The 126,057-nt window shown below is 46.7% G+C and overlaps 3 protein-coding genes and 2 non-coding genes across 6 annotated transcripts; 3 read left to right on the plus strand and 2 right to left on the minus strand.

Moving 5' to 3' along the window:
• The first annotated feature begins 29,246 nt into the window (after window positions 1-29,246).
• On the plus strand, window positions 29,247-29,381 carry LOC125131864 (small nucleolar RNA SNORA72). The gene has a single exon (XR_007136045.1). It is a non-coding gene; the product is annotated as a small nucleolar RNA SNORA72 (small nucleolar RNA).
• A 6,767-nt stretch (window positions 29,382-36,148) lies between these two features.
• Window positions 36,149-36,220, minus strand: TRNAD-GUC (transfer RNA aspartic acid (anticodon GUC)). Its single transcript has one exon. It is a non-coding gene; the product is annotated as a tRNA-Asp (tRNA).
• A 391-nt stretch (window positions 36,221-36,611) lies between these two features.
• LTA4H (leukotriene A4 hydrolase) lies at window positions 36,612-68,406 on the plus strand. The gene is given in 20 exon segments (XM_047788238.1): window positions 36,612-36,875; window positions 43,203-43,333; window positions 44,902-44,924; window positions 44,927-45,021; window positions 47,248-47,316; window positions 49,263-49,367; window positions 50,870-50,922; window positions 54,174-54,246; window positions 54,507-54,647; window positions 55,699-55,722; window positions 56,721-56,791; window positions 57,235-57,346; window positions 57,908-58,052; window positions 59,305-59,408; window positions 59,837-59,907; window positions 61,848-61,902; window positions 64,304-64,399; window positions 66,366-66,448; window positions 67,099-67,203; window positions 68,127-68,406. Coding segments are annotated over 20 exon segments (1,833 nt in total). The 5' UTR covers window positions 36,612-36,716; the 3' UTR covers window positions 68,245-68,406.
• Window positions 68,407-72,815: 4,409 nt separating this feature from the next.
• On the plus strand, window positions 72,816-97,220 carry HAL (histidine ammonia-lyase). Its single transcript, XM_047788241.1, is given in 21 exon segments — window positions 72,816-73,287; window positions 73,290-73,385; window positions 74,298-74,358; window positions 74,467-74,494; window positions 74,831-74,905; window positions 74,980-75,088; window positions 75,156-75,222; window positions 75,546-75,583; window positions 76,427-76,552; window positions 79,197-79,336; window positions 81,507-81,554; window positions 82,663-82,810; window positions 83,573-83,668; window positions 83,764-83,822; window positions 85,264-85,344; window positions 86,694-86,759; window positions 86,843-87,008; window positions 89,728-89,862; window positions 94,083-94,191; window positions 94,291-94,360; window positions 96,775-97,220. Coding segments are annotated over 21 exon segments (2,007 nt in total). The 5' UTR covers window positions 72,816-73,139; the 3' UTR covers window positions 96,916-97,220.
• AMDHD1 (amidohydrolase domain containing 1) lies at window positions 95,885-118,802 on the minus strand. 2 transcript variants are annotated; one of them, XM_047788240.1, is made up of 10 exons: window positions 118,374-118,802; window positions 116,554-116,660; window positions 114,419-114,483; window positions 111,230-111,507; window positions 108,155-108,380; window positions 105,430-105,554; window positions 103,010-103,103; window positions 102,010-102,170; window positions 100,924-101,014; window positions 95,885-96,365 (listed from the first exon to the last, which is right to left on the minus strand). In XM_047788240.1, exons 1-9 carry the CDS (start codon window positions 118,697-118,699, stop codon window positions 100,924-100,926), a joined length of 1,473 nt encoding a protein of 490 aa, XP_047644196.1. In that variant the 5' UTR covers window positions 118,700-118,802; the 3' UTR covers window positions 95,885-96,365. The 2 variants fall into 2 exon arrangements, with proteins under 2 accessions (XP_047644196.1, XP_047644195.1); XM_047788239.1 differs by lacking the exon at window positions 95,885-96,365 and having other exon boundaries at window positions 100,338-101,014.
• Window positions 118,803-126,057: the final 7,255 nt, after the last annotated feature.

Below are 126,057 nucleotides of genomic sequence, written 5' to 3' on the forward strand. Positions count from 1 at the left end.
AGAGGAGTAAGGAATTCGAACAGGAGAAGCTAAGCTGAGGTTGAAGGGGGGGCTGGTCAGGAATTGTTCCGGAGAAAGGGACCCTTCAACTGAGGCCTGAAAATCCTTCAGGCTGGAACCTTCCTGTGCTGGGGAAGGACACAGAGGGAGCCCCAGGCTGAGGAGACATTTGACAAGAGGCATAGAAAAGAGCCTCCACGAAGGCTGGCGAGCGAAACCCGGAGACGAAATCGTCCCTCATGCGTCCCTTCAGTGATCTGAATTGTGTGTGAGAAGGAAATTCAGTTCCTCGGGGGCGGCTCTGAAAGAAGGAAGGTTTCTCTTATCACCAGGTGTTCCTACCACTTGGCGGTGGGTTTTGTGGACTCTTTTCCAGGACCCTGCTGAGTGAGTCAGATTTCATGTAGTCTTTTCTCCCTCGGGGATCTGGCGGCTTCGTGTCTGAGGAGGCAGACGTGAAAGAGTCGCGTGCAGTTGGAAACCTGGGAGACGCACATGATGGACGGCAGAGATTTCCGGATGCGGGGAAATCGAGGCAAGGGTGCGAATTCAGCCAGGGCTGTTGGAATCATGGTGCGTTTTCAGCACGACGCTGTTTCACGAGCAGGTCTCTGAGAGGACGCCTTCGATTTTCCCCAACGGTCCCCCTCACCCCCCCCACCCCACCCCCGTCTCCAGAAAGCCGCTGTCCTGAAGGGAGCTGAGCCGTCCTGCAGCAGCAGACAAAGCCTTGAGTGTTAGCCGCTTGGCCGGGTTACCTCCGAGGACTACAAGGCCGCCGTCTGTGGCCTGCTATTTTCAGAGCTCCGTGGAGAGAAGGGGTGGCCCGACGGCCCTGGAAGGCCTGCGCCGGGCCTGGGAGCCCCAGGAAGTCATCCTCCCTCTTCGGGGACGAAGGGTCCCACCCCAAGCGGGAGCCACATCACTGCGCGGCCTGCCCGTGGCACCCACTGGCCTCCGAGTCCCGCATCATCCGAGGCCGCAGAGCCCCAGACCAGCGGGCGGGACGCGCAGGAAGCTGCAGCCGTGAGCACACGGCTGCGCCGGGCCGGCCCGAGCGCGTCCCCGAGAAGCCAGCCGTCTGTGCGTCCCGCCGGCCGGGCTGCTGTCGGGCCGGGGTCCAGATCCTCCTCTCCCGGGGCCCAGGTGGTGTTGGGGTTGGCCCACCGGCCCTTCGCCATCACACTTTCCAGGAAGGGCTGGGTAGGGCCGGGGGTAGGTGGGGACATGGTCGCCAATGCATGTTGTCCTTTGAGCCGCAGCCAAAGTTTTGTGTGTCTCAGGGGGTCTGGCCCACTGCCGTCCCCGCTCCCGCCCCCGAGGGAGACGTCCTCGACAAGCCCCCACCCCAGCCCCAGCCCCAGCCTGGAGCAGATGTGTGAACTTTGCAGGGGAGGATGGGGACGGGTGTGCATTTCAGCACGACAGCGGAGGTTTTTTGTTTGTTTGTTTTTTTCTTTCTTCCAACTCTGATCTTCAAGCAAAGGAAGCAGTGGGCCTGAATGGTGGGTTTGTCAACCGTTTGCAGGGCTTAGAGGTCGAAAGGGGTTCCTGCTCTTTCCTCGGTCCAGGATCGGGGTCCGGGGCTGAGCTCAGGCAACTGAGCATGCGTCATGGCTGCCCCGCTTGCACTCCGGGAGCAGCACCAGGCTGTGCCCGGTTCCCATCACACAGTTAGACTTCGTCCTACATCACCTCGCCCTCGGGGCTTCAGCACAACCCAGGACAACAAACGCAGGAGTGTGTCAAAAGCCAGGGCAGCCAACTTGTAGCAGCTCTCCGGGAAGTTTTTCCACCAGAAGTGGGTCCTGCCGGCACAGGGCACTCCTTACGGAGCTGGGTTGCTGCTTCAGAGTGGGTTGAGCTCTGACCCCTTTCAGGTTCCTCCCGATCACAGTTTTTTTCCATTTGGAAGGGTCCATGCGGAGGGCGGTTTCCACCTGGTGCAAATCCTAGGGGCTGCTGCTGCCACCAGCAGGATATCCACAAGCAAGACCAGTTCCCGAGGGTTTTTTAAAGATTTGAAGCTTCTGATACTTGAAGCTGCACCATCGCTGGGGAGATGGAGTGTTCAAGGCTGGGAGGTGTCGGCGGTGGGGGGTGTCGGCGGTGGGGGGTGTCGGCGGTGGGGGGCGGAGTGGGGGAAGTGCACGTCCCAGAGGAGACCATCCATCCTCTAAACCCACAGCCTGGGGACTCTGTAATCCTATCAGTCAGATTTAGCAAACACAAATACAGAACATCCTATTAAATTTGAAATGCAAATAAGTAATAAACACTTTTCTTAGCATACTTATGTCCCCAATAAGGCACCGGTGACACCTAGACTTGAACAGTATTTTTTCTTTATCTGAAATTCAAATTTGATGGGTACCCTGTATTTTCCCTGACAACGAACCCAGGTGCAGGTTGCCTCAGAATCTTCTATGGAAGGCAGAAGTAGAAGGCAACCCTCTTTAAATTCTGCCTTCCTTATTTGATAATTAGTCTTTAAACTCTCCCAGGCGCTGGTCTTCTAGCGCCATAAACGCTGCTCTCCAGAAGTGTTTGTTTATGGGATGAATGACTTAACGTCGGGAATCTGAATGAATGGCCAGATTTGTCAGCCCTCTTCCACCCGCCAAAGGGACTTTTCACAAAAGCAAGAAATGTCGTCATTCCCTAATAATTAACCTTCAGGTAGCTCTATCTCAATGGCAAGCTGATGCCTTAGTGATGAAATGTCCACCCCAGCCCTTTCTCCACCATGGGAATGTGTATGTTCTCTCTCCCTTCCTTGCCCTCTTAGCCTCTGCACTGGAGCTGTGAGACAGGCAAGCCCCACTGGTTCCCTCCCAGCCCTGCCCCACTGCAGCTCCCTGTTTATCTAATTTCAGCATTTTCCTGAACCTGTTCGCTTGAGACTCTGGCCCAATATTTGGTGGGGAAAGCAATTTTTTTTTTTTTTAATTGAGGTGACCTTCATTTAACATAGAAGCCATTTTAAAGTGTAAAACTCAGGGGCATTTATGCTCAATACGCTATACCTGCCACCTCTATCCAGTTCCAAAGCGTTTTCATCACCCCAAAAGAAGACCCCCAACCCATTAAGCAATCCTCAGCAATTCACTTTTGCTTCTCTTCAAAAATGTCTCACGTCTAGCAGGTTAAGGATGCAGCCCTGCTGCAGTGGTGCCACAAGTTGCAACTGAGGTGCGAGGGTTTGATCCCTGGCCTGAGGCATGTTCACAGGCCTCGGGCACAGCTGGGGGCAGGGGAGCCCTCACTTCTGGAGGGCCTGGAGGGAGGCGAATGGGACAGAAGCAGGAGTGCCCCCCAGGTGGAGCCCATGCGCAGGACCGGATCACAAGGCTCACGTCGTGCCTTTAATTGGCTTGCCAAGTGGCAGGCTTCACAGCAAAGGGCTCTGGAAAGATAGGTGTGAGGATGAATGAGCCTCTGGGCGACAGAAGAGGGTTCATCTTAGGCCAGGACTCACTGGGGAGGGGGCGGGAGCTGCCAGGCTGTGGGTCAGTGGGGAAGGGAGTCACGGGGCACGAAAGGGTGTCTCGTGAAAGGTGTAAACGTACTTCTTGGGGAGAAGGGTAAAGGAAGGCTTCCCAGGAAGGTGCCCACTTGGGCTCCAGCTTCCGGGTTCAGTGCGGTAGAGTGTGGGGGATTGCAAAAGAATCAGTCTGGGAGGGTGCCAGGCCTCCCCTTGGCCAGTGACTGCCTTGAGGTTTCCTGGTTTATGCAGGAAGTTAGTTCCTTCTCAGAGGAACCCTGGACGCTCTCCCCTCTTGAGGGACGAGCCTCCTTATTGTTCTGAAAATCTGGTGCAACTGCATGTTTGGAGACGACCACGACTTCCTGCAGGGCCTGGCAACAGTTTTATTATCCAGCTGGTCCCAGCTTCCTTTATTCTCTTGCTGCCGACAGGGGTCCCCCGCTCACTGCAAAACCAGAAGCCTCCAACTTTAGAGTCCAGAGGGCTGGCCCCTTTGTTCAAGACTGTGGGTCAGGGAGTTCCCACTGTGGCTCAGTGGTTAACAAATCCGACTAGGAACCAAGAGGTTGCGGGTTTGATCCCTGGCCTTGCTCAGTGGGTTAAGGATCCCACGTTGCCATGGCTGTGGTGTAGGCAAGTGGCTACAGCTCCGATTGGACCCCTACCCTGGGAACCTCCATATGCCTTGGGTGCGGTCCTAGAAAAGACTAAATTAAAAAAAAAAAAAAAAGATCGAGGGTCAGGTGTTGAGCAAATGTCCCTTTTTGTAAAAGATGCAAGAAAAAGAATGAACCAACAGGAAGAATGGCCTGAAACTGTTGGAGCTGCCAGCATGGCACAGAGTTTACCAGCCACTGTTTAGCAAACAGGCATTGATTGAGTGCACGTTTGCCCAAGGCACTGGACGAGAACGCAGCGGGTACACGCTGCGCTTTGGGTCCTGCAGTCCCCAGACCAGGCGCTGTTTTAAGTGTCTCACTTATACTAACACACGGAAGCACAACAGCCCTGCCATGAGTTCCGTGAAAATGAGCTTGCATCCAATGGAAGCTAAGCTTGCCTACAACGTGGTTCGTGCTGGGTTCAGGCCTTATCCGCCACCCCTACTGAAAGTGAGACCCCTTAGAACCAAGTTCCTTTAATGAGTGTATGATTAATTTCTTTACCCCCAATTTTATTTCCTCTTTTGTCGGCCCCTGTTCCCCTCAGGGTTGAGAAATGTCGAAGAAAAAGGGAGATTGAAACCTAACAGGGGCCTGCAGGGCCTTCCTGGGTATTAATTCTCCTCTGGGCCCCCCATTTCTTATGTATAGGAAAAAAAAAAGGCTTTTGTCTCTTCGACTGTCCCTGAGTCCCAAAGAGCAGGGCTCAAGCAGCTGATGCTTAAAGCAGTCAAGTCACAGGACTCACAGTTCCTCCTGAAGGGATATAGTTAACAATCCGCCGCACATCTTTGGGTTGCTCTGCAGAAGCTAAAAGACCCCCACCCGGGGGAAGGGTGGTGACTACATGCCAACCGCAAGCACACAGACCCCAGGCTGGCTGGAACCAGAAGGCTGGTGATTGAGATTCCTGAAATATCACCCTGTTACCTCACCACCAACCAATGAGAAGAAGGCCCATGAGCTGATCACGCATCCTAACACTGTCTTTTTTTCCTTCTTCTTCTTCTTTTTTTCTTTTTGTCCACCCCGCATCATATGGAGTTCCCCGGCCAGTGATCAGATCCGACCTGCCGTTGCAGCCTAACCCGCAGCAATCCCTAACCTGCAGCTGGGGGCAACGCCAGATCCTTAACCCACTGTGCTGGGCTAGGGATTGAACCTGCGCTTCCAAGACACCGACGATGGAATTCCTATGACACTGCTATTGTGTCACAGCAGGAACTCCTCAAACACTGTCTTTAAAAGCCCTCGTCCCAGAGTTCTCTTATGCCTCAGCGGGTTAAGGATCTGATGTTGTCACTGCAGCAGCTCAAATTGCTGCTGTGACATAGGTTCAATCCTTGGCCTGGGAGTTTCCACATGCTGTGACATGGCCAAAAAAAAAAAAAAAATCCACTAAAAACTCTTGCCTGAAGGGGAGGGGGCACCAATGGGTGGACTGGGAGTTTGGGATTAAGAAATGAAATTATTATATATAGAATGGATCAACAACAAGGTCCTACTGTACAGCACAGGGACCTATACTCAATATCCTGTGATAAATCATAATGGAAAGAATATGAAAAAGAATATATATATATACATACACACATACATATGTGAACACATTATAAAAAAATTTATGACACTGTAAATCAATTATACGTCAATAAAATAATAATAATAATAAACTTTAGAGTTCTCGCCATAGTGCAGGGGGTTAAGAATCTGACTACAGTGGCTTGGGTGACTGTGGAGGGGCGGGATGGATCCCCGGCCCAGTGCAGTGGGTTGGTTAAAAGATCCAACGTTGCTGTAGCTGCAGCATAGGTCACAGCTGCAGCTCAGATTCAATCCCTGGCTGAGGAATTTCCATATGCTGACGATACAGCCATAAAAACAAACAAACAAATAAAAACCTTGCCTGAAAGCCATCCAGTCTTTTGAACTTGAGCTGTCTGTTCTCCTGGCTTGACAACCTGCAAATTAACCCTCCCTTTGCTACCAACACCGGCTGTCAGAGTTTGGCTTTCTGCACCTTGGGCACACAAGCCAGGAACAGCCAGCAAGAGGAATTCAACCTCCTCCCTTCACTCTCCCCCATATCACAGGACAAAGAAGCTGCGGGGACCACAGCAGAGAAGTGGGAGAACACACATCCATATTCACCCCCCTGGCACAGAGCCCACCCCACAGAAAGCTCCACCCTCCAAACACGTCTCCACTGCTCCCATGGTCTGTGGAGTTGAAGCATCCATCCAGTCTGTCCAGCCTGTGGACATTTTGCTCAGGTACCAGGGAAGACATATCATTCCGATGGATATCCTGAACAAATCTGTCTACTTTGGCCATCAGGCAGAAATGTTTAAAAGTGAAAAACCCTAGTACAAAACACAAGGCTGTGCTCCCATGAATAGACTTGGCCCAGTCTGGAAGGTAACCATTCATCCCGAGTTGGGGGATGAAGGGTCCCACAATGTAATTATATTCCTTTCCAATAAAGATAATTTATTAAATGTTTAACTTTATACAGAAGTTCCTGTTGTGGCTTGGCAAGTTAAGAACCTGACATAATCCATGAGGATGCGGGTTCAATCCCCGGCCTCACTCAGTGGGTTAAGGGTCTGGCGTTGCTGCAAGCTGTGGCATAGGTTGCGGGTGTGGCTCAGATCTGGTGTTGCCATGGTTGTGGTATAGGCCTCAGCTGCAGCTCCAATTTGATCCCTCGACTGGGAATTTCCATATTCTGTAGGTGCAGCTGTAAAAAGAAAAAAAAAAGGAATAACAACACAATTTTATTTGATATGGCTTAAATGATATGGAGAATTTATTGTCTTGCATAACGAGTAATCCTGAGGTAGAAGTAAAGTTAGTTAATTCAGCGATTCAATAATATCAAGAAAGAGTCAAGATTTTTACAACTGTCCCATGTCATTCTCACTTAGCAGGTCAGCTTCGACTCTCTGGCTCCCTCACCTCATAGTCACAAGATGGCAACCATGGTTCCAGACATTCCACACAAATCCCACAACATCCTTTGGACAAATAGTTCTTTCCTACGTGTGTGTATAGGTATATGTGCGTGTTTTATCTGAAAGGAAAGAACCTTAGTCAGAAGCATCCTGTATCTGAGTACAAGTTAAGCAGCTAAAACAGGAAAACTCAAAAATATGATGCTTCAAACCAGAAAGAAGTGTGGTTTCCTCTCCTGTGCCAGACCCAGTGTATCGCCCTGCCATACTCTGGAGTCGTGCTCTTGCTTTAAGTTGGATCGCTAATACCACCTCCCAGTCTGCAGAAAGGGGAAAAGAGAAAGTGAAGAACAGCAATCTCCTGATATTAAAAACATGATCTAGAAATTAGAGTGATCACTTTTTCTCACATCTCATTGGTCAAAACTTAGTCACATGGTCATATCTTGCAGCAAGGGAGGCTGGGAAGTGTAGTCTATAGATGGGCATGTCCCTAGCCAACACTTGGGAAGTGTTGAAAAGAAAGGGAAGATGAATAGTGGGAGGAGCTTAACCTCCGCCACACACTCCTAGTAGATTTCTGCTTGGTCTCACTGGGCAGAATTACTTTGCATAATAAACCACTCATTGCATGAGAAAAGGGACAACTGCCACAAATGGCTTAGACCAGTTTTTCTCAACCTCAGCACCACTCACATTTTGGACAGGCTCCTTCTTTGTAGCAGGAGCTACCCTGTGCATTGTGGACTCTTTCTCAGCATCCTGGACTCTGCCCCCTAGATATCCGTGGCACAACACTTTCCCTGGTTGAAACAACCAAAAGCGTCTCCAGATATGGCCAAATCACATTTACTTGAGAATCACTGGCTTAGATCAACCAGAATTTTACCCTGGAGCAGGAATAGGTTGCTTCTTCCTTAAGTCACATTGGAACAAAATGGACACAAAATCAGAGCTATTCCCACAGGAGTGATGGGGGAAGGAGCCACCAACAGTGCCTGCTGTTGTCAGTAACAGAAAAAAATGTCGAAAACAGAGGTCCTGTCAGATCTCCTTTCATGAAATAATTTACTTATTCAATATACATGTCTTAAGAGCATACCTGGGGCTAAAGTGTTCCAGGGACTCCAGGCGCTGGAAATACAGTTGCAGCAAAATGCAAAATAGAACATCCCTGCCATTAGGGACCTTGCATTTTTAGCACGTGGCTACCTAACAGTGAAGAGTCAGCTGTGGGGGCAACAGAGGGTAGCCCTGGAACACAGGCATCAGAATTAAACCCTCCTGGTTTTGGAGTTTCCATCGTGGCGCAGTAGTTAACGAATCCGACTAAGAACCATGAGGTTGCAGGTTCGGTCCCTGCCCTTGCTCAGTGGGTTGACGATCTGGCGTTGTCGTGAGCTGTGGTGTAGGTTGCAGAGCGTTGCTGGAGCGGCCCAAGAAATAGCAAAAAGACAAAAAAGAATAATAATAATAAAATAAACCCTCCTGGTTCTGCCACTTAATACATGTTTGTCTCTGGGCAAGTTGCTTTCAACCCTCTGAGTTACATTTTTCTTCTCTATTAAGTGAAACAAATGATACTATCCACCTCTTAGGGTTATTTTGAGGATTAAATGAGGTTTACTTCAGATAAATTGGTCTCTAAATACATGTTAGCTGTATTATAGCAAAAGAGCACTAGACTGGGTGTCAGAAGCTTTTCATTCAACTAACAATTTGTTGAGCATACACTGTATACCAAGCTCAGTTCTAGATACTGGCATTGTGGAGAATCAGGCAGCTGAGACATATACTCTGTCCTTGGAGGCACGAGCTCAATGTCGAGAGGGATGGTGCTGGGGTGGAAGGTGGGAAGAGGATTATAACCTGGGTACAGGTCCTGATTTGTCTACAGTTTTCCTCCCAGCTTTTGGATCAATGTCTGGCACATAGGAGATGCTCAATGAATCACTTATTGAATGAGTATTTCTATACAGTGAGAATAAAAATTCCGACTCACAAAAATGTTTTGAACTACAAAATCCTCTGTAAATGTCAGTGAAGTCAGGAATATTGATAAACATTTGTCATTATCAACATAATTGATATGCAAATTGGAAATATCAAAGGTTTTTTTGGGTGCTTGTACGCCATTTGACTTTTTTTTTTTTTGTCTTTGCCATTTCTTGGGCCACTCCTGCAGCATATGGAGGTTCCCAGGCTAGGGGTCTAATTGGAGCTGGAGCCATCAGCCTACACCACAGCCACAACAACTCAGGATCCAAGCCACGTCTGCGACCTACACCACAGGTCACGGCAACGCCAGATCCTTAACCCGCTGAGCAAGGCCAAGGATCGAACCCGCAACCTCATGGTTCCTAGTCGGATTTGTTAACCACTGAGCCACGACAGGAACTCCCATTTGACTTCTTAAATCACTCATTCACATCTGCTTTACATTGTTTTCCTAGTAAACTCTTCCCCCCAGAGACTGGGAAAGTAAACTCTGAGCCAGTTCATATCCAAATCATAGCAAATAGAGGTAGGATCCAAATGAATGGAATTCCATTATATAATTTTCCTGGGATTTGTTTTTGTCTTTTTTACTGCCGTACCCCAGGCCAGGGGTCGAATCCGATCTGCAGCTGCTGACCTACGCCACAGCCACAGCAACATCAGACCCGAGCCGCATCCACGACCTACACCACAGCTTGCAGCAACACAGGATCCTTAACCCACTGAGCAAGGCCAGTGATTGAACCTGCATCCTCAAGAGACAACATCTGGGTCCTAAACCCACTGAGCCACAACTGAAACGCCCTTCTGGGTTTTAAATTTCTTTAAACTTAGGTTAAATTCATTCATTTCATCTATAAAAATAGAGTCAAAGTTGCTAGAACATGTTGCGGCTGAAGGACTGGAAACAGTAATAACAAGTGACAATCTAACAAATTCTAAAAGTTATACGTGACAGAATTGAGTCTGTTCTTCCAATTTGCTTATAATTATTTTATTCTGAATTTTACTATATATATATATACACATATATATATATATATATTAGAGAATCAAACTGTTTCCACTTACATTACCTCTAAATCTTCACATGTAGCTGTAGTTAATAAAAATCAGGGGGCAATTGAAAGTTTGATAGAAAACAGAGGCCCAAGTTAATAGCAGCCGTAGCGGAGGGCTGCAGGAACCATTATCACATGTCTTGTGTTCTCTGCAGTGTTTAATTTAAATGTGGGAAAATAAAAAAGCAAAGTGTTTGTTGAGTGCCCGAGGCCAGAAGTAGAAAAAGCAAAGGTGAGCCACCCAGAGAACTCAAGTTGGCAGAAAATTGCAAGATGGGATTTGGCTTGAAAATGTGACGTTGATGTAGTGAGCGGGAAACTGTGGAAAGACCAGAGTACCCGCTCCCCCTCGCGCAGTCTCCCAGTCGATGCGGGGTACGATGTGTGAAATCAGGGTAACCACTGCTGTATGAGAAGGAGAGGGACTTTACAGCTTCCCCTCGCTACTTTGCCTGAAACATGGGTCACTGCCCCAGGTGGATGGCGGAGCTCAGTCTACAGCTTCTGCTAATTAGATGGGCGTTTGCATGCATGGGTAACTGCACTTCTTTTTATACCCTATGATCCATTTATATATCGTTTCCATTAAAAAAAAAAGCTGTTGAAATAAGAAGCATAAGCCTTAATCACCAAGAGTGTTTGTACATATTCAAAACAAAGTAAGAGCTCCAACAAGAATTAAAATCACCCGAAGAAGCAGGTCAAATGGAGTTCTTCTTTAAGCCAACTGTTAATATTATCTGGTTTGGCCTCATGGTGAATCTTTGGGACAAAAATCTCTTTTGAAGAATTCTTCACAGTTGGAGCTTACTGTACAGAAAGGACAACTTTGAGGGATCTGCCCCCCACAGCCTGGCATTTGTGGCCACGGCTTCTGTTGGGTATCCTCTTTGTAACCCTAGCTCTCATTGGTCTCCAGTGGCATTTGGTCCTTAAGGCCTCAGGACGGTACCAGCTTCCTACGCCTGCTAATCCCTTAAAGCATCTTCACCCCCTTTTTGTGTGTCCATAACCCTGTCCATATCTCCATAAAACATAAATCTCTCTGTTAAATTTTTGTCACTTGTGCCCTACCGGCATGCCACTTGTTCCCCGCAGGGGCTCTGACAACCACACTCCTTATGTAATTCCTATTGCTAGTCTCACAAATTCCCTTTCTTTGGGTTCCTGGGCCCACTTTCCGTGTGTGTATTCTGGAGGTGAGAGGGTGATGCCCCCACCCCAACAAGCAATTCTCCAGACACCAGCCAGCTGTCCTACAATTCAACTCAATTCTGAGACTATCCACCCTGAAACAGAAGCAAGTCCCGGAGGTTAAGGGCTCAGCCCCACAAGACTGACCGCCCCTCTCTCGGAGGCCAGTCCCAAGCCCAGGCCATCACCTGCACTTTTGACCCTCCAGCTACAAATCAGGCTCCGACCACCCCCTCCTCGGGTTTGAATAATTTGCTAGAGAGGCTCACAGAACTCAGAGACACATTTTTCTTCCTTCCTCACAGGTTTATAACAAAAGGAACAACTCAGGAAGAGTCAGATGGAAGAGATGCCCAGGGCAAGGCTGGGCAAATTGCGTGCATCTTCCACGGCCTCTGCAGATGCACCTGCTCCCGTCTCCATCTCCTCGTGTTCACCAAGCCCGAAGCTCTATGAATCTCACCCCTTCGGATGTTCACGGAGGCCCCATGACATAGTCATGATTAATGAAGCCACTGGCCATGGTGATCGATTCACCCTCCAGCTCTTCTCCCTTCCCCAGAGGTGGGGATGGGACCGAAAGCTCCCACCTTCTGATCACAAGGTTGACTCCACTGGCAACCAGGCCCATCCTTAGGCACTTTCCAAAAGTCACGATTAACACAGGAAAAGACACCATGATCAGAAGACTTAGGAAATTCCTAGGGTTTGGGGAGCTGAGAGCCAGGAATGGGGAGGAAGACCAAATATATATGAAAAGAGTGCTTGGTGATCTGGATAAACGAAGACGTGTTTTTCTTATGCGTCACAATATCACAGCCACAGAGTTCATGGTTCCTCTGATCTTACAGTTCTGGAGGCCAGAAATCCAAAAATCAGGGTGTCAGCAGGGCTTTATTCTCCTGGAGGCTGTAAGGGAGAACCCATTTCCTTGCCTTTTCCAGCTTCTAGAGCCCACCCACATTCCGTGGCTCATGGCCCCTTCCACCCTTTTGGAAGCCGGGAGCCGAGCATCTTCAAATCTCTCTCCACCTCGGCTTCTGCCATCACAGTACCTTCTCTGACCCTCCCCCTTTTGCGTCCTTCTTTCCCTTATAAGGCTTCCTGAGACTAGGTTGAGGTTGTCCAAATAATCCAGGATCACCACCCATCTCAAGATTCTTTTTTTTTTTTTAAGGGCCGCACCTGCGGCATATGGAAGTTCCTAGGCTGGGGGTCAAAAATGGAGCTACAGCTGCCGGCCTACACCACACCCATGGCAACACCAGATCCAAGCTGTATCTGCAAGCTACACCACATCTGCAGCCTACACCCCAGCTCATAGCAGCGTTGGATCCTTAACCCACTGAGCGAGGCCAGGGATCCAACCCACATCCTCATGGATAATAGTCGGGTTCTTAATCTGCTGAACCACAATGGGAATTCTCATCTCAAGATTCTTAATCCACAAATTCCCTTTTGTCATAAAAGTAATATTCTCAGTTCCAGGGGTTAGGACATGGACACCTTTGCGGTAGGAGGAATATTATGCTATCTCCGCACCTCCCTTCAAGGCAGTTTCCCTTGGCCATACCCCGTTCCCCCATGCTTTCTCGAACCCATCTTCCTCACAGCATTCTGCCAAGTTTGATCTGTCCGGAGTCCTACTGCATCTCAGCTCTGGGAGGTCAGAGAGTCTGAAGAAGGAACTAGTACCAAGGGGTCCAAAGGAAATAATAGCTTTTTGTGCTCCTGCCCCACCTCGTGTTTATGTTTTTAACCAGATCGATCATGCCTCAAAGAGAATAATAATATAATGGGGCTTTCAGGTATTTGGTGAGGCGATTATGTAACTTGCATTTTGTTTTGTTTCTTTTTATGGCTGTACCCTTGGCATATGGGACTGAATCCCAGCCGCAGCTGTGGTAACGCCAGATCCTTCAACCCACTGGGGCTGGCTGGGGATCAAACCCACACCTCTCCAGCGGATTCTTTTTTTAGGGCTGCACCCATGGCATATGGAAGCTCCCAGGCTAGGGGTCAAGCGGAAATGCAGCTGCCAACCTACGCCACGGCCACCGCAATGGCCATATCTGAGCTGCACCTGTGACTTACACCACAGCTCGTGGCGATGCCGGATCGAACTCACAACCTCCTGGATGCTAGCCAGTTTCGTTACTGCTGAGCTATAACGAGAACTTGCACAAGGGATGTTTTAGAGCCCACTTGACTTTCCTTCAAAGCCCCAGTGTAGGATGTTGTCCTCCTGGAGATTATGACTGTTTGCAGGAATTAGACACTCTTGTCCTGGAGGAGGAGTTAGGAGTTTGGGCTCTGGATTCAAATCCTACTTGAATTTAAACCCTAAGTGATCTTGGGCATGTTACTTAAGCTCTCCACGTGAGTTACAATGTAGGCTAAGATGCTCTACCAAAGATACCCCAAGATACTCTGGTTCAAGCAACATAGTTTATTTCTTATTCACATAATAGTCTACTGGTAGATTTAGGGTATGTATGTGGCTTTGTCCCATAAGCTCATGTAAGGACCAGGTTTTTACAGTTATTTAAGTTCCTCCCAGCTTTATGACCTTGCTCTCATGAGCAGAGGTGGCTCACTACTGCCTTATCCTTGTCCAAGCCTGGGGACAAGGACTAGAGGGCTCAGAGAGTAGGCAGCTTCCTTTAAAGGATGGAACCCTGAAACTATAAACAAAACCAAAGGACAACCCACAAAATGGGAGAAAATATTGGCACAGTGACCAACAAGGGATTCATCTCCAAAATATACAAACAACACATGCAGCTCTACATTTAAAAAAAAAAAACAATCAAAAATGGGCAGAATATCTGAATAGACATTTCTCCAGGAAGATTAACAGCTGGCCAAAAGGCACATGAAAAGATGCTCAACATCACTTATTATTAGAGAAACGCAAATCAAAACTACAATGAGGTACCACCTCACCCAAGTCAGAATGGCCACCATCGAAGAATCTACAAACAGGAGTTTCCCTCCTGGCTTAGTGGAAACAAACCCAACTAGTATCCATGAAGATGCAGGTTCAATCCCTGGTCCTGCTCAGTGGGTTAAGGATCTGGCATTGCCATGAGCTGCAGTGTAGGTCATAGATGTGGCTCAGATCCTGCATTGCTGTGGCATAGGTTGACAGCTGTAGCTCTGATTAGACCCTTAGCCTGGGAACTTCCAAGTGCCATGGGTGTGACCCCAAAAAGACAAAAAACAAAAACAAAAAACACTAAAAACAGAACTACCATATGATTCAGCAATCCCACTCCTGGGCATCTATCTGGAGAAAACCATAATTGAAAAGATACATGCACTCCAGTGTTCATAACAGCACTCATTACAATAGCCAAGACACGGAAGCAAACTCAATGTCCATCCACAGAGGAGTGGATCAAGAAGATGTGGTGCAGGTACACCATGGAATATTACTCAGCCATTAAAAAGAACAAAATAATGCCATTTGCAGGAACAGGGATGGACCTATAAATAATCATACTAAGTGAAGTCAGTCAGACAAAGACAAACACCATGTTATTTTTTGTGATATCGCTTTTATGTGAAATCTATTTTTAAAATGAAACAAATGAACTTATTTACAAAACAGAAAAAAAAAAACCTCACAAAATAAATCAAACTATGGTTACCAAAGGGGAAAATGGAGAGGAGAGATAAATTAGACATTTGGGATTCCTATATACATACGACCGCATATAAAATAGATAACCAGCAAGGATCTACTAGATAGCGCAGGGAACTCGACTCTATATAGGGAACCTATGTCGGAAAAGAAGCTGAAAAGATAGAAGATATATACATGCATATCCGATTCACCTTGCTATACACCTGAAACTAAGACTGCTGTAAAACTGCCCTACTCCAATATATCATAAAAATTAAATTGTAAAAAAAGAGTGGAACCCTGAACTTGCAGATGTCATTTCTGCAAGATGACATTTCGGGCCAGGATTCAGTCACACGGCCATATCAAACAGCCGGGGAGGCTCGGGCAGCTCTGGATCCAGCCCAAATTCATGGGCTGTTATTTAAAGATAGGAAGAGACCTGTCAATGAGGAACCCTGAGGAGTCTCTGCCACTTTCTCTACAGTTTAGTTCTCGCTTCTACAAAAGGAGAGCGTGGTTTTGATGATTAAATGTAATCCCAGAGAGCGAGTAGCACTGTGTTAGCGCAGAGCAGGTGTCCAGTAAATGTGAGTTTATATCATGACACTCTGTGCCTCCCAGCTTCCGCTCCATGCTCGGGTCATAAAGTAGGTGCCAAGGGAAGTGTGACCACGAGTGATCCGGGGACATTGGAGGCTCACTCCACTGGGTGCTGGCCTCCTGGATGAGGAAGGACTGGCTGGGCTAACGATACAGGGATAGGGCACACTGCCTGGCACTCACACGGAGCCTGGCTCCCCCGAGGCACTGGACAAAGGCGTGGCATAATGAATTGCATCATCTCCTTATGAATGCGGAGCAGGTTCAGCCTGGAGAGGAGAGAAAGGAAGGAGAGACGCCAAAGGCAGAAAATGATGGGAGGAGGAAAGGAGGACAATGGAGGGAAATGAGAGGGGCCAGCACTTGGTGTGAATTAGAAAAAGACTCCCCTTCCTCAAGACATGCTACTGCCTTCTGTCTCAACGTGGCGGGACCATATGAACGTAGGGTGAGTATGATGTGAATGCTACCCTCTAGAGTTGTTCAGCTTACAACCTGCCCTAGAAAAGCCATATAAAGGTTGAGGGATTGGTTGGGGGCCAGGGGGTGGGGGGTGGGGGGTGGAGGGGATGGCAGGAAATAAGAAAGAAAAGCCACACTGATAAGAAGTATGAGACTAGAGATTAGAAATAAATGTGATATCATCAACTAAATTGTGTTCCCCCCCCCAAAATCATATGTTGATGGCCTAACCCCCAGTGTGACTGTAGATGGAGCTTAGGGCCCTTAGGGAGGTAATTCAGGTTAAATCTGGTTATAAGAGTGGGGCCCAAATCTAATATGACTGGTGACTTTATAAGAAGAGGAAGTGACACCAAAGTCTCTCTTCCCACGCAGGCACAGAGAAGGGGCCGACACAGTGAGAAGGCGGCTGGGTATAAGCCAAGAGAGGCCCCACCAGAAACCCGCCCTGTAGACACCTTGATCTTGAACTTCCAGCCTCTAGAGCTATGAGAAAATAGATGTCTGTCACTTCAGCCACCCAGTCTTTTGTTATGACAGCCTAAGCAGAGGAATCCAGTGGGGAAAAGCGAAAAGGTTCATCACAGTAGAAAGAAAGCAGAGATGAGAGAAAAAGGCGGGCCTGGAGGCAGAAGAAGTTCAGTTCTTTTCTCCACGCTGTGCACCTGAGACCTCGGGAGGGCGTTTCAAAGAAAGCACAGTCCCTGGGGGGCGGGGGGGGGGGGGCCGGGGGGGGTAGGGTGGGGGGGGGGGTTCAGGCCTTATAAGTGAGGCGCTACCGCCACCTGGTGGCAACACACTTAATGCAGCCGCGCATGCATTCAGCAAACATCTCTTGAGCGGCTGCCCCGTGCAGGGAAGGGTGACCAGCAAAGGGAATATTATCAAACCCTGATTAATACCTACTATGTGCCAAGCTCTGTCTCACTGCTTTACATAAAACAGTGAGTTACGCTTTACCCCACAACCCTCTGGTATTATTATCTCTGTATTAAAGAGGAGGAAACTGAAATACTGAGAAATTCAGTAATGTGCCCAAGAGCCCACAGCTAATAAGTGAGAGACCGGCATCCTTGAACCGGGCACTCTGGCTCCAGAACTCTTTATAGACATGTTCTCTGCCCTTACAGTTTCTTATTAATAAGAGATAACCAGTTTGAAGGAATTGTGTAAAATACTAATAATTTAAAATGTGGGCATATTGTTTTATTCTTTATCGATTCTTTTTTTTTTTTTTTTTGGTCTTTTGTCTTTTTAGGGCCGCACCTGTGGCATATTCCCAGGCTAGGGGTCTAACTGGAGCTGTAGCTGCCAGCGTCCACCAGAGCCTCAGCAATGTGACATCTGAGCCACATCTCCAACCTACACACAGCTCACGGCAACACGGGATCCTTAACCCACTGAGCGAGGCCAGGGATCGAACCCACAACCTCATGGTTCCTAGTTGGATTCATTTCTGCTGCACCAAGAGGGGAACTCCCATTCTATTTTTGATTCACCATCAAGGATCTTCCTCTTCACTAAAAGAAGCCACATTCAACTGACTCACTGGCTTAGGACACTGGTCCAGACTAGAAGGGTTTTAACACATAGAAAGTCCACATTCCATAGGAGCTATCTTAGCAAAAGGGAGAGGGATAGACGGGAGATAAGCAGAAGGCAGAGCAGAGAAGGGAGAGAGAGAAGCTAGAGGGCAGACACCAGTCACTGCTTAAAATTTAATTTTAACGAATTAAATTAGATTGAATCACAAATTCAGTTCCTTAGTGCACTCGTCCCATCTCAAGGGCTCCATCGCCATGTGTCACTGACGCTGCCATAACAGACTACATAAATATAGGACATTTCCCCCACCGCAGAAAGTTCCATGGGGCAGTTCTGCTGGAGATCCCTCATCCTGAAGAGTCGGGTCCTCCCTATGGCTGATCTGGGTGTGGGTCACAAGAGACCTTCTTACAGCAGGGACTCTGCACACCAGTGACAAAGCTGGTGAGCAGAGGGCAGTAATCCCAAAGAAAAACAGACAGCGCCTCTCCTTCTGTCACCTGTCACCTGTCCCAGGGTTGGGCTGAAAGAGAAGAGGCTCTTTTCCTGGTGCTGGGATGGGAGCACGAGGGGTCTCGCCCCCACCCCCTTCCACGGGGGCCTGGAGCTGCCTATCGGGGCTCCTTCAGGGTGTCTGCCTGCTTGGCTGGTGGGCAGAGAAGCAAGAGCAACCGCACCTCCCAGTCGGCATTTCGCTCGGGGCCTTTGCTCATAGGTGCTGCTCCATTCAAACTGTTCAGGAGCTGCCCAGGGTCTAAGCCTCTGAGCTCCTGGTCCTGCCCTTATGTGTCTGTTGAGTAAGAGTTCTTTTTGTGTGTGTGTGTGAAATGCTTATTTTCTCACCCTTGAGCCTCTGATTCTCCTTAATTTCCCCACTTACAATAAACTGGCAGCGATGGGTGATTTAGACAGACTGGTAAAATTAAATTTTAATTTAGGCCAGAAAGAAGTTTACTAAAACAGCGCAGATATAAACCCACCGAGTGGGGTAGCACCTGAGCTAACTACTGTCCCATCCCACCCTGTGTCACCGCCTCACTAGTTCCGTGTCTGGTATCTGTTTTTTCCCTTTCAATCCCACCCCAGTCTGAGTCCCTGGGTCACACCTTGCATCAGGTCCATTAGTCTCCCTAAAGACGTGCCTGCTCTAGGCTCAGTCTCCTCCAAAACACGTGCATTCAACAAATACCTACTGAGCATCTACTGCCCTTGAACTACTGGGGTCAAGTAGGGAGACAGCGATGTAACGAAATAGATATAGACATAGAGACATGTAGAGGAATGTATTTGCTGGTTAGTATTCCTTTAGTGGCAAAGGATGGAACATTCCAACTGGCTTACGCTAAAGAAGGGAACGCATTGGCTCATGAAGTCTAAGAGTCTATCTTGCACTGAGGTGGGGCGTGATCCAGAGGCTCAAACGATATCACCAGTAGACTCCCACTCACTCCTTTCTAGCAGAAGTTTCTAGACGTTCCTAGGCCAGAGTTTGAACTTGACCACAGCAGTGACAATGCCGGACCCTTAACCCACTAGGCCACTAGGGAACTCCCTTGCTCTCTTATTCCTGGCATCATTCTCAGGCACGTGTGATGACAGGAAGCCTTCTGGCAGCCTGAGGCTTAACAGTGGGAACATGTGTCTCTCCCCAGGAGGCCATGTCATGTCCCAGGGTTCCCTCTGACCAGACAGACCTGACTCACCTGGTCACCTCTGGGCAGTGGTTCCTTAGTGCTACTGGCTAGACTCAGACCACAGCTACTCCTGAAATGGGGGAGAGGTGGGTCACAGAACTGTGCCAGAGAAGGGGCACTTGAAGCAGACAAAAACAGCAAGTATCTCAAAGGTATAAGCAAGACATACTGAGAACATGGAGAAACAGGTGCCTCAATCGGTATGCAGGTCAAGGAAGTCTTCATCGCAGAGGGTGAACCTGAGTTGATTCTTGCAAAAAGAACAGGATTTCACAGGGGAAGGTGTGGGAGTAGGAGGCGGGGATCCCAGCAGTGTAGCAAGAATGGCCTATGCCGTCCCCAAAAGAGAATGAACTGTGTATCCATATTTTTTGTAGCAGGCAAAAAGTCTGGTTAAAAGCCAGGTTCTGAGCACTATTCACAACAGCCAAGACATGAAAACAACCTAAATGTCCACTGACAGATGAATGGATAAAGAGAATGTGGTGTGTATATACATGTATATAACACACACACACACAGGAATACTACTCAGCCATAAAAAAGAACAAAATAATGCCATTTGTAGCAACATGGATGCAGCTAGAGATTATACTAGGTGAAGTAACTCAGGGAGAGAAAGACAAGTACCATGGGACATCACTTACATGTGGAATCTCAACTGACACAAATGAACTGTCTACAGAACAGAAAGGCTCAAGGACAGAGAAAAGACTTGTGGTTGCAGAGGGGAAGGAGGTTGGGGGGAAGGGTGGGGTGGGAGGTTGGGCTTAGCGGATGTAAACTCTTGTGCAGGGAGGAGAAGCAACAGGGTCCCGCCGTAGAGCACAGAGAACTGTATTCAGTATCTTTTTTTTTTTTTTTTTGTCTATTTGCTATTTCTTGGGCCACTTCCGCGGCATATGGAGGTTCCCAGGCTAGGGGTCGAATCGGAGCCGTAGCCACCGGCCTATGCCAGAGCCACAGCAATGCGGGATCCAGCTGCGTCTGCAACCTACACCACAGCTCACGGCAACGCCGGATCCTTAACCCACTGAGCAAGGGCAGGGACCAACCCGCAACCCATGGTTCCTAATCGGATTCGTTAACCACTGCGCCACGACGGGAACTCCTATTCAGTATCTTTTGATGAACCATAATGGAAAAGAATATTTTTAAAAAGAATTATACATGTATATACAGGTATAACTGAATCACTTCACAGAAATTAACACAACGTTGTCCATCCACTATACTGCAATTTCAAAAATAATCAATACATTTGAAAAATAAATTAATAAATTAGAAGCCAGGCTCTGGAACCACAGTGCCTGGTTTGAAGCCCAGTTCTGAAACTTACGAGCTGCATAATCTTGACCCGTTACTTAATAATTTAAACCCCTTGTTACTCAACTGGGACTGCGCTCACACCTCCCAGTTTTCCCATCTATAAAATGGGGAAAGTAACCCCTCATAGGGTGGTCGTCTATGTGTTGATGTATCTAAAGCACTTTGCAGAGGGCCTGACACATAGACGGTGCTAAAAATCATCAAATAAAATAAACTGTGTTGACTGAGGAATGCTGTGCTATAACCTAGTTGAAAAATTAACAGCCTACTCACAAGTGGGTTAAGAATCTGACTGTAATAGCTCTGGTTGCTGTGGTTCCATCCCTAGCCTGGTGTCGTGGGTTAAAGTATCCAGCGTTGCTGCAGCTGCAACAGAGGTTGCAGCTGTGGCTTGGTTTCAATGCCTGGCCCAGGAATATCCACATGCTGAGGATGCAGCTAAAAAAATTAACAATAGGCGTTGCCATCGTGGCACAGCAGAAATGAATCTGACTAGGAACCATGAGGTTGAGGGTTCGATCTCTGGCCTCAATCAGTGGGTTAAGGATCTGGCGTTGCCGAGAGCTGTGGTGTAGACTGTAGACGTGGCTCGGATCCTGTGTTGCTGTGGCTGTGGGGTAGGCCAGCAGTTGTAGCTCTGATTGGACCTCTAGCCTGAGAACCTCCATATGCCGTGGTGCAGCCTAAAAAGCAAAAATAAATAAATAAATACATACATACATAAATACAGGCCTATAATCATTTTGTGTAAGGCAGTACAAATTTGGTTTAAAAAAATCGCGGCCAGGAGTTCCCGTCGTGGCGCAGTGGTTAACGAATCCGACTAGGAACCATGAGGTTGCGGGTTCGGTCCCTGCCCTTGCTCAGTGGGTTAACGATCCGGCGTTGCCGTGAGCTGTGGTGTAGGTTGCAGACGCGGCTCGGATCCCGCGTTGCTGTGGCTCTGGCGTAGGCTGGCGGCCACAGCTCCGATTCGACCCCTAGCCTGGGAATCTCCATATGCCGCAGGAGCGGCCCAAGAAATAGCAACAACAACAACAACAACAACAACAACAAAGACAAAAAAAAAATCGAGGCCAAAGAACGTCACTTTGTCTTTCCCATGAGCATTTATCCAGGCAAAATAATCCCCATGCCTTCTCACATGTGAATCGGCCCCTATCCAGTCATACTGTCTAAGCTGTGATCGACAGTTCCTCCTTGTACAGGAAGTGTAGTTTCTCTTTCCGGCTTTTGTTTCCTAAGGTCTAATCTTGCAGCCTTAGTTTAGCAACCTGTTGCTCAGTTTAGCCCACCCAGCCTCCTGAGACCACAACCTGACCCAAACCACCACGAAGAAGAGAAATTTAATAGATTCCTACACACACACACACACACACACACACACACACACACACACACCCCACTCTGCTGGTGTACATTTTATAAATGTCAGGCTCTGAAATCCGGTCAATGGTCTTATTATTCGTAGACTCTGTGTTAACACTGTCTCAATTACTGAGTGAATGTGTACACAGCAGGGCCCGAGTTCTCCTTCGGTTTCATTCTTTGGAAACCCGCCAACCTCCACCCTTAAGAAACAATGACTTTTGAAATGGTCTGAGCAAAAGGAAATACACTTCATTTGCAAGGTTTGGTGCAGTGGGGGAAAGAAAGGAAGTTAGAAAAAAGTTTGTGGTGAGGTCAGGATACCGCCGGGCGAGGCACAAAAGGATGCGTCCCGGGGTCACACTGTCTGGGTTTGGACCCAAGCTTTGCCTGTTCCAAACGCAGGGACCTGAGCAAATAACTTTTTATCAGAGATTTGGTTTCCTCCTCTGTAAAATGAGGGTGATGAGAGTGGCAACCCCATGGCAGTAGCCGGCCCCCAAGAAGGACCCCACCTCCTGGCCTTTGTGGCTCCATTGTATCGGGGGTCTGTCTTCCTTCCTTCCTTCCTTCCTTCCTTCCTTCCTTCCTTCCTTTCTTCCTTCCTTCCTTTTCCTTCCTTCCTTTCTTTTTAATTTGAAAGTATTTTTTCCTTTTTTCAAAATTAAAAAAAAAAACTTTTTGCTTTTTAGGGCCACACCTGCAGCGTGTGGAAGGTCCCAGGCTAGGGGTCAAATGGGAGCTGCAGCTGCCGGCCTACACCACAGCCACAGCAACACTGGATCCAAGCCATGTCTGCGACCTACACCACAGCCCGTAGCAATGCCGGATCCTTAACCCACTGAGGGAATCCAGGGATCAAACCTGCAACCTCATGGATACTACTTGGGTTTGTCACCTCTGAGCCACAACAGGAATTCCCTATTTTTTAATTTTTTATTATAGTTGATTTACAATGCTCTATCAATTTCTGCTGTATAGCAAAGTGACTCAGTGAAACATATATATATACTTTCTTTTTCTCATGGCTTCTATCATGTTCCATCCCAAGTGATTCGATATAGCTCCCTGTGCTGTACAGCAGGACCTCATTGCTTATCCACTCCAAATGCAACAGTTTGAATATACTAACCCCAAACTCCCAGTCCATCCCACTCCCGCCCCTGCCTCCTCTCAGGGGCTTTCTGTGTGACCAACTGGATATCGCACAGTGGTGGAATGTCACTTTCAAGGCTCCACGATGCTTGCTTAAAACGGGAAAGAAAACTTTCCAGTGGCTTCCCATTCCTCCCTTCTTAGGGAACAGGAAATTTCAGTGACCCCCCCACCCTGATCACCAGGCCCGGATGGAATGAGCAGCATCAGGGCACACAGGCATCCCATGTAAAAGGCGATGGTTTTATTCTTTTGAAATAAATCTGGGGTTCAAGAAGTGTGAGTTGGGGTTCCCACTGTGGCTCAGTGGTTAACGAGTCCGACTAGTGTCCATGAGGACATGGGTTTGATCCCTGGCCTCGCTCCGAGGGTCAAGGATCCGGCATTGCGGTGAGCTGTGGTGTAGGTCACAGACGTGGCTCAGATCCAGCGTTGCCGTGGCTGTGGCACAGGTTGGCAGCTGTAGCTCTGATCTGACCCCTAGCCTGGGAACCCCCATATGCTGCAGGTGTGGCCCTAAAAAGACCAAAAAATAAGAATTAAAAAAAAAGAAGCATGAGTTATTTTTCTGAATGTGCCTTTGATGTCTGATTTTGCTCTTAGCTACCAACCTCATCAGAAGTATCTTCCCTTTCAATTACCCACTCAAACTTTACCGCCTCATTCAAGAAGAGTTTTCGGCGTGGGATAGACACGTGCACACAGCAGTCATTTAGTGCAGGTGGAAAATATGAAATCCCTCATATTATTTAGGTATCTGCTCTGTTTCATAGGCATGAATTCTGAGACAGAAGCAGAAGCAATTATAGTCTGTGCTACTGTTCTTTCAAGTTCTCTTAGTGGGGAGTGTTTTCTCTGCCCCTGGTTAAGATCTCCTGCAGACGCATGACTTTTCTGGACACTTCGGTCACACAAAGTTCTAGGGTCATGTTTCACAAAGGGCAGCCTCAATGCAGAAGGCAGAATGTATCATAGAACAGAAACAAGAAACCAGCAGAACTAAAGATTCTCCTCAGCCAAGATAAAGCAGGTGCATTGACTTAATGAACGAAACAAAACAGTGATCAAATCAGGTCTGACAAGAAGGTAGCCACCCTCCTCCCATGCACAATCGATATTATTAAGGCGGTTATTTAAAATAAATATTTATATTCACTGCCATTGACAATGCACTTTGCCCTCAATGTATTTTGTGCCTTAGATATTCATTAATTATATTAACCCACGTAGAGAAGTCATAAACAAGCCAATACATATTTATTGAGGATGTGCCCCAAATTTTTACTGATATTAGTTAGCAGTTAAGAAATTTAAGAGGAGTTCCCGTAGTGGCGCAGTGGCTAACGAATCCGATTAGGAACCATGAGGTTGCGGGTTCGGTCCCTGCCCTTGCTCAGTGGGTTAACGATCCGGCGTTGCCGTGAGCTGTGGTGTAGGTTGCAGACGCGGCTCGGATCCCATGTTGCTGTGGCTCTGGCGTAGGCCAGTGGCTACAGCTCCGATTCGACCCCTAGCCTGGGAACCTCCATATGCCGAGGGAGCAGCCCAAAGAAATAGCAAAGACAAAAAAAAAAAAAGAAAAAAAAAAAAAGAAATTTAAGAGACCCCTGCTTTATGGTTCAACACAAGCCTTCTAGGAAGATGTCCACTGATTTTTCTTTTTTTTTTTTTTCTTTGTAGGGTCACACCCACAGCATATGGAGGTTCCTGGGCTAGGGGTCAAATCGGAGCTGTAGCTGCCGGCCTACACCACAGCCACAGCAATGCAGGATCCGAGCCATATCTGTGACCTACACCACAACACTGGATCCTTAACCCGCTGAGCAAGGCAGGGATCGAACCTGCATCCTCATGGACGCTAGGGAGATTCGTTTCTGCTGAGCCATGACATGAACTCCCTTACCTTTCCATTGAATTTCTACAGCGTCTGCAGACTGGTCCAGCTGAATACCCTTCAATTATTCAGTCTCCCACTCCAATCTTTAGTGGTTTCATTTGATGGTCTCCATTTTCCCAAGAGGTTTATGAACTTCCCAGGAAGAAGCAGACGTCCATGCTGCTTGGTACCTACAGAAGGTGACTGATAAGGCTGCCGAGTTGTGGTTATCTGGACGATTTGGTCCGTTTGATTCCTTAAAGAGCAGAGATAAATGTCAAAGCTATCACCACCTATCATTTAATTTCCAATTTGATATTATTCTAGTTTAATGATTCTGCTCAGAAATAAAGAGGAAACATTTGGGGACTGAGAGATTGAGAAAGTCTGGGAAGCCAAACCATCCTAGACCAAGCAATAACCTCAGCTTCCACGGTGGGGCTTTTCTTTCTGCCCTTCTTCCTTCCTTTGTTCCTTCCTCCCACCCCTCCCCTTCTGTCATTCCTTCCACCTCCACTGAGGACACACCACGTTGTCGGCACTGAGCTGGGCGCTGTGAGACTGTCAAGGGAACTCACTCGAAGGTAGGCTTGGGAGAAACTTGCTCCCTTAACTCCTTTGCAAACAGAGAGAGGTTGAAAGACACAAATGCAAACTCACTGGAGGACAAGAAATATAGACAGTTGATTTTCCTTAATTGCAGCAATTATGTTTCATAAAGTCACCTTGAACATAAAATTAGCGAATCCTGAACCGTGGCTCCCAGTGGAAATATAGTAGGATCTTGACAGCCTCTGATCATGACGTTTTCATCAGCCAGTCAATACATAACCTTGTCTCGTGTGTGTGTGTCTGTCTCAAGGCACCTTATTTACAGCTGCTTCATTACCACCTGACTCACGGCCAACAGCACGAACTCTCATCTGGACAAAGTTTATGTAACACATGTGCCTTCCCCAAGGGGCACATCGCAGCCTTCTCATCTTTAGCTTGGGGGGCATTTTAAACAGCGAAAGCACCAGAAAAAAACAAAACAAACAAACAAAAAGCACTAAATAGACCAAACGACACATGTTCACCATGTCCAAGAAGCAGAAAAGGACAGTGAGCTCATTTCCAGCTGAGACTCTGGGAACGTGCGCCTCTGGCCACCTGAAATGTTCATAGCTCTGCCTGTTGCTGCAAATGACCACAGAAGGACAACGAGGATTGATATGGGGGCAACAAATACATTTTTGCAAGTAGGCAAATTCACAAAGATGAAATCTGCAAATAGCAAGCCACATCAAAACCTGGCTACGATGTGTTCACCCAAGGCATGTCCTTAGCAGCGCTACCTCGGACCTGAAAATCACCCTAAAGTCCATCCAGCATAGAAGGGAGAAAGACATGGTGGTCAGTCCACACGTGTCATATTGCACAGCAATGAGAACACATACTGCGCACGCGTGCGCGTGCATGCGTGTGTGTGTTGTGTGTGTGTGTGTGTGTGTGTGTAACATTTGCACTGAGGAAAACAACAGACCAAAAGAGAAGGGAAAATACATTAGGGGAAAAAGCAAAAAACAAAAACCACAATAACAACAAAAAACCCCAAAGTGGAGTTTCTGTCGTGGTGTAGCAGAAACAAATCTAACTAGTACCCATGAGGATTCGGGTTGAATCCCTAGCCTCTCTCAGTGGCTTGGGGATCCAGTGTTGTCATGAGCTGCGCTGTAGTGTAGGTCGCTGACACAGCTTGGCTCCAGCCCTGCGTTGCTGTGGTTGTGGTGTAGGCAGCAGCTGTAGCTCTGATTCGACCCCTGGCCTGGGAACCTCCCTATGCTGTGGGTGCGGCCCTAAAAAGCAGAAAAGAAAGAGAGAGAGGAAGAGGGAGAGAGAAGGAAAGAAGGAAAGAAGGAAAGAAAGAAAGAAAGAGAAGAGAGAGAAAGAAAGAAAGAAAGAAAGAAAGAAAGAAAGAAAGAAAGAAAGAAAGAAAGAAAGAAAAGAAATCCAAAGAAAGAAAGAAAATACACCGGGGAAATATTCCTGGGGAAAGGGGCCAGGGAACAGAGACGAGAGTAGGTCTCCTAGCCTGGGACCTGGGTGCACTGCTGAGCCCCGCGAGGTGCGTCCGGTGTGTCCATGAGAAAGGAAGCGGGTCTGGCTGGAGAAGAAGCTGCACTTGGGAGCCAAGAGGAAGCAGCTTGGGAGGCAGGTGGAGAAGGAAGTTCGTGCCTCAGCTTGACAAATGCCATCTGCGGGAGACGGTGACAAGACGTCAACTATGCGAACTTCTTACAGGAGTTACCTCCAAATGCTAAGGTAGGCAGGCCTTTTATAAGAAATGACAAAATAGCAGTTAGTTCCTCAATCACAGGTTTGTAGATGAGAAGACTGTTGAGGAACAAAGCCTTGAAGTTAGTCTTTGCTGACAACCTGTTTCACCAGCAAGTGGTAATAACCTGCTCTGTGGGTGAAACAAAAACAACTGGGCTCAAGGCCAACCAATCTGAGACAGAAGTGTTGTTTTTAAAAATGCAGCCCTGTAGACACTTGTCAAACCCCACACATGCTTTAGAACAAAAAGTCTAAGTACCTGTCCTGATGAAATGCCCTTGGCTACTTTGTAGGAAAAATACAAGCAGAGCTGGAATCTCTGAGTCAGGGAAAAAAAAAAAAACAAAAAACCACTACCAGTGCAGGTAAACCTTGCCATCAGCCACACCTAGAAAAGAGACAGAAACGACCGAGGGGAAAATAAAGTTTGGTCTAAACCAGTCCCTGGACCGAATTTTTTGCTTGTAACTGGAAAAGAGCTTCCCTTCCTGCCTGAGCCACCTTTGCTTGACACAAGCTGGGAGGTTGCTGGGTTTGTGTCTTGGACTAGAGATTTGGGCTTTGCCCCAGTGACTGATGCTTGGCTTGGTGCAAAGGTCCCACAGGAAATTCCTGGCATGGGTTAAAGTGTCCAAACTTCAAAGCAGCACAGCAAAACCTGACTACAATGTGTTCACCAAAAGACTCCTTCTGCAATATCCATTGCAGCACTCTTCCCAGAACTGAAAATCACCCGCACATCCACCCACAGCAGAATGGAGAAAGAAATCGTGGTGTGTCCGCACGCGTCATCTATGCAGCAATGACAACAGGCGGATCACATTAGGGTGTTAAGGGGCTACTGATTTTTGAGGGTCCAGGCCAGGAACTCCAGGAGGAGTCCGGCCCTGTCTGATTTACTCTGGAATGGAATTTCCTCGGACTCCCCAAGTATATTTTGAGCCTCTAGGGCCGTTGTTTAGCTTCACGTGTTCAAGCATCCCCCAGGGGTCTTGTGCGGATTCTGATGCGGTAGGTGGGGCGTGGGTGGGGTGGGGGCTGGGATTCGCTGCTGCTGAAACCCACCGTCCTCCTAGGTTAGGAGAGACGGTCCTGTGACCAGCAGGGATGCTCGGGCTGCAACCCAGGGCAACCCGACAGCCTCTCGTGTTCAGGCTGGTGCCTCCTGATGGCACGAGCACAGAATCAAAGGGCAGACTTCGGTGGGGGACCAGGTCACGGGTGAGGGAGGGGGAGAAAAAGGACGTGGAAGGAGGGGGCGGGTGGCGGGGAGGCGGGTGACTCTTGTGCTGTTGTACGAAATTGGGAGACCGCTGTCGTATTCACCTTTCATTTCTCTCTCCTGGGCTCCCCGAACCTCTTCTTGACAGGAAGAACAGAGCAGGAGATGGGAATACAAATCTCAAATTCTTGCCTGAGGCCGCGCAAGCAAAACCCGGATTGAATAGAGACATGCAGAAATGAGTCAGGGCTGCCTCAACCATCTTGGGAGCTCAAGATGAAAAAAAAGGTGGTTGGAATCCTTTCTCTTCACCCATCGGAAGGGTGAGGACACTGCAGGCACCTGTTTCCATCAGGGAAAGAGATTCCACTAGGCTCCCACAGGGACCCAGCCTGGAGGGGAGGGAGGCAGAGTCCTGAAGGGGGGCGGGTTGGGGAGCCGGGCAGAGGATTCCAGCTCCTGCAAGAGCAGGAAAGAGCTGAGATCTTGGGCAAGTTGCACTCCACGTGCTGAAGCAGACGAGTGGGAGAGAGCGCAAGGCTCCAGCTTCCTGTAAACAAGAAGTCACACAAGGCTGTTTTGGGTTTGGTTTGTAGTTTGGGGTTGGGGTGACCTTTATTTTTTAAAATATCCATACATATTTTTTGGAATAGGTAATATGTCCACCTACATCAAAATTCAAAAGACTTCTGCAAATATTCCTGCTGTTCTGATTTTGTCATGATCAGGGCCGGCTCCATATTCACTATATTGAGACCAGGCGTGATGTGGCCCCGGACCTCATTCTTTCCCTAGGTCTGGTTTTATAAATGCTGGTGATAAACCAAGTCTGATGTATAGGCTACATCGTATGTGGGAAATGTCTGTGACTCGAGGTATCTGATCAACTTCGAGAAACACAGCACGGCGCGTGTAATAACTTTTGAAGATAACCATTACTAATTTGCTGATTACCAGTTGCCATTAAGTGACTTGCAAAAAAAAAAAAAAATCGAAAGCCTTAACAGGTTCGCCTACGTCTCACCTCTGTTTCTTAGCCACCTCTCTTCACTTCCCCACTGGCAAACAGTATCATGAGGGTTTGGAGAATATTTTCCAGAATATTTTACATAGCTGTGAGCAAATTTTATGGATATTCTTCCCCCGGGACACAAAAAGAGGAAGGCACCCACAGTCTTATTCTGTCAGACGCTCCGACGAGACGCTGATCCTTATCTTGCCAGATGTGGACTCTGATTCCAACCATGCTTCCGTCCCCCAGGAACCCCAATCTGTTGCCTCTACCTCTTCACGGTCTCTCAGACCTCTGGTGTTCTCTCCTGGCCCAGTTTTCACACTCTCTTGGCAAAACCAGCCCTAGGCAGCCACGTCTACTAAAAGGGCAGAAAATATCTAGTGGCGATGTTGATGAAACCTTGAAGGCTTTGAAGCAGGGTAGTGAGATGCTTAAATCAGAAAGAAGCCTCTATTGGAAAACATAAGGCAGAGGGAAGCAAGCCTATCCGATACATAACTTTTTTCAAACATCTGCAATAATATACAATAAGGTGGTGACAAATTGATGGACAAGGGTGAGTACCTGGGGCAAAAGTGATAATCCCATCCAACTGAGACCAGGTGTCTTGGTAAAGACTCTTCTCCGCGGATATCAGAAAACCCGAAATAACACTGTCTGAAACAAAGCGGAAGTCTCTCCCTCTCTCTCAAGGAAAAGAAATTCAGTCCATAGGGGCCGTCCAAGATCATCAGAGGCCTGGCTCCTTCCCGCCCAGGGCTCCCTATATGCTGCAGCTCTACAACCCTTAGCAATAGTTCCAACCTCATGATGCAATTCTCATGAGACAACTTGGCAGTTGGCGTGCTAGCCATCAAGTCTGTATTCCGGATAACAGACTAGGGAAAAGGTTTTAAAAAATAATAATAAAAGTCTCTGTTAAGGACACTTCCTAAAAGTCATAATTGGCAATTCTGCTGACCTTCCATTGGCCAGAACTTAGTTACAATGACCATAACTGCAAAGAAAGGGGGAAATGTAGTCTTCTGGGAGCCACGTGTCCAGCTAAACAATGAGGGCTTTACTACTAACGGTGAAAATAAATACAGATATTGGTGAATAGCTAATGATCTCTGCCACATCAGAGGCATAACCTGAAGAGGAAAGAAGAGAGGCAGATTACGGAGGAGCATGCGAGACATTGGATTAACTTGTAGGAGTCTCTGCCCTCCGAATTGTTCTTTTCCCCAACACCTCTCTGTTTCTGGCCCCATGCCTTGGTTCTTGCTACTATTTTCACCTGGAAAGCTGCCCCCCTCCCATTGCCCATGCTCAATCCTATAGGCTCTACCATTTTTCCTATTAAAATCCCCATCTCAAATGCTATACCATCCACGCTATTATTCCTCTCGGTCCCTAAAGGCATAGAATCTGTCCCTCTAGAACATCATCTCAACACCATGCTATCTTAGGTCATAGGTATAATTCATTACAGAGCGTTAAATTATCCAGCAGGAAGGACAGACCCTCCCTGCACTCTATTCTAGGTAGCACAGGGTAGCAGAATGCACTTAATTCCTGTCAACTGCACCGACTACTTAAAGAAAAGAAAGGGAGTTCCCGTGGTGGCGCAGTGGTTAACGAATCCGACTAGGAACCATGAGGTTTCGGGTTCGATCCCTGGCCTTGCTCAGCGGGTTAAGGATCCGGCGTTGCCGTGAGCTGTGGTGTAGGTTGCAGACGCGGCTCGGATCCCGCGTTGCTGTGGCTCTGGCGTAGGCTGGCAGCTACAGCTCCGATTCGACCCCTAGCCTGGGAACCTCCATGTGCCGAGAGAGCGGCCCAAAGAAATAGCAAAAAGCCAAAAAAAAAAAAAAAGAAAAGAAAAAGAAAAGAAAGGTCTCTGTGAAGCATGGGGAAAAGCAATGAGAAGGTTTTACACCCTTTTAAGGAAAGTGGTCACACACCAATTGCAATTTCCTGAATTTCCTGAATGTAAATGCATTTCAAAACATGTGATTGTTGCTAATGTCGCAAACTCTTTTTAGAGGCCTAATTCAGTGTGATCTGCTTCTCATTTTCCAGGTCTTCCTAAAAAACTCATGCTAACAAAACGAGGAAAAATAAGTACTGAAATTATCAAAATGGGCAAAATAAAAGCCAGCGGAAATAATCAAACTAGCTAATGTGTAACAAACGAGCACCCCAGGCCAAGCACAGTGCTGAGCACTTCACATGTATTATCTCATTTCATCCTTTCAACAACCCCATAAAGCAGAAGTAGCTCAATTATCCTGAGGGGACTGAGGCCTAGAGGAATTAGGTAATTTTCCAGGTAGAGTTGTAGAGCAGCAGAGCTGGAATACCTCCTGCTCATGGCTCTGTCAATATACGTACATTGATTTGCAAAAACTTTATATAAATCATCTTTTTCATTCTAAGATCTCCTTTTGTAGGTACACTCTGATATGACCCTTATTTTATAGAAGCAATAGAAAGCTTCATTTTCAAAACTCTTCTCAGACATTGCAAAAGAAGACATACAGCTGGCCAAGAGTCACATGAAAAAATGCTCAACATCACTAATTATTAGAGAAACGCACATCAAAACTGTAATGAGGTACCACCTCACACCTCAGAATGGCCATCATTATTAATTCCACAAATGACACATGCTGGAGAGGATGTGGAGCAAAGGGAACCCTCCTGCACTGTTGGTGGGAATGTAAATTGGTACAACCACTATGGAGAACAGTATGGAGGCACCTCAGAAACTAAATATAGAACTGCCATATGATCCAGCAATCCCACTGCTGAGCATATATCCAGAGAAAACTTCCATTGAAAAAGATAACATGCGCCTCTCTGTTCTTCAGCACTATTCATTAGCCAAGACATGGAAACAACCCAAGTGTCCCATGACAGATGAACAGATTAAGCTGCAGTACATATACACAATGGAATACTACTTGGCCATAAGAAAAAGAACAAAATAATGCCATTTGCAGCAACATGGATGGAACTAGAGACTCTCATCCTGAGTGAAGGAAGTCAGAAAGAGAAAGACAAATACCATAGGATATCATTTATATCTGGAATTTAATATATGGCACAAATGAACCTATCTACAGAAAAGAAACAAACTCATGGACATGGAGTACACACTTGTGGTTGCCAAGGGAGAGTGGGAGGGAGTGGGATGGACTGGGAGTTTGGAGTTAGCAGATGCAACCTAATTGCATTTGGAGGGGATAAGCAATGAAATCCTGCTGTTTAGCACAGGGAACTATATCCGATCACTTGTACTGGAACATGATGGAGGAGAATGTGAGAAAAAGGATGCATGTGTATGTATAACTGGGTCGCTTTGCTGTGGAGCAGAAAATGACAAATTTTATTCTAGTTGTAAGTCAACTATAATACATTTTTTTTAAAATCAAATAAAAACAGTTCTCTTTGCTGTACACCTGAAACAAACACATTATAAATCAACTATCCTCCAATAAACTTAAAAACATACAAACAAAACCAAACAAGGAGTTCCCCCTTGTGGCTCAGTGTAAACGAACACAACTGGTATCAATGAGGATACAGGTTTGATCCCTGGCCCCCCTTAGTGAGCTATAGGTGTCAGACATGGCTCAGATCCTACATTGCTGTGGCTGTGGCATAGGCTGGCAGATGTAGCTCCGACTAGACCCCTAGCCCAGGAACTTCCATTTGCCTGCAGGTGCAGCCCTAAAAGCAAAACAAAACACCAAAAAAAAAAAAAGCAAAAGTTCCCAGTGTGGGAACTTTTTAAGCCACATGAGGAGTTCCCCTCGTGGCTAAGTGGTAACAAACCTGACTAGCATTAATGAGGGTGCAGGTTCCAACCCTCGCCTTGCTCAGTGGGTTAAGTATCCAGGATTGCCATGAACTGTGGTGAGGTCGAAGATGCAGCTCAGATACAGGTTGGCCGTGGCTGTGGCTGTGGCACAGGCCAGCAGTTACACCTCCCATTCTACCCCTGGCCTGAGAAGAACTTCCATAGGTCGGGGGTATGGCCCTAAAAAGACAAACAAGGAAAAAGCAAAAAAAAAGAATCCCACATGGCTTCTCAACTCAATCTCTGAGGATGTGGGTTCCGGGTTCATGGGCCCAAACTTTGGCATATGTTGCAGATGCAGCTCATATCAACACTGATGGATGTGATCAATGCATGGGATACCAATGCATTGGATCAAGGCAGAGGCATCGTAGGCAACAGTTACAAATCTGACTGGACCACTAGCTTGGGAACTTCCATCTGCTGCAGGTGTGGCCATAAAATTAGGAAAAAAAAAAAAACAATGAAACACACAAAAAAATAAAATAAAATAAAAGCTATTCTCATTCCACCATCAGCTATAGATAACACTCCTATTGTTTGTGCATTGCTATTTCTCTACACTTTAATATGGGAGTCAGTGGTATTTTAGAAACCAGTTTCTATGAGATATCTATCTTTTGATTAATCCATTAATCAATTTGAGGAATTTGTGGTTGTCCGTGGCTGTCTTCTTGAGCACAAACACATCAACTCTGTGGGTTCCTGGGAATCAGTAATTGAAAGATGGTGATATTGACATGTTTTACTGAAACAAACAAATGAACAAACAATCCTTTTTCAGTAGGAAAATAATTTGATTGTGTATTCCTTGTCTCAGTCAGTTCTACTGCATCATTTTTGTCACCCTGTATTTGCTAGCATGCAGAACACTTTTACATCTCAAAAAAGTTTGCATTAGATTTGCAAAGGTCAATCATGTCAAGGATTCTTAGGCCCAATGGAATTAGGATTTATGTAGGTGTAATGTATTGGATTTAATAATTTGGGACGTTTTTCTTTTGTTTTTCTTGTCTTGCAAGGGCCAACACAAAGATATCCAAATGTAAACCTATCTTTCTGTTGCTGGGGCCAAATTTGTTAGATCACTTTGACACAGAATGGGGCCACTCTCCAACTGCTTAATTCATCAAGCACCTCCCCCGCCACCAGCTTCTTCAATCTTCCAATTCCTCTTTTTCTAGAAATCCTTCTACCTCTCTATCTGAACATGTCAAAGCTTCCCTCTCCCTAAAAACAGTAAAAAACATTTTCTCAGCACTCCACTTCTCTCTATTCCTCTTTCTTCTTCCCTTCTCACAGGGGCCACTGGAAATAGGCCTCTACCCCATTTCCCCTCTGCTCTGTTATTGCTCAATCACTGCTCTCTAGTGTCCACCTTCAACCAAACCACAAAAGTCAACACACTCACCATTTTCTCACCTCTATCTCATTGCCAAATCCAAAGAAGACCATTTACTTCTTATTTTAATGGCCCTCTAGGCTGTACTGACATTGCTGGTTGGCTCTATTCTTTTTTTTTTTTTTTTTTTTTCATGAGCACCTCTTATTCTAGCACCACCCTCTCTCTTTTTAAAAAAATTTCAGCTGTAATGAGGTAACACTGAGAAATAAAATGTTGATATTTAAAATGTACATCATGAAGATTTAGGGTACATATACCTTGTGAGAGGGTGCCTCTCCGCCTCCAAACTTTGTTTCTTAAATTCTGGTGTTCTTCTAGTTTCCAACCTGTTTCACTGCTCTTTTTACATACTCTCCTTGGGCAGAGCTAACCCACAGCCAGAGTTTCGTCCATCACATTATGTGATACTCTCATACCTGCCGGAAACATCCCCAGAGCTACAAACGTAAAACTTCCCAAGCGTCTCATGGACAGCTCTGCTCCGAGTTCCATACACTTTCAAACTCTGTTTGTCCCAGATTAAACTTTTCCTACTTAAGTCTGTTCTCTTAATGTTGTCTCCACCTCTGGTTAATGATCATCTGACCACTGAAGGAAGAATCTGAGAAACCACCTTAGGCTCCTTCTTAATCTGGGAAACCACTTCTCTCAAGTATTCTTTCCATTCTTTCCTCTCTCTCCTTACTTATTACTTACCCGTGTCAGCCCCCTGGCATCTTCTTCCTAGACTATGTAACAGCAGTTTCCTAACTCTTCACACTCTGGTTTTGCTACCTTTCTCTGAATGCTCCGAAGACTACCAGTGTTCCTTTGATAACAGGAATCTGACCATGTCGCTCCTCTGCTGAAAATTCTTCAACGAGTCAATTCCCCAGCCATGCATTCAGGAGTAAAGGTCCAGCTGGTTAGGTCCTTTGAGATGGGTCCTTTTCCAGTTGTCCCAGTTTCAACTCTTAGGTCTCATTTTCTTTAGGCAAGTTACGCTTCGATCCTTCCTCACCTCCAGGATGTCCCAGCTCTGCATTCCCCCTGTAGCCACTGCACGCTCATATCATAGAACTGTCTCATTACAGAACATCTAAGTTTCTAAGATGGGAATGTGGCTTATTCGTTCAGATCTGGAAATGTACGTAAGAACCAGGGCATTGGGTGTTGAATTGACAGAACTGAGTTCACTTGCACTGGGTTGCCAACACGGCATAGCACCAACAAAACAGCTTTAAGGTATAAATCTGACAGTCAACTTGACTGTTCCTTTCACATTTGCTCTTTAAATGTATGAACATTTCCGTCCGTCCGTAAGGAAAAAAAGGCTTTCTTGTGCCTCCCCGTCGGGGAATCGAACCCCGGTCTCCCGCGTGACAGGCGGGGATACTCACCACTATACTAACGAGGAACTGCACGGGAGTCAACTTTCTAACAGACTTCTTATCCCTTTTTGCCCCGCCCAGCCATTATATACAGAGTTGACATTCTGCTGTTCTTGTAACTTCCACCGAAGCTGAATGGAACTAAAATGGAGGCTCTCAGTTTCATCTCTCAGCTTACTTAGCTCCATCGGCCCATCTTTCATCTAACTCTCACCCTCTCCTCTTTCTCCTCCTTCCCCTCGGGGAGCAATATCGAGCCACTTCAGCACCCCTCCGCGCGCGCACACACACTCCCAGGGAGCAAAGCGCACTCCTTGTCGCGCTGCACCATGGGACGTGTAGTTCCATCCATGCCGTACCCCACTCTTCTCTGACTTCAAGAAACTTCCCTTCCCGGCTGGCGCCACGAATCCCTCCTCCTCTGCCTTACCGCTCGCCCTCTTTTCCTCGTTCTCAGTCGAGTAGTCTGTCTGGCAGCTGAGTGTCGGGTGCGCATCGCGTGCGGCGGGACTCCCCACAGCCATGCCGGAGGTAGTGGATACGTGCTCCTTGGCCTCCCCGGCGTCCATCTGCCGGACTACACACCTTCACCTGCGCTGCAGCGTCGACTTTACTCGCCGGGTACTGACCGGGACCGCCGCGCTCACCGTCCAGTCTCAGGAGGACAATCTACGCAGCCTGGTACGGTGGGACAGCTCCCAGTGACCGCCTCTCCCCGGCCGCCCGCCTTCCATCTCTCACCCCGCTGCGGCCCCTTCCCAGTCCCATGCGCCTGTCCGCTTTGCGCAAACCGCGACGCTCCTGTGCAGCCCGCGACCCATATTCTGCACCTCCTTTTCAGCCCCCACTTATTGCTCAGCATCCCCTTCTTCTGCCCCAAGGCACCCCATACCTTTCCCTCCCAACCCAAATTGCGTTTCTGCATTCCTCCCTCACTCCCTATGTTTACCAATCTCCTTTTACACCCTTGTCTCCAAAGCCCCGTTCCCAGTCCCTGGACACATGCTCGTGCCCACTCCACGCCCCACTCCTCACCCAGCGCTCAAGTTTCATCTTAGCACGAACCCCCTCTCCCACCCCCCATAAGACTAGTTCCCAGCGCCAATGCCTCTTGTCCTCTCCCGGTTTCCTGGGCCTGCAGCCCGGAACACCCTCCTTAGGCCCCTGATTGCTTCCAATTCCCCCGCACCTTCCTCAGTACACGGTCTCAGCCAAGTCTCAGACCCTGTATTCTGCTGATGCTCAGTCCCCCTTTTTCTCCCAGGCCCCTTATTTCCGCCCAGAGTTCTGCAGATAAAACCTATCGCCGTCTTCCCTCACTCTCCAGCCAGTTCTCAAACGCCCTCGAATTCCCAGCCCTGCTTCCATGCTTCCAGTCTCTGCTTTCAGACTCCACGTGCAGCTCTTTCTCTCTGGGTTCATAGTTCTTCCTGCCTTTGATTCTTATCACCCTTCCCGTCCAATAATTTAAGGATGGGTGAGACATTGAAGTTCTCTAAGAATGTCTCATTATAATTTATTAATAGTTGGTTCCAAGAAGCAAGTAATATTGCGCTTCTTAGAAAATATGGGCGTCTACAAGCTCTCTAGCCACTCGAATGATGACAAACTTGCTTAGATTTGTGGAATATTATTAAATTATTTTATCTGCACAACATAACCTGTTTTCAGTGTTCTTACTCAAATTGTCTGGTATTATTTGGATTGTATCTTCCACCTGAGGAATTTCATAGATAAGCATTTTAGAAATAAGAGGAACAAGACAAGACTAGCCACACTGTAGTGGTGTAGTGTAGTGATAGCTACTAAAACCCAGCAATAAGCAATCAGATAAGGTTATGTTGTGGGCTGGACGGCTGGATATCAGTGGGGTCAATTCACTGGTCATAAGAATAAGTTTCGATAAGAGTTGGTGGTTTTTTTCCTGCTTGAGCAATAGGCCTGTATTTTGAGTCATTAATATGAACTAATACAGCCCATAACTTTCTTACTCTTGGTGCTTTAACATTTTGCTAGACTGATTCTGATGTAAAAAATAGGTTGACTCCTCTATGCATTGATGAGTAGTCACTAGAAGTACTGTAAGGAAAAAAAAATAAAAGCTTTATAAGCAAAACGATAACTATTTTTCTATAGGTTGTACTTTGGTCTGTTTGAAGTGCCAAGCTATGGTTCATTGCAGGCGGCTGTCCTCAGGCAGGACCTGCGGAACTGAGGTCCTGTTTCAGTGCAATCTCTCCTTTTAGTAAAAGCAAGTGAATTTTGAGTTTGTCACTGCTTAATATGACCTTGCGCTGTCGCTTGTTTTGTAAAAGTAAAAGCTTTACCTCTATTCCATGAGTAAGCAAGAGTCAGGATGCTTACCTTTTGAAGGAAAGGTACCCTTAGTGCCCCAGTCTAAAAACCTGCCCATTGTTTTCGCATTCCCCACATCTCAAGAGCAGATTTTAAAATTGTGATTTCTAGTTGTCCCATCTGTTTCGTACATTAGAGTGAAATAATAGTCATGTTAGATTTTAGGCAAGGTAAGCTAGCTACAGTTCAGGTACATCTGTTTGTAACTGTTTGCTTACTTGTAATAACCTGAAGCCAAGAGTTTAGTTTTATTTATTCAGAGTTTTTTCCTTCCTCCACTGGATCATGGGCTCTTGGAGGTAGGGGCTATGTATCCTGGCCCTTTGTATCTCAAGTTCTGAGTGGAGCTCCTGGCATACAGAAGAGACTCCAGAGTTTAAGGAATTGATGGATGAATTGCGTTAGCATGCAGTGCCTGAGCTTGATGTGGGCTGCACTGAGAACAGTGCTCACTGTATCTTAAAGGTAAGGGGGCATTTTCTCACCACCACCAACAGAAAGGACCCAGGGCCAGCATTGGATGAGGACACCGTGCATTTTTTTCCTGTCCATGCTTGGGGTCCATGATGCGGGGGAATGTTGAAGGAGCTCTGTTAGGGTGAATTCCCAGCTTTTCTAAAACTCCCTTGAAAGTTTTGGGTTATTTATACTGAAGTTAGGATGTCATTTGTGGTTTAACTTTCAAGCATTTGTGTCTTTATTGGAAATTTTCAGTTCTTTAGGGTTCTTTCAGTTGGTAGCGCAAGGAAGTTGTAATGTCTTGGCCAAGATCGTAGATACTATTAAGCAGCAGAAGCCAGGAATCCAATACAGATCTTTCCGACTCTGCAAACTCTCAGGTCTGCACTAAGTAAATGGTGGAGCTGAGGATCAAATCAAGGTGTCGCTTTGGTTCTCGTTTTGTTTTTAACACAGAGCCTCTTCATCCTTTCAGTATAGCTCCCTGCCAATAACGTAAATAGAGGCGTAATAATGGGGCATCAAGCTTTTTAATTTAAACCCTGCTTTGTTGCAGAAAGAATTTGAGACGGCTGAAAATAACATAGGCAGTATGATAAGGTTGAAAATAATTAAAGAATTTGGAGGAAGAGAGAATACGCATGGGGGAGGGGAGGAAACCACGTGGCCTAAAGCCCAAGACCCATAAAAAGAAGTAGATCCTGAAGTTAAGGTGGAGCTTTGCAACAGCCTGTGCAAAAGAGAAGCAGTCACACACGCCACGGCAACTGGTCAGCGGCTTAGAAGTGTAATTCTTTTGGGGGGTGTTATTTAAGGAGGGTGTTATTATTTACTATAAAGTAAATTTTATCCTCAGTAACCTCCTGCCAGGGCTGTTTCTTTTAACTGTATATGGGTATCTTGGCCTTACACATAGTTGGTGCTCAATAAATAATTATTGAAAAGTACTAATTCCAACCTGTCCGCTCTCCAGTTTCCTTTGCTTTTTTTTTTTCTTATTGCTATTCTTGTTGTGAGCCACACGGGAAGTCCTCTCATTGCTATTCTTGATCAATTGCTTAATAGCATTTATCAGTGCGATTTGAAGGTGAATTTCCTAAGTCATTTGGGCATGATAGCTGAGGGTAGGACTTCAGATCAACAGCTTAAACTTGCAGTTTCTATTTTCTCCCGGTCCAGGACTTGCTTCATGCATTAATTGGCACCTACTGTTTCTCTGACATAGTGTTCAACCCTGGGAATGCAAGCCTAACTAACATTCTCTCTTTTTTGAAGAACCCTCAGTCTAATAAACCATTATAATGTGGTACAGTAAGTGCTACAGAAAAGAGCTGGGCCGACTGCTGTAACAAACAGAGGATATGAAAAAAGCTTCACAAAAAAGAGTTATAACAATAACCTGAGTCTTCTGATTCTAAACAGATTGGATAAGTCTAGGCAATACAGAAAATAGAATATGTTCCACTGGGAAATGACCCAAATAAGTCATCCTTATGGTTATAAGAAGAGTGTAAACATAAGTTGTTTATACACGTGAGATAGTCCAATCAAGTTTTTACCATAAATCAGATGGTCAGAAATAGGTACTAGAATATGAAGGGACAAAGGAGTAACTTCACTATTCTGAAGATATAAAATCTAATATTTCTGGAATATGCAAGTGCCAGAGATAAATCAGTTCTAATTTAGAGTAAGGGCAACAGTTGAGGCACCTCCCCTGAAAGAGAGAACCTGAAAAAAATAAATGCCCATTGGGAAGGAAACAGTGATGCTCATAACAAACTTGGCTGCTTTTTTTTTTTTTTTTTTAATGTCTTTTTGCCTTTTCTAGGGCCGCACCCGAGGCATTTGGAGGTTCCCAGGCTAGGGGTCCAATCGGAGCTGTAGCCGCTGGCCTACAGCACAGCCACAGAAATGCCAGATCTGAGCCGTGTCTGCGACCTACTCCACAGCTCACAGCAATGCTAGATCCTTAACCCACTGAGCAAGGCCAGGGATCGAACCTCATGGTTCCTAGTCGGATTCGTTAACCAATAAGCCACGATGAGAACTCCTGTCTGCTTTTTATAAAAAAGAAAAAGAAAGTAGAGAAAGGTTAAACCAAGATGGAAATTTCTTTCCAACCAAAAATTGTTGACTTCTGAGAGATAAGAATAAAACTGATAAAATTTCCTGAGCTTCTCACCCACAGGTAACTGATATAAAAGAGGCGACCGGAAAGTGGCTGTTTCTTGGCAGTCTTAACTATGCTATTCCAGGCCAGATTTCAAGGGAAAGATGCCAGAAGTAGGAAGATTAGATAATGGCAGTTCTTTTTTTCTTTCTTCCTTTTTTTTTTTTGTCTCTTTAGGGCTGCTCTTGCAGCATATGGAAGTTCCCAGGCTAGGGGTCGAATTGGAGCTGTAGCTGCCAGCCTATCCCACAGCCACAGCAATGCAGGATCCAAGCCTCATCTGCAACCTACACCACAGCTCATGGCAATGCCAGATCCTTCACCCACTGAGCAAGGCCAGGGATCGAACCTGAGTCCTCGTGCATACTAGGTGGGTTCATAACCGCTGAGCCCCAATGGGAACTCCGATAATGACAATTCTAATAGTCCAGGGCCTGACCTGGTCGTATGGGGATAGTCTAAAAGAAGAACTTGTTAACTGGCCATGCAGGATCGGGAAGTGGGATCAGTTGTGGATTATTTGAATGTTTTAAACCTTAGCTATAAGGTGAGGAGTCCCACCAATGGATGAGAGGCATCAGGGGAGAGAGCCGACTTCAGAGACATAATGGTTAGCCTTGGTTTTAGAATTTCTAGAAGCCTGTTCAATATGGGGTGATCGTTCCTGTGGAAATACCAAGCAGGCAATTAAAGATATCTGCTGACGTCCTGGGCAGAGGATACGACTGAGAAATAGATGAGGAGTCATCTGCACGGAGGTTCTAGGGAAAGACGGGGGCATGAACGCGAGCTAGGGCATGGAGAATACGGTACGAAAATCAAAAGGCCGAGGCCAGCACACGGGGATACATCCCTACTGAGGAGTTAGGAGGGGGAGGAAAAATGCATTGGCCAAGCAGCACGGATGTGTGAACGTGAGCCAAGGAGGGGGCTTCAAACAGATGGTGTGGTTCCTTAGGGCTATGAGTGGACAAAGATCAAAGTTACTAAACAGAAAAGACCTGTTGGTCCAGAGAACAGCCTTTTCAGGGGCAGAGGAGCGAGAAGCCGTAAGGAGAGACGGATGAGGAAGTGGACACAGCAGCCATAGGTTGCCCTTGGAGTTTAAGAAAGGAAGGAGAAAAATAGAATCGTTATCAGAGTGGGCAGAAGGATTGGGTGAAGTTTTAAAAATAATATAGCAGGCTGGGAGTTCCCGTCGTGGCTCCGTGGTTAACGAATCCAACTAGGAACCACGAGGTCACGGGTTCGATCCCTGGCCTTGCTCAGTGGGTTAAGGATCCGGTGTTGCTGTGAGCTATGGTGTAGGTTGCAGACCCGGCTCGGATCCAGCGTTGCTGTGGCTGCGACATGGGCCGGGACAGCTGTAGCTCCCATTAGACCCCTCGCCTGGGAACCTCCATATGCCTTGAGGGCAGCCCTAGAAAAAGACAAATAAAAATAAAAATAACATAGCAGCCTGGTTTAGGTTGTTTGGAAACAGTCTTGGGGCACAGGAAGATTGAAGATCCTAGAAAATGAGATTGGTTGATCGTTAATGAAAGGGTATGGTTTCTAGGGCTCAGATAGAAGATTCTTGGGATGGAAAATACTCAGGCACTTGCTTTGGGCACTTCCTGCCCAGAGCATCTGTCCCTAATCTGCCTTGGCAAGTAGATATGTTCTCCCAAATGAATTTTCTTCGTAGCAGAGACGTCTTGGGAGACAGAAGCTGAGGCATTTCAATTTAGATCTGACTTTTACTTAGAGCCAGACATTTGTGTGACTATCCCAGAATTACCTAACAAAACATACACGTAACTCTTAGAACCCCCAATGTTTTGGACCCTTCATAGAGTCCCATGAATTGGGACCTGTGCGACCTTTCAACTCCTTGAATTCCTGTATTTCACTGTGTCTCTGACTCTCCCTAAGCAGCTAGTTCTACTCTGCAATCATTGAAGCCAGCCTCTAACTAATAGAATTTTCCCTGGGACATAAAATGATTTTCTTATCATGTAAAAATATTAATTTAATTCTAGACTCTGGATACAAAGGACCTTACAATAGAAAAAGTGGTCGTCAACGGACAAGAAGTCAAATACACCCTCGGAGAAAGACAAAGCTACAAAGGATCCCCCATGGAGATCTCGCTTCCTATTGCTCTGTGCAAGTACGAAGGTTATTCCGTCTCTCTATGTTTGCATTTAATTGAGACTTTTTTCATTCTCTATTTTTACCTGTGTGTATGTGGTAGACTGACGCTTATACTGAAAATGACATGTTCCTAAGATGCTGAAGAAATTCATTCTGTGCAATACTCAAGAATAGGACTTTCAAGAACTGTTACTTCGTTGCTCATTGTTTTACGAATATCTCGGGTGATGGTGAGAACGTGCTGTCTGAAGGAGGCATTTCAGGATCACCCGGGAGGCTTTTACAAGCTGCACAGTTTTCACCTCCTCCCCCGAGGCCAGCCACTTTTATTGATAGAATAACAGCAATGACAAACATAAAACCATTTCTACATACCAATCCTGATATAAGGGCTTTACATGTATTCTTTCATCAAATCCTTATAGTAACCCACTGTGGTATGATCTACATTTTATAGATGAGCAAAGGGAACCTCAGAGAAATAAGTAATTAATTTAAGCCGGAATTGTCATTTTCAGAGTCTACCCCCACACCTTGATATACTGGGGAGAGAAAGAAAGGGGGAAAACCATTGACCTAGAATAAGGTCAGTCTGCCCCCACCTGTCTGTCAGTGGCCAGTATTTTCATGCCTGCTCTTCCCATTTAAGGAAAAAAAAAAAAAAGGAAAGACACGTAATTTGTGAGATATGTCATTAGCCATATTCTACAGTGAAACAACTGTAGCAAAGGGAGTTCAAATAAGCTGCCCAAATTCACAGCACCAGTCAGTGGTAGTTAGAATTCAAACACAAGCACGACCGCTGGTCTCCACGGCTCTTGCTAGTTCCTGATCAACAGTGCTGCTCGATCTACCTGGGGGAAGGACCAGTTTTTGTTCATTCCAATCTGCCACATTGTAAAAGGCAATAAAAAATTGAATTACTAGGAAGAAGAGATTAAATACAGCACTTTTTTTTTTTTTATGGCTGTACCTGTGGCACATGGAATTTCCTGGGCCAGGGACTGAATCCAAGCCACAGCTGCAACTTACACCACAGCCGCGGCAACGCCAGATCCTTTAACCCACTGCACGAGGCTGAGCATTGAACCGGCTCCTCTGCATCGGCCTGAGCTGCTGTAGTTGGCTTCTTAACCCACGGCGACATAGCGGGAACTCCACAGAATGTATTTCTTATCATTAGGTTCAACAGACTAAAACTTTACTCCCACGTTCTTAACTTACCTTGTCCAGTAACTAGTTTGCAGACTAGCACTCCCCGATGTTTCGTCCTGGCACCCACCGGGGTGGCAGTTGAAGTTTCAAAATCATTTCTTCTACTTTCCCACTACTGTAAAAGAGTAAATGATATCACAGAAAAAAAAAAAAAAGTGAGGTATTCAGCTGATACTAGTTCCTATTACATCGTCATAAGCAGTTACCATGTAGGGAAAAGGACCCACCGCCTTGCTAACATGCCTAGAAGGTACTCTCAATTGGTAATGAGAGCTTGTAAAATATTATTTATATTATTGGTGCATGAATTATGAATTCAGATGTTAGATTGAATTATACTCTACTCATGCCTTTGTTCCCTTCATCCAGAAATCAAGAAATTGTTATAGAAATTTCTTTGAGACGTCTCCAAAATCTTCTGCTCTTCAGTGGCTCACTCCTGAACAAACTTCTGGGAAGGAACACCCCTATCTCTTTAGTCAGTGCCAGGTAAAAAGACTTGGAATTACCTTATTATTCCCACCTCATGCAGCTGAATGAGGCAAAGTGGACCGTGGTCATATGGTTACATAGGTCTTACCTGAGCAAGAATTTTTATTTTATCTTATGTTATAAAAACTCCATATATTTTCATTTACATTGCTCACTTATTAACACATTTGAATATTACTTTTAAAAAGAAACTTCCTTTAATTTGAAAACATGTCTACCTAGATTGGACTGTCTGGGTCAATTTCATATTCATACCCTCAGTCCCTGGCATAGAACTTGGCATAGAGTGGGCACTCAATAAATGGTCATAAAACGAAAGGAAAACAATCATAAAACAAAATATACACTTGTTATGAAAACTGCTAACAGTAAAGAGAAAGTGAAAGATCAGATTTCCTAATCTTTAGACACCATTGCTCAAAGGTAACCACTGAGTTGGTGTGTAGCCTTTCTGGATGTTTCTAGTACATTTACAACTGTATATATCATGTAAATGTATTGAGTGTGCCTTTAAATGATATGATTTAAACTAGATCTGTTTTCTGTTTAAAAACTAAGAATAAATAACCACATAATTAGAGATAATCTGTCACAAAGATAAAAAGCTATCAAACTCTTTTGTAAAAGAAAAAAGTCAGTTCTTTTAGTAATCAAATAGTTTGCAATGAAAGGAACTCACTTCATTAAACACTGACTATATTTCCAAGCATTGTGTTAGGTACTTTGCATATTTAATCCTTTTATTATTCCTGTGTGATAGATATTATGGTAGATTCACATTTGAAAGCAAATCTGTCGAAATGAATTAGACATATTTGCTCTCTGTTGCCAAGTGAAATGGTCTTTTAAATCTAAGAAACCCAGAATTCACTAATCTGGAAGCAATACCACATTCTAAGCAAGAATGTACTGATCATGCACTCTCTGTCTCTTATCTGATTTTCATCAGTAATACTTATGGAATGTCCATAAACTAAACTTGGCAAGAATTGCAAGACTTGTGAGTCTTAAGAATGTGAATTTTGAACATCTCATTCTATTTCTCATTGGAAATAGTTTTTGAAATAGAGGAAAGAGATTTCAGTTAAATTAAGAAATGATTGCAGTTGATAGGAAGCATGTAGCCATGATTTTGTTTGATCAGTTTGCTTATGGCTGTTCTGCACACATGTTTTCCTAGATTTGGTTTTATCCAATGAAATACATATAACCCCCTGGGCATTGCTGAGTCACATGACCAGGGACCATGAAGAAACTCTAGAGGCATGGTCTTAGAACCTTGTTTTGGGAGAGAGAAGCAAGTGGCTCTTCTGGTTCTAGTTAATCCATCTAGAGGTCATTTGAGATCCCATGTCTTTGGAGATCCGAAGTGGAAAGAGCTGAAGGAAGTTTGCAGAGGCATGAACTATACCTGATAACAACTTCAGAAAGAGATGCTAGTATCACTGTTCCTTTAAGCTCAGTAGACTGTCTCAGTGAAGCTAGGATTCCTTGCTCACCACCAATAGATGCAGACTTATCTGTAAATAGGTCAGGATATAAAATCATAGCTACTCTAGTCATCTTCTCGATGGAACCAGTGTTTATGACAGATTGATGTGTCAGCAAAGAAACGCTTTACATATAATGTGAATGAATATGTCTAGATGGTGTTGAGACTTTTCTTTCTCCCTCCTTGTCTCCCTAGTGTTTCCTTTGAAAGTTTGCTACAAGATCAAAACGTCAAGATTCTAGCAACATTTACCAAGTATTCTTCAGACCACTGGCACCAATTTAGATATTAATAATTAACCAGAGAAAAATGTGTTTCATGTTGATATAAGTATGAGAATTCACACAGGTTTCTTTATTGCAGGTCTTCCAGAGCCTCCAGAAGCTAATGTTCCTAGTGACTCTTCCAGACAGGGATGTAATAGGCCATGGTTCTCAAAGTTACCTCACCGGAGAGCCCTTTTTTCTCAGGGTTCCTAACAGCTCCTCACTAGACACTACTGTTACTTAGAAGTCATTGCTTAATATTGCTTCATGGACTGTTAAAATGCAAAATCAGATTTCTTTGTCCACAGATCTGCTTTTGCTACTTTAAAAGAATTGAAGAAATATGAGACATTTTATTTTTAAAAAGAATGTCTAAGAACAATGCTTCAATTTTAATGGTTTCTTAATGACTTGATTTATGAGACAAGGAAATAGGGGTTTCTTTTGTTCTACTCCCCCTCCTAGGCCATCCACTGCAGAGCAATTCTTCCTTGCCAGGACACTCCTTCTGTGAAATTAACCTACAGTGCAGAGGTAAATATCACTGCAATTATTATCTGAATTAAATGATCCAACAGGTATTCTGATAGGGATTACATTGAATCTCTAGATTGGTTTGGATGGTATGGACATTTTAACAATATTAATTCTTGCAATCCATGAACATGGGATATCTTTCCCAAATGATCCATATAAGTAAATGTGGTATAAATGATAAGCAGAGGTAATAACAGAATTTTATAGCTAGAGGTATTTTGCTTAGTTAAATTCTACCTGAAATATGTAAAAAAAGAGGCTATAGACCTCCGTTTTAAGGGCAGTTTCAAATATAAGTGTTAAAAAAAAGGAAGTGAGTATCATTTTGATTTTAAAAGGAATTCAGAATTCTGGACCTGAAGACAAGAATTTGGGGACAACTCTTTTTAACTTGAAACAACTGGCTTTTGTAGGCATAAAGTTTCTATAAATGCAATATCTATCTAGGTATCCTAATGGGCATATATTGCAGGCTTCTCTGTATACTTTTCCAACTTATTCTTGCTGTAGGTCCTGCTAATCCCATAGGAAAGGGTGAACTATAATTAATAAATAAATACAATCCCAGAGGCTAAACTTACAAGCAAATAGAACTGAGGATCAACCTATATTTATGGGGCCTTCTTGATTCCGAGATCTCCTCACAACCAAACCACCCCTAGCATAGTGCTGTAGAAAACCACACTTGGAAGCCACGAATCCCATGTTCTGGACTCTTTCCCACCACTTAATAACCGCATGACCTTGGCAAGTCTTATAACCTCACGACCTCAGTTATCTCATTTGTGTAACATATCACTGCCTAAATGAATGGAGGAAGCGGAACCAGATTATTTCTGAATGCTTTTTAGCTCCAGCATCTATGGTTGCTGCAGCACTGGTTCTGGAGCCCATCTCAGTAATAGATTTGAGGACTGGGCCATGCAGAAAGAACATGGGGGCCTAGCACTGTGGGCATGGATGCTCGCTAAATCATCAATGCTCAGGGGATGGTCCTTTAATCAGCATTCATTAGAAGTAAAACTTTCAGAATCTTGGAGCTAGTGTCCATGTTTAAGTGACCATATGGTTTGCCCCGTAAGGATCTTTCCCATACAGATTTCCAGAGGAAATTATTTCACATCTCTCAGCAAGAAGTTTAAGTTCCTCATACTCATGACCCTTAAAAAGTAGACTTTGTAACGCCAGGCTTATGTTTTAAATACAAAATTGGGAGTGACTGTCGTGGCACGGCAGAAACAAATCCCACTAGTAACCATGAGGTTGCAAGTTCCATCTCTGACCTCGCTCAGTGGGTTAAGGATCCAGCCTTGCCGTGAGCTGTGGTGTAGGTTGCAGACATGGCTTGGATCTGGCATTGCTGTGGCTGTGGTGTAGGCCAGCAGCTATAGCTCTGATTTGACCCCTAGCCTGGGAACCTCCATATGCCGAAGGTGCAGCCCTCAAAAAAGACAAAGACAAAAAAAATTAAAAAATAAAATTGCTCAGAATTGTATTCTCTGTTGTAAAGGGAGCATAGCATCCTTTTGAGTCTCTTCTGGAGGTGTGGAGGGTGCACGGGTGGTGGCTGTCTGTGCTAGCCTTGGCGCTGGGCTCTTCATTTGTATTATTTATTCCTTGCAACATTCCTATGAAGTATGATCCTCATTTGATGGGGAAACTGAGGCTCAGGGATTAGATGCCCAGGTCCATGCAGTTAGTAAGTGGAGGAGCTGGGATTTTCATCAGTTTCTACTAAATGCTCTTAATATGGATGGATGGATGTTTCACATACACTTTTAAAGAAGCCAGTTTTACATATTGCTAATTCTCTTTATAAAACTTGAGAAATACGAATGTATTGAGTTCATAGTCTGTTGTATCAATAGTCAACAAGGGGGGAAAGAGTTATTTTACATAGAACCTTTTATTTCTAACTGGCAATGACTCTTCCTCTCAATTAGGTGTCTGTCCCTAAAGAACTGGTGGCACTTATGAGTGCCATTCGTGATGGAGAAGCGCCCGACCCAGAAGACTCGAGCAGGAAAATATACAGATTCAGCCAAAAAGTAAGATCTTAGCGTGTAAATGTGTGTTTTAGTTGTTGGTGAACTACAAGTAGCTTTTACCCATCCGGAGACTAAAATGGCTTTTCAAGTACTTCCGAATTTTTGTTTGTTTTAATTGTATGGCCGCACCCACGGCAAATGGAAGTTCCTGGGCCAGGGATTGCATCCAGGACACAGCCACGACAACACTGGATCCTTTAACCCACTGTGCTGGGCTGGGGATGGAACCCAAACCTCCACAGCAACCTGAGCCATTGCAGTCAGGTTCTTAACCCACTGTCCCACAGCAGCAGCTCCAATGATTCAGAATTTAGAAAGCAGCTTCTGCTTTTTGTTCTTTGCATTTCTTTTTCTTTTGTGTTTTCGAAATACCTGGTTCCGCTCCCAGCATCAGTATTGAAGAAAGAGGTTGCTGGAGAGGCATCGTGAGTGATGGAAAATGATCCGTTCCCCCCATCCCGTCAGTGGCAGGCTTCCTGTTTCTAAGTTACAGGCTGACCTGCGCTAGTTCCAGCGCGTGGGCATGTGGTGGTGTAGTATTTACAAGTGGAAGAGCTGTCTTAGGCTGAATAGCAATCTGTGGCAGTCCTTTCAGTTAAAATTCCCATGTAGCTGGTAATTTGACTTGTATCTTTGACCTTAAATCATAGTATGTCTGTATGTTTATGCTTTTTAAATCATCCTCCTTAACAGAACCTGTAATTGTGCCACTGTGGACAGTTTTACCCCCACCCTAGTTTCCCGGAGTCGAAGCTCCCAGACCTTCAGCATCCTTTTGACTGCTGGGTTATTTTGTATGTCTCTCGAATATACCAGGAGTGGTTTTTTTGTTTTGTTTTGTTTTGTTTTTGTCTTTTTGCCTTTTCTAGGGCCACACCCATGGCAAACGGAGGATCCCAGGCTAGGGGTCAGATCAGAGCTGTAGCTGCTGGCCTACACCACAGCCACAGCAACGCGGGATCCGAGCCGCGTCTGCAACCTACACCACAGCTCATGGCAACACTAGGTCCTTAACCCACTGAGCAAGGCCAGGGACCACACCCGCAACCTCGTGGTTCCTAGTCGGATTCGTTAACCACTGTGCCACGACGGGAACTTCCAGGAGTGGTTTTTTGAATTAAAACATGTTTTTAATTCAAGAGAAAATGACAGCACACATAAGAGAAAAACACAGTTGCCTTCTTACGTGTTAATTTTTGTGAAATGCTGAAAATGGACCTTGTAAATACTCTGTGCAATCATGTTTTTCACATTTCAGAAGTTTTCCTTCCTACTGCGATAAAAGAGAAATAGACGTTTTGAAATGTTTTTACTTCACAATTTTAAACTATTTGACCCTCAAAAATGAGAAAGATTTGAGAAGTATAAGAGGAAAGTAATCTACACTAATGTTTAGAAATTTGAAAGGGAATTTACTTACTTTTGATTACAAAATATCTTATCCTGTAACGTTTTTAAACACTGATTCAAGCATGCTGTGTGTGTTTTGTTTGCCCCTTTAGGTTCCGATCCCCTGCTACTTGATTGCTTTAGTCGTTGGAGCCTTAGAAAGCAGGTGAGCTTTTGAATGAAGTTGGAGGTTTATGAAAAGATTAAGCCTTCGGTGCCTTGAACCTCTGTCAGGACTAACTGGTAGACCATTCGTGTGTTTCTCAAGGTAGCAAGCTGACTCTAGAAACCTTCAAATCGAATCTGTACCAGTCACCCCTTAGATTTTCCAAGTATTGGAGAACAAGCAGGCTCTTACCTTTAGTTAGAGATCTGGAGCCTAAAAGAAGTTTGAACGCGTCACTTCTCCTAACCTCCATTTCCCCGTCCTTGAAATTACACTACCACCCCTTCCTACCTCATTGGGTGGCTATGGGAAACAAATGCAATCAACAATTTGAAAACACTTGGAAGCCTGTAAATATTACAGAAATACAAGATATTTATGAAGATTTTACCAGCAGCCAGAGTGCCCTTCTTTCTTAACCTCTTGGGTTTTTTTTGTTTTTTTGTTTGTTTGTTTTTTGCTTTTTAGGGCCATACTTATGGCACATAGAGGTTCCCAGGCTAGGGGTCAAACCGGAGCTGAAGCTACTGGCCACAGCCACAGCCACAGCCACACTGGATCTGAGCCGTGTCTGCGACCTACACCACAGCTCAGGGCAACACCAGATCCTTAACCCACTGAGTAAGGCCAGGGATTGAGTCTGTGTCCTCATGGATGCTAGTCAGATTTGTTAACCGCTGAGCCACGACGGGAACTTCCCTCTCTTGATTGTTCTTATTTCAAACAACTGAAAATTAAGAAAGGCTGTAGCAGTCCCATTCTTCAGATTGCCCAAAATGTGGGCATAGCGAGCAAGTCAGCGAACTCAATCAAACTCAGGTTGTAGCTCCAGCAGTTAACCAACGACTCCTCGGGCAGCTCACCTCTCAGAGACTATCTCCTTCCCCGGAAAACGAGGAATCATCGTATGTACTTCGAGGGAGTTTTGTGAGGATTAATAGACCTGACATATGTTAATCCTCACAAAACATGTGTTAGGCCTGGCCTGTGGGAGGCCCTCACTGCGTGACAATGATGACAGTGGCCCCAGCAGCAATGATCAGGTGTCATTTAGGTACCAGCCCCAATGCATTATCCCGTTGAATCCTCACAACTCTGTGGAATGGATACAATTTTTTTTTTTTTCTCATTTTACCAGTAAAGAAATTGGTGTTCAGTATGGATTTTTTTTTTTTTTTTGTCTTTTTAGGGCTGCACCCTCAGCCTATGGAAGTTCCCAGGCTAGGGTGTTGAATCACAGCTACAGCGGCCTACACCACAGCCACAGCAATACCAGATCTGATCCGAGCCTCGTCTGTGACCTACACCACAGCTCATGGCAACGCTGGATCCTTAACCCACTGAGCGAGGGCCAGGGATCGAACCCACAACCTCATGGTGCCTAGTCGGGTTCGTTTCCACTGCGCCACAAGGGAACTCCAGATGCTCAGTATGTTTAAATAACCAGCTCAGAGTCACAGTGCTAGGAAATGTCAGAGCCAGGACGCACTCCTAACCCATCTAACGTTAGCGCCTATGCTCCGCTATCTAGAGTGGCTGCCTCGAAACACATGAGGCTTGAGATACTCAGTAAGCGTAAAACACATGCTGAATTCGAAAGACTTGATATGAAAGAAAAGCAGGCAAAATATTTCACTAATAATCCTTTATGCCGAGTACGTATTGAAATGATAGTATTTTAGATATATTGGGTTACACAAAATATATTAGAATTAATTTCATTTGCTTCATGTTGCCTCTCTTAAAAAATGTGGCCACTAGACAGTTTACAGTTGCACGTGTGGCTCCCATTTGTGGCTCTCATCCATTTATGTTGGGAGCCACTGGTCACCGCTTCTCCTCACTGGTCTACAGACCAGTGGCTTTGGCATCACCTGGGAGCTGGACAGAAATGCAAATCCTTGGGTCCTATCCCAGACCTACTAAATCAAAACTGGTATTTGAACAAGCTCCCTAGATAATTGGTATACAAATTAAAGTTTGAAAAACACTTCCCTATAATCCACTGCCTCTCAGGGGTAGGATATCAAGGCAAAGTCTTAGGGTTTGGCACTGCATACAATTTTTAAGATAAATTTTTTTTTTTTTTTGCTTTTTTAGGGCCGTACTCACAGCATATGGGGGTTCTCAGGCTAGGGGTCAAATCAGAGCTACAGCTGCTGACCTACACCACAGCTACAGCAACGCCAGATCCTTAACCCACTGAGCAAGGCCAGGGATGGAACCCGCAACCTCATCGTTCCTAGTCGGGTTCATTGACCACTGAGCCATGATGGGAACCCCAAAATGAAATTTACAGAAAAAAAAAAAAGACAAAATTGACCATCTTAAACCATTTTTTAAATGTATAGTTCAATAGTCACTAGTGTTAAGTATATTCACCTCATTGTGAAATAATAGCTCCAGAACTTTTTCTTTTTTTTTTTCTTTTTTTTTTTTTTTTGCTTCTTAGGGCGCACCTGCAGTGTTTGGAGGTTCCCAGGCTAGGGGTCGAATCGGAGCGGCAGCTGCTGACCCACACCACAGCTCAGGGCGAGGCCAGATCCCCGACCCACTGAACAAGACCAGGGATCAAACCCACAACCTCATGCTTACTAGTCAGATTCATTTCTGCTGCGCCACAACGGGCACTCCTCCAGGACTTTTTCATCTTAGAAAACAGAAACTGGGTGCCACTTAAACAACAGCTCCCATTTCCACCTCCCTCCAGCTGCTAGTATCCGCTGTTCTACTTCCTTTTTCTCTGAATTTGACTGCTTTCGCTACCTTGTCCTTTTGTAACTGGCATATTTCACTCTGCATAATGTCCTCAAGTTTCTTCCACGTTATATCTTGGGACGGGATTTCCTTCTTGTTCTGTTTGTTTCTTCTTTTATAAAAGTGTTTACCCTCGAAGTGCATAACAGAGTTTACATGACCCCTGTTCTGGAATACTCTCTTACTAGGCCACGATTGGGTTTCTCTGGCTGTAAGATCCATAAAGGTCTTAGCAGAGCCAGTAAGCTAACCTTGGGGGGCGTGTCACATCTCAGTTTTCACTTGGCCAGACGTGCAGAGAGGCAGATTTATGATGCGGGTACAGCAGGAGGTCAGTACCTCCGAGAAGCCATTTAGCCCCACCACCTCCCCATAAGCACAGGGTAAGGCACACGCCTTCTGGAAGGATTTGGGTATAATATTTAAATCTTTCCCAGAACCAGGTGAGTAATTTGCCTTGAATTTCGTTTTGATCGAGCCTTTTCATTTTGCAGGCAAATTGGCCCAAGAACGTTGGTGTGGTCTGAGAAAGAGCAGGTGGAAAAGTGTGCTTACGAATTTTCCGAGGTTGGTCATAAAGTTGCCCCTTGCAATAATTGTGGGAGACCAGAGATTTAAGAGTTTGAATATGAAATGTGATGTTTTCAAATAATGGGATAAAAGAATCGAATAATATATCTTATGTGCATTTGCGGTTGATGAATTTTTTGGAATCATTTTCATTTAAAATAAACATTAACTGATAGCCTTCATAGAAAGCAAAGTACACTTTTAAGAAATTATGGCCGTAATGAAGACATGTAAATATATCTGCATTAATTTTCCAGACTGAATCCATGCTTAAAATTGCAGAAGATCTAGGAGGCCCCTATGTTTGGGGTCAGTATGACCTATTGGTCCTGCCACCATCCTTCCCTTACGGTGGCATGGAAAATCCTTGCCTCACTTTTGTAACTCCTACTCTGCTGGTAAGTGTAAAGATTTCTTCATTTAAAGTTGACTTGTCCCCAAACATAAGCCTAGATGTGAAGAACCGTAGACTCCTAAGAATATATTCTAGAACATCTTTTCTCTTATTTATGTACCCTTTGTTTCTGAATGTATTGCTTATTGTGGTATTATCATCTCATATGTCTAAAGAAAATAATTTGGCCCTTTGGGTCATTTTTTCAGCAGTAAAAAGAGAATAAATTCTCCGTGGTGTGTCCTAGACATTAGTGCCAATGAAAGTTCACCTGATTTACAGAATATTCACTTTTATACAATGATGAGAGTTGGAGATAGTTGGAAGAAAATAGTCTTGCCGCCAAAATAAAATTAAAATGAGAAATTAACATGATAGGTTCAAAGCCTACGGGGAACCCGTTTTCTTCACCAGTTGTTCAGGCATTTGGGGGTGCTGGGGGAGGGGTGTTGTGTCACAATCCATTGATGAATTATGTATCCAGACAGAGAAACTCTAGCGTTTACACTTGGCATATAGATCCTGGCGAAACACAAACACAACTCAGTTTACCATGACCAGGCAAAGATTAGCCCACTGGGTAGCTGTATTTTTTCTGCCTCTGTCGGCTGCTTCACATCCTTCCTAGAACCAGGTGAGTAATGGATTAGAAGTAAATAAATAAACCAAAGCACCCCATTGGAGACATAGGCTACTCCAGACTTTTCTTAACTATCCTGCTGGTAACAAAGAGCAGAAAAGTACGTAAGGATAAACAGGAGTGGATATGAAGAATGGGAAGAGGAAATACGCTTTCTGGAAGTTCGAGCCAAGGACACTTGCTCTTCCAGTACTGGAACAAGTCCCAAGAATAGGGAGAGGAAGAATGATGCTGTCTTTTAGTCCTCTCTTGCTGTTTCATTTCATCCATTCATGTCCCTTTTGAACTCTTTGGAGTAAGGAGGACACACAGTGGACCACAAGTGCCAGAATACTACGTCTTGACATAGGCAGTCTTTTAGGGGCAATCTATACTCTGATTACTGAAATACTAAGGTAACTTTCTTCTTTTGTAGGCAGGTGACAAGTCTCTCTCTAATGTAAGTTACACTTTATTATCATAGTTTTACCCTTAAGAGATTATTAAGTCAACTGATTTTAAAATATCCATTGTATTATATTGAAGACATGGTTATAAGAGAACTTGGAGATTCTTGTGGCGAGACGTTATTACATTATCAATTAGATTTAATGGATTTAAGGACAGTTTATGGTTTAATCTCTTCTTATGTCTATGCATTTTTTTTTTTTTGTCTTTTTAGGGCAGCTCCTCAGCATGTGGAAGATCCTAGACTAGGGGTTAAATTGGAGCTGCAGCTGCCAGCCTATGCCACAGCCACAGCACCACCAGATCCCAGCCATGTCTGCGACCTACATCAAAGCTCACAGCAGTGCCAGGTCCTCAACCCACTGAGCAAGGCCAGGGATTAAACCCACGTCCTCATGGATACTAGTTGGGTTTGTTACCACTGAGCCACAATGGGAACTCCATTTACGAAATGTTTTTAATGGAGTGATGTACCATATTTTTTTTTGTCTTTTTGCCTTTTCTAGGGCCACACCCATGGCATACGGAGGATCCCAGGCTAAGGGTCGAATTGGAGCTGTAGCCACCAGCCTACGCCACAGCCACAGCAACGAGGGATCCAAGCCGCATCTGCAACCTACACTACAGCTCACGGCAACGCCGGATCCTTAACCCACTAAACAAGGCCAGGGATCGAACCTTCAACCTCTTGGTTCCTAGTAGGATTCGTTAACCACTGCGCCACAATGGGAACTCCCCATATAATATCTTTTAAATAATAGTATTTTGTGTCTAATTATTTTAACTATGCTATACTTTTTATACTTTTTAAATTGTTTGCTAAATTGTGATTTTTTTTTTTTTTTGCTAAATTATGGAATTCCTGAATATCTCAACCAATCTTTAAAAAAATTAAATGTGGAACTAGGAAAACTAGAATGCTTAGATAATGAGTTATTTGAGGTTGAGATCATCAGTTTCACCACCAGTCACTTCCACTATTTCCTTTAGGTTATTGCACATGAAATCTCTCATAGTTGGACGGGAAATCTGGTGACCAACAAAACTTGGGATCACTTTTGGTAAGATGTACTGTTTCTTTGTTGGTTCTTGTTATTAATTAACTTCTTATCTTCCACCACTCTGTACCTGTGTACATCTTGTTTTTCTTTGTCATCATCTCTTTGATAGACGGGCATTTTTTTTTAATGGGGTCATACTTGTCGCAACGTCAGGTAGAATGGAGATTTTCCATTGATACTTGCTATGTTTAGTTCCCGGCACGGTAACATTTGAATCCACGAACACAGGAAACCATGGCTTAATTTCCCCTGCTGCCATGCTCTGGGCTGGGCTTCTGAATCAAAGGCAAGGAAGCAACCTAAGCAGTCCGCTTAGACTGGAGTATTCGTGCTTTACAATTGCTTTGCTCTGTGGATACGCCAAACAGAAGCTGTCGTGTTGATTCAAATGCCTTTTTCTCTCAGCTGTATCAGTGTTTTTATTTCTTACATTTTTTTTTCAGGTTAAATGAAGGGCATACCGTGTACTTGGAACGCCACATTTGTGGACGATTGTTTGGTGAAAAGTTCAGACATTTTCATGCTTTGGGAGGATGGGGAGAACTGCAGAACTCGGTAAATGAGTCATACTTTTAAAAGCATCCCTCCCACGTTGTGTAGGTGTTCCAAACTCAGCTGGGAAAGCAGCATCACCAAGTAGCAACAAGAAAGGCATTGTTGGGCGGGGGGGGCGGTCAAGCAGATCCTGGGTGATGGTCCACTGTTAACACGTTAGTCTTTGTCCTTGTCAAGTCCTTTCCTGACTAGTAGGATCCATGGGTCTTTGCAATGAGTAGAGTCAGTCAGTTACTGTTTGAATTTTATTTGGTGCATTTATGTCATTTTTAAGTGCTCTCCTCTGAGAGCTGAATTTGCAGACCAGGCGTTGACACATTTTTTCTCATCTTTTGTAAGAATAAAGCCTGTTATTGGGCAAGAAATATCACGGAACCTTCCGCTACTAGCCTTTCCAGAAACGTATGCGAACATCCTACCATTTCCAGTCTCTAACTTTGTGTAAATTCCCTATTCTCTAAAGTTAGGCAATGGAGTGCTCCAACACTTCCTCACTCGCTTGTTCGCCTGGTGGTAGCCAGTCTTCATGTTTGAACCCTCCTCGGATTTTGTGTCTCGCAGGTAAAGACTTTTGGGGAGACCCACCCTTTCACCAAGCTTGTGGTTGATCTGACGAATGTGGACCCGGACGTCGCATATTCCTCAGTTCCCTACGAGAAGGGCTTTGCTTTACTCTTTTACCTTGAGCAGCTTCTTGGAGGACCAGGCAAGTGGTTGGCATTTTCTGATTTTTCCCTTTGAGGGGAATAGAATTTTTAACTATTGTTTTTGCTCCATTATTTATTTCTACCGGTTCATTCTGTAGCGGCTGAAGGGATCTGTACCATGTTCTGATGTTACTTTTCTGCTTAAAATCTTAAATAACCCCTGAGTGCTAAATTATGCGGCATAACAAAAAAATAACTCTTCGGGATCTGAAAATTAGGAAAATAGTATGTGCTTGTTGAAAACACTTTGATGGTGTGGAAGTTTAGAGGGTAGTAGGTGAGAGACCCTCCGTTTGGTGTGTATGGCTCCAGATCTTTTTCTAAGTTTAAATGAACACATATAAATTATATATATATAGTTATATAAAAAGTTATTTTAATTATAAAAAACAGATCAGGCTATATATTTGTTCCACATTTGTTTTTTATTTTTTATTTTTATTTGTCTTTTTGCCATTTTCTTGGGCCACTCCCGCAGCATATGGAGGTTCCCAGGCTAGGGGTCTAATCGGAGCTGTAGCCACTGGCCTACACCAGAGCCACAGCAATGCAGGATCCGAGCCGCGTCTGCAACCTACACCACAGCTCACGGCAACACTGGATCCTGAACCCACTGAGCAAGGACAGGGATCGAACCCGCAACCTCATCGTTCCTAGTCGGATTCGTTAACCACTGAGCCACGCCGGGAACTCCCACCACATTCGTTTTTTAATTCACCAGTGTTTCATATACATCCTTCCATGTCAGAGCTTACAAACTCACGCTTTTTAATGCTGTCGTAGTATTTCATCATACAGATGTGCCGAGGCTATGTAACTTTCCCCGTTGATGGATGTTTAAAAGTGCTCTCTTTTGTCTTTGGACTTTGAAGGCCCCCCTCCCCTGGATCCATCTGTCTGGCCAATATGATTTTCCTCCTTTCTAGTCATACAAAGATCGTTGCTTTTAGAACTTGTGTCATGTGTTTCTTTTCTGTGTCTTGCATCATCCCCTTACCTCTCATTAGGATTTCTCCTCTCGCTTCCACCAAATTACATGTGTTCTTCAAGGTCCAGCTCAAGTCCTGCCTCTGTTTTTGAACATTTTGACATTCTTTTATTCTTAAACCCTCATGGGTTTCCTCCTCTCTGCATGTTCTAACGCTTTGGTACAGTGAGAGGCACCAAGAAGCGTGTTACGTTTATATGTTGCTGCTTTTCCATTAATTGACTTTTTTTTCTCTCTCTCTTCTTCTTTTTAAAAACTCACAGAGGTTTTTCTAGGATTCTTAAAGGCTTATGTCGAGAAATTTTCCTACAAGAGCATAACGACCGATGACTGGAAGGAGTTCCTGTATTCCCACTTTAAAGATAAGGTTGGGTTTTAAAAGCTTTGTTGTTTTTCCTGCCCCAAATATCTTTATTTACTGGCGAGTTGTTCAGCTGATTTGAATTACTTCATAGTAGTACTGGTCTAGAATATCAGACTCAATCTTTCCTTGAATGTTTTCCTACTTGAAATGTGACCTCAGCAACATGCACTAATGTGTAGAACTTTCCCATTTCAAAGCAATCCGCAAGAGATGTTGCGGAAATGAATGCTGTGTGTGCGCTGAATTTTCCTATTTTAAGTAGTTAACAGAGCGCTATTGATTACGTTTATTTCGGGAAAGAGCGTTAGAAATTGTATGAAATGTCTCTGTAGACAGGATTATAGACCTGAGGACCGAAAAGTCTGTTTTCGATTTCTTTTTCAATAGCAAAGATTGTTTTGCAGCAAACGAGGTGTCCCTTCTGTTCCCAGGTTGATCTTCTCAATCAAGTCGACTGGAGCGCCTGGCTCTACTCTCCCGGGCTGCCCCCTGTGAAGCCCAAGTAAGAAATGCCCTGCGAATGCTCTCCCTGGCATCCTCCTAAATCCTGGCGCTCCCCAAAATAGCTGAAAGGCTTTGATGCCTTCCTGAGGCTGTTGACTAGTTTGCCCTGAGAGTCGAATTCTTAGGGCGTTAGACTCTGAACTCTGAGGTCGAAAGACTCACTTCCATGACAGTGGCATGGTCACTGCACATTATTAGTTCCACTCATTGCAGGTGGTTTTTGAGGGTCTCCTTTCTGCACGAGGAGGACGAGCTGTATGGAAAAGAGTAAGACAGCGCCCTTCCCTCGAAAACCTTAACCCAGAAGGCTCACTTTCGTCGTTACCACCGTGTCGGAAGCGACCAACCCCGCTTCCAGAGGAGGCACCTTAGGCTTAGCTCGGGGTCCAGAGTCTTGCCGAAGGTGGCACAGCAAGTAGGGAGCTGAGATTCAAACCCTGGTTAGGAGGTGTAAACCCTCCCTCGTACTGCCTTTGAAACGAAACCCGTCCTCACGTCAGGAGCCTGAAGCCCCGTTTGCCAGCCGTCGCGTGAGGACACTGACTTCTTGGTGCTGCAGCCTCCACCCTGAGTACTCGCCCCAGTTAGGTCCCGTCTCGGCCCAAGATCCGCTTCTTCACGGAAGCATCCCTTGACCTCGCCCACCAGGTCAAGCCTCCCATCTCGGGTTCCTCGGAGCTGTGTTCCACCCCTTCACGCCCAGCCTTTGCCATAGTCGGAACCTGAGATTTATGTGTGTGATTCTCACGTCTCTGTCCTTCACACACTGAAGCAACAGGAACACAGGGCTCCTACCTGGTTCGCCCATCACTTTTCTTAGGCCCTTGCCCTCGCCCCGGGCTAATCCTTATTTTTTTTTTAATTTTTTATTTTTTCTCTGTATAATGAGAAGGAAGTTGCAGGCACCAAGAAACAGACCAGCCAAAGGTTTTTTTTTTTTTTTTTTTTCATATGAAATGGGTGCTAAGTCGTGTTCTAGTCCAAGGGGATTTACTGCCTGAGCAGGCCGGGACCTCTGATCCCACTGCCTTGAAGGCAAAGCAGAAAAGGCTCTGTCCGCAGCCCGACTGCTTCATGAAGATGAAATGGCAGCTGATTCAAAGAAGGTCGCTTCTTTGACCCCTTTATTATCTTCCCAGGGCCCAAAGTCTCTGGAAGCAAATTCAGTGATAACGTCTAATCAGCAATGTACCTCAGTTTGGGCCCCTTGGGGCAGGCACACCCCTGATCTCTAGAAGAAACCTTTCACAGCCCGCAAGCGTGATTTATGGACAAAGGGATATTTTACAAGAATTCTGCACACACCCACACGGTCTCTTCCATGGCCGCAAAATGTATGATTTGTCATCTAAGTTGAAAACACACAAATCTTAGCGTTAACTTGCTTTGTGTAATAGACTTTGTTGATTCTGCTTTCTTCTGAAAAGAGAGGAGCAAAATCACCTGATTTCAGAGTCGCCCGAGGGTGTCCTGTGACGCTATTATTTCCCCATCATCTAGAGCAATGCTCGCCACATAGCAGTTGCTCAGCGATCTACTGGATCTTTAGGTGGTTGGAATGACGGAATGTAAAATCCACGAGAGCAAGGACTGTGGCGTTTACCATATTGTTCTCAGAGCCTGGACCTGCTCCTGCCGTCCAGCAAACTAAACATGCCCAACTCAGTCCCAGCTCCTTCAGCACGTGTTGGTCTTTGCTGAGATGTTTTGGCCTTCTCTCCAAAGAATAATCCAGTGTTTCCTTCCTTTGGGATCCATCTGGATTGACACCAGTGATATTTAAGTCAAGTAGAAGACTTCCTATTTCCATCACCCTGGAGTTCTTTATTTTCAAAGAACTTTGAAATTTAAGTATGTTCTGCCCCTTCAAACAGCACTGATCCAAAAGCATGTCCCTTTAAATAAAATTTAATCTTGAATATTTTTTCATCTTTGCAGTTATGATATGACCCTGACCAACGCTTGCATTGCCTTAAGTCAAAGGTGGATCACTGTGAGTAGCAATGAATGAGTTGTGACTCATTTTTGAATTGTACAGATAGGCTTCTACTCAATGAAACAGGGGAGCAGTGCTTTACTTATAACTCATGTATTTGGGGAGTTCCCGTCGTGGCTCAGTGGTTAACGAATCCGACTAGAAACCATGAGGTTGCGGGTTCAATCCCTGTCCTTGCTCAGTGGGTTAAGGATCCAGCATTGCCGTGAGCTGTGGTGTAGGTTGCAGAGGTGGCTCAGATCCTGCGTTGCTGTGGCTGTGGGGTAGGCCAGTGGCTCCAGCTCTGATTCGACCCCTAGCCTGGGAACCTCCATATGCCGCAGGAGCGGCCCAAGAAATGGCAAAAAGACAAAAAAAAAAAAAACTCACGTATTTGGAAAAACTATTCGTAAGTCAAAATTATACCATATCAGCCCCCGACATGTAAAGAGTTAGTTTTGAGGAGAGAAACAAATGGATGAAGATGGTATTCGTTCTGGTTTTTCTTGATCTTAAAAGAGAAAGGGGCAGGGGATTGTAGGCCTCTTGGCGGAGAGTAGGTAATTTTGGGGAAGGACCAGGGGACTCTTAGAAGAGCAGATGGGGGGTATGAGAGGTTGTAACAGAGTCTGCCTGGGCGTGGAGAACAAGACAGGAGTAGAAAGCTCCAGGTGTTGGAAACACCCACTAAGAGCCAGAAGAAGGACGTGAAACCAAGTCAGGAGTTAGGCAGCTCAGGAGAATGGAACAGGAGACCAAGGGAAAAGAGATTCTAATTTTAAATAACATATAAACATCTTTTGGAGATCCTCATAACATCATAACAAAGTCAAAGCGTTACTAACTTTTAGGTCTAAGTTCAAGGGGGTTTTTTGGGGGGGGAGAAAATGCAAAATCTAGCAGCTTCTGTCGGAGGAGTGGGCTGGTCATGCACATACGTACCTCCTCTGCCCACCTTGCCCTCCATGCAACCATGACCATGAATTTTGGTTTCTCATTCCCGTGCTTTTTTTGTGTTTTGCCACCAATGAATATATCCTCACTAGAAAGCTTAAATTTGCAAAATTTTTTAGCAGAGAATGAGATCTCTAAGTTCTGATATTTAGGGTGAGGTTCTAAAGGAAGAAATTCTGATATTAAGGGGCGTTTTGAAGGGGGAGGAAGGTATAAAATAATATACTTCTATACAAGGATGTATATGCACACATTAAATTTTCTGAAAGGATATTCAAGGACCTTTTTTTTTTTTTTTTTGTCGCTCTGCAGCACAGGGAGCCCCCAGCCCCAGGGGTGACCCATGCCGCAGCTGCAATAATGCCTGATCCTGAACCCTCCATGCCGGGCTGGGAGTGAACCTGTGTCCTGGGGCTGCAGAGACACTGCTGATCCCATTATGCCACAGCAGGACCTAGGAACTATTAATATAGGCTCCTAAGGAGTGGGCCTTGGAGACAGGGAACAAAAAAAAGGAATTTTTCATTTGGTTCTACTTGCCATTTAACTTTTGCAATATATTCCTTTTAAAATGAAAAGAAACCTGAGTTTAAAAAGAATTTTAAACTAGTTTAAAATGATTTCCTATGCTACTTAGGTTAAAAGCTTTATTTAATGTTCCTTAATCATTTCCTCAAAGATAGTTGGCAATGAATCCTAAGCTGAAAAGTATAGACCCCGCTTTTTTTTCCCTAGAGGATTTCCAAGATGAAATGGGGAAGGTAGAACGTGGGGGGGATGGAGGGAAAGATCATTCTGTGGTCTGGTCAGTTTGTTAGTGTTGATACTGAAACGAACATGCAACGTGATTATTCACCAAATTTTTGAATTGGCCTGTAAGTCAATTGACATATTTTTGTAGTGTTCCTTTACTTTGAAAATCTCTATACCATGGATGGTACAAAAGAAAGATGTCAATGAGTTTCCATCACTCTTCCTATTATAGTCTGATTTTTCTTAAGTAATGTAGATTTAGGAATCATATCAACTCTAAGAGTGACGCAATCTCAGAGTGATTAAAACAGCTATGGCTTAAATTTATTTTTTACAATCTTAGGCATCCTGGTATTTTTCTTTCTTCTTTTTTTTTCTTTTTAGGGCCATACCTGCCATATATGGAATTTCCCAGCTAGAGGTTGAGTTGGAGCTGCAGCTACCAGCCTACACCAAGCCACAGCAACTCAGGATCTGAGCCACGTCTGCAGCCTACACCATAGCTCATGGCAACACCAGATGCTTAACGCACTGAGCAAAGCCAGGGATCAAACCTGCATCCTCATGGCTACTAGTCAGGCTCGTTTCCTCTGAGCCACGACAGGAACGCCTTATTTCTCTTTTTCTTAATGTTTACTTTTATGCCAGATAAACAAATGCGTATTATTTAACTGTACACACAATGGAAATAATCAAGTAATATTTATTTTAGGCCAAAGAAGATGATTTAAATTCATTCAGCTCAGCAGACCTGAAAGACTTCTCTTCTCATCAGTTGAATGAATTTTTAGCACAGATGCTACAGAAAGTAAGTATGAGCTCAAAACACTAGAAACTAAAATGAGCATAAAGGCGCAGCACGTACAGTGGAACCCCACTTGGAGAAAAATATATTAATGGGGAAACTAGTGGAAGAAAATGATGCACAAAATCTGTTCGTTTACTTAAAGACATGTGTTGAGTGACTGCTGTGTTTAGTACTGTGCTGAATCTAAAAATATGTCAGAAAGAAATCTGCTGTGTCCTCAAAAGGTTTATAATCTAGTAGGAAGGTCGCATGTGCAAAACTGAACAGCAGAGGGAGGGATGTTCTAGGTATCATTAGAGAGAAGAGGAGAGAAGGCTTACCTCCAACTGGGGCAATGAGGAAGGCTTTTGGAGGAGTGGGCTGGGTTTGAGCAGCAAGGAGGTGGACGTTCAAGTCCCCAGTGACAGAGCATGCCCAGTACTGCAGGAGTAATCCCAGCTCTGGGAAAGAAGCTAATGAAGAGATCACTAGAAAGCTGCTGGATCCGATGTAGTGAGTCTTGAATGCCAACCTTACCGGATTCTAGATTTGCTTCTAGCCAAGCAGCAGAGGGTTGATCGTTTTTAACAAGAAAGGCATCTGATGAAATGGTGGACCGGGAAGACAATTCTGCTGGTGGCCGGGAGGGCTGGACCGCTGGTGAAGGTAGTTGGCAGGTGTACAGGAGGGGGAGGGGGGAGGGGGCCGGAGGGAAGGGAAGGAACAGGCCGCCGAGAGGGAGATCGGCGGGCGGAGCGCATGGGCTTTGGGGACCGACTGGCTTGGGGTCAACCGGAAGGAGCCCCAGCAGATCTGAAGGTTTCAAAACCAGGTAATTAAAAGAATGTGTGAAGCTGAAAGGAGATGCTGCGTTTTGAGAGGGAGAGCATGAGCGGGAGGTCTCAGAATCTGAGAGGGACGGAGAGGACGCTGAACCCACGTTCCCGTGGAATCGATCACAAAATGAGCAGCAGGGTTTTCAAGCACGAGGCGCCCGAGAGAACCCACTTTTAGCACATGAAGCCATCAGCACGGCTGCACACATTTCTGCAGCCCCGCCTGCCATGTGACCTAGAACCAAGAAGCAAGCAAGCCTGACGGGATGCCTGGGGAGCAGGCCCGGCAAACCCTGCGACAGGCGGGCGCCCAGGAGATGACCTTAGCCGGCTGGCCCCACCAGGCTGAACTTGGAGCTTAGTTGAGAAGACATCGTTTGAGAAGGGTCTGGCGGTCCATGAGAACAAGGTGGCTCATGAGCACAGAGGGAGGGTTTTGTAAGATGAGGCTGAGGCTGGCATCGAGAGTTAGCATCTTCCCAACCCGAGCTCTTCCTTCTCTCCTTCTCTTAAACTTCCTCTCTCTTAAGGGCCGTTTAACACGGATGCAGGAGTTTAAGACCCCCCTGCACCTGTACACAGCAGTTTGTGTTTCTGTGGTGAATCTGTCCCTCTCCCCAAGGAAAGGGTTTGTATTAATTCATTAGATTCTGAAAAGGTCTGTAATGTAAAAATGATACAACAGTGATTTTGTAGGGATATAGGTCATTGAAGAAGGGATTTCAGAGGAAACAGGCAGAGATGAAGCTGCCGGGGGAATCTGTGAGGAAACCCTTAAGAAATTGATGGAATGTGGAGAATGGAATACATTTAAGATTTTTAAGGTAGAAGGAAAAACTTGAAAGGCTTTGGAAAGGGACTGAAATCTAGTGTTTCTACATACCGAAAAGGGTGCGCAGAGTAATTCTCATTTAATTCTCCACGTGCCTCACGAACTAAGCGATCCCTCAGCTCCCAGGAAACCATCCTTGTTCAGGATAAGTGTGCACAAAGTTTATTTCAGTGTGCCTTGGTTTCTCTCATTCCCAGCTAACGTATTTCTATGTTATAACATTTTTCGGATTTTAATCTGGCGAAGAATTTCTCTCCAGCTCCTTTCTTCCAAGGAATCCTGTTGAAATGATACATTTACTTCTTTATTTTGCTCTTAGGCACCTCTTCCATTGGGGCACATAAAACGAATGCAAGAGGTGTACAACTTCAATGCCATTAACAATTCTGAAATACGATTCAGGTACATCATTTTAACTTGTCTCTGTGGAAGAAAGTAGAAAGCCAGTGTCACAGGTGGAGAAGGTGCAAGCAGCATATGAGAGAGACAGGAGCCTTGAGAAATCCCTGTCAGATTTACCGCATCTCTATACACAAATGTAATGTCTTCCAGGAGGGATTGCAACGTCTATAAAATGACAGTATTAATCTTTCTGTTCACATTTGTCCTAAGCTTCGCTTGCCTTCAAAAAAGCAATTAGAGTTAAGAATTTTCAGTGGTAAACAGGCATCCTTCCCCAGCGAGCCAGATGGGCTCTGAAATGGGACTGGTTAGAAATCTTTGATTCTCTTCATCTTTCTGAAATCAACTTTGTAGTGTGAGCTTAAATCAAAGTTTAATTCTTTCCGAAATTGCCACGTGTAAGGTCCCTGAGCACCTACGTAATCCAGAACGTTTAAAACATACGATCTTTTTCAAGAACCATCTTCATCTCTCTCTTCTCCAATTAGGAAATGCGATATAGAAGGATCTGAGATTGTCAGAATAAAGACATAAAGTCATGTACAGTGTAACTATAATGGGATTATTCCTCATTACAAAAGTAATTTTCAGGTACCCCTTGCTTCTTCCTTCTCGCTTCTCACCCCATCCCCTAAAAACCCTCCTTTCAGATGGTTACGTCTCTGCATTCAATCCAAATGGGAAGAAGCAATTCCTTTGGCTCTAAAAATGGCAACTGAACAAGGAAGAATGAAGTTTACCCGACCCTTATTCAAGTAAGAACCAAGTCAGACTATGCTTTAAGTAAGGAATGGGGAAGAAAAAAATCTCAAACAGACGATTTTGTTGTTGCTAAAATACTTTGTAAAATGCAACCTAAAAATGATATTTAATTTTTTGTTGTTGTTGTTGTTGTTTTTTAGGGCCACACCCATGGCACATGGAGGTTCCCAGACTAAGGGTCTAATCAGAGCTACAGCTGCCAGCCTGGGCCACAGCCACAGCAATACTGGATCCAAGCCACATTTGCGACCTACACCACAGGTCACGGCAATGCCAGATCCCTGACCCACTGAGCAAGGCCAGGGATCAAACCCGCACCCCTCATGGTTATAAGTCAGATTCGTTTCTGTTGCGCCACAACGGGAACTCCTCTAGACGTAATTTTAGAGTGGGATTTAACACTTCTAAATATCTAAAATTGAAAAGATTACATTCGTTTTTTTAGAGGCATTTTATATGGATTAGCTATTATGGGCTAAAGAGGGTTAGATGCTGCTGAAAAGAAAAGAAATCGAAGAAAATCGTATATGCCCAGAAAGATTTTTAAAGGCACATAGAAGATAATTAGTGAGTAGGGAAGGACCAGAAAAAGTGTCTGAAGTTAAATGCAAGAAGGATGGAGCAGCCAAACCTTTGAGATTCAAATGTTTCAAGGAGGTGGAAGAATAGTATGTTGCTTGATACATAATAAAGGGATGCCTGGTAAAATGGAAAAAAGTTGGACCTTGGCAGCAAGACACAATATATGAATATGTAAGTGAAGTTATTTTAACCATGGATTTGACAGGAATTCTGGAAAAAAATATAACCATGCCATAAATATCTATTATTAGTCTGTTTGCTTTTTCATTTACTTCACAGGGATTGTAAAATTTGCCAAAACCAATCAGGTCATTTTTTTTTTTTTTTTTTGCAGGGACCTGGCCGCCTTTGAGAAATCCCATGATCTAGCCATCCGTACCTACCAAGAGCACAAAGCGAGTATGCACCCCGTGACTGCCATGCTTGTGGGGAAAGATTTAAAAGTGGATTAAGGACCTGTCCATTGCTGACCTCAGACACTTTTCAAAATGGAATTCATAAAGAAATATAAAACGTTAGCTCACAGTTAACTAAAAATGTCTTCATTTTGGCTTTTCATTGTTTTGTCAGTGATTATTCTTTTCTTAAATAAAGCTGAGCTACTGCCCCTCCCATCCCTGGTGGCATGTTCTTTGTAAAGTGAATTTTAGCAAAGCTTTAACCTTTTGAATGATAAATGTCAATTTAAAAAATTATTTTACATTCTTTTTCTCCCAGTATGGTCACAATGTGTATCCGCATGTTGCTGAGCTCTTCTTTTAAGCCCTTTAATTCAAACCTGCTGCACGTCAAAAATTCAACATAATTAGGATTTTGCTTTTTAAATATCCTTAAACATGCATACTTGCTTGGATTTGTCCCAGCTGGCGGACATGGGAGGAACTCTCTCATCAAAATGTTTAAATTCTAGTGGGAGAACCCTGCTTCTCACTCCTGGATCCACCTGCTGCCCCACCGGACTTGTCCTGCCCTCCTGTCCGTTAGGGTCAGGTGGCCAACTGAATAGCACAACTTCCCATCAGCCTCTCGGGCATCCCTGAAGATCTAGTCAACCTGCCTCATCTCCTTAGTGGCCAGCAGACACTCTCCACCCGCACAGAGCGTGCAGCCCAGAGAAAGAAAGAATTCGAAACCACACAACAACTGCTCCAAGTATGAGAGTAACAGGATACCCCTATGATTGTAATGCAGTGCCCCAGGGTGACTTGGCACACAGTTCGGGAACCACTGTTGTATTCGTTAGTTAGGACTGTAAGTGACAGCAACTCCAGGGACCAGAAATCAGAAAGGAAAGAAGAGGCATATTTTAAGGATGCAGGGTAGGTAGAGGTTATCAGGATCTGAGGACAGACAAAACAGGCTTGACACCAGGACTACAGAGCCATCAGTGCTCCTGCCTGTCTCTTCCCGTCTCTCTGGTCCGCATTGCATAGTCTGGCCACCCCGCAGCCCTGCTGCTACAAATAGTTCTTACCACAGGGAGAGACTGTCTCGGTTTCAGATTCACAAAGCTGAGACGCTGATCCGGTTTGGGTCTACCCCCGGCCCAGTAAACTATCAAAGAGGAATGGTGTCTTAGAGCATAAAGTAGATGGGGGTATGTCACCATTAAATACCTTCTCAGAGTGCCAATATAGTAGGGAAAAAAGGCTTAAATAATAGAGCTCCCATTGGGGCTGAGCGGTTAACGAACCTGACTAGCATCCATGAGAACGCAGGTTCAATCCCTGGCCTCGCTTGGTGGGTTAAGGATCAGGCGTTGCCATGAGCTGTTGTGTAGGTTGCAGATGCGATTCGGATCCCAAGCTTCTGTGGCTGTGGCTCCGATTTGACCCCTAGCCTGGGACTCTCCATGTGCTGCAGGCGCAGCCCCAAATAAACAAATAAATAACAGCAAGTCCCCAAATGGCAGGGCAGATAGCAAAGAGGCGGATTCCTGGTCCTTCCTGTAACCCTGAGACTTCTCCCCTGTTCTCCCACTCCTAAGCAGCTCTCTCCTTTCGGACATGTTTCTACACCACAGTGCGATTCGTCTCAAGACTCTGCTCTCCCTTGTCTCCATGCCGGAAATGCTAGAGGAGAGAATTCAGCTCAAATCCCTGGTGTATAATCACATCCTAAGTGACTGGACTTCAACAAATCCAGGGACCTAGATGATGGATGCTTTCAGAGGCTTCCCCTGCCCAGAGGCCAAGCTGAAGTCCTTTTTCAGTTATCACTGATTTGGGTGATACTGAAAGTGAATGGGGGCAAGGGATGCCAAGTGCAGGATGCTAGGAAGAAGGCAGGGGGCGCTAAAGACAAACGTTCGTAAGGATTTGCCCGGGCCGGCTCAGGGGCGCCTCTACTTCCTCAATTCAGCTAATAAGCAAATGTTGAATGATTTGGTGCCAGGCTAGACAGACACATACTTTCTAGGGTGAACAAAAATGAGTCATTTCTATACAATACTAAAGAAGAAGTAAAGCAGCCCAGAGAAGGGCCACCTACCCCATCTGAAGGGTTTAGGGAACGCTTCCTTGAGCAGAGGCCTAAACTGAGTCTTAAGGGATCAGAAATGTCTAGCTAAACAAAGAAAGTTAGAATTGAAGGAAGAATAACATAAGCATGGAGTTATGGGTTTTCTGGGTCATGAATTTGGGCACAAAACAGTGGAAACAGCTTCTCTCTGCTCCACAGTGTCTAGGGCCAGAGCTTGGATTCCTCAAACAGCTGGGCATGACTTGAATCACTGGGAGCTGGTATCATCTGGAGGCTTCTTCCTTCTCATGCCTAAGGCTTGACCTGGGATTACTCAGAAATGGCTCAGTTGGGGCTGGCAATAGGCATGCCCAAGTAGTAGGGGTTTTCTCAAAGCACATAGGGTGTTGGACTTATTCCCTTTTTTTTTTTTTTTTTTTTTGCCTCACCTGCAGCATGTGGAAGTTCCCAGGCCAGGGATCAAATCCGAGCCGCAGCTGTGACCTCTGCCAACAGAGCCTTAACCCACTCTGCCACAACAGGAATCCTTACATGTCTTTTTATTCATCGGCATTGGTCACCAGAGAGTAATCACCACGAAGGGGGAGGAGTATCCTATTCTTTCATTTCCGGCACCTCGCATAGTATGGGGTGGTGGTGGTGTTGTTGTGTGTAACAGTCTTTTCAAGAATATTTGTTGGATGCAAGTAGGAGAAGGGGAGAAAGTTAAGATGCTTCACCTCTAAGGGCCTCAGTTTTCCAAGATACAGGAGCCAAGGGCTTCCTCTGAGAATTAGAGGAGGTGGATGTGGAAAAGGTCCTTATGGAGTGGGGTGACTGGGCAGCTTTCTGGCGGGGTTCATGGGAGGCAAACACCACCGTCTCCCCATCACGGGACCTTCTCTAGCAGAGCCTGCTACCCGGGCGAACACAGATGGAAGTTTGTTGTGATGACCCAGCGGACAGATTGGACTCAGAGCATAGGAATAAAGGAATTTCAAAGGGCCTAAGAAAGTGTCCCACTGAGTAACTAGGGGACCAGCGTCTGGAAAGTCCATGAGGAAGCCAGTTTGGGAAGCACTGGGAAGAAGGAACTAGCGGGAGGCCAAGTTCAAGGGCAGAGATGACTGCGGCGAGGGGAGAAGTGGAGGCTAGGAGGGTGTGGTCAGAAGGTGGGACCCTGGAATTTAAGATTTCTTATGTGGGAGTTCCCATCGTGGCACAGCAGAAATGAATCTGACTAGGAACCATGAGGTTGCGGGTTCGATCCCTGGCCTCGCTCAGTGGGTTAAGGATCCAGCATTGCTTTGAACGGTGGTATAGGTCACAGACGTTGCTGTGGCTCTGGTATAGGCCGGCAGCGACAGCTCCAATTAGACCCCTAGCCTGGGAACCTCCATATGCTCCAGGTGCCGCCCTAAAAAAAGACCAAAAAAAAAAAATTTCTTATGTGGATGAAATTCAGATGGTGATGAATTCCAGGGTACAGTCAGGATATGGGAGCGGGGGGCAGGGGGCTGAAGTGCAAGTTCCAGCGAGGCCCAAGGAAGGCCAACTCTTGCTTCATGTGCTTCCCGGGAAGGACATTCTGGGTGTGCGTGTTTTCCATGAGCCCCTGTGTCTCCATTCCCAACCGAAATCTGTTTTCGTGGAAACAAAATGTTCAGGCTTTTTCCTTTGGAATAATCCCATCTCCAGAAGCTGGCTCACCACTAACAGGCTGCTTAGTTAAAACACTGTCTTCCTTTACTGGACTCCCTTTCCCACGTTCTTCAGAATTCCTTAACACTAGTGGGGGTGCATCTAGAGCAGGGCGCAGTTATCCGTGTTGAAGACGCTTCCTTGGATTAGGGATGTCCAGGCACCAGGATGAAAGAACAGCAATAAAGCAATACAGTGTGTGTTAAACTCCAAGTGACAGCCAGAGCATCTCCGTTGTACCAGGTGCTGCTGGAAGGGCTTTCCATCGGGGAACGCATGCACCTCTCCCACCAGCCCTTTGAAGTAGGTACTATTATTATCCCCATTTTGTAGAGGAAGCCACTGAGGCCCAGAGAATCCAAGTGACTTGGCCAGAGGTCACGCAGCTAGGAAAGAGCTGGGCCCGGATTTGATCCCAGGTAGATACTCCAAACCCCGGGGGGAGGAAGTTAGTCCCCTTGCTTTTGGATGAGGAAAGACGGGCTAATAAGTAATGCTCTGCTCCAGCCTGATGAGTGAAGGAACTGGAGCCCCCCTCCCGGGGGGTCTGGGCTCTTCACCTCCAAGCCAGGGTGGCTCTGTCATCGGATGGTGACCTTCCGTTGTGGAAACAATCTCTGGCCTTGCTGTCTTCCTTTGGGGAGGGAAAGCTTCAGAAAACCTTAGTTTGTAAGGGCGTAGTTGCTCAACCCGTATTTGGGGAATAAACAAATGAATGATGATTGCCACACTCCCTGGTGTCACAGTTGGCCAGTGGGGAGCTTTCTACAGTTGAGTAACTCCAGATAAAGCCAGGAACACGGGTGTTTACGAGTTGCCCTTAAAGGTGGCGACGGCGGGCAGAGAACAGGGGAGGGTGACATGAGGGCCCTGAGCAGAGGCTGCGGCGTGCAGGCACTAGCACTGGGGTGGGCGGTGGGGCAGGTCCCAGGCCTTGGTGGCCGCAAACCTGGACGGCAGGCGTCCCAGCCTGCATTCCGCACTCCCCCCACAGCTCGGCTGCATAAACTCCAAGGGACGCCGCAGGGCCCTCGGTAAATATTTGTCCAAGGCGCACAGGAGTGAAGGCAGGAGTGGGCGGGGGGTGTGACCGTCCACCCGAGCTCTTCCAGGCAGCCGCACCTCGGGGGCCGGTCCCGCTCCGATAAAACTCTCCGCCGCCAGCGAGGGTCGCCCCGGCGCAGCCATGCCCAGGTACACGGTGCACGTGCGCGGGGAGTGGCTGGCCGTGCCCTGCGGGGACGCGCAGCTCACGGTGGGCTGGCTGGGCCGCGAGGCCGTGAGGCGCTACATCAGGAACAAGCCCGACAACGGTGGCTTCGCCTCGGTGGACGAGTGCGCTTCCTCGTGCGCCGCTGCAAGGGCCTGGGCCTGCTGGACCACGAGGACCTGCTGGAGGTGGCCCTGGAGGACAATGAGTTCGTGGAAGTGGGTGAGCGGCCAGAGGGGAGCGGTGCGCATCCCGAGGCCCAGCATCCCTGGGAGGGACGGTCCCTTGTCCTCCCCGCCCCGGGGAGAGACGCCCTGGCTGTGCGCCTTACATTCGCGCGAGCCCCCGCCAGGAACGTTGGGTTCTTACAAGGGAGACGTCCCAGCAGCAAAGACAAAATTTGAACTCAAGGCTGCCCTCAGCGAATCACTCTGAAAAATCTCTTTGCCCTTCAAAAGCAGCTCACCGGACTGGAGGGCAGGGGCAGAGATTTAAAAAAAATTAGATCGATTTTGTTTAACAAAACTTAAACATATTAAATATTGATATTATTAAATATTAAATCTGGAGTTCCTGATGTGGCTCCGTGGAAGGAACCCGGCTAGTATACATGAGGATGTGGGTTCGATCCCTGGCCTCACTCAGTGGGTTAAGGATCCGGTGATGTCGTGAGCTGTGGTGTAGGTGGCAGAGGTGGCTGGGATCCAGCGTTCCTATGGCTGTGGCTGTGGCATCGGCCAGCAGCTGCAGCTTCCATTTGACCCCTAGCCTGGGAGCCTCCATATGCTGTGGGTGTGGCCTTAAAAAGACCAAAAATAAAATCTATTAAATATTCAAAATTTTTTCATTAAATATTAAAAATATTAAATTTTAAAAACAAAAAAGCCGGTGACGGGGATGGATTTTAGGGCTGGATCTTGAACTTTCATTTAAACCCTTTCATGCGTGTCTGCCACCTACATCTCTGCCTTTTGCGCTCCTTTGTAAATGGGAAAGCATCCGAAGTCGTGTGTGAAGCAGCTGTTTCTCTAGAATTCAGAGGCTCGAGAAAGAAGAGCTCGTTGGGGTTAACCAGTGACACCGAGCGTGGCTCTCTTGTGGTCCTAAGAGGTCTCTCCCACACTCTGGTTTCAGTTATAGAAGGGGATGCCATGTCTCCAGACTTCATTCCATCACAGCCAGAAGGCGTTTACCTGTATCCTTTCCCACGGTCTCGCTGCTCTGCCCTGGGGTAACTCATCCCGCCAGTGATGGGGCTGGGGCTTTTCACCACTAGCCGGTATTCTCCTTGACCTGGCGACAGATACAGCAAATACCGGGAACCCGAACAGGTAGGTTGCCAACCACATCCTTTGTCTTAAGAAAATTAAGTCCCCCTCTTTTAAGAAGGGGGGAGGGCTGGCAAAATTTATGAGCCACCAGCAGCCCTGAGGACAGGGCTTCATCTGGTTCTGCAGAGTTAGGGAAAGGCCTCCTGCTTTTCCATTTCAAATGTTCCTTCTTCAGCCTCCTCTTCAGCAGGTTGTCTTTTTAACGAGCAATTAATTCCATAGCCACGGTAAACATCTCTGAGGGGTCAAAGCTAGATTCTGCTGGAGGCTTCCCCGCTCTCTTGCTTGAGCGACAAAGCTGTTCAAACGTGCAAAGACCTGCTTCTTTTTGCCTAGTACATCGCCTTAGATGGGGACAGCCTGACCACAGAGGATCTGGTCAGCCTGGGAAAGGGACACTACAAAATCAAGGTATGCTTGGAGGGAGGGGAAGGATGTCCCCTGACCTTGCTCACGGCACGCGCGTGGAAGAAGGCTTCAGCAAGCTTGTTTTCCTAGCTCACCCCACTGCTGAAAAGAAGGTGCAAAAATCCAGGGAAGTCATAGACAGCATCGTGAAAGAAAAAACGGTATCTTTTCTCTCTGTGTCATGCAGTGTCTTTTACAGACTGAAAAAACGTGGCCCGTGTCTAATTGTACAATCTCTGCTTTTTTATTATAGTTGTTTATGGCATTGCTACAGGTTTTGGAAAATTTGCCAGAACCGTAATTCCTGTCAGTAAACTAGAGTAAGTCTGATTTTTCCCCACCACACACACACACACACACACACACACACACGCACGCACGCACGCACGCATTTTTGAGATTTCGTTCAACAAGGGAAAAAATTCACATTTGCTCCAATTTACAGATAAGGAGGGTTGAGGCTCTGGTTAACTCACATGAGCTGATACAGAAAATGCAGGTTTGCGTGGGGTCTTCCATTGCCCCATCGTGCCTCGTTCTGTCCTTCCAAAGATGTAACAATTTTCCCTTCGTTTTCCCAGCTGAGGGGACCTTTTCACTGGGAGGTTTCTAAGAGAGATTTTTTTCCCTTTTTCTCTTTCAGGGAGCTCCAGGTCAACCTGGTGCGCTCACATTCTTCAGGTAACTCATTCCAAACGTTCAGCGCCTCCTGGATCTTGTTTGACTTGATGATGTACCCTTGGTCCTCAGGCTCTATGGGTTCTGCATCATGGATTCAACCACCTTGGGTGTTGGTTGAATCCAGAGATATGGACCCCGAGGATGTGGCGGGGAGGCTGTACTACGTTGCTTTGTATAAGGGACTTGAACATGCAGGGACTCTGGTATCCACAGGACGTGGCGGTCCTGAAACCAATACCCTGCGGATACCAAAGGATGACTATGCAGGACAGTGTCAGACCTCTTGTTTCAGCCACAAAGGGCTAGAGCGTCGCAAGGATTAGGTGCCAATTCAGCTGATGGGGAGGGAAGCAGAACGCATCAGATGAGACTAACTTTTCATTGAATCTCAGAAAAAGGAATGGGCCAGGTGGAAGGGCGGGGCTGGGGTGGGAGCATGAATGTCATTCTGCTAAGAGAGTGGTACATTCAGGGGACGAAAGTAAGGCTGGAACTCAGGTGATGAGTTGGTCGGGACAAGGCGAGATGGGGAAGGTCCGGGAAGAATCGGCTCTCAACAGACGGCGAGGGAGCTTGTGCTGAGGAGTCTGGATGCTACTCTAAGGGTGCTGGGGAGGGCGGGGGCTCACTGAAGTGTTCCAAGAAGGGGATCCGAGAAGCCCACCCTGGAGTCTCACGCGTGTCTGAAAGATGAGACTGGAAGAAGGAAGGCGACCAGGAGGAAGAGCGGTGCAGCTAGCCGAGCAAAGAAGTGGAGAGAAATTGAGATGACGGCGACTGGGGGTGGGAGGGGAGGAAAAGATTTTTGTTTCTCTTGGCGAAAACATCAATTCTGTTCTGCAGGCGTTGGGAAACCGCTAATCCCTGAGAGATGCCGGATGCTCTTGGCTTTAAGGATCAATGTCTTAGCCAAAGGATACAGTGGCATTTCCCTGGAGACTCTCAAACAAGTTATCGAAGTATTTAATGGTAATGCAGCAGACCCCCCAACGGAGCCTCCATGGAGGCTGGACGGGAATGGGTGGGGAGGCATTGATGAGACAAGACGACCTCAGATAACAGAGATGAGTGGGAAATGGGCCTGGCAAGAAGGAAGGAGAGCTAGACGGGGGTGGAAGGTGGGTGTGAGGCAAAGACTCCTGTGGACATTGACCCCGTTCTCTATCACCCTTCACTTGGCATTTGGCATCTTTAAGACTAGATAAGCCCCTTAAGTCTGCCCATGAGTGCGCGCTGGAGAGAACCTTGGGTTCAGTAGTGTTGGATTGGAATGTCGCTACAGAAGTGGCTTCAAATCATCTGGGAACCATAATGATTCCCGGATATCTGTCCCCAAGACCGATTCAGTAGCTCTGATTGGTTCCTAGGAATCTGAAATCTTCATGTTCCCCTGGTGGTGGGATAGCCAGACATAAATGTACTTCAGCCTCTTAGAAAGGTAGAACAGAAATACGGAGATTAAAGACTAGCTTGTGATCCGGAAGCTGTTCGGTGTCAAGAGGCAGTTCAACTCTTTGGAGCTTCCCTCTTGGGGCAGGAAAATTCCAGTATGGAGACAAGATTTGACATGTTTGGGAGGCCCCTGTCCCTTCCCCCAGATAAACATTCTAGGTCAATGCAAGCTTGGGGACTCTTTGGGGGAAAAGAGCGGGGAGAGAAGCAGGACTGAAGAGACACATAGAGCAAAACATACGCCAGATCTTCTATGCTATTTATATGGGCTATCCTATAAATAGGATACGCCCATCAGTGAATAGCAACTTGAATGAACCATCTAAAATACACAAGGCTGGACAGACTGGCAGTGATTCAACTCCGATTTCTACGCCCACCTGGTCTGCCCCACTCGAAGCCTAAAATCCCAGACTGTATAACCTCAGCCATGAACTCACCTATGCTTTACGGGTGAGCTCAGGGCACCTCAGGGTCCTGGAGTTTTGAAAATTCCCCAGGGTGAGCTGTGACCTGGAAGCCGACCTATGGAAGGCACTGCTGCACCTACTAACCTGACTTAGCAGTGGGAAAACGACTGCCATCGGTAGTCTGGGTTTACCTTGGAAATGGAGCCTCTTTCTTGAGTAACTTAGTGGGAACTCCCTCCAAAACAGTGCACATCCCTGAACAAGGGCTGGGGAGTTGGCTGACCGGGTAACTAGGAATTGGGCCGAACAGAAGAGCTAAGTCGCTCATGACTCCACCTACCCAGAGAATTCCTGTGACACCTGCACACAGCTTATCTTTCTAGAACAATTCGTATTCATTTTCTAGTGTGAACATTGACACGTTTTCAAACATTCTCCAGTCGCTTTTAGTGGCCTTGCACACCGTTTAATCTTATGGAAGTCTCTTAATTTTCTGCGGTTTTTTTAAATTATATTTTTTGCTTTTTAAGGTCACACCAGGCTAGGAGTCAAATCAGAGCTGCAGCTGCCTACCCACGCCACAGCCATGGCAACCCTGGATCCAAGGCACATTTGCAACCTACACCACAGCTGACAGCAACGCTGGATCCTTAACCCACTGAGGGAGGCCAGGGATTGAACCCATATCCTCATGGATACCAGCTGCATTCTTAACCTGCTGAGCCACAATGGGAACTACCTTAATTTCCTTTTTAGATGAGTTTTAACATTTTTGTTTCCGTTTTTGTCTTTTTAGGGCCACGCCCACGGCATATGGAGGTTCCCAGGCTAGGAGTTCAATTGGAGCTGCAGTGGCTGGCCTACGCCAGAACCACAACAATTCGGAATCCAAGTTGTGTCTGCAACCTACACCACAGTTCATGGCAATGCCAGATCCCTAACCCACTGAGCGAGGCCAGGGATCGAACCCGCATCCTCATGGATGCTAGTTGGGTTCGTTAACCACGGAGCCATGACGGGAACTCCCATTTTGTTTTTAGAAATAAGGTGGCAATGAGCACATCTTTAAGATACATTGCTGGAATTTCTAGAAATGGCCAGGTCAGATTAGAACATGCACAGTAAGAGTAAACAACAGGGCAGAAGACCAATGAGAAGGAGGAAGTTAAGGGGAGAGACAGTGATTATGGGGGTATGGGCTGCAGATCCCCGTTCTTCCGTGCAGCCTGATCTCAATTCTTTATGCACAGTGTTCTCCCAACCCTCTTCACACAGCATATCTTAGTGTGTCCTGGTTAAAATCTCTAAGGCCTGGAATTCCTGCCATGGTGGACTGGGTTAAGAATCCCACTGCAATGGCTCAGGTCACTGTGGAAGTGCAGATTCGGTCCCCAGCCTGGCACAGTGGCTTACAGGATATAGAGGTGTTGGCACAGCGGCAGTGTAGGCTCCTGTGGCTCTGATTCAGTCCCTGGCCCGGGAACTTCCAGATGGCACAGGTATAGCCATGAAAAAGGATCCCCCTTCTTCCCCTCCCTCCTGCCTACCTTCTTTCTCCTCCTCTCCTCTTTCTTTCTAAAGCAGCTCCGCCAGGTCCCCTAAGCCCTAGATGTGTTTGAGGCATTATCTTTCCCCGGGTGTCTGTGCCATGCATGATACGAGATCCTTTGGGGGTAGGTTTGTCTCAGGGGCAAAGGGAGGATGGCAGCATGAAGTACTCTTGATGTAACGGGTGCCTACTTCCTTCCCAGCCTCCTGCCTGCCCTACGTTCCAGAGAAAGGAACTGTTGGTGCCAGTGGAGACCTTGCCCCGCTCTCTCACCTGGCACTCGGGCTCATCGGGGAAGGGAAGATGTGGTCTCCGAAGAGTGGCTGGGCCGACGCGAAATATGTAAGACTTGATACCAGCTTCGACCTGCGCTAACTCCCCTACAGTGGGCACCGCTGTCCCCGCCTGCTTTTTATCACTTAATCCCCACGGCAGCGCAGTGAGGAAGCCACTGTTATCCCTTTTCTGTGCCTGTGACAACTTCGGCTTAGAAGTGTGGACAGAGTCAGGAGCCCAGCCTAGCACAGCACGAGTGTCAAACTAGGCAAGGCTCTCCGCTTCCACACGCAACTGTCAGCCTTCTGAACTTGGTAATCACCTTGGTAAAAAGGTAGAGCAGGCATTCCCATCGTGGTGTAGCAGAAACAAATCCAACTAGGGATCATGAAGTTTCGGGTTCGATCCCTGGCCTCACTCGTTGGGTTAAGGATCCGGCGTTGTCATGAGCTGTGGTGTGGGTTGCAGATATGGCTTGGATCTGGCGTTGCTGTGGCTGTGGTGTAGTCAGCAGCTACAGCTCCGATTCGACCCCTAGCCTGGGAACCTCCATATGCTGCAGGTGTGGCCCTGAAAAGACAAAAAGCCACCCCACCTCCCCAAAAAAGGTAGAGCAGCCAGTGTTAACTGCAGGGATTTATTCTGCACTGAAAGCACTTCCAGTGCCTATCCAGGAGGTCCCACACTGTTCCAGGTTGGCTTGGTTGCTGGTCTAACAGGTGCAGGGCTGTGGGTCTTAGCACTTACTTATGGCCTCTGGAAAGCAGACGCTCTTTCCCCCACAAGCTCTCCCCATGGTAGCCAATCAGAAAAGCTTGGTTTTGACAAAGATTTAATGTTTTCTTCATTCATCTACAAAGGTATCCGAGTAGCCCAAAGAATTATTTGAAGTGTCATCTCTGATCTCTTGCTGGGAGGTCCCCAAGTAGTAACTGACGGAGCAGAGGACCAAGGAGGGAGAAGTTAAGGGAATGGATAGTCCATCCGGGGGTCTGGGTTCCAGATCATCTTCCTGCTACGCATAGACTGACCTCGATTATTTGTTTAGATACAGGCTCCCCCAGGCACCTTCACACAGCCGATCTGAGCACGTCCTGCTCAAAACCTGTAATGCTTCCCATTGTCCTTAGAATAACGTCTAGAATTGAAGGGGCTTCCAAGAGTCTTGCTTGTCGTGTTCCCCCCCCCAACCCCCTGCCCCATCCTTCCCCACCATGGCTGAGCATCACAGACGCTAGAGGTTCCCCTGCAGCCAGAGTGTGCCAGGTCCTGGGCAGAGGGACCAGACATGGCCACTCTTCTCTCCCTCACTCACTCCTGTTCTGATACGTCCTCCGGGAAATGGCCTTCTCTGCTCTTCTGGTCCTTTTCCCCGCACTCCCACCCTCCGCCAAGTCCCTTCTCCCCTCCTCTGTGCTCTCTCCGCATCTTCTGTGATGATTTTCCACCAAACCGGACCCACTTCCTGCCTCCTGGAGCATGTAACATACTCGGACTGTAATTGCCCTTGAGCTTGTCACTCTCCATTTTTCCTGCTCTCAGCCCCAGCCCCACACCCAGAACAGAATCCGGCATGTGATAAACTTGTGAAATTGACAGAGTCAATGGTGCCGCCTCTGCCTTCTTCCCTAGAGGATCCATAACCTAGCGACTGCTTTCACGTCTTTTATTTCAGGGAAAATTATTCTGCCCATTTCCCCTCAGGATTTGGGTCCATCTCTGAGGCCCCCTAAGGCCCTCTTCATTGGTAGTCACACATCGGCCATACAAGTAAGAAGCCCTCCTCTGAGGTCTGTCAGTGTTGCGATAAGTAGGACAAGGGTAGAGGACTTTTCAGGTGCAGCTGGAGGCTGGGGAGTGTGGACAGGGTCGAGCCCATCCTCAGTGCACCTGCACACAGGTGTGCAGATGGGCTCAGGAAGCAGCCGTAAAAAAGGTGAACCACTGAAGTGGAAAATGAACCCAAAGTACCTCGAAACTAACATTCAGGGTTGATTCTGTAGACATGAGCCCCTGATTTAGATACAAAAATTGTTGGAAAGCTAAGTCTGCTTGCAGCCGAAACGATCAGAATCAGAGAATGAATAGTGAAGGTGAACGGAGCCAATTCATGTCAGTTTAATCTTTTACAAGACAGACCTTGGGGCTTAAAACCTTCTCTTGGATTTTGCATGAAATCAGAAATACTCGGGCCTTTCATCTGATACCCAGTTTTACCTTTGAAATCCTTCTATAGGTCCTGGCAGCTCATGGATTGAAACCAATTGTTTTGAAACCAAAAGAGGTAAGGAGACGCGGCGAAAATGTGTCCATCCTAACGAGCCTTTATGCCCTCTTTTTAGCCTCGCTGTTTTCTCAGAATAAACAGTTTCCAAAGTTGCTGTCAGTTGGTCACTGAAAAAGGGCTCTGCCATAAGCAGTTAAAAGATTCGCAGAGTTCTGGTCGTGGCTCAGTGGAAATGAATCTGACTGGCATCCAGAAGGATGCAGGTTCAATCCCTGGCCTTGTTCAGTGGGTTAAGGATCGGGCATTGCCGTGAGCTGTAGGTTGCAGACCTACGTTAAGCTTGGATCCCACATTGCCAAGGCTGTGACATAGGCCAGCAGCTACAGCTCCGATCCGACCCCCACCCTGGGAACCTCCACATGCCGTGGGTGCGGCCTTAAAAAGACAAAAGAAAAAAAAAGATTCTTCATGCCACGAATGCTTAAGGGTTATCTTTATTTATTATTGTTTTAATGGCCACACCTGTGGCATCCGGATGTTCCTGGGCTAGAAATTGAATTGGAGCTGCAGCTGCCAGCCTATGCCACAACACCACCAGATCTAAGCCGCCTCAATGCCAGATCCTTAACTCACTGACCGAGGCCAGGATCAAACCTGCATCCTCATGGATACTAGTCAGGTCCTTAACCCACTGAGCCACAATGGGAACTCCTAAGGATTTTCTTAGGAGAACTTAAACTTCAAGTCGGGATCTTAAGGATCCCTAAGAGATGCTGTGAGCCAGCGTCCCTCAGGATGCTCTAAGCCAAGAGTCTTGGACCAGGAATTTTTCAAGGAGTCTTGTCTACAGGGATGAGAAGTTGAAGAAGAAATGCAGCATATTTAAGAACTAAAGATATATTATATGCAGCCTATACTGAAGCTCCACAGATGTCTTGAGGGTGGAGAAACTTACCAGCTACTCCATTTGTCCGACTGATACCAATGATGTCACCTTTAAGGGCGTTCGATCCTTGAGTTACTGCCCTGCCCTTTAGAAACCATGAATCAACGTCATTCAGCTGAGGAGCTAACTCGCCTCTTACGAAAGCAAAAGATACAAAGTCAACTTGCACGTATGCCTGTTGCAACCAACCTTGGGAAACCTCTCTCCCCTTCTCCAAAGGGTCTGGCGCTCATCAACGGGACCCAGATGATCACCTCTCTGGGCTGCGAAGCTGTGGAAAGAGCCAGTGCCATTGCTCGGCAGGCTGACATAGTGGCGGCCTTGACCCTGGAGGTGCTGAAGGGCACCACCAAAGCCTTCGATACCGGTCAGCCTGGTTCTTACGTTTGTTTGCTGTTCACTCAGACAAAGCTGGGGGCAGCGCGAGGAGGGGGGCGTGGGTCAAGGTCTTTGGACACAGAAAGGGCGGGGGTGGAGGAGAGGGAAGCAGAACATTCAAGTGCCTGGGTGTTCGAAGTACGGCGGCCGCTTCATCCCCGTTACACCACACGGGATCCTTGAAATAAGCACGTTTCCCAGACAGACGGTGACCCAGAATGTTAAGCGACCTGCCCCAGACCACCAGCTTGGACTCCTGTCCGCTGCATGTTGTCTTGGGAATCTCTTAGGATTTGGGAACCAGAGCAAGACTAGGCTTGGTCACCATTAGCAAAACAGGAGAGAAAAATGATAAAAAGCAATGGTTTAGCTAGAAAGCGACTTTGAAAGACTCTACTCTCATATGGAGGAGCGCAGAAAAACTGTCTAAAAAGGACTTTGTTGAATGAAGTCCCTATTGAATTCCCTCCCATCGTGAGAGCCTAAATCCTTTTAGGGGAGGCTCAGGGTCTTGCGCTGAATGCCCAGGGGGCTCAGGGCACAGCTTGCACTCAGATCATTAAAGCCGCAAGAATCAAGTCCACAAGGACCCTCTTGCTTTTGGGGTTGAGCTTCTGATCCTGCGTGGAGGTCAAGGACCCCTGGGCTTTTGAGGGGCCGCGGCAGCACAGGGGCCGGTCCACGCACGCGGAGGTAGGTGGTTATTCTCCGACACGAATTGCTCAGGCTGTTCCTCCGTCATCCATCCTAGACATCCACGCGGTCCGCCCTCACCGTGGGCAAGTCGAAGTCGCCTTTCGCTTTCGGTCCCTCTTGGACTCCGATCACCACCCGTCCGAGATAGCAGGTCTGGGCCTGCTTGTGTGAGTGAGCTTATGATTTTGTGTTTTGTCGAGAGAATCGCTCGCATGACCCCGACCTCCCCCTCTACCTCTTTCACAGAAAGTCACAGGTTCTGCGATCGGGTTCAGGATGCCTACACCCTGCGCTGCTGTCCTCAGGTAACCAAAATGAGCACGTTTCCATTCTTTCGCCCAGTCCGGGGCGGGGAGGGGGGGGGGGGTGCGGGGAGGGAAGGTGTTAGGACAGCATGTCATGGTCACTGTCAATCCCAGGTTCTTTCCTGCTTCTATTAAAAAGTGTGTATGTCACACCTCCACTTATCTGATTCTTATAGCTTCGCTTCTATATGGGGAGCTGCCTGTTTCCCTTGGAATTGCTCTGTGCAACCCCCTTGTACAGGAATCCAAAAGACAGCTTGCTGTTTTGCTCCAAACCAAATTTCAACAACCCCAGGAGTTCCCATCGTGGCGCAGCAGAAATGAATCTGACTAGGAACCATGAGGTCGTGGGTTCGATCCCTGGCCTCGCTCAGTAGGTTAAGGATCCAGTGTTGCCGTGAGCTGTGGGGTAGGTCGCAGACGCAGCTCAGATCCGATGTTGCTGTGGCTATGGTGTAGGCCAGCAGCTGTAGCTCCGATTCAACCCCTAGCCTGGGAACCTCCATATGCCACGGGTGTGGCCCTAAAAAGCCGAAGACAAAAAAAAAAAAAATTAAACAACCCTAACTTGAAAAACTTCTCAGTAATAGCAGTACCCTAGCCAGCTAATGGTGTTTTATTGGTTCTCCTTGTGACCTAGAACCAGAACCAGCCTGCCAGGGATGTGCCCGAGAAAACCCAGTCACAGCCCAAGGGCCTGTCCATGTTGTCTGCATTTCACAGGCAGACATAAACCATGATCTATGAACCTGTGAGGCTTCCCTTCAAATGCAAAACGCAGATGACCTGACTTGGCCATGAGGCAGCCTGTATTGCAGATTTTACAACTCATTTGCACGTGCAATTCATTGAATGAGGAACTCCCATGCATTTCAAGAGTGAAACAACATTTCAGGTTGTGCCAAGTTCCAGTCTATAGTATAATGAAGAGTCCTCCCTGGGCTGAATACCTTCATTGCTTTGTACTCAGTAGGTTTGGTTCTAACTCAGCCAGATTGAAAACGTCTATGGGGAGAGACTTGCCAAGTTAGCTCCACAGTTAAAGTAAATCTCAATTTAAATGTCCTTGCTATGTTTTTTGTTGTTGTTGTTGTTGTTTGTCTTTTTGCCATTTCTTGGGCCACTCCTGCGGCATATGGAGGCTCCCAGGCGAGGGATCTAATCGGAGCTGTAGCCACCGGCCTACACCACAGCCACAGCAACGAGGGATCCGAGCCATGTGTGTGACCTACACCACAGCTCACAGCAACGCCAGATCCTTAACCCACTGAGCGAGGCCAGGGATCGAACCCACAACCTCATGGTTCCAAGTCAGATTCGTTAACCACTGCGCCACGATGGGAACTCCGTCCTTGCTATTTCAATAAGAATATCAGACTATGCGACTGGCACTCTTATCAAGTGTCATGCACGTAGTGACTCGTTTGCTCTTGCCTTCCAGGTCCACGGTGTGGCGAATGACACGATAGCATTTGTAAAGCACATCATTACCACAGAAATTAACAGTGCCACGGATAATCCTGTATCTTTTCACTGTTTCCTAAGTTATAATATCGAATTCTAGCTGGTACTTTGAAGCCCTGCCAAAGGCATCGGTCTGGGTGGCCTCTCTGTCGCTCCATTTCATCCCTGGGCTCTGGGGCTGGACGGCTTGTTTCTAGATCTGAGCTGGTGAAGTGACTGACGCAGATCTGTGAGCCTAGCCTCAGGTTCAGAGTCTAACCGGCCGTGCCTCCAAAACTAACTGATGAAATTAAACGGGCTGCTTTCAGCATCGGCTGAAGGGTTTCATGAAGCTATTTGCCCAAAAACCCCCTGCTGGGGTTGCTGGTGGAAGCATGAAAACCTCTGTCGCAAGGGTGGTGACGGAGAGCCCAGACGATGGCATTTGTGTGACCCTCCCCGGGGCTGGAGACACCCTGGCACACTAAACAGAAGGCCTGTGCCTGGGGTGGGGTCCATGGGGAAGGGCGGGAGCTCAGTTATGGGCCTAAAAGGCTCACAGTTGTAGACACAGAAAAGGGGAGCCCCAAGCTTGACTGAGTTAAAGCCACACCTGCATCTCTAACGCTTGGCAAGTCAGGGCGTTTCTCACACAGAGTCAAGTTCCTAGTGAACAGGTAGTGAATATTATTTAGTCCAATAAGCAAAAGTTAGCTCTTTGGAAAGTCTGTTGGTGCCTTTGTGAGGGTGCTTGTTGGTTGAAGGGAAATGCATTACGGGCTGGAAAGATGATCCCTGGGAGACCTCGTGTTCAGGGAGTCCAAAGCTGACGCTGACTTAAATGCGGCTGCAGCGACCTCTTGGCCTCCGCTTGCTGGGAACGCTGGCCCAGGGTCACTAAGTGGAGTGTTTCAAAGGTTTCCCGGGATTGATTGTTCCAGACCGTTTGGTGGTTGTTCATCAGCAATGGCTTCCATTCGGCAGGTTCTCCTAGGGAGCACCCGCTCGCCGTGCCCACTGAAGAAGGGGGATGTGCTTTTAAACTGGTGTCCAGGTCTCTGTTCTTAGTTTCAGCTTCCAGACGTTTGGAGGCAGGTACTAACCTCCAGAGGAGCACCGCCAGGAGGCTTGAGCATCTCCAATCCCAAGAGAAACTGTCATTTCCGGCCTCCTGTTTCTTGCCTCTCCCCCCCCCCCCCACCCCCCCCACCCTTGGACGGACCTGATCACCTTTAAGGGTTTTGTGGCTTTTTTTGCTTTCATGTCCCTTTGTGTCAATACCTGCTTGTGGAAAGACTCTCCTACCCTCCACTCTCCATCAGTACATGGGCGGCAGCCTCGGTGTGAAAAATGAGCCACTGGGGAGAGCGCTGGGATACTTGATGGGATCAGCAAGTGTTTTGCAAAAGCCTTAACCTATTTTGAAAGATGGTCTTTGCCAGCAGGGGAGAGACTATTTCTGGAGGAAACTTCCATGGTGAATATCCAGCCAAAGTAAGCTTTTTAGAAAACTGCTCCTGACCCTGAAAACCTACCCCCAGTTCCTCTAGGCCAACGGAATTGAGATGCTCTTTCAGGCCCTGGACTATCTGGCCATTGGCATCCACGAGCTTGCTGCCATCAGTGAACGACGAATTGAAAGGCTCTGTAACCCCTCCCTCAGTGAGCTGCCTGCCTTCCTGGTGGCTGAAGGGGGTCTCAACTCTGGATTCATGATTGCCCACTGCACAGCCGCAGCCCTTGGTAAGAGCTCTGCCCTTTGCACAGAACGCAAGCCTGTCCGTCTAAGGACCTTTCCACTTTGCCTGAAAGTATCACATTTTGTCTTTGAATGAGACCTAACTCTGTCACCACCTCCATGTGCATCTGACCTCTCTCAATACACATGCAGCAGGTTTAGAGAAAAGCATGCAAAATAAAGCCTCAGCAGCATTATCCTGAAACATAACGATACACTGACGAAGTTGTAAATAAGGGGGTTTCTATGATCGCTGGGTAGAAAACAGTAAGTCATCACCCGGGAACTTCATCTTTGTAGATTTTCCCCAGAACTCAATTTAAAGACTATCAGAAGGCAAAAGACAGGCAGTTCCCATTGTGGCTCAGTGGTTAACGAATCCGACTAGGAACCATGAGATTGCAGGTTCGATCCCTGGCCTCGCTCCATGGGTTAAGGATGCGGCGTCGCCGTGAGCTGTGGTGTAGGTCACAGACGCAGCTCAGATCCCGAGTTGCTATGGCTGTGGTGTAGGCCGGTGGCTCCAGCTCCGATTGGACCCCTAGCCTGGGAACCTCCATATGCCGCAGGAGCAGCCCTAGAAAAGGCAAAAAGACAAAAAAAAAGAAGAAGGAGGAAAAAGGCAAAGATGTTTATAGCTGCTGTGAAACCTGAACTGACCCAAACCATTAAAGTGAACATGCATCCCCTGAGACAGGCCAGTCCCTAAAAACATCAGGATGTGGTTACAACCTGCAAAAATCCTTATCAGCAGCGGGATGTCCTCTATGAAATTTCACCTGTAAGGTAGCAGATTTCTGACTCGAGGCTCTAAGGGAAAGAGAAGTCACTTTGCAACAGGGCCAGGCACAAAGGAAGTGTGAAGGGCTTCGCTTACATTTATTCATTTGTCAACCAATACCAAGAGGCAGGTACTATTATGTCCTCCGTTTCGCAGGTAAATACTGAAAGATCCGAGAAGTTCAGGGACCTACCCAATGCTGCACAGCTAGGAAGAAGCTAAGCAGGATTCAGACCCAGGCATTTTGGCTCCCCCATCTGCGCTCTCACTTCAATTAACGAGGATCTCATGTTGATGACTCCTTTAATCCTAAACTGTGGCTACCAAAATTAATAGCCATGCAGGACCCCCAGTTACATGTGAATCATTTGATGACTCCTTTAATCCTAAACTGTGGCTACCAAAATTAATAGCCATGCAGGACCCCCAGTTACATGTGAATCATTTGGCACATTATTTGGTACTAAAAATTATTTGTTTTATATCTGCAATTCACATTGAACTGAGCCTCTGGTAGCTTCTTCTAGCAAACCTCCCCAAGAAGCAAGATATCAAGGTGGTTCAGCAAGATCATAGGCTCTGGCCGTTTTGAGGATTACGTGAATGAAGGCAGGAAAAGCCTTACAACCTCGCTGGGCACGCCGTGAACACTAAACAAATACCAGCTGCTATTACTGTTACTCTTCACCCCTTCCTCAGATGGGTCTCACACTAAGTCTCAACACAGCCAGCAAAGCGCCCCTGAGCGTATCTTCTGTCCAGTATCTTCTATTTGCTCACCTGCTTTCTAACTAAAATAGTCCTCTAACGGGCAGCATCTTCTCCCAATAACATGGGGTGGGGGGAGTGGAATTTTCAGAGGACATGGGGGACTCTCGGGTAGCCTGGTTTGACTGTGCTTAGCTGCCCCAGCTGCCTGGCAAGTTTGCTCAGCTTGGTTTCAGCAGAGTCAAACTGATGGTTTTCTTTTGGGGGCCACTTGTAAGTTACCTTTCGGAAAAAGCCCCACCAAACCAGGTGATCCATCCAGCAGGTTTAGGGGCCCAGAACTTGCAGTACTGAAGCCTGGAAGTTCTGAGCAAACCAGGTCGAATGAGTCACCATAATTTATACTAGGTGACCTCAGGATCCCTTAGCGCATGGAAACGAACTGAAACTTCACACCGAGATCAACAAAAGAGAGGAAAAAACTCCTCTGAGTTTGACCTTTCCTGGCTTCTGAAGCTGGGGAGAAAGAACTCTGTAATCTGCATATTTAAGGTCCTTGGTCCTCTGGCCACAAATATAGCCATCCCCTGGCAATTTGTTAAAACAACAGAGGTTCAGGCCCCCCCCCCCCCGCTGGAAACTCAGCCTTTGCACTTTCACAAGATGGAGTGATTCATTTGTGCAATAATGCTGGAGAGACCCCAATCTCAGCCAGCTCTAGGATTCCCCCCGCCTCCCCTAAACATCCTCGGAGTCATCACGCCCTTGCTTCCGCCTGTGTCATCACTGACCCGTCTGACCTGTCAGTGTCCTTGCTCAAGGTGTGTGGGTCCAGCCTCCATCCTCAAACGTCACACCTGATTCCCATCCCGCCTCCTCTGGTGACATAACCAAATTGTTCTGCAGTATCTGGGGGGGGGGGCCCATCACCCCTTTCCCCCTAGTCTCCCTGGCAAGCTAAATGCTTCCAGTGTTTTCACCGTGGCTCTCAGCGTTCCCATCTCGGTCTTAGCTCAGAACTCACTATGGTTTTAGTGTCCTTCTCATGTGGGGAAAACAAAAAACAAACAAAAACACCCTTCCTCTTCCCAAAGTAACGCTAGACTGTGTGCTGCGTGGCTAATGGCCAGGCGTGCCTCGAGAGGGTACCCCATGCCCAGGGGCCCTCTGGGAGCCGGTGTCATTTTGGCAGTTTTCCTCTTAGGAACGTGCTTCCCTTCTCTGGCCTCTTGCAGTTTCTGAGAACAAGGCTCTGTGCCACCCCTCGTCGGTGGACTCTCTCTCCACCAGCGCTGCTACGGAGGATCACGTCTCCATGGGAGGATGGGCAGCCAGGAAGGCGCTCAGGGTCGTCGAGCACGTGGAGCAGGGTAAGGCCAGCCTGGGCTGCAGGCTTCGCTGATACACTGCAGGCCAGTGGTCCTCAGAGGGGGGTCCCCGCCGGCAGCATCAGCATCACCTGGGGACTCAGACACGCTAGGAAAACCAGCAGAAATAATCTGCGTTTAATGAGCCCAGCAGGTGACGCTGATGCCCGCTGAAGATTAAGGACCTCACCTGCTGGCCATGCAGTTCATCAGCTGGCTTTTTTGTTTAATGAAAAATTTCAAACATATTCAGAAGTGGAGAGTTGAGTACCATGGACCCAAAGATACATCTCATTATGATTCAACACTTAATACATTTGCTTCATTTTTTTTTTTTGACTGTTCTCCAATTATTTCCCAGCAAATCGCTATCACCGTGTTTTCGTTCTGCCTCCTTTCTTAAATATAAACACTTTTGTATCCACCACCACGAGGCCATTATCACATCCAACAAAAACCATCAAGGAGTCTCGGTATCAGCAAGTAAATGCTGCACATTTCCCAGGTATCTCGAGGTCTTTACAGTGGGTTTGGACTCAGGAAGGAATCAAGTCAGGATTCATGACCCACATTTTAAGCCTCTTTTCATTTGCAACAGTCTACTTAAAAACAGGTCAGTGTTCTGACAGAAACGGACACTCCGGTCTTACCTGTTAGCTTCTGTGGGGTGGTGCTTTTAACTTCTCTCGCCCACTGTTTTCCTGCCTCGGACCTTCGCTGGAGGAGATTTAGAGCCAAGCTTTTCGGCAAAGATAGTTCGTAGGTGGAGCCAAGTTGGCCCCACCTGCTCCTGCCTCCTTAATCGGCGCTTGATTATGTTTTAAAGAGAAATGGCCTTCTCGAGGCATTGTTCTCTGCTAAATGTTTGCAATTTAGGGGAGGCAGCTGGCTGACAAAAGAATATCCATCTTGTAAGATAAATGCGAAAGAGGGGAGTATTCTTTTTTGGGAAACTGCTCTGTTGAGATAGAATTCATATACCATACAATTCAACCCACTGAGATGGTGCAGGGACGTCGGGTTTGGTAGCGTTGTGAATACACCCTGAGTTGGGAGTCCGTGCTGCAATCGACTTTAGAACATTTCATCATCTCAAAAAGAAACCTTGAACCCCTTCCCTTTCACTCTCTCCTTCTCTGTCCGGCCTGGTTGGGGTGGAAAGACATGCGTCACTTGAGCACAGTGGATGAAACAGTGGAATAAAATGTTCTTTCTCTCTGCCCTCTTGGAAATTAGTGTCTAACCAGAGAGAAGAACATTGAGCAGCAACGGGGCAACTCTTGGTAGCACCAAACAAAATCTGGACTAAAGCAGAGCGTTCCAGGAGGCTGTCGCTGCACCTGACCTAGTCAGAGGGAAGAGAAAAGGCATTTCCAAGGAGTATTTAAGATTATGGCTTAAACAACAAATAGAGCCATCTACCTGGGGGGAGCGGAGCAGTATGAGTTTTGTAAGGAAGGGGAGGGTGTGCACAAACTCAGTAGCTCTGGGATGTGTTGGGGGTGAAGATACAAGACATCCAAGCACAGATGCCCACCTTCGGGAAAGAACCGGGGAGTTCCCGTCGTGGCGCATTGGTTAACAAATCCGACTAGGAACCATGAGGTTGTGGGTTCAATCCTTGGCCTTGTTCAGTGGGTTAAGGATCCCGCATTGGATCCCGTGTTGCTGTGGCTGTGGTGTAGGCCTGCAGCTACAGCTCCAATTCTACCCCTAGCCTGGGAACCTCCATATATAGCCCTAGAAAAGACAGAAAGACAAAAAAAGAAGAAGCTGGGGGTGGGGGGGAAGAGCTGGGATGGATGAAGGTTGGTGCTCTGCGAGAAGGCAGCTGACCCCTGCAGGAGGTCAGGAGAGAAAACCAGGGACAGGCACTTTGCATTCAGGGGAAAAGAGCACCTGAAATGTAACAGCCCCTGGCGGAAGGACGGAAACCTTATCAAAGGGGCAGCTTTTTTTTTTTTCCCCGTATTTGTAAGTTCCCCAGGCCAGGGATCGAACCCACACCACAGCAGTGACAATGCTGGATCCTTAACCCACTGAGCCACCAGGGAGCTCCCCAGCTTAAGAAGCTCAGGGCATCAGAGATCTGGAGTAAGATCTGAAGCCCAAGAAACAAGCACAGACATCTCAAGGCCCAGGGGGTGGGAGGGGAGAGGGACGAGGATGCTAGGTCAGGAAAAGCAGTCTGTTCTTTTTTTTTTTTTTTGTCTTTTTAGGGCTGCATCTTGGGCACATGGAAGCTCCCAGGCCAGGAGTCGAATCAGAGCTGCAGATGCCAGCTTACACTGCAGCCACAACAACGCTGGCACCACAGCTCACGGCAACGCCGGATCCTTAACTCACTGAGCAAGGCCAGGGATTGAACTCAAGTCCTCATGGATACCAGCTGGGTCCATTACCGCTGAGCCACGACGGGAACTCCACAGTCTGTTCTTAGTGAAAGGAACACAGGTAGAAATTAGCCTCAGATGTCAATAAAACGAATGGCATCCATTTTTAAAACCTGGAGAACATTCCTGCAATATTTTGAAGTGGAACTGATACTCACTTGCTCAGGATGGTTTTAGTTCATATGAATCATACTCTGTTGAGGTGAAGAAAATATTCATGTGAAACCTGAAGGTATTTCCATGCCTCTTAGGATATTTTAAGTGTATTTCGTGTCTGGGGGAAGGTGGTTATTCGGCCACTGAACATCAGCTTATTTCGAAATAAATGAGAATCATAAAAATCCAGGTAAATCGAGGCACATGGCACCCTTTGCATTTGTAACAATGAAGTACATGGTTTTTAAATCCCAAGTGATGGCATGAGGGAGAAGTGATGGTTGTGGATAGCAACCAAGAGCCTTCAACAAAACGCTGCGGAGGTGGCGACCTAAGGGCTTCCTGACGTGTTGCACGTTTATCTTGCAAACTCACCCAAGAAGCTGCCTGTTATATGCAGGAGCAAAATCTGCCACTTTCCCTGCTCATGTTCTCCAACCAAGAGGCCGGGTTTGCGCCATACGGGTAGGGGAGGAAGTGGGAACCATCACCCAGTTCTGATCCCGAGTTCCGGCTCCGCAAAAGAAGTGTAAGCACTTAGTTCATGAGATGTTTGACTTCACCAAGTTCCCAGTTGCTTACATGTAAAGGGAGGGGACTGGCCTAGAAGGTATGACATTTCTTCCGGGTCCAGAATGGATTCAGTAGCTTTATCGTTTCTCCTTGTGACCTGGCTGTACTCAGCAGTTTGTAACATGCTTCCTAAATTTTAGGATAAAAAGTCAAATTGGGGGGGTGGGGTGTTGTTGTTCTTTTTTTGTTTTGCTGTTTTTTGTTGGTTGGTTTGTTTTTGGCCATGCCTTGGTGTGTGGAAGTGCCTGGGCCAAGGATTGAACTTGCATCACAGCAGCAATCCAAGCCACTGCAAGGATAATGTCAGATCTTTACCCCACTGCACGACAGGGGAACTCCTAGAAGTCGAGTGTTTTTAATACTTCCTTTCAGTTAACTGCTTTGAGCGGCCTGCTCAACTTTAAGCTTCTAAAGTATTTTCTTGGCAAATAATGGCATCCAAAGTGCTTTACTTTTGAATTATATTTCTGTAAAAAAAAAAATTCATTAAACTGTATCAAATACAGAGATTTGTAGATTTCATTACTCAGAAGTGGTTGCAAGGTATGATACATACCATAAGAGTTTGTAGCTAGGAAAAGACAGTGCCAAGATTGTCTTATCAAGAAACATAAAGCTGGCAAGATATCAAATTCTAGAATTTCAGTTTTGGTGGATTTGGGAGCCTTTGAAGGTCTGAAGCAGACATTAGAGAGTTAGTCTCAGGGTAACCAAAGACTCTTCTGCACATTCACTGGCTCCTTCAATCCTTTACTGCGCCAGGTAGTAGTATTTCAGGACCTAGGGAACAGCAAGACTGAAAACAAATTGAAATTTACACAAAGGTGGAAATAGGAAGCAGGTCATCCTTCTTGATCGGAAGGGGAAAGCTGAGACATTTACCTGAGAGCCTCCCCTTCTTACCATTAAAGATGCAGCCAAGGGGTTAGAAAAGCAGATTTGAAATGGTAACCAAATACCAGGGCAGTTTCATTCCGCCAATGGCCTGAGAACCAACCACCTGTTAGTTGGCAGGCGATGGCCATCAGCTCGCGAGGGGTCCGTGCTCCTGGAGCCTGAAGTCAGACTGTAACCAGCCACCTGCCTCCCTCCTTGTTTCAGTGCTGGCCATCGAGCTTCTTGCCGCCTGCCAGGGCATAGAGTTTCTGCGCCCCTTGAAAACCACCACTCCCCTGGAGAAGGTCTATGACCTGGTGCGCTCTGTCGTCAGGTAAAGTCACACAGGCCCCTGCAAAGTGACGCCCTTTCAAACCTGTGAACTCGGGCAGCGGTTAACGTTGGCTGATGGTTTGATGCGCTTTCTCTGTAGGCCCTGGATTAAAGACCGCTTCATGGCCCCGGACATCGAGGCGGCGCACAGGCTCCTCCTAGAGCAGAAGGTAAGCTGGCTCCTTGGCTTCTTTCTTAGTGTGAGGTTGTCGTGGGGAAGCAGAGAGGGCGTGGGGAGGGGGGAGAGATTGCCTTCTTTTGGTTCCTGGCTCTTCTCAAGAAGCTACTTGATAAGCTCCTGAGTGTCCCGTGTTGCACCCAAACATTGGCCATCGAAGGATCAGAAGCTGAAATGAATTCTAAATGGAATTTGGGGGCAAGTTTTCATGGGGAGAAAATAAGATGAATTCCACTTTCCTCCCCGCCAAAAAGATGCTCTTTTATTCAGTATTACTTTCTCTTCTGTAATACTGTCACCACCACCAGCGCCTGGTCTAATGACTGAGTGGGCCTGAAGAGAAAACACATCCCAGGTTCTTATACAAAAGGCACTGGGGTGTGTCCAGTGCACTGGTGTGTCCTGCCCACCACCGGGGGCGAGATATGGTTTCTTCTCTTCACCGCCTCTTTCCTCTGGCTGCACTGACAATGGACTCTCCTAATAGGGGCAGATGGCGAGCATGTGGACTCATTTTTAAAATATATTTTCGAGGAGGTCCTGGTGTGACTCAGTGGTAACAAACCCAACTAGTTTCCACGAGGGAGCACGCAGGTTCGATCCCTGGCCTCACTCAGTGGGTTAAGGATCCAGTGTTGCCATGAGCTGTGGTGTAGGTCGCAGACGTGGTTGGATCCCACGTTGCTGTGGCTGTGGTGTAGACTGGCAGCTACGGCTCAGATTCAAACCCCTAGCCTGAGAACCTTCATATGCCAAGGGAGCAGCCCTAAAAAGACCAAAAAAAAAAAATTAAAGTGCTTTAAGCCTTTTGTAGTAATGTGTAGGTATCATGCTCCCTAGATTTGCTTGATCTCCCCTGAAAGCGCTGCTCTGTTCTTGGGGCATGATTTTTTTTTTCTTTTGACCCTCACCCCTGTCATCCTAAGTATTCCCTGCACCCTTGAGGGGAAAGCCCTTACTTGCTGCCAACTTTGGTGCTAGGAGAGAGGGGTGAGATCAGCCTTTTTTGAAATTGAAACGTGATTGACATAGATCATTACATTAGCTTCAGGTGTACAACCTAATGATCTGATATTTATATGCTGTGAAATGGTCACCCCAGTTAGTGCAGTTAATATCCATCGCCATGCTTAGTTATGCTTTTTTTCTTGCACTAAGAACTTTTGAGATCTATTCTCTTAGCAACTTTCCAAATCTACAATATGCAGTATTATTAACATCATCACCCAGTGATGCATTGCAGCTCTGGGATTTATTTATTTTACAAGTGGAAGTTTGCACCCTCTGACTACCTTCACCTCCTTCTTCACTCACTCCCCTCACCCTCTGCCTCAGGCAACCACCAGTCTGTTCTCTGTGTCTATGAATCCTCATCTGAGATATTTGTCTTCCTCTGCTTGACGTACTTCACTTAACATGATGCCCTCAAGGTCCAACCGTGTTGTTGCAAATGGCAAGAGTCCCTTCTTTTTTATGGCTGACTAATATTCCACTGCATATATATGTGTGTGTATCTCACAATTTCTTTATCCATCTAGCCACTGATGGACACTGACATTGTTTCTGTGTCTTGGCCATTGCAGATAACACTGCAATGAACATAAGGGTACAGATATCTTTTCCAGAAGGTTCGCTTTTGAAAGAATATGTTTTCGAAGGTAATACAAAAAAAAATAGGGAATGCTCCTTCCACTGTCAGCAGCAATCAGAAAAGCAGCAGCTATACATCAAAAACTGGGCCTTCATGTGAGAAGATGTTATGCTGGAAAGAGAATAGGTTGGGGGGTGGAGGGAAACACTAAGCAAGGGTGAGAAGCAGTGCTGCCCCAACGGTCAAGTGCACGTGAATCTCTGGGGATCTTGCTAAAAGGCAGATGCGGAGTCGCTGGGCCTGCAGTGGGGCTGACATCCTGGCTCGTCCCAGGGGGACGCTGATGCTGCTGGTCCAGAGGCCACGCTCTGAGTAGCAAAGGTCCAAAGAACAGAGCACCTGTGTCCTGGAAACAGAGCAAGAGGAAATCCTCTTATCATTGAGGGCTTGCCTTAGAAAACACACAGGCCCGCCCCGGGGAAACTTTCCTTAATTCTATCCACACTGAATTCCTGAGGTTTTGTTTGTTCCCTGGCTTGTTTGGCTTTAGAAGAGTAAGCAGCTGAAACCCTTTGTGCTAACATTAGAAAAGTTTTGGACTTTGTGTTTTAAAAGGTGTTTTGAAAAGCAACCAAAGACCAGTTGACACAGGTCATGTGTCAAATGGCTTCTTATAAAAACAGAAGAAAAAAAAACCACACAAACAGCTGCTCTGTATCTAGTCAGGTAGAGATAATGCGACTTCAGATGAAGCCGATGTTTAATGGCTTGTGCAAACCAAGCTGTCATCACTTTGTTTTGTGCTTGCATCTCAGGTTTGGGAAGTGGCTGCACCATACATTGAGAAATACAGAATGGAGCATATTCCAGAATCAAGACCTGTCTCTCCAACAGCATTTTCACTGGAATTTCTGCACAAGAAGTCCCCCAAAATCCCAGAGTCCGAGGATCTTTAATGCGTTCCGCCGTGGCTTAGCACATCTGATGGTACTTAGTTTCAAAGCAAGCAAACAGTATCTTGCTGAAGAAGAGACCTGAGGACTTTCTAGTGGATCAATCTATTCTATAGTCCAGGTCCTCTAATACCTGCTCTAGTTAGGCTGGTGACAGTATTACATTTACTAAATCTAGTCCCGGGTTCTTGTTGAGCTGGTTAGAGACACCCCTGGTGTTTTCAGACGATAGGAGTTTTCTTGTTTCTTCACCATATCAAAAGGCCACTCACTCTTAAGGGTGAGAAGAGCAACCACCACTGCATGGTTCTTTAATTCTTTTTTTTTTTTTGTCTTTTTGTCTTTTTGCCTTTTTGCCTTTTGAGGGCCGCTCCCGCAGCACATGGAGGTTTCCAGGCCAGGGGTCCAATCGGAGCTATAGCTATTGGCCTACGCCTGAGCCACAGCAACACCAGATCCTTAACCCACTGAGTAAGGCCAGGGATCGAACCCGCAACCTCATGGTTCCTAGTCGGATTCATCAGCCACCGAGCCACGACAGGAACTCCAGGTTCTTTAATTCTTAACATCAGATGAACTCAAATCTAGACGGCATTCTTTTCCAAAAACATTGTACTTTCGTCAATCTTTTTGGGTTTTTTTTTGTTTTTGCTTGACAAGCTCTCCACTAGTTAACTTTGACTGACTGACCCATGCCAAGATGTGACAAATGTTCCTTACTGTGTCTTCATAAACAATCCTTTTTAGGTCATGATTTGGAAGCCTTTCTTTCTTTATTAATTGAACCCTAGTGAAGAATAATCAAGGGAGTTCCTGTTGTGGCTCAGGAGGAACAAGCCCGACTAGTATCCATGAGGATGTGGGTTTGATCCCTGGCCTTGCTTAGTGGGTTAAGGATCCTGTGTTGCCATGAACAGTGGTGTAGGTGGCAGACGAGGCTGTGTTGCTGTGGCTGTGGTGTAGGCCAGTAGCTGCAGCTGATTTGACTCCTAGCCTGGGAACTTCCATATGCTGTGGGTTCAGCCCTAAAATGAGAAAAAAAAAAAAAAATTGGTCAATAGGTCAATAGGAGACGTTTGCATAAAGGAGTGAAGGAATGAATATAAAGATTGCTATTGGAGTGGCTCTTATCAAAATGTGCATTTCATATTTATCAAATGTCACTACAAATATCAAAAAAAGAATTCAGGCGCTTGAACTGGAGTGGGGGGTTCATGTTACCACTGCCTTCCTATGTGTTAGGAAGCTATTCACATTCTTATAACCCTGCCTTGAGGAGGCCCCTCATTTCACTGGTTGGGGGTCTGGTGTGCAGAGGTCAGGCAGCCCCTCCCTGGGGCGGTAATCATGCCAACAAGGCCCTAATGACAAAGGGCAGATGGGGCCCTAGGACGTTACCCAACCTGTTCCCTCCCCGCCAAAGAAGATAAAGAAGCTCCCGGAAAGGCTTAAGTGGAATTGCCTGGATGAAGGGTGAGTCATGTGACTTCCTGGCTTCCTAAGGCTGTGCCTTTGCACACACCAGTGCAAACAGGAGCAAGGCACTCCACGGGCAGGAGCCTGCAGCCATGGCTCTAACCACTGCGGCTGGTCAAGAAAAGGACACACATGCTTGCCCACTTGCCCAGGCACAGCCTAACATGGGTCCAGCATGTATTTCACAATAGAGTCTTCTGTTTTTCTAAGAGTTTTATGGTGTCATGACTTTTTTTGGGGGGGGGGGGGTCTTTTTTTTTTTTAGGACCACACCCGCAGCATATGGAGGTTCCCAGGCTAGGGGTCGAATCGGAGCTACAGCTGCCAGCCTACACCACAGCCACAGCAATTCAGGATCCAAGCCATGTCTGTGACCTACACCACAGTTCACGGCAACGCTGGATCTTTAACCCACTGAGCAAGGCCAGGGATTGAACCTGCATCCTCATGGACTCTAGTTAACCCACTGAGCCACAGTGGGAACTCTGAGAAAGGCTATCCTAACTGTAGTTAATTACATTTCTAAACTATTTCATCAGTGAATGTTAACACTGTAGAAAATGCCTTTAGGAACTAGGATTGACTCACATGCTTTGTCTCTCTTTCCCACTGAGGAGCAGCAAGAGTTAGAGGATCCCGACTTCTGCCCGGTGAGCTCACCTGGGCTTCTTCACCTGCCGCCTCAGGGCAGCCAGAGAGCAAACCCCAAACCACAAGCATCCACTGTGCCACATTTGCTAAAGGCCTGTTGGCCAAAGCAACTCACAAGTCAAGCCGAAGCCAGTTTGGGAGAGGAACACAGGGGCGTGTGATTTGGGGGCTCTTATTGTCAGGACGTGCCATGTGCATAAAATTCCATACATCACCTGAACCATTCCAAAGAAGCTACTTGTCATTACCTGTGTCTCATTTCTAAATCGGGCCACTGAATTATTCTCTCTTCATTAAACCTTCTAATTGTCGCATGCATTGCAGAACCGTTTTGCACTTGGGGGATCATGTGGGCTGAATGTCTTAATTTATTTAATGTAAACACTGAAATTATACCAAAAAACAAAACCAAATAAGAGCTAGAGGAAACACATAAGGTGCAGGCTTGGTGCAGGGGCAGCTGCAGGAGCAGGCCTGGTTCATCTCGAAGGTGTCCTGTTCCCTTTCCTGGGCGATTAGTCCAAGAGACAGCAGAGGTTGCCAGTGAGACAGAGAATTTGATGGGAGGCTTCAAGAAAATGCTTTCTCTCGGAGCACCTATCATAACTCAGTGGAAATGAATCTGACTAGCATCCATGAGGACTCGGGTTCGATCCCTGGCCTGGCTCAGTGGGTTAAGGATCCGGTGTTGCCATGAGCTGCGGTGTAGGTGGCAGACTCGGCTTGGATGCCGCATTGCTATGGCTGTGGCTGTGGGGTAGGCTGGCAGCTGCCGCTCCAATCGGTCCCTTAGCCTGGGAACCTCCATATGCCATGGGTGCAGCCCTAAAAAGACAAAAGAGTAGTTCCCGTCGTGGCGCAGTGGTTAGCGAATCCGACTAGGAACCATGAGGTTGCGGGTTCGGTCCCTGCCCTTGCTCAGTGGGTTAAGGATCCGGCGTTGTCGTGAGCTGTGGTGTAGGTTGCAGACGCGGCTCGGATCCTGCGTTGCTGTGGCTCTGGCGTAGGCCGGTGGCTACAGCTCCGATTGGACCCCTAGCCTGGGAACCTCCATATGCCGCGGGAGCGGCCCAAGAAATAGTAACAACAACAACAACAACCAAAAAAAAAAAAAAAAAAGAACTGAAATTTGTTTGCTTGGTTTTGGCCATGCTCGCATCATGCAGAAATTCCTGGGCTGGGGATCCAACCTGAGCCACAGCAGCAACACCACCAGATCCTTAAGCCACTGAGCTACCAGGGAACTCCAAGAACTAAAATTTGAAAAGTAGAAACAAAATAGGAATTTTTTTTTTGTCTTTTGTCTTTTTAGGGCCGCACCTGCGGCACATGGATGTTCCCAGGCTAAGAGTCGAATCAGAGCTATAGCTGTCAACCTACACCAGAGCCACAGAAATGCGGAATCCAAGCCACGTCCAAGACCTACACCACAGCTCATGGCAACGCTGGATCCTTAACCCACTGAACGAGGCCAGAGATCGAACCTGCGTCCTCGTGGATACTAGTCAGATTGGTTTCTGCTGAGCCACAGTGGGCACGCCCTAAATGAGACTTTTATGCTGTGTCAACCTATTGGCCGATCTGCTTTTCCCCACAAAGGCATGTCTGTGATATGCCGTCATTTTATTCATCTTTGGAATATTTGCAATGATTCCCTGTGAAGGGGTTGCATGTTTTGAGATTATCCTCACAAATGGTTTACTTGTTTATAGGTCCGGGTGCACATGTTAAGACAAGTGAATCCCTTGAGTTTTTCAAGTGGGTTAACAAAACACTGAAACATATTTAAGTAACACCATCCTGGTAAACCGCGAAGGTATTCCAACTTGCAATGTAACTATGGACTTTCTATATAGTCAAAGAGTCTGCTCTTTCTTTACAGACCTATTGTTTTTTATAGACGACTTTTCCTTTAACTATAACATATTCGATTAATTCATGATGGCCTCCAAACTGGTAAATCAAATGCTCCCATCTAGAAAGAAATCAAACATGACTTTAATGCATACACGTCCAAACGATTCATTTGTCAACAACTATTACTTTCAAAATACATTCTCTGAAAATGTCTCTGCACTTAGTCATTCATACGTGGGCTTTTTAAAACGGCAGAGCAAGATGATCATTAGTCTATGTGCTAAATCAAATAGCGTTTACCGATATGATTAAAGTATTTGATCTCAAAATCTTTGATTCAATGAAGTGACGCGCAAATGGTCACATCAGCATTACTTTCAATAGGGACAGTGGCTTATGACCCTGGAGAGCAGAGCTATGGAAGCTCTCCCTTCAGCTGAACACAGTGTCCAAGGGCTGGGAGAGGCTTGCGAGGGTCCAGACCCCATAGGATTCACAACTGGAAGATTTAGAATGACAAGACTCAAAGTGTTGCGTCAGAGGCCCAGGAGGCAGCCGCACACAGTGGGTGACTCATACAAAACCAGGTGCAGGAAAACTGACGCAAGGCCTTTGGGACCCAGGAGGAATGAGAAGTCAGACAGGCAAAGACTCAGAACCAGGGTGACGAGCCAGAGGGGGGACCTGCGTGGCCCAGGGCAAGCAGAAAAGGTCAGAATCCGAGAAGAAAAACAAAACCACATGCCAGAGGGCACACTCCGAAGTCCAGGTAAACAGAGCAGAAACCTGGAGATCCGTGAACGACAGAAGACGGACGGAGAGACCAGAAAAGCTGGTCACCTTCCGGGTGACTTTGCTCGGAAAGGGGCGACACTAGCTGTGTCACAGAACCCCTTGGTTGTGCAGCAGAAACCATCACAACGTTGTCACTCAATGTGCTGCAACCAAACTTTACAAAATGGGGGAGGGGGAGAAAGGGGTGACACTGAGAAGCCGGGGCAGCTTCTGTGCTTACACAGAGCCCGACACGACGAAGCAGGGGAGAGTGGGTAAAGCCGGGGTCCGTATCACGGGGGGCACACAGCGCAATGGCTCAGCGGGGAGAACACGCACCTGGATGAATTAATGATGATGAGATCGCCCTGTTTGCCAATTTCCAAAGATCCGTGAGTGTGAGACTTTCCCAGGGCATAGGCGGCATTGATGGTGGCCGCGGCCAGGGCCTCAGGCATGGACATTCTCATGTTCACACAGGCCAGATGCATGACCATGGGCTGCGAAGGGGAGAGAAGAGCATTGGAGACCAGTGGCAAAATGCCAGCTGCCACCTAGGACGTTTCTCAACACAGCACAACAAATAATGATAATTAAACATTTAAGTGGAACCGGCTGAATTAGTAATGACTAAATTTTCCCGTAAAGATTCTTATGCCTTGGAAAAGATTTATTATAGATGGTACTTACCCTCCCACCCCCATATGTATTTAATTTTTATTTGCACCTTGTTCACTTTCACACTTAATTGCTAAAACTTACTAAAAAAAACTTCTTTGAGTTTACGCAATTCTGAGAGGGGAAAGAGGTTACTGCAGAACCACAATGTCCCAGGCTGCCTCGAAGAATCACAGAACCTTCTTTCTCTAAGGCTGGAGGCATTCGAGTGGCATAGAAATGGCTAATTAGGAGTCCCCGTTGTGGCTCAGCAGGAACAAACGCGACTAGTATCCGTGAGGATGTGGGTTCAATCCCTGGCCTTGCTCAGTGGGTTAAGGATCTGGCATTGCCATGAGCTGTGGTGTAGGCTGCAGACACAGCTCGGATCCTGCATTGCTGTGGCTGTGGCATAGGCCGGCAGCTACAGCTCCGATTCGACCCCTAGCCTGGGAACCTCCATATGCCACAGGGGCAGCCCTAAGAAGACAGAAAATAAAAAGAAAAAATATTTTTAAAACAGAAATAGCCAATTATACTGGTGTCTATACTTTTCTTCTTGTTGGACAGGAAAATATTTTTGGATCTTTAATACATTTTAAAAGTGAGTGAAATCTTTTTACATTATACGCTTGGTAGAAGTTTCGTCGTCTGCTCCGAAAGGCACATTAAAAATAATTACCATTGAAAAACAATATGCATTAGGGTTGAAATCGCTGCCCAGAGCGACTATTACCCCTTCGTCTAACATCTTCCTGGCTCGAGGCTGCTTCAGTCTAGGGAAAGGGAAAAAAAACCATGTCAGTCTCTAAAAGTGGAGCGTTGGCAGAGTAGAAGTGCAGAATGGAAGCAGACTGAAGCTAGCCATGCCCTTTGGGTTCTGGAAGAAGAAACAGAAACTCAAGGTTAAGTGATTAGCGGTGGAGTCAGTCAAAACCCCAGGACTCCTGATTTTTAGCATCCTGCTTTTGACATCACTGGGCTACGATTAACTTCTTTAATCTGGAATTATCACGACCATCTTAAAATATATTCAGAGATTCTTACAAAGGAAGAAAAAGACAACATAACACTATTTTCAACTGTAGTAAACGGTTTTCTCCTCCCAAGTATAACCAAACAATGAGGTTTACACAATGCATTGTAGATTAACTTCCATCCTAAAACCATCCCTCAAGTGAAAACCACGTGCCAGGCACGAGAACCTCAGTCATCCTTGAGGCATCTCTCACAGTCACATCCGACCCATCAGAAAATCTTGTCAGCTCCATCTTAAAACCATATCCAGAATCCGGCGCATTTTCCTACCCCTCCGCCAACTCACCATCATCTCTTGCCGGGACATCTGTGAAATCATCCTAACTGGCTTTGCTGCTTCTGCCCTCCAGCCCCCTCAAATACGTTCTCTAGCTAGCAGCCAGAGGCATCCCTTAGAAAAATCAGTTAGATCATGTCTCTGTGCTTTTACCAACACTCAGCGGCTTCCCCGGGGCTTTCTGTCTGCACCATGAACTTGGCCTTTCAAGAGCTGTGCCTCCTTCTGGCCTCATCTCCTGCCTCTCCTCCTTGCTCAAGCCTCTCTGGCCTCAATCTTGTTCCTTAAATGCACAGGATGCATTTCTACCACTGCCGGTGATTTTTTGTTCTAGGGGGCTGTTCTGTGCACTGTAGGACGTCGAGCAGCCTCCTCGGCCTCTACCCACTAGATGAGAGCAGCACCCCTTGTTGTGACAACCAAGAATGTCTTCGGATATTGTCAAACACACCCTGAGGCACTGTCCTAAGGCCATAACTGCAGTCACATCCCCCACTCCAAACAAAACCATGTACCCCAACCACACAGAAGGCATCCGGTCCTAAGAGGAAATAGGAGTTCCCATCCTGGTTCAGTGGTAATGAACCCAATCAGGATCCATGAGGATGTGGGTTTGATCCCTGGCCTTGCTCAGTGGGTCAGGGATCCAGTGCTGCTGTGAGCTGTGGTGTAGGTCGCAAATGGGCTCGGAACCTGCAATGCTGTGGCTGTGGTGCAGGCTGGCAGCTGGGGCTCCCATTCGACCTCTAGCCTGGGAATTTCCATATGCTGCAGGTGTGGCCCTAAAAGGCAAAAAAAATAAAAAATAAAATAAAGAAAAACAGAAAAAAGAGGAAATAAACTGCCTCCTAACTGCTGGCCCTTCTAACCACAAACTTGATGGTGGTCACGGAAGTGGTCCAATGAGTCAGGAGACCTGAGGTCTCACGGTTGGTAGCACTGGGGCAATGGCAGCCATAAACATCGGGCCACGTGGACGTGATCCACGAAGGGCACACAGCAAAATCCCTGGGGAGATGCCACAAACTCTCCTTAGACCTCTCCTCTTTCTTCCCATGCCCGTGGTTTATGAGAATTATAGTTCGCACCTGCATCCTCTTAGAAAGTAGCTCATTCAAATTCGGAATGCTGTGAAATATCCCGAGCAGCTTACGCCTAGTTTTAAAGTGTACCACTGTTTTCTAATTATAAAAGCAATACACATGGATTTTTTCAGTTGGAAAATTCCAAAAACAAAGAAGAAAGAAAAAGAAAATCTGGGAGTTCCCGTTGTGGCGCAGTGGTTAACGAATCCGACTAGGAACCATGAGGTTGCGGGTTCGGTCCCTGCCCTTGCTCAGTGGGTTGGGGATCTGGCGTTGCCATGAGCTGTGGTGTAGGTTGCAGATGCGGCTCGGATCCCGCGTTGCTGTGTCTCTGGCGTAGGCCAGAGGCGACAGCTCCGATTCGACCCCTAGCCTGGGAACCTCCATATGCCGTGGGAGCGGCCCAAGAAATAGCAACAACAACAACAACAACCAAAAAAAAAAAAGACAAAAAAAAAGAAAAAGAAAATCCACTCGCCCCGATAATCCCATCCCTCAGACACAAGTTGGGTCTAAGCTCTTCCCTCGGGGTAAGTCATGGGAAACATCACCCTAGAAGAGGCATCTCTCAGGAGCTGGGTGTTCGGGAGCTGCAGGTTGAAGGGCTGTAAGGGTGATGAAGTAACACGGGGGCGTCTCGGGAGTCTGGGTCTTCACAGCTCGTAATCGCAGCTCTTGCATGAGGGTGAGAAGCAAGCTCACCTCAGCATGTAGGCAGTGGTGGGCAGGAGGACGGCAGCGCATCGGGCTGTTGCCATGGCAGCGATGCCCTCATCACTCACTTCTTCAAGGTGACTGACTGCCTGCGCTCCCAGTTCCGCCCCGAGCTGAGCAGAATGGGGAGAGAGAGAGGTTTCACCCACAGCAACAACAAATCAATAAAGGACCATCAAGCGGCTCTTCCTGCAAAAACAAACAGCACCCTATTGTTCAGCTTTCTCGCCGACTACCTGTCATAAGCAGAAGCCCCAGATGGGTAAAGTGCACATCCATCTGAAAATTAGCCAGCATGCTACTTGAAAAACCATTCTTACACACACATGCTTACTCGTGTCTTCAAACATTTGCTAAAACGGAACATTTAATGAATCGTATGAATTAGAATAGAACATGTAATACTGGTAGGAAAATCTGATTATTACAGCATCATAAAAGCACAAGAAAGGTATCTGGAGTGCAACTGCCCTCAGTGAAAGCACATGAGTGAAGGAAGCAAACTTGAGAACTGTGGAGTCATTTGTACAATGTGAGATGATCTTCTTGAACTTGGCTTTTCTCCAGATGAAGTTTGGGCTGGATCGTTCCACGAGAACCAAGAAGAGGTAAGGCTCTCATAAGAAGGCAAAGTGGAAACATGCATTAAAGGAGACTTCTCAACCTGACAACTTTTCACACCACACACACACACACACACACACACACACATGTGCACATGCACACACAGTACCCCAGGCTGAAAGGTGACTGATACTTGACATTACACTGCAGCCCCAGGAGGCTGCGATGCCCCCAGCAGGGCAGGGAGGAGACCCCCTCATCAGCAGCTGGCTCCCGTGGAGGAGCATTTAGTTGGGGGGGCCGGGGGGGGTGCTCTGAGGACAGGGCAGACGATGTGCCCCAGGGAGCGTTCCTTTCTGATCTCGGAATCCTCCTCACTCTTCCAAACTTGATTAGCTCACGCTGGGTGTGGACCTCTATGGAGTCAATGCACCAGCCACTCCCTACAGCCCAAAGTGTCTTTTGACCAACCCGTTCACATTCATCCCGCAAACTTCCAACAAACATGTACTTTCTAAAACCATCTGTATGCCAGGCGCTGTGCTAGCCCCCCGGGGGGGTGGGCTGAGTAAGAAGACGCGGGTGCCGTGCTCAGCGCAGGTGCAGGCCAGTAGGGATCACAGGGCGATTTTAATAACGTGGGCCAAGGACAAGGAGGGGCTGTAACCCTCTCTTGGAGAGGTCTGGGGAGGGTCTCAGAGAAGGGGTCGCTAGGATGAAACGTGCAGGGGAGGTAGAACCAGCCGCAGGGGAGTGTTCAGATTAGAGGAGCAACAGGTAAGAGCCACGGAAGCCTAGGTCACGAAAAGCCGTTTCCTGTGGCTGGTTTATGGTGCAGGAGGTGGAGCAGGTGAAACCGTGGGCAGCCAAGAGAGAGGCAAACAAAGAGGCCGGCAAGGACTAGATCCTGGTCCAGAGTTGAGAATTCGTCCGAAGGGCAATGGTAAGGCTTTCAGTGGTTTTCAGCCACGGAGAGGGGGGGAAGGGATGCACGGCCGGATCGGGGTCAAGGAACAGGTTGGAATGGAGGCGAGGAGGAGACGCGATGCCGGAACCCTGGTCAGAGCCGACAGTGGTTTGGGCGAGGCAGGGCGGTGGAGGGGAGCCAGAGACACTGAAGAGGAGAAGCGGGAGGAGTTCCCGGTCGGGTGAAATGTGGTAAGGGAGGGGGAGGGGAGAGGCAGAACCATGTCCAGGGTTTGACGGAGGCAATAGGCAGTGGCGGCACATGCTGGGGTGGGAGACCCAGGACAAGCATTGGAGGTGATCCTAAGAGATCATGCTGGGGAGTGCCCATCGTGGCTCAGGGGAAGCGAATCTGACTAGCATCCATGAGGACACAGACTCAATCCCTGGCCTTGCTCAGTGGGTTAAGGATCCGGCAGTGCCGTGAGCTGTGGTGTAGGTCACAGACGCAGCTCGGATCTTGTGTTGCTGTGGCTGTGACATTGGCCAGCAGCTCTAGCTCTGATTCGACCCCTAGCCTGGGAACGTCCATATGCCACGGGTGTGGCTCTAAAAAGACCAAAAAGAAAAAAAAGAGAGACTTCATACTGCTGAACACGGGGCAGTGAAGACACAGGTGCAGCATCTACATTTGCTCATATGCCCCAAAGGCAGTTGCTTGTTCAGCTCCAAGGCTTAAAGGAAAGACAGCTAGACCCATAGCTGCAGGTATTTCGTGCCTCTTACTCACTGCAGAACCCTCAGTGCCAAAAACAGGGCCTGGCACAGAGCAGACATGCCAATATTTGCAGAAAGCAGGAATAAATACATCTGGGAGAGACGTATAGATTTAAAAATCACCTTGGGGCTATCAATGGTGTGCTCCACTAGAATTCATCTGGATGCTTCCAGATTCTAGAAGGTGCACGTGCAATTAATCGACTGTGCCAGGGTGGCTTTGCGTGCCAATCCCAACAGGCTGCGAATTCAGGACATGAGATCACAAAGGTTCTCCTTCTGCTAGGGTCAACAGGAGGAGATGATAAAAGTAGGTGATCGGCAAAAAGTCAGGGACCCCAAGGCTTAACGGGACCAACCCGCACACCGTGCAAACACATCTCCTCACTCTCTGTCTTTTCCGAAGGCCACTCCTTCCTCGGAACGAACTCGAGTTTCCAGAGCAGGAGCCCAAGGTCAACCGTACCTCGGCCGCCTTCATTGGGTGGAGCTCGTCCCCGTGAAAGTTAATCTGCAGCCCCGTGTCTTTCCCACTTTGCAGGATCCTTCTGGTGGCCTCGAGATCGAAGACCCCTTTCTCACAGAACACATCTATGTTGTCAACGCGTATTTCTCCGTCTCTCCCAAGTTCCTGCAGCTTTGGGAGGTGGCTGTGGATGATGTCATCAGCAGCTTCAGGAGCAGTTTTTCCTCTGAGGGGAGAAGAGGCGATTACCACGGGGCAAGTTTAAAAAAACCGATGGGAGAAAGGGGTTTCTGGCACTCCGAGAACCTGAGAAACTGAAGGTAAATGATCCGAAGCCTCAGAGAGCTAAAGAAAGACTCAAAGTTACAACTCAGGATGCTTAGCAATTAATTGGCACAGACCTAGACAGCAGAGGTACTGATAAGACTTCCAGACACATGGACCCTAAGTTCAGAAACCCAGATGTCTCACCCACGCAGGCTGTCTTTGGGAACGCCAGCAAGGCCACGTGGCTGAAAAACTGAATCTTCTTGTCAAGGACACTTAGAGGACATCCCGGATGCTTCCCTAACAACGCGACTGTGGGCCCCTTACCAAGGCCCCAGCCATCACCCTGACTTTTTCTTCTTCCACAGTTTCTAGAAGCATCTGCCTGAGCCGTTCTGTCTCACCATTTGGGGACATGGCAGGAGAGGAGAGCAGGAGGCCCTGAAATTCTAAGATTTGGGGGTAGTTATATATGAGAAAGGGCTGGGCTCTCATGTCAGAGAGACACAGCGCTGCCATTTCCTGCCTGTATAACTTTGTTTTTTTTGTTTTTTTGTTTTTTGTCTTTTGACTTTTTGTTGTTGTTGTTGTTGTTGCTATTTCTTGGGCCGCTCCCGCGGCATATGGAGGTTCCCAGGCTAGGGGTTGAGTCGGAGCTGTAGCCACCGGCCTACGCCAGAGCCACAGCAACGCGGGATCCGAGCCGCGTCTGCAACCTACACCACAGCTCACGGCAACGACGCATCGTTAACCCACTGAGCAAGGGCAGGGACTGAACCCGCAACCTCATGGTTCCTAGTCTAATTCGTTAACCACTGAGCCACGATGGGAACTCCCTGCCTGTATAACTTTGGACCCATGATATAGATGTCATCTGGCCTCCTCTGGGCCTCAGGCTTTACCATCGGGGGTCAAGATCAGACCTCAGAGGCTAACTGGCACGTGGAGAAAATGTCTGTAAATTTCAGCCTGGTGTTTGTCACACAGAGAAGGCTCTCACTCGGCAAAAACCATCCCGGCAGGTAGACAGAGGCAGACTCTGAGGAGACAGTACTTAATACATGTTGCTTCTAATTTTCAATCATATAGAATAAGGGTGTTGTACAGCTGATTTACAGATGAGCAATTCATAGTCAGAGAAGTTAGATTATGTTCCCAAATCGCCCAGCTGAAAGTAGCGAAGCTAGATTTAAACCTAGGTTTGGTGTCCCTCCAAAGCCTGAGACTTTTCCACCATGTCACAATGCCTTTCCTACTGAAAAAAAAAAACAAAACAAGACAAAAAAAAACAGACGTCAGAGACAGGCTATCCCTAAAGTCTTAGGGCAGTTTCAGCTCTTAATAATTTCAGAAGTATAACTGCTAAAAACATACAACACCTATCATTGGAAATATTAATTCTGTTTATTTTCTACTTAATTAGATTTGTAAATGTTTCATAAAAATTTTCAATGTTCATTTTTTTAGTTCCTCTGATTGAAGATGTCAAACAGAATATTAACGTTAAAGTTTGATTTTTCGAAGTTCACAAAACAATGTGAAAAATTTTAAATGATTAATCTTTAAAGGATGTAATTATTCATGTCTTCATATAATTTATTGACTGATTTTACTATTTAAATCACTGAACCATTTTTGTAAGCCTGCAGCATATGTCATCTAGGCCATCACAACCTGAAACTGCACTAAGGGGAATTCCTGCTGTGGCTCAGTGAGTTAAGAACCCAACTTGCATCCATGAGTACGTGGGTTTGATCCCTGAGCTCGCTCAGTGGGTTAAGGAAGGATCCAGCGTTGCCACAGGCTGCAGTGTAGGTCACAGATGCAGCTAAGATCCCATTTTGCCATAGCTGCAGCACAGGTAAGTAGTTGCAGTTCCAATCTGACCCCTAGCCTGGGAACTTCCATATGCCACAGGTGTGGCCCTAAAAAGAAAAAAAGAAAGGAAAAAAAAAAAAAAACCCTGCATTAACAGAGTTCTCCTGTGCTTCATTGGGTGAAGGATCTGGCATTGTCACTGCTGTGGCACAGGTTCCATCCCCAGCCCAGGAACTTCTGCAAGCCATGGGTGTAACAAAAAAAATTAAAAATTTTAAAAATTAAAAAAACTGCACTAAGACTTTGGAGCCACCTTGTGCATTTTCAAGTCCTGGATTTTCTTTTGGATCTTTTGGTTCTGGAACTGTGGGCCTTGGGATCTAGTAAGCTAGGACAGATAAGATGCAGATACAGAAGGGGACAGAATTGTCTACAGCAAATCCATATAGCAAGAACTTTTTAGATAAAGAGGAAAGCTGGGGAAAAAAAAAAAAAAACCTTTACAACAATAAAACAAAAATGTCTGCTGCTAAATAAGCAAACAGATGAACAAAAATAAAAACCTCTGTGTATCATCTTGACCCAGGGGGCGTTACTCAATCTCTAAAATGCCTTTATACTCTGTCATGGCAAACAATTTCAATTAATATCTATCATTTTACTGGACCTATCAGGGAATTTCTTTTTGTTAACTAAAAGAGTTTTGAGCATCTCTTCTTCCTCCGACATTTAAGGGACTTGCAGGCGGATGGGTGTGCTGGGCACCTGCTGCATCTGGTGGGGTCCACCTTCCCAGAACCACGCGCATAAGATGACTGACTGTGAGAACCCGGACATCTTTCTAAAGGCTCTTCTGGTCTCACCGCAAGAGCCAAAGGGCTGGTGCACCTTCCCCCCCTGGGGCGCGCAGCCCCCCACCTGGGCGCCACCCAACTCTTTCTTTGTTCTCAAAACCCCTGGGTAAGCCCCGGTCCCTTGGGCTGAGGTTACTTTGGCACTGCGTGGGCCCCGCAGTACGTGGCCGAGATGCCGATGTCCAGCTCCCGCCGGGCGCGCTCAATCACGCGCAGCATCTTGAGCTCCGTCTCCAGGCTGAGGCCGTAGCCGCTCTTGCACTCCACCAGCGTGGTCCCCGCCCTCATCATGCACCCCAGCCGCTGCTGCAGGGAGCGGAACAGCTCCTCCTCGGAGGCCTGGCGCGTGCGCTCCACCGTGAAATTGATCCCTCCTCCAGCCTGGTGGATTTCCATGTACGTGGCTCCTGCCAACTGAACACACCGGCTCATCCTCAGGCTTGGGAAATGCAGGGAGGTTTGCAGACAAGTCTGTGCAACCTACACCCAGGGTGACATTCGACCTGATTAACAATATAGATGGCACAGGCACCCACCCATCAGAAAGGATGCTGGGGCACACAGATCCTCAAGTCCCTGCTTCGCCTGGGTGGTGGCGAGCTGGGGAGGGAGGCAGGGGTGTGCCAGGAAGGGACCCAAGTGGCAGAAATGCAGATGCAGCGGGGGCTTGGGGTCTCAGTAGCGACCATTTACCAACAAGCACAGAAGGATTTCTGGATTTTTAACAACTGAGTCAGCCCCAGTGTGAATCAGCTAGCCTCAGCCCGCCCCTCAGCACCTAGGAAAAAAGCTTGGGGATAGGAATCCCACTGCAGTCATCCGAGTCTCCACTAAGAGACCCAGGGCGTTTCCACCCCTCCGTATTTGGCCACCTGGACTTTCCAGCCTGACCTCCGTGATTCAAGCCACTGCAGTGACAGTGCTGGATCCTTAACCCACTGTGCCACAAGAGAACTCCTCTATGATGCGGTAAAGTCTTAAACACAGCTCTAGGTCATGGAGAAAGGGACACACTATCCAAAGACAGGTTTTCTTTTTGTGAACGAATCCGGTGTAGCTGTTAGGATGTCATTTGTTTAGTTTGGTTTTTAAACAATGTGAAGAAAAGATACGGAGGACGCTTCATGGCCTATTACTAAGTCAAAGAAGCCCATCTGAAAAGGCTACATACATACTGTGGCACTCCAGCTACGTGACATCCTGGGAAAAACAAAACTATGGAGACAGTTAAAAAGGTCAGTGGTCGATTTAAAGGGGTCGTGGGGAGGGAGGGACGACTAGGAAAGCACAGAGGATTTTTAGGAGCATCAAATCACTCTGCAGGATACACTACAATGCTGGATACATGTCATTATATTTTTGTCTAAACCCATAGAACACACAACACAAAGAGAAACCAAAATTATGGACTCTGGGTGACAGGGATACGCCAACGTAGGTTGATCCACGGTAACAGAATCCCACTCTGGTCAGGGATGGTGGAAACAGAGGGGCTGTCCTTGGGGTGGTGGGGGATAGGGGTTGGGATATGGGAGATCTCTGTACCTTCCACTCAATTCTGCTGTGAACCTAAAACTGTTCTAAAAAATAAAGTCTCCTAAAAACACGGAGTGCCCAGAGTGGCTCAGCAGTTAACAAACCCGACTAGTATCCATGAGGACAAGGGTTTGATCCCTGGCCTCGCTTGGTGGGTTGAGGATCTGGTGTTGCCATGAGCTGTGGTGTAGGTTGCAGACGTGGCTCTGCTCCTGGGTGGCTGTGGCTACAGCTCCAGTTGGACCCCTAGCCTGGGAACCTCCACAAGCTGTGGGTGTCAGCCCTAAAAAAAGAAGAAAAAAAAAAGACCCCCCAAAAAAGTCTACTAAAAACAAATTAGCAATGTGAGAATAGGTCCAACCAGGGATTTGGGAGTTGACTAGGGCTTATTAATGACTTTGTTAGTCACTGAGCCTTTGCTAGACTACAATTTATGTTTCTTAACAAGTCTCATTTTTCTGGGGAAAAAAGGCAACAGTATTTATTTTTGTGATTAATAATGTATTTTTCCAAGTTTGACCACAATGAATAGTGATTTTCAAACTGTTTCCTGGAGTCCCTTCAGTCCCTTCAAAGGCTGCCTTTGATGGGCCGAGAGGAAGAGAAAGAGAGGAGAAATTAGTGAGCAAAGCAGGTCAGCCCTATTTTAAAAGGAGGATTTTGCACCTAAACCATTTTGAAAACTATTCTACTTAAAATGATGGCTAGCCCTATGCACAAAATAAAGATTCAATATCAGCTGTTGTAATTTATTTTCCATAAATTACAGTAAAAATATCCATTTAAAAAACATGTCACTTTTCAAAATATACAAACAGCTCATACTGCTTAATACAAAAAAAAAAAAATTAAAAACCCAAACAACCCAATCAAAACATGGGCAGAATTAGACATTTCTCCAAAGACAGACAGATGGGCAACAGGCACATGAAAAGTTGGTCAGTATGGCCAGTTATTGGAGAAATGCAAATCAAACCTATACCGAGCTATCACCTCAGAATGGCCATCATTAAAAAGTCTACAAATAATAAATGCTGGAGAGGGCATGGAGAAAAAGGAAGCCTCTACACTCTTGGCATATATCCAGACAAAACTCTAATTTGAAAAGATACATGCACTCCAATGTTCATAGCAGCACTATTCACAATAGCCGAGACATGGAGGCAACCTAAATATTCATTGATAGATGATGGACAAAGGTTGTGTGTGTGTGTGTGTGTGTGTGTGTGTGTGTGTGTGTGTGGAATGGAATATTACTTAGCCATAAAAAGAATGAAATAATACCATTTGCAGCAACAAGGGTGATAACCTAGAGATTATCACCCTGAGAGAAGTAAGTCAGAGAAAGACTGATATCATTTATATGTGGAATCTAAAAAATGATACAAAGGTACTTATTTATAAAACAGAAACAGATCTGCAGACATAGAAAGCAAACTTATGGTTACCAAAGAGGATGGGGCAGGAAGAGTGGAGATAATTAGGAGTTAGGGATGAACATAAATTCCACCATATATAAAACAAGTAAACAGCAAGGATCCACTTTATAGCACAGGCAACTCTATTCAATATGTTATACTAACCTATAATGGAAAAGGATCTGAAAAAGAATATATATATATATTCACATTGCTGCACACTTGAACCTAACATTGTAAATTAAGCATACGTCAATAAAAAAGACCTGGGGGATATATTCTGTAAAGCCTAACAGCCCACCAACTCCTTAGAAAACGATTTGTCTATAATTTGTGCTTTATTCCCATCTGCCATTGTTTATTGCAGTTACCTTCATGGCGAACTCGTGAACTCTTTCACCAGCCCACACTGGATGTGTGTGTGCATCCACTAGACCTGTAATCAATCAATCAAATCATTTTTAAAGTTAAGACATTGAAAGGAGACAATCGGTAGACTATACAATACAGGTCTTAGGAAAGCATGAGGGTGGTCAGCCATCCTGCAGGTGTGCGGAGGCAGAAACAGCTGTCCCCACGGCTCCAAGAAGACGCTACTCGGTTGGTCTAGGAGGCTCTCACGGAGGAGTCTGACTTAACATGATGAAAACATCCCCTAAAGAAATGCAGCTTCTCAAAAAATAAAAATAAAATAAAAAATAATACGGAGTTCCCGTCGTGGCGTAGTGGTTAACGAATCCGACTAGGAACCATGAGGTGGCGGGTTCGGTCCCTGCCCTTGCTCAGTGGGTTAACGATCCGGCCTTGCCATGAGCTGTGGTGTAGGTTGCAGACGCGGCTCGGATCCGCGTTGCTGTGGCTCTGGGGTAGGCCGGTGGCTACAGCTCCAATTCGACCCCTAGCCTGGGAACCTCCATATGCCGCAGGAGTGGCCCAAAGAAATAGCAAAAAGACAAAAAAAAAAAAAAAAAAAGAAAAGAAATGCAGCTTCTTTTGCCCAATAAATCCATGCTCGGCAAGCAAGCTTTAAAACAGGCTGTCAAATCTATTAAGTTGGACAAAACCAAGGACTGTATCACCAAGGAATCATCTGGGTGTAACACAGAGTAAGAAACCCCTACCCTCGACTTTGAGGAGGAAAAATATGAAACCAGCAAGATGAATCGCTAAGAAAGAAGTAGATTATAATGGAGAATATAGCAAGTATTTTATAACTAAATGAAATATAAGCTTTAAAAACTATGAATCACTATATTGTACACCTATAATTTATCATACATCAACTATACGTCAATACAAAATTTTCAAAGAGAAATGTATTTATTAAAGAGAAACTATAAAGTAATCACTTGGAACTTTTGTTTATCCAGGTACAATTCAGTAGAGTGTGTTTTTCCAGAACATGCAAAATACCTTATGGATTAAATGGCTCTTGAGTGCTGATTGGAGTACAATCAAAGTCTCTATTCAGGGAGTTCCCGTCGTGGCGCAGTGGTTAACGAATCCGATTAGGAACCATGAGGTTGCGGGTTCGGTCCCTGCCCTTGCTCAGTGGGTTAACGATCCGGCGTTGCCGTGAGCTGTGGTGTAGGTTGCAGACTTGGCTTAGATCCCGCATTGCTGTGGCTCTGGCGTAGGCCGGTGGCTACGGCTCCGATTGGACCCCTAGCCTGGGAACCTCCATATGCCGCGGGAGCAGCCCAAAGAAATAGCAACAACAACAACAACAACAACAACAAAAAGTCTCTATTCAGATTGGTGTCTACTATATTCTTCTTTTTCTCCTGAGGTGTCATCCTGACTTTCTCTCCTGACCTCCAAGAGCCAAAAGATAGAAGCTCTGCCAGATGTACACCGCACCCATTTTAAAAGCATAAATCCTGGCCTCTGTGTTTGCACAGAACTCAAAATTTATGAAACTTGTTTCAGATGATTACATGAAGCCATAAAACCCAAGTAATATAGGAGGTAACGGTTAATAAACCGATTCTGTTGTCAACCATTAAGACACAAATGAACTTCAGTGAAATTTCTGTTTGTTTTCTGTCTAGAGATGAATCCTTTGTTGCGTATTCCATACAAATGTAAAGTATATTCTGGAATTAGAATAGCTTGCCCTGTTTGCCTCTCTTTGGCACTGAATGGATAAAGGTGACAGTTTTTGAACCTAAACCCACCATAGCTGGCTTCTCTCCACCATGTGAGTGGGAAGAAGCGCAGTGAATAAATGAATGTGATTCCCGGCTTGCCCTTTCACCGGTAAGATTTTCACCCCTAAACATGAGTGTTCTAATCTGTGGCACACCTTACAGGCAGGTATAAGAACGCAACATGCAAATGTATTTGTTTGTAAAGCAGCTAGCTACTTAACAGTACAAATTCAATAAATGGGAGCTGTTATTATATTTTATTTTCATCTTGAGAACCTATTGAAAACACGCTATTACTCTTCCTCTTTACATTACTAAAACTGACTTCAGGGCTTTATTGAAAGAGAGGTTAATACCTGGCAAGATGCATTTCCCAGAACAGTCAATTCTCTCTTCGAACGTGTCCTCCGCAAACAGTTCTCGAATGGCATCAGCGGGACCAATGGCTTTTAGGAACCCATCCCTGAAGAAAAATCGAGAAAGCATTCCTATCTTAAGTTCAGGGGAAATAGTGTGAGAAGTGATTTAAATATGTGACCAATGATTTAAAATGTGTCATCAATGACTTTCGGTGTCAGGCACTATTTATTGTATTTCTTTCTTGAGCTTGTTGTGTCTTTCGAAAAGTGACTCTGGTCAGATGCAAGGCAAACTGTCAAATCATATCCAGCAGACATGGCCAGTTGTTCCCCAAGATCAACGGTCCCTTTTCCCACAGTGCTAGATTCCTAAATTTTAGCTGCTCTCATGACTGTCCAAAATAAAGACTTTATTTCCAAGTCTCCCATCAGCCAGGTGTGGTCACGTGACTCAACTCTAGTCCACAGGGTTCTTTTCCCTTCCTCTTTCCTACTGGCTGGAAAGCAGACGCGCCATGAGAGATGAGGCAGTGACTGAGGAGGAGGGCAATGCCCAGCTGAGCCAGACGGTAGGCATTTGGATCCTCGGAAGGCCATGGAGTAGGGTCATCAACTAGCCCTAGATTCCTACCTCTGTGCTATTCTGTTAACTGATTTTAGCCAGTTTTTGACAGTGACACTGGGAATGTTTTTATTCCTTTGTTAATTAACACACACACACCCAGAGTCCCCAAAAGCTGGGCTCTTACACAACTTTAAGCAATCGCAGATGAGGTGAGCCTTGTGTAAGCACAGCACCAGGGGGCTCTCCAATGGGCATGCCACCCCCATTCCCACTCCAGGCCTGCCCTCCCGAACTTGGGCTGTTCTTCCATTCTCAGAAGTTTAAATAAACATAACTGAAAGTGTCCTCTCTGGTGGCGGAATCTGAATTCCCTATCAGCCCATGCCTTCCCCATCTCAGCATTTTCGATGGTTCCAAAGCTTCTGCGTAGAGACCAGGCAGGTGGGAGCCAGTGCTTGGGAAAAAGTCAGATCTCAGAATGCCACCCACAGAGATCCCGATTCAAAAGACCTGGCCCCAGGCGAGGAGGGAGTGGTGGGTCTTGGATGAAGGTAGTGAAAACGTACACACTTCCAGTTATGAGATAAATAAATACTACGGATGTAATGTACAGCGTGATCAATATAATGAACATTGCTGTGTAAGTCCTACAAGTTCTGGTCACAAGGAAAAACAGTTTTTCCCTTTTTTTGATTTTTTGTGTCTCTATGAGAGGATGGATGTTCAGTATACTTACTGTGGTAATCATTTCATGATGTATGTAAATCAAATCATACGGAATACTTTAAATTTAAACAGTGCTGTATGTCAATTACACCTCAGTTAAACTTGAAAAAAAGGATCTGGGGATAGGGGGTCCTGTGGGGGAGGGGAGGCAGGGATCAGAAGTCTGCCTTAAAAAAAAAAATCTTCAGCCACCTGAGGCAGGCAGCAGCACTTAAGCAAGCATCCGGGAGAACCCCTACCCCTTCTGATTGCTGCAGTGATATTTTATTAGCAGAGGCAGATCCTGATGCGCCCCAGTGGGAGGTGTCGCTTGAAAGCTCTTTTTTTTTTTTTTTTCCCCAAATTAAAAACACCCGAAATGGTCAAAAACGTTATCAACAGGAGCTTAAGAGTGCAGGCGTGCCCATGTCTCCCTCCGCAGCGCACAAGTTAGAGAAAGAGCCCCAAGCCGGGCTTTGGCGGACGGGTCCCCCTGGCACGCGCACGACCCCGGGCACCCGCAGCCGCAGAGCGCTCTGCCACTTACGTGCCCACCACCAGGCTGGCGCCTTCCAGCACCACCAGTCTGTGCAGCGCGTCCCGCGCCAGGAAGCGCTCGCCCCGGGCGCACACCGCCACCACTTGCCGCGCGTTCTCCAGCAGGAGGCGGTGGCTGCTGGCCATGTCGCCAAGCACAGCGGGTCTCGAAGCTGCGGGGCTCCGGCGGCGCGTAGAAGGGCGGAGGAGGGGCAGGTCCGCAGGCCGGTGGCGCCACCCGGCCCGGGGGGCGGGGCTTTGCAGCCGCGGGTTCCGGGGCCACCGGGGACGGGCGTCGCGACGGCAGGAAGAGTACCGACAAGAAGGATGCTTCATAATAAATGTTACAACGGAACCGCCTCTGTCTCGGCCGCTGTGTCTCGTTCTGGGTAAATGTGGTAGAGAGTACTGTCCCTACTTCGCAGAGAAGGCACCGGAAGCGGTGGGGACAGAGAAAGGTGGCCTGCGACGATCTGGTGACCAGGCGGAAGGATAGAGGGCGAGGGCGCCGGGACCCGAGCGGAACGGGGGCGGAGGTGGGGGGGGCCTAGCACCTGAGGAGGGCGGGTGCCGGGACGCGGGAAAGACCCCCCCGGAGGCGACCGTGTGGGAGAAATCTCTGCCCAGGGGCCCGGAGCGGCAGCTGGTGACGCTGGGGGAGCTCCCGCAGAGGGAACCCGGGGATGGGGAGGAGAGGGCTGCGGTGGCGGAGGTGCTCCAGTGGCCGCGTGGCCGCGAGCACGGTGGCGGGTGCCGCGTACTTTTCGGTTGGCCAGCTACGCTCCCAGATCCCCTACCAGACGGTCCCCGAGATGAAGGGGGACCGGGGCGGGGGAGGATAGAGCCGAGACCAAAGAATCGATCGGCGCCTTCGCCCATCTTCCCCTAACCCTTCCTGAAGGATAGGTTGGAAGGGCTCCTGGATCCGAACTCGTTGAGGTAAAATCAGTTTCAGCTCACTGTCCCCCACCCCACCTGTATCCGGTGGGGCGAACCCAAGGATCAAGGCAGGAGACCGAATGAAGGGCGTTTGTCCTTTTTTGTTGTTGTTGTTGCTATTTCTTGGGCCGCTCCCGAGGCATATGGAGGTTCCCAGGCTAGGGGTCGAATCGGAGCTGTAGCCACCGGCCTACGCCAGAGCCACAGCAACACGGGATCCCAGCTGCGTCTGCGACCTACACCACAGCTCACGGCAACGCCGGATCGTTAACCCACTGAGCAAGGGCAGGGACCGAACCCGCAACCTCATGGTTCCTAGTCGGATTCGTTAACCACTGCGCCACAACAGGAACTCCGTGTTTGTCCTTCTTAATCACGTCTCTTCCTCCCTGTCACTTGCCGTGACTACTCTGGCAGGCACCGGGTTTTGTTTTGAGTTTCTCGAATATTGTATTCTCTTTCTATACTTTTATTGCAAGCTCTGTGTTAGGCTTTGTAGAACATTCAAAGATTGGAAGGCCCTTTCCCTGCCCAGCAAAGACTTTACAATCAAAAGGAAGACACTGCATGGACACAATAATATACCATAAAAGCCCGCTGAGGCCAGCAAGACCACAAAATATAAAAGTCAATTTTAGGTCATATAAAGCCACTTAAAAACAAAAAACAGAAAGCAAACACTCCTTTAGATGAACACAGTAAGGAAGAATATAGACTTTAGCTTCATATTAGGGTCATAAAAGAGATCAGTCTGGTACGAAAGAGAGAAGAAAACAAAAAAGTGGGAAAGACTTCAATAGATAATGTGAGGAAACGAGACCCTAAAGGGAAAAAATCCGTAGATTACTCACAGCTCAGGTGCACAATCACAAACAGATGTGTGTGTGTTGTGTGACTTCAGAGTTTTAAAAAGAAAGGTATAATATAGACAGAGGAATAAAGTAAGAAGAGGAAATAATGGAAAATAGAAACAAAGTCACTAATTCATAGAGAAATAGAATTTTATTTATAAAATTTCTGCTAGACTTGAATCTGTTACATTTTGCAATTATGGGCATATTTGCAGATGTGTGCAATTATAGCTATAAAGGGTGGGGTGAAATGACAGGAAAATACAATGCTTTGGGATTCAAAATCTTGTCTCAATTCCGTTTCTTTTGCTGATGAACTATTTGACGTTGGGAAATTTAGTCAGTGTCTCTAAGCCTCAGTTTTCTCATCCATATCATGGGGGTAATTGTTTTCTACTTTATGGACTTGTTTGAACTTTATTATTATTATTATTGCTCTGTAGGGCTGCACCCACAGCATTTGGAGGTTCCCAGGCTAGGGGTCGAATCGGAGCTGTAGCCACCAGCCTACACCACAGCCCCAGCAACGCCAGATCAGATCCGAGGCGAGTCTGCAACCTACACCACAGCTCACGGCAACACTGGATCCTTTACCCACTGAGCAAGGCCAGGAGTGGCACCTGCATCCTCATGGATACTAGTCAGATTCGTTTCCGCTGAGCCATGATCAGAACTCATTGTTTGAACTTTAAATAAGATGAAATGTAAATCACTTAGGCTAGCTCTAAATAAGTATTATTATTATTATTGACTACTACTGCTATTAGTTTATTATAATCCTGCTATTTGTCTTGTCGGTCAATTAAGTTAAAGATTTGATTTCAATCAATAGCACTCCAAAGAACATACCATGTACTTAAAGCTTACAAGCTCTCGGTAAGTCTAAAAGAAATTGTGTTTTTCCTTCATGGAGATTCCGTCTGTGGTTGAACTGAGTGTATCCCATCTCCAGAGAGACCACACTGTCTGAAAGCCCCTGCAAACAAGAAGCCTGCAGAAGCCAGAAGATCGAGAGGACTTCTCTCCTCTTGTCATCGTTAAATAATCATAGAGAGGTGAGGATAACACATTTTTTTCCCTCCGACATAACCGGCATCCCTGTAGCACTTCTTCGTTTACAGAGTCCTCACATGGGTCCATTTCTTTCCCTTCCTCTTCCTCTTGACCTCAGTTATTTTTTTCAGCTTGCAAAACATGCAGTCAGAAAAGTCAACAGAAAAAAACACAAAATACTTAGCTTGAGGCCAGCAGGTCCTTAGGGGTCAAGCTGAAGGTCATTGGCTCATCCTCACTCTGGCTTCTGCCCTAACGGAAAGAGGCGGCTCATGGAGCAGGCCAAGGACCTAATGGCTCTTGGCTTTCGGGTAAACAAAAAACTGCTAGTGCAGCTCTCTCCACACCATCCAAGGACACAGTTCACAGCCTTTTCGCCCAGCATTTGTCCAAGTGGGTGGGAAGGAGGAGGGACAAAGTTGAAAGGCATTGGGTCTGAGAGAATCTGTCTAAATCTTCTTTTGCATGTGGGAGACAGAGCTTTTACTATCTTAATAAGTGAATCTGCAAGTCCCTTTTCACTGAGCTGTTGAGAAAGTTGTTGAGAAAATCCAACACAAATGGCTTCAAGTCACATCTGCTAGATATTTTTATTATGGATTTATCTAGAGTTGGTCTAGGACTTTAAGTTTGGATATTATAAAACCCCAGTCCTCTTTCTCCACTTCCATGACGCTTGGAATATTAAGAATCTGCCCAGAGTTCCCATTGTGGTTCGGTGGGTTAAGGACCCAATGTAGTTTCCATAAGGAAGCAGGTTCGAGCCCAGGCCTCGCTCAGTGGTTTAAGGATCTGGTGTTGCTGCAAGCTGCAGATGTAGGTTGCAGGTGCAGCTCACATCAAGCAGGCCAGCAGCTGCAACTCTGATCTGACCCCTAGCCGGGGAACTTCCATATGCCACAGTACTGCTGCAGGGGGAAAAAAAAGAACCTTCCCTAAGGTGGGTCAAATTCCCCACATTTATATCAACACTGGTGATCAGTTCCTCTCAAATGACCCAAATTCAAGAACTCTAATTCACCATTTCTTATGAAAGCTGGCTGTCAGATGCCTCCTACTCTATACAAGTGCTGCGGTTGTTCACAAGACGAGTGGACCAGTAAGAGGACAGATCTGGTTATTTACTCTGAAGAAAGCATAAGCAATGATTTCCCTCTCAGCCTATCATGAGTAGGCACTTTGTGTCTTTAAATTGTGCTTGGAAACTGCAGTAAGGCTGTAAGAAAAGGATGAGTATCCATACTTGATAGAAGCAGGAGCTCAGGTTCACTGAGTTAAGGGGGGGTAGCTCTTTCTAAGACCAAGAGCTGAGAAGAGGCAGAGAGAGGCAGGATTCAAACTCATCTGTCCCCAGAGGCCAGGGTCTTCCATAGTGCCATTCATGGTGACACACCTCGAAGGACCTGACTCCGTTTTTATATAACATAGTGACCACAGGTAGTTGCATAATATGCAAGAATTAATTAAAGCACCAGCATGATACTCACTTGAAAGAACAGTATATTTTACAGCCAGGTCCTCTTCGGTGGCTAATAGGTACCGCAAACTTGTCATGTTCCAAACAGAACCTCGGCTACTTCCAGCTTCCCCTTCCCCCAAAGCCTTCTCTATCTTCAGTGATGGCAAGACCATCCTTTATCTCCTAGGCTCCTTATCTCATACCACACATCCAAACCAGCTGCCAGTCCTGTGGTTTCTACATCCTAAATATTTCTAGAATTTGACCACTTTTCCACACGTCCACTACTATCCCAAGGGGCCCCATTAGCGCTTGCCTCCCAGTGGCGGTGGCCTTACAACGGGGCTCTCTATTGGACCCTCAGCCTCTCATATAATCTCTTCTCAGGCCAGCAGTCGGCACGATTCATTCAATATTTTTATTCCATTGAGGAAGTGACCTACAGGGCCCTGGTCCTCTCCTTGGCCTCTGCCATCACTTTCCCCTTTGCTCACGGTGTTCAAGCTCTGCTAGTCTCCTCAAACACACCCAGTAGCTCCCCTCCTTAGAGTACTTTCTCCATGGGCTATAGTCATAGGACACTTACTGTGCATCTGATGCTGGCAAAGGGCTGGACGTGTGCTAACACGCTTAACAGTCCCACCAGGTGGGTGCTAGTCTTATCATCTCTTCCGAAAGACGAGGAACTTGAGGGGTGAGGGTGAAGGAGCATCATGAGTCCATGATCTTTTTTTTTTTGTCTTTTTGCCTTTTCTTGGGCCGCTCCCTCGGCACATGGAGGTTCCCAGGCTAGGGATCTAATCGGAGCTGTAGCCACCAGCCTACACCACAGCCACAGCAACGTGGGATCCGAGCCACATCTGCGACCTACACCACAGCTCAGGGCAACACCGGATCCTTAACCCACTGAGAAAGGCCAGGGATCAAATCCACGTTCCCATGGATACTAGTTGGGTTTGTTAACTGCTGAGCCCCTCTAAGAACTCCTTAATTCACTATTAAACAAAATTAATGCAAAAAAACCCCATAATGAACAAAATATCCACATTTTCAATAAAGACAAGAGCCGTGGGCGGGGACAAAGTTGTGGCAAGCAGGGCACCCACCGTCAGGGTCCTGTAAGCCCAGAGGCAGATCCTGTCTGTTTAGATCTTTGATATTTTATCATGGATTTTGTCCTGCATTAATTCTGATTTTTTAAAGTTGCATTGACATTTTTTATCTTGATAGCCGAGTTTTAGGGGACACTTCCTCACTCACCTAATCCAACGCCCAAACCTGATCCAAAGCGGAAGGATCACCCACCGCTCCCATTCACTGAACAACTTTTCAAATACTTCCCTGATTTCGCAGGTACTTTTTAACCCACACGATCCCTGTTCTTCTGAATTTTCCTTGTCCTATTGTGGACAGAGGCTAATGATGACCAGGGTATCATTTTAAGGGCACATTTTGTGGGTACAGCATCGTTAATCAACTCCCTATTTATGAAATAATGTGTCAACAAACATTAATGTACATACTTTTTGACTCACTTATTTGATCATTTCCCTGGGATAAGCTGCTAGAATTGGAATTGCTGATCAAAGAGTTTGTGTATTACTGGTTTGGAAAGCAGTAAAGCTGATTTAGGAGTCACTAGCAGGTGAATATAGCAACTTTATGAAATGTTCACAGATTTTTTTTTTGGTCTTTTTTTGTTGTTGTTGTTGCTATTTCTTGGGCCGCTCCCGCGGCATATGGAGGTTCCCAGGCCAGGGGTTGAATCGGAGCTGTAGCCACCTGCCTAGGCCAGAGCCACAGCAACGCGGGATCCAAGCCGCGTCTGCAACCTACACCACAGCTCACGGCAACGCCGGATCGTTAACCCACTGAGCAAGGGCAGGGACTGAACCCGCAACCTCATGGTTCCTAGTCGGATTCGTTAACCACTGCGCCATGACGGGAACTCCTGTTCACAGATTTTTAAAAAACGTGCTTCCTGGAGTTCCCGCTGTGGCACATCGGGTTAAGAATCCAACTGCAGGAGTTCCCATCGTGGCTCAGTGGAAACGAATCTGACTGGCATCCATGAGGTTGCCGGTTGGATCCCTGGCCTTGTTCACTGGGTTGAGGACCTGGTGTTGCCGTGAGCTGTGGTGTAGGTCGCAGAAGCAGCTTGATCTTGTGTTGCTGTGGCTGTGGTGTAGGCCGGCGGCTGTAACTCCAATTAGACCCCTAGCCTGGGAACCTCCATATGCGGCAGATGTGGCCCTGAAAAGCCAAAAAAAAAAAGACTCCCGCTGCAGCGGCTTGGGTTGCTGCAGAGGCACAGGTCTGATGCTCTGCCCAGCGCGGTGGGTTGGAGGCTCCAGTGTTGCCACAGCTGCATCAGAGGTCACAGCTGAGGCTCACATTCGCTCTCTGGCCCAAGAACTAACATGTGTTGCAGGTGTTTGCTTATAAACAAACACACAAACAAATAATAAAGTGTTTCCTTTTCTTCAGACAGGGCCAGGAGACCAAATGTCATCCAATTTTTTGCCGGTACCCCTGATCTCTGAAGGTAAAGAGGAAATCAGCAGCGTGTTCTTACGTCGTGCCCAGTGGGTGGTCTCCGTGGGGACTGCGAGGGAGGAGACAGGAGACCACGGCCCGGAAGGATCGGACGTGGGGTCTCTATGTGAGGCGTTTAGAAAGTCCCCACTGAGCGGCCTCTCTTCTACTTTTTTTTTTGTCTTTTTTTTTAGCTATTTCTTGGGCCGCTTCCACAGCATATGGAGGTTCCCAGGCTAGGGGTCGAATCGGAGCTGTAGCCACCAGCCTATGCCAGAGTCACAGCAACGTGGGATCCGAGCCGCGTCTGTGACCCACAACACAGCTCAGCGCAATGCGGGATCCTTAACCCACTGAGCAAGGGCAGGGACCGAACCCGCAACCTCATGGTTCCTAGTCGGATTTGTTAACCACTGCGCCACGACGGGAACTCCTCTTCTACTTTTTAATCCTGAAAAGAAAGGACTTCACATCATCAAACTGTCCTAGTTAGCTGGATTGCTCGAGGCTTCCAGACAGAAAACAATTAGTTATTCGTCATCCTGAAGGACATGCGAAGCTCCCCTCTCTCCACGTCTGTCCCCTCCTTTCCTTGACCGCCCCCCCTTCTCTCCTTAGCCGCGTCCTTCTTCACACGGAGGCCAGGCATTCGTATCTGTCCGTGTCCATGCTCTGGCCTGGGAGTGTGGGGTTAGGGTGTTTGCCAAGGGTCTGACAGCGCTGCTCAGCTCCAAGTTCCCCTGGGTCCCTGACTCCTGTTGCCCCTCCTGGGCCAAGCCTGTCGCCTACTCTCTTGCACAATCCGTCTCCAAGCCCAGCTGCAGGACCCACCCTCGGCTGTCTCTGTGCATGGATCA

Source organism: Phacochoerus africanus, chromosome 7 (assembly GCF_016906955.1).
Source record: "Phacochoerus africanus isolate WHEZ1 chromosome 7, ROS_Pafr_v1, whole genome shotgun sequence".
Lineage (NCBI taxonomy): Eukaryota > Metazoa > Chordata > Mammalia > Artiodactyla > Suidae > Phacochoerus > Phacochoerus africanus.

Bases quoted from the DNA above. Each gene is read 5' to 3' on its own strand.
- AMDHD1 (XM_047788240.1), bottom strand. From the start codon at position 118,699: ATGAAGCATCCTTCTTGTCGGTACTCTTCCTGCCGTCGCGACGCCCGT. The intron at 108,381-111,229 runs GTAACCTCAGCC...TTCTCCCCTCAG, and splicing joins GGGGCCCACGCAGTGCCAAA to AGGAAAAACTGCTCCTGAAG. The intron at 101,015-102,009 runs GTGCGTGTTCTC...ATTTCTTTCTAG, and splicing joins ATCATCATTAATTCATCCAG to ATGGGAGCATTTGATTTACC.